At 42.6% G+C, this 125,430-nt stretch overlaps 1 protein-coding gene across 4 annotated transcripts; it reads left to right on the top strand.

Annotated features, from left to right (window-relative positions):
- Positions 1–4,098: 4,098 nt before the first annotated feature.
- On the top strand, positions 4,099–71,142 carry LOC117402412 (frizzled-3). 4 transcript variants are annotated; one of them, XM_034003519.3, is made up of 7 exons: positions 4,099–4,228; positions 6,098–6,731; positions 29,449–29,645; positions 38,836–39,853; positions 53,179–53,327; positions 68,848–69,084; positions 69,693–71,142. In XM_034003519.3, the coding sequence occupies exons 2-7, from the start codon at positions 6,540–6,542 to the stop codon at positions 69,901–69,903; spliced, it is 2,004 nt and encodes a 667-aa protein (XP_033859410.2). In that variant the 5' UTR covers positions 4,099–4,228; positions 6,098–6,539; the 3' UTR covers positions 69,904–71,142. The 4 variants fall into 4 exon arrangements, with proteins under 4 accessions (XP_033859410.2, XP_058880314.1, XP_033859408.2 ...); XM_059024331.1 differs by having other exon boundaries at positions 4,106–4,239; positions 68,851–69,084; XM_034003517.3 differs by having other exon boundaries at positions 4,108–4,239.
- The last annotated feature ends 54,288 nt before the right edge of the window (positions 71,143–125,430 follow it).

The following is a 125,430-nucleotide window of genomic DNA, read 5'->3' as shown; positions in this document are numbered from 1 at the left end:
CACCTGACGAGGGTTGGCTGGGACCGGCCAGTCTCTCACAGACGCAACCTTGTCCGTCTCTGTGGTGATCCCCTCAGCGCTCTCACGGTGGCCCAAGAAGGACACTTTCCTCCGCAGGAGGCAGCACATCTCAGGGTGCAGTTTCAAGCCGGCCCGGGCAACTATCCCCAGAACCTCCCTCAGTGTGGCGATTGCTTCAGTGAAGGTACCACCGTGGACCAACAGGTCCAAATAGACCAGGCAGCGGGCGGAGGGCACTCCGGACAGGACTCTTTCCATTAGGCACTTTTTTTTTTTTTAAATTTAGTCGTCGCCAATTATTTTTACCCCGGTTTTCACCCCAATTTAGCATGCCCAATTATTATCTGTATCCCCGGCTCACCGCTCGCAACCCCCCCGCCGACTCAGGAAACGGAGGCTGAAACACGCGTCCTCCGAAACGTGCTCCTTCCAAGCCGTCATTTTTCGCACTGCAGATCCACAGCAATGCTACCAGACCTATAGTGCCGGAGGACAACACAGATCTGGCGGCTCCGCTGCAGAGCCACAGGCGCCCTATCGGCCACAGGGGTCGCTGATGCGCGGTGAGCCGTGGATTCCCCTGCCGACCTAAGCCCTCCCTACCAGGGCAGCGCTCAGCCAATTGTGCGCCGCCCCCTAGGAACTCTCGGTCACGGTCAGTTGTGACATAGCCTGGATTCGAACCAGCGATCTCCAGGCTATAGGGCACATCCTGCGAGGAGCGCCTTTACTGGATGCGCCACTCGGGAGCCCCCTCCATTAGGCACTTGAAGGTGGTTGGGGCGTTGCAGAGCCCGAAGGGCAAGGCTCGGAACTGCCACAGCCCGCGGCCCGTCGAGAACGCCGTCTTGCGTCTTGCTTCAGGAGGGCTACCTGCCAGTACCCACTCCGGAGGTCTAGCGTGGAGAACCACTTATACCCCGCCACCAGGTCCAGGGCCTCGTCAGTGTTGGGGAGCGGATAGGAATCTTTAACTGTGACCTCATTTAGGTGCCGGTAATCCACGCAGAACCTCCACTTGTCATCTTTCTTGGGTACCATCACCACTGGGGAGGTCCAGGGGCTGTCGGAAGGCTCGATGATGCTGGCGACTCTCATCTCCTCCAGGACCCGGTCTGCAGCCTCTTGGTGCCCGAGGGGCATGTGGCACGGTCACTGTTTGATGGGGCGGGCATCCCCTGTGTCGATGAGATGTTGAACCAGGTGGGTTCTTCCTACATCTTCTGGCGAGACAGCAAAGCTGTGGCGGAACTCGAACAACAGATCCCAAAGCTGGCGCCGCTGCTCCGAGTGGAGCCCTTCACAGCTCTGGTTCCAGACAGCATGGATGGCGGCGGTAGCTGGGTCTTCTGCGGGACCTGACTTCCCGGGTCGTGGAGCTACAGCAGGAGGGTGAGACGATGGAAAGACAGATGAAGACGGAGGTTTAGCTGTGGTGATCGGGCCGGGCCGGGGGGGAGGCAAGGCCCGCCGGCTCAGTGTTGGGGCGGCCTCCGCAGTACGCCGGTGGACGGCTCAGGGTCGGTCAGCAGCCCTCCCGCGGAGGTGAGGACCGATCACATGGTCAGGTGGAATCGTGCCTAATGGCTGGGGGCGAACAGCGGGGGCAGGCAGATCTTGGAGGCGGACGTGCAGGTAGGGGTGGGGGCCCCACAGGCCCTTTGATCTGCCTAACAGGGGTGCTTGTTTCCGGAGTGACCCTTCCTGGCAGGGTCAAGGCGAAGGGAAGCCTCCCTGAAAACCTCATAGTCCTGGACTGCAGGTCCAATTGCTCCCCTGTGAACTGGAGGAAGTCCAACCCTAATATGCAGGGATCTTGTACTTCTGCGACCCAGACAGGGTGGTGTACAGTTCGCCCAGCCACCTCAATGGCAAACCTCCCCTTTTCCAACATCGGCGTGACCTCTCCGGTGACCATACAGAGGTGTACAGTCGTTGGTTTGACTGTAGAACCTGTAACGATTAGGGCATGGCAGGGTACTCCTTGAATGCGGGTGGCAGTAATCTCTGGCGAAGGTCCGCCCCACAAGCAGGCCAGGGTCAGGAGGTGGGTGAACGACGGTGACCGTGGGAGGTGGAAGCCCCGGTGTGTGTGGCTCCGATGCACTGACCGATGCTGTAGGGACTGAAGCTGGGGCCAGCGGTGTCTCGTCTACTTCAGGTAAACAACAAATCAATTGCATCAATTGAACCTCACTGTTCCATTCATTTACTATGGCTCTCTGTTCTTTAAACATTTGCCAGCTTTGCTCACCCGATTCATGCAGCATCGCGTAGGCCCCTTTGTTGTTGTTTTGGTGCCCCGCAAAATGGCCGCTCTTCCGCCCTGCAACAGCCACTCTCGTTTCCGTCTGTACTGACGTCGCATCAGGTTCCATCTCGTCCTTCTCTTCCGGTGTAGCGTATCCGCTGCCACCTAGCATAGCAGCCATCTTGCGCTGCACCATGCGCTTTCCAGCCAGCACTTTACCAACTTCTCTCCCCCGTCGCCGTAGCTCCTCTATAGCTGCTTTTTCACTCTCTCCTTCAGCCCAGGGTTTCAGAATCGTTCCTGACAGGTCGACTGCTGTAAACCCTGTTTGATACATTGTAGAGACCGGCAGCGTGATTTAATCTCACTTTTTCTGTCTATTTTGGGTCTATTTTGCTTTTATTTCAAGAATAAATGGACAGACTCGAGGGTTGCAGGTGCAAACGGGATATCCACTTTTTAATTATTTTGCAGTGCACTCGATCTCTATGGGCTAAGACCACGCCAAAACAATAAACCACCCTATTCTCTAGCTATCCAGTTCTCCACCCCACGCCTCTTTTACTTCTCCTAATTTCAGTGCTCCTCCAGGACATCTCACAGCCTGTACCGGCTCTCTCGCTCTATCTCTCTCACAGACTCCTGTCAGTTCCTGGTCACGCAGTCTTTCAGGTTATTACTCACTGTCACTTTCACTTTGTCTCTACTTTCATTCACGACTCTCTCACAACTCGCGCTCAAAAACTGACGCCCCTCCTGTTCTTGTACCACCCATCTGGCATCCTCTCCACCCCAACCTGCTCTCCTCCAATCACTGCAGCACACCACTCTCCCTGACTCCACCCTCCCCTCACACACACTACTTTGCTCTCTCAACCTAACCCTCCCCGGCGTGGTACCTGCCCGAACAATACATGCACCTGCTGTGAAACAAACAGATAACAACATAGTGTCCCTTCAGATAAGGCAAGCACTTTTACTGACAAGTTCCCAGACCACATCTTTAACACTTGAACAGAATTATTAGTAAGACGTACCGTTCTCTTTTGCTTTTTGTAACACAACAGCTGTTATCGTTAATTTTGAATTTCAACAAATGCAAATGACCACGATAACTTGGGAGAGGCTGTTGCTATGACGTTTTTTAGGCAGAAGAATTTGAAAACATAGTGCTTAGTATCATTGCCGCTTTTGGCAAAAAAAAATATAATGTTTTATTTAACAATGTTACATTGTCGCTCCACTTTCGATGTCCCGAAGCATGAACACTTTCCTTTTAAATCTTTTAACTTCTCACAGAAACTGCCATTTGGGGCCCCCCTGGTGAGATTGGCAAGGGCGGACGGTAGTAACATTAGTGTAACAGTATAAATAAGCAGCGTAAATGTATTCAAAATCAATTTATGACAAAGTGTTTTAATACCATCGTGAAAGGTAACTGAAGATATGAAAATATATCGTTGCAATCCCATGACAGGAAATACTATTGACTCTTTTCACATTTGTCTTTACCCAAAAAGGAAGTTAAGAACGCATTTTCATATCTGTGAAATTACTAATATTTACCTACCTAAAACTAGGTTTAACCATTACAGAATGCTGACAAGCATTACACATGTTGTGAATGGGCAAGAAGCATAGTGTTGTAACATGTTCGTACAAAGATTATAATTGTTAATGGGTAGAAAATTGTTATCAAATCCCACACAAATTTACAGAACAAAAATACGTCTTTATTATGGTAATCTAATGGCGTCAGTAAATGCATTGATCGTCTGTGATAAATCATTATTTTCCAAATCAGTGGCTGTTGCACAGTGGTCATTGTGTTTTTTGCATAGGGGCAGCGCGTTCCCTAGATTGTGCGCAGTCGCGGGCAGCTGGACTCATCTAAACTGTGCGCGAGACTTGGATTTATTGTCACACTGGGAAAGAAGCTGGTGCAGTTCGAGATCTGTAAGTAAAAGGTGACGTTTCTTTTTTTCTTTTTTTTTTTTTTTTAAAAAAAAAAACCTTTTAAAAAAATAATGAAGGGAAATGGACGGAGATTTGTAAAACCTACCATGACGCCATTGTATTTTGAATTCGTTTATGAAATGTTGTATGTATTTATTGTTTCAAAATGATTGTCCCGTTAAGCTCAAATACTAGGTGGGAGTAAAAAACCGTAGTGAACAAGATGGATAATAAATATGATTGATGATAGCACAGGAAAATGTAACAAAATACAGTACTCAGAATCAGCAAATTTGAGATACGATTGCATGAACAACACGACGAGAAACCAGGCGATGCTCGTAAATACCAGGTAAAGACCAGTTTTAAATGGTGCAATTGAATGCAAGTCGAGAATATCGTTATATAAATTAAGCTATGTATTATTTTGTCTTTAACTAAGATTCCATATATTTAATGATACGTACACGTGTATTTTTTTTATCATAGTACTGTACAGGTAATTCAACATCGCTTTATTATTTATTTTAATCTTGTATATTTGGTATAGTTGAATAAATTACAGTTTATATTAAGAATTAGAGGTAAACTAACATCGGTGTTTTGTAGTTTCAGGAGCAATGGTGATTCAGACATCTTTCTAAGGGGCATAGCCTGTGTTATTTCCATTGCTTGTCAAAATAGTGTATTCTGAATGAGGGTGTGCTGCAGTTTATGTACAGTAGTTACCTGTCATATTATAGACTATTTTAAAGGATAGGCTGCCCTGGGACTGGATTTCTTAAATTCATTCCAGATTCACTGCAATAAATTGTAAACAAGTACAAATCTTTGGGGCCACTATCAAAGTGTTTAAACGATAAATAATTGATATATGTATTTGTATCCAGTTTATAAAAATATTAATCTGTACAGATATTAAGAACATACTACAAAACCTATATTTTATTAAGGTAAATATATAATTTGCGTACTTTTAACACAGTGTTGTCTGCAATCTAACACACTTTGTGAATATTCATATATCTTGGCCTGTGCAGCAGACTCCCGTTAATCCAAGTTTCACTAATTTGTGTTTCGATAATCCGTGAGGTTTAATACAGTACATTATCAAAATGTAGGCCTATTGGTGCAGAAATCATCTGAGCTGTGCTGAAGCGGGCATACGCGTACTTTAGTGTGGGAATCAGTGTATCTGTGCGGAAGCGGACGGTCATCTTTTAATTTAATTCAATTAAATTGAGTATAGTATAGTGCAAGCCAACGGACAGTATTTACTGAAACCAGTGACAAGCGAGCAGAAAGTAGGTTTAAGACTCATGGCCTGTCCGTGTGAATATTAAAAGCAGTTACGACAATTAAAGAGCAAGATCACTTACTTTTTAAAACCATCTCTCTGCCTCTGAACAACGCTGATTATGTACACTATATATGTTGACCATTGTTGGGACATTCTATTTTATTTATATTGAAGTTTTTGAGTTTTCAATTAATAGCGCAGGGATTTCCCAAACAGTAATCTAATCCGTGTTTTTCACTAATTCGTGCTGAAATCAACCCCAATCTGCACAGATTAACTGAGGCCTACTGTACTGGTTCAACATACAGTTAATGTAGGTTCCGTTTTTATTATGGGAAATACTTTTCTAGTTGTAAATAAAGTGTCCATAGACATTTGTTATGTACATGCTCTGGATGCAGGTCAAGGTGAAGATCTACTTTTTCATTACTGTTTCCTGAAATGTAAATATTTATTTGCTTCCTCCTTCCCTTTTATTACATTATGTACAGTATATCACTGACAGTTTTTGTTTTTATGTTGTACTAGGCCTACATATAATGTATTTCTCCAACATTTGGTTTTTGCAGGTCCGATATGCGTTCTGTTTAGAGCGTCCATTTCCCAGACATATGCCTTGTGTTGTGGGAATGTGGGTTGTACACCACTAAGAAAGGCCTAAGGCATGGATTCTTTTTAAAGAGACATTTTTTGTGGATTTAAGTCTTATCTGAGAGGGGAGAGCAGAGCAGTGGCTGCAGAGTGTATGTTAATCCAAACCACAAACAGGAGAGCAGAGAGACCAAGAATCGGGGCCTGCTGGACTAATGAGGAACCAAAGTCAAGAAAAGTTTGCTAAAAAACAGTCCAGCCTACAGTTCTAAAGTTGTGGAATAAATGAGTGGTTTATTTGTTGACCACAAACATTTTGGGCTTCACAAACAGTCGATCCTCACCACGCCTTAATTGGTTAAGGACAGACATTTTAAAGAAAAGAAAGAATACATCTGAGTTTTTTATTCTGTCTTGAAAATGGCAGTGTTTTGGGTACTTTTACTGCTGTATGCTTTTACGGTTATTCACCTTGACCTTATAGAGGGCCACAGCATGTTTGCCTGCGAGCCAGTTAACCTGCGGATGTGCCAGGACTTGCCTTACAACACCACCTTCATGCCGAATCTACTGAACCACTATGACCAGCAGACAGCTGCTCTCGCCATGGAGGTAACTTGTCTGTTTTTGGGTGGGTGGAATATTTGGTTGGGGGAGTACTTGAACACAAGATTTATCCACTGTTGAAACCTTGTGTTCATGCAGCTTTAATATATTTGTAACAAACTCTACTGGCCAGTCTCCACCAGGTATATTTCTGATTTCTGATAAAGTACACATTTTATAGTCTAGTTTTGAACTGTGGACTAAGCAGCTACAAACTGTGATTATTGTTTGTTCAAGAATTTAGCACAAGACATTTCTGTAAATGTTCTTTGTTATGGGACATAGGTTTGATTAACCCAGGCAGCTGCTATGAAGATGAAATATCAATATCAAATGTTTATTTAACAGGGACAATGTAACAGGGACATTCATGACAAGTCACAAGATGTATTGTACCCAGACTTAGCTATAAGTTAATTTACATTGGTCCCTGGGCTCTTAGAAACACCCCCCCCCCCCCCCCCCCCCACACCAAAAAATATATATAGCCAACACATACAAACAACATATTGCAATAAATACAACAAGATTAGTTAAACCAAAATCCCATATACTGTACTATAAATATAGCAACTACCAAATACCAAAACTGTTGTCAGTGTAATAAATACAACTAAAATTCATTCCCTTAATAAATACCCACCCAACCCTTATGGTATATTAAAATCGTTATCTTAGAAATATTACAACTAATAATTTTCATTACAATGCATAATATATTACAAAGCTATAAACATTACCATTGTATTGAAAACAAAAATACATAACTACAGTTCATGATCACAGACTTGTCTTTGTTTTAACCAGATCTTTAATTTTAGTTATAAGAACCTTTTATGTCATCCGGTAGTAAATTCAAAAACATGGTACCCTTAATTGAGAGAACTGTCTGTGCAAACTGAGCACGTCATCTTGGAGCTATGCAATCGCCTCTTATAGGTGCTCGAGTAATTGTATCATTACCATGAGCAGAGTTTTTAAACTCCTTTAATGGTGGGGGAGCTAAATCCTACAACGACTTAAAAACCAAACATACATATGAGTAATTTATATATGAACAGTAGAGCTTTCAAAACGTGGACATATTTAGTTAGCCCTCGTACATTGTTTCTGGTCCCGCTTTTTATGCTAATCTCTTTAATCGTTGCACGTTTATTTTCATTCCAATAAGCATAATCAATATCAGGACTTTATTTGTGTATGCTATAATCACACACGTTTTACAATAGGGCAGCTATAGTATGGTGGGTTGGTAATTGGCACCCCCTTTTCCAGCAGATATTTGCATATTACATGAATTGTTGTCTAAATGGCCAGTTAGTAGTGTTTCTCATGTTTGAATATTATTGAAAAATTCTGAAAAATATGGTTAAAAAATTCTATTGTTTTAAATTCACAGAAAACACATCACAGAAGTAGGCCTGTGTCTCGTTCCAAAGAGCGACTGTGGGAAATGCAAATAGGAAACATGGTTACAATCCATGCAGCTTTGGTTAGGGACTACAACCATTTTAAGCCTGGTTCTGTTCTAACTGTAGCCTTTCCACAATATAAAACATTGCAGGCGATTTCCAATAGTGAATAACTGTGCTATTATTGATGTAAATCTAATAATTTGAAATCTTCTTTATTTTATCTTGAATTTGAGATATACAGTTCTTCAGGGGCATGTATCATGCAAACCGTTGGGCAGAGAGAATGGAAACTCTTTCAATTTTTCATGTGTCCCATTCTGCATACATTTATTATTTAAAATGTGTGACATGCTAGCAACCAATTCTCTTGATTTTGGCCTACATTTATATGTAGTAGAATGTGTTTTATTTTTATTTTCAGAAATAAGTGACCCACAGTAGAATAAGTATTATAGCAGTCATTAACATTGCAGGTAAAACCTGGTGTCAGGGAGGAACTTTACAAGGGCTGAAGGTTTATTTTGAATATCTGGAGGTCAGTTTCAGTCACGATCGGCAGAAAATGTTTGCTTGAGTGCTAATAGTAGGCAGGGGCACTCCTGTGATGACACTAGTAGCAGTTACCCATATTTTCAGACCCCTGAATATAATGAAATATAAATTACTGTGTATATGCATGTTTATAATATTAAGACTTTAATATTACTAATGTTATTGTACCTTTTTAAAATAAGAACACCCCTATGCAAGGTTTACTATTTAGAAAATAATAATAAAAGTTGTGATTAAAAAAATATATGAATCCTGCAACCAAACTTGAGTTAAGAAGGGGAACAACCATCTTTTTGTGTTTTTTCACAATTTGCTAGACATTTCAAACTATATTGTAGATAACAAATGTAAAGAATACCCTTTCTTTGCTCACAACCCAAATCACTTCTTAAAATGATCACACTGAATTAACAGGATCCTTTAGGACAGCCTCAGACCCATTGGACATATTAAATGAAGGCATTTTTTTTAATTGGAAGGATAACCTGATTCTATTGTCTTTTGCTACTCATTGCATTTTTTTATTGTTCACTTCTATTACAACACACATCTGAATATAACAGTAATCATTTTGCTCAAGCTTTCTTTATAGATGCTTGAGGTCTAACTAATCTGACTCAGGAATGTAATCATAATTCCATTCTCTAACTCCCTCCTTACTGTCTGTCTTTTTATTCTTTCTATCTTCACTGCTTCCCACTGTGTTTTTCTCTGTTTCTGTTTGAAACGAGGTTCCACCCAGCAGGCTTCGGGCGGCAAGCTTCATTAGTGACGCTTGGATGAGCTTTGTGTTCTCTCTCCTCTCTCTCTCTCTCTGTGTCTCGCTCACTCAGAGCTGGGAGCTGTCCAGCACTTCATATCACTTCCCTGATGGAGTACAGTTACCGCACTGAACTGTGCCAAAATGTCACTCAGGGTGATGTGCATGTTGCACAGCTGTAAAGAACACTTCTTTGGCAATTTGAGCTCCAAGGGTCTGGGTCCATTGAATTGCACAGGTCTGACAGACTAGAACCAGAGCTGCTGTATTTGGAAGAATAACACTAATGTCAAGAGTTGTTTTTTATTTTTCTGTCTGGTTTTAATCTCTTCACTAATTTAATGACAAGTGTTGTCTTGCACAAACACCCTCTGTGTATTGTGAAATTGATTGAAAACAGAATGCTTAGCAGAGTTATAAGATCAGACTGAAAAAAGCTATTTTTGGAGGAAACATACAATGTACAGTATATAAAAGGCAAAGTTTGATAAATATGATAAAAAGAAATGAAGACAAGTGTGTATGCTGACAGATGTTTGACTTATTTTATCCTGCATTTAAAGTAAATTTGGTTTAAAATGCCATAGATCCCTATTTCCCTAGCGACATTTTATTGGAGCATCCAGCTCAATGCCCTTGTCTGCATCTCTCCCCAAAAGCTTGAGATATCATCTACATCAGGGGTCTCCAACCCTGGACCTGGAGGGCTGGTGTCCCTCCTGGTTTTTGTTCTAACTGTACACTAAATTAATTAATTAGACCAATTACGCTTCTAATAAGCACGTAATTGGTCCAATTAAGTAATTTAGGGTACAGTTGGAACCAAAACTAGGAGGAACACCGGCCCTCCAGCACCAGCGTTGGAGACCCCTGATCTAAATTATTCATAGACAGAAGCACACACTGTAGTAGAGGCAGTGGCAGTGGCAGTGCTAGGTACTAACGGCCTGTGTCTTTTGAGGGGTCAAAGTGCAGCTTTCAGTGGCTGGTGAAGAATAGATGGCTTTCCATAAGACAGGCAAGGCAATGAAAGCTAAGGATCTCTTTCCCAGCAACAGCAGAATTTTATTAAGAATCAGAATTAACATTTCTACTTACTCATATCATCAGATTACTACTGTAACCTTGATCTCCATAAACAACCACAGATAAACATGACAATTTATAGACGCAGGTTTGTATTTTCAGTGCATGACATACTGTATTTTTGATAGAAATAAAGGAAGTGCCTAATCCAAATGTCTTTTTACATCCATTTCCAAGATTTCACAGACTTTATTCAAATTCACAATTTCCATGAACTGCGTGACAAAATCGTAGCTTTACTCATGACCACCTTGAGACTTACACTTACACTTCTTGTGTATGGCTGATGTAGAAAAATGACTGCGGGTAAAGATGTGTTGGCTGAAGAATTCTGTTGCAGTCATCTTTTCAGAATTAGTCAGTAAAATAGGGTTACTGTTTTTCCACAATCGCGGAATTAGGCACTGGGAGCGGAATTGTATTTTGGGAATGAATTCTGCTTTGCAACTGCACCTTTTTATGACTTAATATTCTAATTTATCATTAACTCCTTAATAATACTACGTACTCAGAGTGATTTTTAGTTTTTTTTACTCGTGTTGCTATAACATGGCTCTCTCTACTCTAGCTAGTAAGAACAGAAAATGGTAAATTGTAGATTCAACAATGAGTGGACCAATAAATACTTACTTATTTTGCCAACTGTACCGAAAGCAAATGTGTTTATTGTGCAATGAATGTGTGTCAGAAGTTAAGGAATACAATATGAAAAGGCATTTTGAAACCAAACAAGGAGCTTTTGGAAATACGTATCCAGAGGGCACAGTAGTTAGCTCAGAAGTAGAAGTTATACTATTAATATGTCACATACTTTTAAAAATGTTTGTAATGATACTCTGTTTAATTCTCACACTGTTTTATTATTAAAGTACTATTCATATGGTAAAATGTGTAAGTCTTGTTCAATATATGAACATGAAGTTATATAATATTTATTATTGCTTAGAAATGTGCAGAGTAAAATACTCTGGCCCGCCTACTCCTACATTTTTTCCAATCTAACTAAGGCAACTCTATCTGTCCAGGGTATACGAGAAACACATGCAAGCAGTTTTACAGCAAGTACAGATGGGAGAGAAGTGTCCTGAACATTTTATTTAATTTGTAATTTTATGAAAATTGTATAGTTTTGTAATAATGCCCCTCGTTTTCAGCTGTGTATTGTAATACCAGCAATAAGCTGTTTTTTCAAAACACCTTTATTTGCTGACTGACCTACAGAACATTGTTACTGGTGGACTGCTTTTAAGAAATATTTTTCCAGAAAACTACAGTATCTCAGGGACTTGAATAATATTTTTACGTTAAATCTATTTATGTGCAAATTACGTTGTTAATTCTTAATAACTTGGTAAAAATGGAAAAAACGGAATTGGTCATTTTGAAAAATGTAAAAAAAAAGGAATTGGTCATTTTGAAAAATGGAATTTGCCATTCCCAGAATGGAAAATCAGGAGCCCTAGAAGACAAAGCTGCTGAGTCACCAGCTGTCTGTGGTTCAGTCAAAGCTACAGTATTTAGCTCACTCTAGTTAGCCATTTCATTGATTTTATTTGTCTTTCAAAGACTGGTTCTTAATCATGACTTTGTGTCCAAATGCTTATGCTACCGTCAGACTTTTGTACTTCTCACAGATGGACGAGCACGTGTCTACAGTAGCATGCATTTGCTAGCGATCTAAAGTCCTAATTATGTTGGCACAGTAACATTTTGCATAACTTCCTGTTTTAGCCATTAAAATCTTTTTGCTAGTAAATTATAATCGGTGGCAAATTTGAAAAATAACTGCCCATGTCTTTTGCTATAACAAATTTAAAGTTGATAGTTGTTGCTTTTATCCAGGATTATAAAACTAATTTGAAATATTTACAGGGACTACAGTAAAATACATCAGTGTGTTTAAAAACACATTAAAATGTATATGTACATTATTAAAAAGGAGTTCAGTTACTCCTAATGCTTGCTGTCCCAAACGTTCCTGACAAGATGCACAATCCCAGACTGTAGGGACACATTCTGTATGCAACATTTACAGGGACTCTGATTAACTGGGAGTGACATTCTTCTAAATGCCATATTCACTTATTCTAACAAGCTGTGTTGTGTGATATACTCCCATTATGGATTCTGACCCCTGTCGGTGAGTTGAGGTTAAATGTTCCTACTCCTACAGTGGGTCCTGGACCCTCGATTGCAGTGTGTGTGGTTGCCAGTTCGCCTCTAGACTCCCCCAATACATGTATCCAGCTCCCCAACTGCTCTGCTGTGAAAACCAGCAGTGGCAAGGTTTAAGGGGATCTTTATGCACTGCATTAATAAATGTCAGAAAGGTTATTGCAGATCATTTGTATGGTGTGTGTTATGACATTTTAATATAGTTTTAGAAAAAAATTGTGCTCCATCAAAAAGACCCAACCATGCATGTGATTTAGGCTGGACTTGTGTGTAGGGAAGACACAATTACTGTAACTGGGTCTAAATTTAAAGGGTTAAAAGGCTTTGTGGACATCGGTACAATAGAATACAGTCCAAATCTGACTGAAACATGTAACACTCCTGTTTAGATTAAAAATAATAACAATAATAATTTACAAATCTGTTTTTCTGCCTGTTTTATTCAGCCTTGTGAAGCTCTCTTTCACTGTCTCATTCACTGGCAGCTGGGATTTGCTATGGAAACAAGCTTTAATTGTGCTCTGACAAAGGGACTGCATTCCTGGTTCCAGGAGCCAGGCCCCTTTGACCCAGGGGGCGTGGACCTGGTTCACACCCTTGGTTTGTCTCTAAACTAGTAGTTGCTATGGTAGCCAGGAAGGAAATGCAAGGATGAATGGAACCAAGGGTGGGGGGAGGGTGGGAAGAGATGAGACAATACAAAGGTTTAGCTGATTTGCATTCAGTCTAGTATGGTAGTTTTTTTTGTTTTATTCCTTTGTTGAAAATGTAGAAAAGTGACAAAGATAATGATTAAATAGTTTTTGTCTAAATTGTTATTCACTGTTTCTGATCAATGTCAGAAGCCAGCAATATGTCTTGCTACAGTTTAATTGAAATATAACAAAGTCATTTTAATGGATTATTTTTAAGAAGTTAAGATTTCTTTCAAATACAATTACCATGAAATAAAGCTATGCTGATTACATTTCGAGGAAGGATCGGGTGGTGACTTCTTTTTTTTTTTTTTTTCACCTTGACTGGATATTTTAAATCTTGCAGGTGTCATTTTTTCTCTGACTCCCTCTATATACTACCACAACCCACAAAAAAATCTGATTAAATACAATATGAAAAATGTGCAAAAATGCTGAAAATCAGACGGGGCAAATACTTTTTCATGGCACTGTATGTTTATTTCCAGCATTTTGTATGTAACCATACTGATAGTAATTTAGATTGCTAGTGACGAAAACAAATTGCTGTATGTTGTGTTTTCCTTATGGCAGTAATTCTTTTTTCAACATATTCACGATTTGTTTTTATATATAAAAAAAAAAAAAAAAACACACACTTTTACTCAGGAACGTTTGCCAGGAGAGACCTGTTTTTCCATCTGAGCATCGCAGTGTATCCAGTTCATGCTCCATCCTGCAACAATCCTGGTAGCGCCATTTTTTCCCTACCCTTATTCCTGAAGAGACACGACCCAATGAAGCTGGGGGAGTGACGAGGGAGTGGTTTCAACAGAGACTGCTGTGATTGGATACAAACAGAGGGCCGGCGGATGCAGTGATAGGTGCAGAGTTTTGAAGGGGGGAGGAATAAGGCGGCGAGAGAGTAGACAGTAGGGGTATAAATCGTTTAGAGTTTAAACATTAGTAAAGTGTCAAATGTTTTTTAGTTTTGCTTAATCATTTAAACTTTGTCAATAATGTGCAAATTATTATGCAAATTATTTATAAAAGTATGCTTTTAATATAGCTGTAGACAATTTATACATAGTATTGTCTTGTATCAAATTAAGACTAAAAATAATATTTTGAAAGACAAGTATGTCTCCCTTCCCTAGTACATGAGTGCAGAAACGGTAACACACTACCACTGATTTTCGGTTTTACACCCCAGATACAAAAAAAATGAAATCTGTGTATATTCAATTAACACCGGAAAAACACTGGAAATGGTTACTCGATTCACGTTGACTTCAACCCTTTCCCAATGAAAAAAAAAACTTTGAGTGCAGTTAGGCAATGTCCTTCCTTCCTGATATTGATTTGTTCTGAGTACTTTAAACCCACCCCAACTACTGAGTGGCAGCAAATTCCTACATTTCTATTGTAGACTGCAGACAGGGAGGATTGTACACGCTCGCGAGATTTAAAACGGATTACAATTCGAAATGGAGGATTGTTCTTGCTCACTGGATTTAAAGCTATATTACAGTTACATAGGGAGGATTTGCACGCTCGCGGGATTTAAAAAAAATTGCAAATTGTGGCAAAATGTAAAAAAAAATGCCTCGACACAAAAACCCTAGAAGAATATGCCAGTGAACATAAAGATTTTGTTGTTGAAGACAGCAAAGGAAAGAAGGTACAACTTAAGTGTGCAAGTGCTGTTGACTTACTATTAGTGCTGCAACGATTCGTCGACTTAACTGACTATACGATACATACTGATACACCGACTCAAATTTTATTGTTCGAGTGGTCGTCACATTTTCATGATGGCGGACGAGGCACGTGTATGTTCACTGGGCTTATAACGATAATAATCAAATTATTTATCGATTGGGACCCCACGATAACAAATCAATAATATTTTAATGAAATCGAATATTCCATGAAATTAAAAATGTCTTGTATATATTAACTTCCTGTCAAGAACGTAATCTGTGGTGTAATCTGTGTGCTTCTAAAAGTTACTGAGAATATGCGTCTGTGAACAAATACAGAATGATGCTGCAGAGATCAAGAATAACCTGCTTTGTTAATGTATTTTATACATATTAGTTTGTTTTAAATCAGTCCCAACTGTAGCCGTCTGTCGAGCGAAACTAATAATATTTAACATTACTACATTGTCATGTGCTGCTGTTTCAGTTTTTTTTTTTAACCTTTTCATTTTGAAGCAATGCACTATCCGCAACCTTTTTCATTTTTGATTGCTGTCTTTTGATACGCTGGATCGTAGCTCGACATATGTGATCCGATGAAACATTGCAGATTGTACAAAATAGTTTGCCACCAGTAGAATGCAACATTTTTGTACACTATCTGCTGAAGTAAATATTGTAGATTTTTTTTTAAATTAATTTTGGACACTCGCAAAATGTTCACTCGCTTAACAATATCAGTTGAGATCTCCTAGGATACTAAAACCCACTCCGGATGCCCATATCTACCAATCAGTGAGGAAAACCCAGTGGTTATTGGCTGCTGTTGTGTCAATCAATGAATCCTGTCCAGTTTTCATTTTGAATTTGAAACAAGCTTATAATCACATCAGGAACCTGGACTGATACACATAACTTAATTGGATTTAAGTGCAGGTTAAAAGTACACAAAATAGACAGTTTTTATGGTGAAGAATGAATGTCACGGTCCGTGTCACGTTTCACGGCCTTGAAATAGGTAGGGCCTTAGTAATGTACTGTATAAGTATAAGCGAATCCACGGGGGCGAAACGCTTCTCTGAGCACTCCAGCATGTGACGCGTTTTTGGTTGTGATGTGGTATATAGATTGATTAGGCCTATACGTGTATGAAAGAGATATTATACATATATTGGTTGCAATGTAGGCAGTAAGTCAATTAATAATAAATCCACATCCATGTATGAAGAGATATTATACATATTCAAGTATGGAGACGCAAAATAAAATTATCAACCGGAGTTGTCGCTGTTGAAATTTCCGTTGCAGGAAAGGGTAGGCTACCTCTAATGTACTGTTTGGAAAAATGACGATATAGCTATATTCACTGAAGATAATGCAAATCTAAGTGGCTATGCAGTCATGTAAAGTTAAAATATGACAGCAAAAGGAGGCTGTGTGGTCCAGTGGTTAAAGAAAAGGGCTTGTAACCAGAAGGTCCCCGGTTCAAATCCCGGCTCAGCCACTGACTCATTGTGTGACCCTGAGCAAGTCACTTAACCTCCTTGTGCTCCGTCTTTCGGGTGAGACGTAATTGTTAGTGACTCTGCAGCTGATGCATAGTTCACACACCCGAGTCTCTGTAAGTCGCCTTGGATAAAGGCATCTGCTAAATAAATCTGCTAAATAAAAAGTGAAATGCATCTCTGCAGCCATGGCACACTGGAAGGGACTGCTGCTTCCGCTAGCAGAAGCTGGGCCACGTAATTCAGAAATTGTAACCAACAGCAAATTTAAAAAAAAATGAACAGTGGGGTTGATTTTTTTTTTTTTTTTTTTTTTTTTTCTTAATTTACCGTTATGTTTACACTGGAAATTTGTCAGATTTGACACAAAACAAGGCAAAGGCTAGTGACTGCAGGAATATGAAAATTGGAGAGTGCTATATTTAAATGCCATTGTATTTATCAAGCGTGTCTTAAAGCATTGGGATTTGTTTGAATGAGTTTTATACCATGCTGTATAAAAAGAGAACTTATTGTTCCTTTTTTTAAGCATTTTAACTCGATAATCTTTGTTAGAATTTACACGATAATTGCTGTCAATGCCAGGGTTCGATTTACAACACTAATGTTTACCTGTTCCCAGCAAAAGCAGGAATAAAACTTCAAAAGCATGGGATTATTTCACAACTCCCTCAAACAAAAAAGTATCCAGTTATTGACAGTTTATTTGCTGTGCTAACACTGCAACATGTTAAGTAAAAAAAAAAAAAATGTAACTACATTTAAATGCATTTCAGTAATAAATCTAAGTTCCCACTTTTTGAAATAATGTTTAGTATTTTCATAAATAGCTCATCTCTACGTATCTCATAGTTAAAAGGGCAAAATAACTGCAATAAATACAATAGATAACTGAAAGCACAAAAACAGAAAAGCACAAACTGAGTACATATGGCAAATGATTGTGCGTAGCCTAGTACTGTATATGTGTACCAGTACCATGAGACTGTAAACTGTATTACTGCAAAACTGCAAAATGGACTTTGTAGTAAACTTGATTTTTTTTATATGGATCAGTACTGCTGGAAATTCATTTGAAATTCAGTTGGAATCAACTAGTTTCATTTTATATATATATATATATATATATATATATATATATATATATATATATATATATATATATATATATAATATAATTTTTTTTTTTTTTTCAGACAAACTTAGTTTAGATGGCTTACCAAAAGAGTTTCTGTAGAGACATTTCATGGTCGCACTCTTGTCATCTTGTTTCTAAAGGATTCATTATTTAACTCCTGCCATTTTTTTCTTCAAAAAATCTCTTTATTAATTTAAAAACATAATTATAAAAACAAACAAACTTTTGTTTCTTTTTTGCTACTACACCTGTGTGTAACAATAACTTGCATTGTATTGCTGATTTAAGGAACAGTTGCAAATGCGTCATGGAACGAGATCTACTAAATAATTAAATTTAAAACAAGTGAACAACCCTTTTTAACCCGGGAAAATAATGAAGATGAACTGTATTCTAACACATTGTTATGCTAAACTCTTAGTCTTTCAAGATATAGAAATGTAAATTTCTTTCTGTAATACAGTCAGCACTGGGATATACGACACTCAGATACACATCAGGCGCGTTTTACCACCCTTGTATTAAGAAACAAATCAATTCCCACAGTTTTAGATACTGTGATTTTTTTTTTTTTTTTTTAAATCCTTGTTCATGATCATTTGCAAGTGAACTGTGGCATTAAGGCCTTATAGACCACTATATTCTGCAATTTTGAATACTGACTGGATACTGTTTTAATTCTGGTAACTGTTTTTTACCATTTGCTAAATTGCACTGGATTTTATGTTTTACACAGTTCTGTGTATGGGTAACATTTTGATTTAATTTTGCTGTTGGGTCGTTAATGGGAAATTTTACATATAGCTACAATACGTACCAGATTTAAAAGTATGTACTGTATTACAATCCACGTGTCGTCTGTTTTGGTAAGTGATATTTTCAGAATCATATCGTTCTGAATTAAAATACTTCTGTTGAAAATACAGTACTACCAACAAAACCAACTCCAGTACATCTAAATGGAAGCCTACTTATTTTAAAACACAATCCTTTCAGCTATGTATTTTTGACATTTGTATCTTTTTTGTGTTCCCTGAAAAAACAGACAAGGGTTGGAACAGGCCAAAATTAAATACTCAGATATGCGTCACACTTGTTTAACCATCACTGAAATCACAATTCTATAGGGTCCGATATGCGAGTGCTGACTGTATTAACCACCCAGCTGCTTATCCCACGATTTCCACTTGGAGCGCAAGCGAGTCCAAATTTGTTACTCCTGTGAGAACAGCATTGCGTGTATTTGCAAAGTCTCTCACGTCCCTAAGAAATGTCCTCGACAGACCGGCCCATCCTTAGATAGCATAGCTGGGAATAAAAAATGGATGCCTGCTGCTTCAGAGAATGAGATGATTATTTCTTTGTTGGTGTTATGGGAGTTGTAAGAAAACCTTGTCAGGATTGGTACTGGTCAAAATGACCGATTTTATTTATTTATTGTACCTAAACTTCACAGATAATAATGCATATAACAGCGATACACACCCATTCCTGAAACCAGTCTATTCATTTTCATTTAAAGTAGGAGGCTAGAAATCCCAAGTAGAAGGTATGGGGGTCCTCCCCCAGCGTGGGTGTAAGTGGCAACGACCCCACTGAAAATGAATTTCAGGGTTTTGCAGGGGTCTGAATCTTGCTTATCTTTCAGGCACAAAAACAAACAATGTCACATTACATAGATACCATAATACCAAGTGAGACAGAAGAGAAAAATATGAAGTAATTTCTAAATTAAAGATAAGAAGCAGTCTTAATTGGTAGTAAATTTGAATACAGAAAAGGTAAGGCATAAGCTGTATTTTGTTTTCTATTTTTTCATGTATTCCATTTTTCCTTTGCATTTTATACCAAAAAAAAAGGCACATTTAAGTTTAAAAATATTCATGGCCCCAACCAGGCCTTACATTTATTTTTAGTCTTCCAAGATACTGAGTATACATGCTTTCCCATGTCGCTGCTTCTCATTAACTACCGAGTCTGAGATTGCACAAGTGCATAAATAAATAAATAATACATTTTTAAAAATGCGCTTGCGAGAACTGTGATTTCAAACACTGTTCATTTTACGGTTTTCAGAAGTTCGTTTCTGTTGCATTTTCTACAGTAAGTTGTATTTTTTTTCTTGCGTTCAATATTTTTTTTAATTCTATTAACTGTTGCGTGATTAAAATAAATACAAATAATGAATAATGTATTGGCATTTACTTGAACAACATAACTTGAAAGTAAAAGTCCAGTATATCAAGCTATAGGTATATGAAATGGAAAAACATGGAAAGTACTTCAAATGGAAAAGAGTAATGTTGAAATGGAAAATCACTTTGGTGGACAAATTACACATACATATGGTTTATTAGCTCAATTTTGCCAGAATGTGTCACCACGAGAGGCACTCAGATCAATGAGCCAACTATACAGCTGGTGAGTTTGTAGGAGTAAAAAGTTTCAAAGTGAAAGCAAAAGCAGAGTTAATCCATTCATTAATGCCTACATTTTTATACTGTGTATCTATGCTTGCACCATGCCTTTTAGCACCAGCGCGTCTATACCCAAGCATCAGTTACCTTTCCCGGGTAAAAAAAATATATATATATCCTCCCTCCCCCCACTGTTGCTCTACCTAATACAAAAAAAATTGTTTTTGGGAAGACCTGGAAAGTGTGACATCAACAGAAGAGGAGGAAGAGATTCGTACTGTACATACATTTCTATTTGACTTGAATTTAGTTAGTCTTCTAAAAATAACAAACTTAAGTACCCTGCCTATTTAAATATAGATGGATAACCACAGTATGTGCTTAAATGCGTATTTGTACGTGGGTGTTTGCGTATGTGTTTTGTGTGCGTGGGTGTACTTTTTATCTGCATTTTGTGTCTAAACTGTCAATAATATTAGTTGACCACAGTTTTACAGCAACAGATTATACAGAAAACGATCTGACCGGTACATCTTGTTGCTCATATTATGATATTTTTCCTTTAATAAAGACTGAATCAGCAAAACAAAGCACATAAAAATAAAATAATCAGTCATATTCATTAATTGGCAAAGGCGAATATCGTTTACTGAATTAATTATATATGCTAGGTTTCAGATCGATCTTCTAAGAAAGCATAAGACATTTTACAATGCGTATTTCATACGCTTCGAGTAAAAAAGACAATCTTACATAGAAAATGAAAAAAAATGTTATACAATGTCATAACTCTGCTCTACTGTTACTGACTCAGGGCCGGACCAAATCAAAGTTAGCACTTAGTGAACGGGGACGCGAAAGCATTCATGGTAACAAAACACAAGACAAATTCCAAGCGAAATCTCGCAGAACCAAAACAAGCCCTTTTCGCACTTCAAAAAGCAGCTATCGCTTGGTGACTACAAGTGCGTTGAGAAGGGGGAGTGGTTTGGTATCGCTGAGCAAATCTACTCAATTCACATTGCAATCACATCGCAAGTCTTTTGCAGGACCGGACTTCATAGTCAACTTTGAACTTGTCGAAAGCTATCGCGTATTAAGCAAATAGTAAAACAAATATAACACTAAACATACTGATATTTGCAAAACAAAAACCAGTACATGCCTCAAGACGCTCCACTGACCTCATATATATCGAACACTTGCACACAACACTGAATAATTTAAAATGAATAGTTTACAGTATATGTATTATTCCTATTATTATTATAATATATGTTGTGTTTGTTGCACCCTGTGGAAGGTGGTGGGCAATTCACTGACACACATGGGAGACAGAAGTTTTATTTTCAACACTGCACTGGTGCCCAGTTTTATTATTTTATTTTGGTTTTATTTTCCCGTCTCTCAGCCACTCAGAGAGAGGGAAAGCCAACACACCCTCTTCCCCACCTCTCCGTGTCACTGCCATGACTGACAGGCGGATCTTAAGAGGCTGCCGCCCTCTTCCTGCAGAACCACACATGCGCCGGACAGTCAGCACAGACCTCCCCCCCGTTACATATCCTCCCCTCAGAAAAGCACCACCGGTCCATTCGAAAATACTACACCCCCTACAAAATCTGTGTTTTGATGCAGCTTCCCTGCTCGGTGAACTACCCTGAAGGCATAGGACTGCAAGGCCAAGTACCACGGTGAACAACTCTGAAGGCATAGACAAGAACCACCTTGTGACTCTGGCGTTGTTATCCTTCATCTGGTGAAGCCATGCTAAGGAGGCATGATCTGTAACCAGGGTGAAGTGTCGCCCAAGAGGTAGTACCGGAGTGACTCGACTGCCCATTTTACCGCAAGACAATGGTACTATAGTTTTTTCTCGCGGGGAAGGAGCTTCCCACTGATATACAGGACCGGGTGCTCGTTTCCCCACACCTCCTGAGACAACACTGCCCCAAGACCTGTCTCTGACGCATCTGTCTGCAGGGTGAACCTCCTACTGAAATACTGGCAATACCAGGCCAGGTCACGAAAGGGGAAGATCTCTCCAATTACTTCCTCTTTCTTAGCCAATATGGAGGACGGGGCCGTCACAGCAGCCAACCAGTCTTTAAACTGCTCGCAGTCCCGTCCCAGAACTACAGGCACTGGCAATCGAGGACACAAACCCAATTGCATGAATACATCTAATATGCACCTGTCCCGTTATTTGCTTATGCCCTGGTGAGATTAAGCTGTCTTGTATTAGGGACTGACTACACCCTGGATCTGAGGGAGCCTGGGTTTGTGTATCATCCACTGACACAGGAATCACAAAACCTGTCTGCTGGAGTGACTGATGGAATGAAACAGTCTTACCTGGTCGGATGAGGTCACATCCCATAGCGGGACAATCCCGGTCGATGTGGCTCACCTCCCAGCTTGTTCCACACATCAGTGAACTGGTTTCTCGCCAGGAAGCTTCAGCAGGAGGTTGAGACATAGGAGCCGTCAAAGGTAGGGTGGCCACGTGAGACCCCGGTCCAACACCGCAGCAGCCCGTGGATGACCCCACTCCGCCCCAGTTCTTGGGCCGGGAGCACCCACCGCCACACTCCGTCCAAAGACCTGGCTACCCCTCCCCCTGGTCCCTTCACCCTCCCTGGGGCCAGTAGAGGGGGTGATGCTGGAGTAGCGCTGTTTCCAGGCAGCTTAGTGGGCATTTGTTCTGCTGTCTGGTACTGCTCTGCCAGTTGGATCGCCCGACCCAGGGTGACGGGGGCCTGCTGTTGCACCCACAAGCGAGGCACCGGAGCCAAGCACTGCAGGAACTGCTTGACTACGACTACCTCCACCAGCCTAGCAGTGGTGGTGGCTCCTAGGTTCAACCATCCCCAGGCATAATCCTGCAAGCGGTGTGCGATGGCCCTGGGGTGTTCCTCCTCAGAGAAATTCTTCTCCTGGAATTTGCGGCGATAATCCTCCGGAGTCGCCCCCACGCGGTTGAGGATGGCAGCTTTCAGTGTGGGGTAGTTCAGGATCGCCGTGGAATCCCGGGTCCTCGTGGCCGCCTGCGCCTCCCCCATCAGCTGTGGCAGGAGGTAGCTAGCCCAATGCTCTCGGGGCCCATTCGGCAGAAATCGCCATAGCCTCGAACACCTCCAGGTAAGCGTCCGGCCGATCCTCTGCCGTCATTTTTGTTGGCTGCTGTAGCATTTGGTCGGGTGCAGCAGCTCTTACACTCCCCTGCCCTATCTCAGTTAGGGTTTGGCGCAGGAGGTCCATCATAGCGGCGAATTGCTGCGGGTCCATTCTGCCTCTTAGTTCTGCACTGCTTTGTGTGGGCGGTGCCAGTGAATCCCACTCCTAACGCTACATGTGAAAGGGGGGTGGGCAATTCACTGAGAGACAAAACTTTATTTGTAACGCCACTCCGGCGCACTCATTTTTTTACCCACAGAGGGCGCTGTTGTCCGTGGCGTGAATACTGACAACAGTAAACAGGACCACAAGGTTACTAATACTGGTATACAGTCCAGTGCACATACAAGTGCTCAAAAATAATAATGAAAACAAAAGGCGAATCGAATAATTTTTTTCACACAACTTATTAATTAAAGAAAAAAGAAAATAATTAACCCAGCGGTATTGCTTATGCCTCAGAAGTATAGAAAATGGCTATTATTCCCCACAAACTTTGTCAGTGATATTTTGAAATGTACCTATTTCCAATGAGAAAATGGGCGAATTTGTGTCTTTTCGTTCACAGTCAGAAAAAAACATATGAATCCAAATTAACATGTATTTATACTAAAGTTAGACAAAAATGACTACAAAAGATTTAGAAGTGAGTAGTTTTTCGAGATTTACGATTATACTGTAAATCACTTTCACGAATCAGCCCCCAATTGTAGTCTTCCATCATGTTCTCGTTATACTGTCCTTGGTAGCGGCGTTCACAGTCCAGTATATCCTGGTGGAAGCGCTCGCCTTGCTCCTCCGAGTACGCTCCCATGTTCTCCTTGAATTTATCAAGATGAGCATCAAGGATATGGACTTTGAGGGACATCCTACAGCGCATTGTGCTGTAGTTCTTCACCAGAGTCTCAACCAGCTCCACATAGTTTTCGGCCTTGTGATTGCCCAGGAAGCCCCGAACCACTGTGACAAAGCTGTTCCAAGCTGCTTTCTCCTTACTAGTGAGCTTCTTGGGGAATTCATTGCACTCCAGGATCTTCTTTATATGTGGTCCAACGAAGACACTGGCTTTGACCTTTGCCTCGGACAGCTTAGGGAAGAAGTCTTGAAGGTACTTGAAGGCTGCCGACTCTGACTTGCTGCTCTCTTCTAAAGACGGCTGCTCTCTCTCCGGAGGAGTGTGTACGGGGAGCTCATGGCAGTGTGGCACCGGGGCGATGGATGAAGGAAGGTCCGGATACGTGATAGCAGGTGCATTCTTGCCAGTCCGACGTTTGGAAGGGTCCATCATGCAGAAGTAGCAGTTGCTTGAGTGGTCAGTGGGTTCCCGCCAAATTCTTGGGATAGCGAACTTCATGGCTCTCTTTTTCCCCTCCTGTTCCATCCTACAAAAATACATTTATTTCACCCATGACTAATGTGTAAGAGATTCTTGCAACATTTTTCATATATGATATATTTTTTCAATAACATTGAAAATTGTAAAACATTTTAAAATTAAAAACTTTTACAATTTTAAAAATGTTAACAAATTTTATAACATAAAATTCCGAGCAACAATTGTCCATCTTACCTTCCAGAGTTTTTTTTGCAGTGCTCACAGGTGAAATGAGGTGCCCAGGGTTTGTGTTGATCCCCTACAGACATGCCGAAATATGTCTTGTAGGCCTCACACATCTTAGCAGATGCTTCCACGGAGTACTTTTTCGCTCTTGTCTTGATAAATTGGCCGCAGACATAGCAAAATGCGTCTGCCGGATGCTTGCAGCCTCTTGATGCCATCTCAGAAAAATGCAGATATGTATCCAGTTTAGTTCCAGGCAGCTGGAACTAAACTGAACTGGTGGGCTTAAGGCCTCTGTATTTATACTACTATTTATATTACTGGAAAGTTCTAGAAAGTTCCTCCAAGTTTACTCAGCACTGAATCTATCTGGAATGTTCTGGAAAATAGGTAAATTTCAAAATATCACTGTCCTGGTCACAAAAGCAGTTTGTGGGGAATAATAGCCATTTTCTATACTTTTGAGGCATAAGCAATTAGGAAATAACACTACCCAGGAACAAAAAAAAAAAAGAATTTGTTACACGGTGAAACTGGCGGAGACGTGGGATTATAGAGATCTGCAAGACACCTTCCACGTATGCTCCCAAGGCTGTCTGGATTGGAAGCAGTGGAGGTCACACAACGTATCAGAAATATAAAACAAGATTTTATTTAAGAATAAAACAGGTGCACAATTAATCTAATATTACAGAAAGGAAAGGCTATTGGTTAGAGATATGCGTGAATAGTATACAGTTCATTGATTTCTTAGTCAAACGATTACAACAACCACAACATTATTAGCATACATGGCTAATACTAATATTAATTATGGTTGATCACACAAAGTGTCTACTTTGCATTAGTATTTTCAATACTCGTTGTAATCGATATTTCTTATTTCATATCAAAATGAATGAGAATTAATTCAACTTCCCATTCAGAACGGAATCCAACATTCCAGTAACTAATTGACGCTCTTCCCCATCTCCTCTTTCGAGGGGGAAAAGAGAGAGACCTGCTTCTCGTCAATGTCCTGAACTGCCTGTTTGCAGAGAACTCAGTTTGTGGTAATGCAAAGAAATTTTTACAACTCCACTTCACAAAGCTGCATCTATCTACTTTGACCAAGAGATGGGGGGGAAAGAAAAAAACATTAACTTGCACCTTTATCAAACAAGTTTAAACAGTGTATATTGAATCCAGCAATAACCTGATTTGACTGCACTGTCCGCTACAAAAGTATGGAAAACTATACTAGCCTATTAGGAACCACTGAGTTGACTGACAGCAACCCCTAGCCATTCAGAGCGGAACGGAGACAGGACCGACGGCAAGTATAAAAACTACACAGACTATAGAAGTGATTCCTTAAATTATTATTTTTGGTAAGAAAAAAAAAAAATAGTGAGTGGTTTTACCAACGTTTATCCTATATAAATTTATTTCAGTCGAACTCATATTTTTGGGGAATTTGGCGTTTAACAAGCTTTACCAATTAAAATAAAAAAGCAGCAAGGCTAATTATAATATTTATGTTGTTTTTAATTAGAATGTTGGTAACCATGGTTTTGTTGCATGTCGAATATGATAAAGGGGTTTCTCTAAATGAGACGTTTCTCAATGGCATATATATATATATATACAGTGCCTTGCAAAAGTATTCAGACCCCTAACCAATTCTCTCATATTACTGAATTACAAATGGTACATTGAAATTTTAAAAGAACATAAGAAAGTTTACAAACGAGAGGAGGCCATTCAGCCCATCTTGCTCGTTTGGTTGTTCGTAGCTTATTGATCCCAGAATCTCATCAAGCAGCTTCTTGAAGGATCCCAGGGTGTCAGCTTCAACAACATTACTGGGGAGTTGGTTCCAGACCCTCACAATTCTCTGTGTAAAAAAGTGCCTCCTATTTTCTGTTCTGAATGCCCCTTTATCTAATCACCATTTGTGACCCCTGGTCCTTGTTTCTTTTTTCAGGTCAAAGAAGTCCCCTGGGTTGACATTGTCTATACCTTTTAGGATTTTGAATGTTTGAATCAGATCGCCGCGTAGTCTTCTTTGTTCAAGACTGAATAGATTCAATTCTTTAAGCCTGTCTGCATACGACATGCCTTTTAAACCCGGGATAATTCTGGTTGCTCTTCTTTGCACTCTTTCTAGAACAGCAATATCCTTTTTGTAACAAGGTGACCAGAACTGAACACAATATTCTAGGTGAGGTCTTACTAATGCATTGTAAAGTTTTAACATTACTTCCCTTGATTTAAATTCAACACTTCTCACAATACATCCGAGCATCTTGTTGGCCTTTTTTATAGCTTCCCCACATTGTCTAGATGAAGACATTTCCGAGTCAACATAAACTCCTTGGTCTTTTTCATAGTTCCCTTCTTCAATTTCAATATCTCCCATGTCATATTTATAATGCACATTTTTATTGCCTGCATGCAATACTTTACACTTTTCTCTATTAAATTTCATTTGCCATGTGTCTGCCCAGTTCTGAGTGCTGTCTAGATCATTTTGAATGACCTTTGCTGCTGCAACAGTGTTTGCCACTCCTCCTATTTTTCTGTCGTCTGCAAATTTAACAAGTTTGCTTACTATACCAGAATCTAAATCAATAATGTTACATAATTTTTAATGTACTCGGAGGAGCAAGGCGAGTGCTTCCACCAGGATATACTGGACTTTGAACGCCGCTACCAAGGACAGTATAACGAGAACATGATGGGAGACTACATTTGGGGGCTGATTCGTGAAAGTGATTTACAGTATAATCGTCAATCTCGAAAAACTACTCACTTCTAAATCTTTTGTAGTCATTTTTGTATTACTTTAGTATAAATACATGTTAATTTGGATTCTTATGTTTTTTTTCTGAATTTATATGAATGAAAAGACACAAATTTGCCCGTTTTCTCATTGGAAATAGGTACATTTCAAAATATCACTGTCCTGGTCACAAAAGCAAAGTTTGTGGGGAATAATAGCCATTTTCTATACTTTTGAGGCATAAGCAATTAGGAAATAACACTTACTACCCAAGAACAAAAATTGTGTTATATAGTGATATCATTAGGTAAAATTAAGAATAAAAAGATAAAAATTGAAATAAAATCAAATAGACTTACTTTAATTGTAATGTATTTCCGATTTCTACACGTGTAACTATTAATTGTTTAAACACGTTTCACGCAAACTATGTAGTCCGGGATGCCCCACTGCCCCACAATAGACCCCCTCCCCAGCAGGAAGCAAACATGTCAACGCTTGGGGTAGCATTGTCCCCTCAGCCGTGGGATTTGCATGTTAATGCCGTGCCTGGCAGCTGCTCTGTGCACAGCGGGCTGCCAGCTCTAGCAGTTGTTGTATGCCTTTGTCTTCAGTGTATTGCTGTTCTACCTTACTCATTTTATAAAGAGGCATCAAGTTTCAGTTTTTTTGGGTGTGGAATGGTTTGAGTTAACGCCCAACAGGGAATATTTGAGTAAAGTAGATTGGGATACCAAAAGGGTGGAAATATTAGAAAGATCTACTTGATTTTGATGACTCTGATGATATTTTCTATGAAAGCTATTCTTTACGATGTTGCTTGGCTTTTTTTGTTGTTTTTTTTGTTTTGTTTTTTCCATGTTAGTATTTAATTTATTTCCTTAGTAAGTGGTATACATGTATTTTGCCTACATACCTTTAAATATATATATATATATATATATATATACACAGTGCCTTGCGAAAGTATTCGGCCCCCTTGAACTTTGCGACCTTTTGCCACATTTCAGGCTTCAAACATAAAGATATGAAACTGTAATTTTTTGTGAAGAATCAACAACAAGTGGGACACAATCATGAAGTGGAACGAAATTTATTGGATATTTCAAACTTTTTTAACAAATAAAAAACTGAAAAATTGGGCGTGCAACATTATTACTTTCCTCATTTTTATTTAGCATGTCTAACTCCTTGGAATTTCTGGCAATGTATTTTTACTTGTTCTATGGATATCTTAGAAAATTCATGCTGTTATATTTAATGTCAAATCTGAAAAATAAATTCACTATACCAGTAGAACTTCTTAGTGCGCGAGAAAATTGGGTAGCCTACAAAAAGTAAAAATACATTTTCAGAGATGCAGCGCTCCAGATTGTCAAACAAGATATTTTATTACTTGATTTCAATAATACACTAAAAAAGCAATTTGTTTGCTAAACAGAAGGACATTTTAAAATCCCTTAATTTCTTTCTTATTCCCCCAGTAAAGCTCTCTATACTTTACAGTTTAATCCCGATCTTGTTGTAAAAAGCTGTTTAATCTGCACGCTAAACCTAACTGAAGAGTGTGTGCAGAGTCTCAAATTTATTGGGACAGTAAAAGAAAACTTGCTGGGAAAAACTGAGTTCACAAAACTGAGATTATAGAAATAGTTTCTGGTTGGACTGACCCATGTTGATTTAATGGTAACCATTTTGCATTTCAAGCTATTTTTAAACTGGTTGAATCATCAGGACCTGTAGTAGGAAGAGTACAACCCTTGACCTGGCTGATCTGTGTGTTCTCTCTGTTGCAGCCCTTCCACCCAATGGTCAACCTGCAATGCTCAGCTGACTTGCGGCCATTCCTATGTGCCCTCTATGCTCCTGTGTGCACAGAGTATGGCCGTGTGTCCCTGCCCTGCCGGCGACTCTGCCAGCGAGCACATAGTGACTGTCACACTCTCATGGAGATGTTCGGGGTGCCCTGGCCTGAGGAAATGGACTGCAGCAGGTATCCATTATTCTATATCAGTTTACATTTTAAAATGAATATTCAAATCTTATTTTATCATGAAATAAAAATTTAAAATACTGAATCTGTATATCATATTATCATGATGGTGAGACCTGCTGGAACTTCTTGATTTAATGTTAAGCAACTTGCCTGTAGTATGTTGGTACTGTACTTGGTCTCTAGCCTACAACACATGCGACAAATCAGGTATTTTTTGTTTAGTATAATGAAAAATAAGTTAATTTTATGAATACAGAAATATAGGAACTACAGTAATCCCTCTGTAATTTGCACTGTTTTATTTATGTACGAAAAGCAAATGCTTTTAGTAGGGATGCAGTGTTTACGATTTTCCCAAACCGGAACCACATTTTTTGTACAATGACAAAGTGGTGGCAGTTTCAGCACTACACTAAGCGGTCTGCGAAACTGGAATAAACAGTGAACTGGCCGAAGCCGCAAAATTAAAGGGATGCTACGGACAAATATATGAAGCTGCTTTAAATTAAATGCTTCTGTGAGCAGTTTTACCGATTTGGATGTCAGAATCAGCTGAGAGTGCCCAGGTGTGTGTCTGTGAGAGAGAGTTTGGTGGCTGGTGGCCATTTTGGTGAAGGGGCAGTTTGAAACCAAGATGGCCACCGTTTGCACAGCCATATGGTTTTGATTGTTTGTTTAATTGATTGTTTAATTGATTGATTGTTGCAGTGGTAGAGTGTGGAATGTGGCCAGGTGGTGTTTGATTGAATGATTAATTGTTAGTCAACCCCTGGCCACATGGTATAAAAGGAGAACAGAGAGGTTTGATTGATGAGAGTGTGTAGGAGAGGGTGAGCAAGAGAAGAGAAAAGAGTTTACCGTAAAACTTCAAATAATCGCCGGTCTCCAATACTCTCCTGTCTCTAATAAGGCTGCTGGGAAATATAGTAAACAGACTTCGGATCTCTTTTAAATGCCGGGTTATGAATAATAATATAATACTTGCTGTACAGTGAGCTTACCAAATTGTTTTTCAACAGCGATGAAGAGACCCTGAGGCTCAGGATGAATGATTCGAAAACTGAATTTAATTTATTTTAAGGTACACGTAATGCATACAGTTATTTTTTATGACGTTATTCATTTTAAAACCAGTTGTGAAGCTTTTTTGAGCGTGCTGAAAGTAAGTAAAATACAAACTTGTTTTCTGATATTAACAGGGTTGCCTTTTAATGTATTTGTACATTTCTTTTTGTATTAACAGTACATCATGCATTTGAGTCTTGCAATGAATATTCGTATTTTGCTCCTTTTCCAGCGTTCTTTTTTATCAATGTACATGTTATAAAAACAAATTAGTCACTTTTGCTTTGATTTTGTGATACAACTGGTACTTGTATTGATTTTATTGTTAATCTTTAAACCGTTTGAAGCATTTTTGAGTGTGTTGTGGGCCAACAGTATGAACTTATTTTTCGTATTAACACAGTATTTCATGCTGTTGTTCTGCAATGAAGATTCGTTGCTGGTTAATTTTTTCATCGATTGTCCATGCTTACCAATGTACACATTTTGAGGGTGAACAATAAAAATAATATTGTTGTATTGTAAAAACAAATGACTCCAACAAGTTGTTATGGTAAAACTAGCAGGACGCTTTATTGTGTGTCTTCTCTCTCCAGCCTCGTATCTCACTGCCATAAAACCAGCAAGCACACTCACCTACAGCAACACAAACAATCCACACTGCATGACACCCACACACACACACACGTCATGAACAGTAACAAACACAGAACAACTAAACACAATTTTTTCCCCCCCCTTCCCCCGGACAGAGGTTCAGGTGTGGAAGGAGGTCACAAAGTCCTGCAGGTAGCCCGGACGCTGACGAGCCCGGCTGGGCCATGCTGCCGGCCCAACAGGTGCGGGCTCCCCCCCCTCATCGGTCACAGCATCTGCACTGGAGGGCCAGAACCCGGTTCCATGGTGGCCAAAGGGTACTGGCTGAGATTCAGGAGGTGGCACTTTGTGCAGCCGGCTAGCATGCCAACGGGACCCGTCCTGGAGCTGGAAAGTAGCTGATCCCAACTGGCGGCTGACGCGAAGCGGGGAGAATCAGATGGACTTTAGCTCTGACCCAGTCCAAGGCGCTTATGCCAGGCAGCTTCACTCTGCGTGCTCTGTCGAACCGCTGCTTCATGCGGCGCTGGCGCTGGCAGACCCTGGTGTGAGCAGCGGGTGCAGGAGGATGAGCCTAAGGTGGGTGCAACCTATCCAATGGCAGTTGTAGCTCTCGCACCAACATTAGCAGCGCTGGCAAAACCCCTGTGGTAGTATGCTGGGCCGCTCTGTAATGCAGGAGGGTCTGAAGAAGAGCTGTTTGGAATGCGCAGCCTTGGGCCAGATGCGCTCGGATACCGTTCTTGAGGGTTTGATTAAACCGCTCGACCCCCCCCCCCCGTTGGCCTGTGGGTGATAGACAGCTGTGCGGATGTGCTTGATCCCTTTGTTCTTGAGGAAAGTGGAGAACTCGGCAGAGACGAACTGTGGCCCATCAGTGGTAATGGCCTGAGGCAGCCCCCAGCAGGCGATGACAGTGTCTAGGATGTTGATTATGACCTGGGAGTTGACTGAGCCCATGGATTTCCCCACAGATGTCCATCCACAGGTGTTCCCATGGTTTGGACAGCCAGGTTGCAGGGGTGGTGGAGCTGGTGTCCGGTTTTCCCGCTGAGCAGGCAATCGTGGTCAATACTAGGCCACCACACGAGGTCCCGACATCGCTGCTTTAATCGGACGATACCCAAGTGTCCCTCGTGTGCCATAGCCAGCACTGGTGCCCACAGAGCACTCGGCACTACTGTCATTCCAACACGACAGCTCCTCCTTGATCCGGGCGAACGGTGCTAGCTCGTCAGGCACCCGGGTAGGCCAGCCACCTTTGATGTAGGAGCGCAGGGCACAGAATAGGGGATCCTCTGCCGACGCCTGCTGGAGCTCAAGGAGGGAAACTGCAGCCTGGAGAGGACTGTGCTACAGCTGAATCAGGTCATCTTTCGTGTCCGCCAGCTAGCTGGCAGGGTCAGGAGCGATGATGGTTCTGGAGAGCAGGTCTGCTACAATGTTGTCACGGCCCGGGGTGAACTGGAGCTTGAAGTTGTACTGCTGCAGGCGATCCGCCCACCTGTACAGCTGGAGCGGTCTGTGTCCTGTGCCTGAGGTGGACATCAAGGCTGTGAGAGCCTGGTGGTCCGTGCGGAGCATGAACGCCCCACCATAGAGGTACATGTGCCAGCGTTCACATTCCCACACACACCAGCATCTCATGCTCCTCCACCGAGTACTTCTGTTTGGTGGGGCTCAATGGTCGAGAGGCGAAAGCAATAGGCTTCTCTGTCCCGTCCTGGAGTTGGGAGAGGACAGCACCCAGCGCCGAGGCAGAGGCGTCACACATGACCAAGGTGGGGCTTGCGAGGTCGAAGTGTGCCAGGATGGGTGCGGTGGTGAGCTGGCGCTTCAGCAGGCGCACGGCCTCCCGGTAGTCCGCAGTCCAGGCCCAGGGAGCCTCCTTCTTAAGCAGCTGACGCAGAGGCGATGTTGTGGCTGAGTACTGTGGCAAGAAGCGGAGGTAGTACGCAGTCATTCCCAGGAAGGAGGCAAGCTGTGCAGCCGACGTGGGCTCCGGAATGTGGTGGATCACATCCACGTTAGACTGCAATGGAAAGATGCTGTGTGCCGACAGCCAGAACCCCACAAACTCGATTTCCGGTACGGAAAAGACGCACTTCTCCTCGTTGAGCGTGAGGTTGTGCTTGGCCAGCATGCGGAACACCTGGCAGAGGCGCTCGTCATGGATAGAGGCGTTGGGGCCGTGCACCACAATGTCGTCAAGATAGAGACACGCCCGAGACGCCGGCGAAGACGGAGGACATGATCTTTTGAAAGCAGCTGGGTGCCGAACTCAGACCGAAGGGCATGCGGGTGTAGTGGAAAACGCCAGCGTATGCAAGAAAAGCAGTGAGGTCCCTACTGCTACGGCATAAGGAAACCTGGAGGTAGCCTTGTGTGGCGGAGTGTCCCGCCCCTATTTATTATTATTTGTATTTGTTTGCGGCGCGGATAAAAGCGCCGTGTCTTTTGTTATTGTTTTTTATATTTATATTTAAAAACCCTGTGAGGATGCATGACTGATCAGCTACTGATTATTTAACTAGCTGACAGTCATGCATCCTTACCAAACGCGTGCAGACTGTGGCCGAGGGGTAATAAGATAATTAACAGCTAGTTAACCCCTCGTATAAGAACCTGCAGCTGTCCGTGCTGCAGGGTTGGGTGTACAGAGAGGAGGTACGGGGAGATAGAGAGAAGACAGAATTTAACAATTGCTAAAACGTGCTGGATTAGCCAGCACGACACTTACTTGTTTGTCTGTCTGATTCGTTTGGCCCTCGTGCCCTTGTTTTGTTGATTGTTTAAATCTTTTGTTTTGTTTATTTATTTATTAAATACGCTGAGTGCAGTAGCATTCAGCTTCACCCTCCCATCCACTGTTTTGATTCAGTTACTTCCTGGTCCGTGACGTCACCACACCTCACCACTGCAAGCCATCCTGCCACATATGGTGTCCTGCGTGGGACAAACAACGCCTCCAGGAGCCGGACCAGGAACAGCAAAGGGAGTTTTTTTTTTTGTGTTCGTTTTTTCAAAAAGTGTTTTTTTGTGAAGGGGAAAAAAAAAAAAAAAGGGAAGAAAAAGGGGAGGAGAGAGGAATGGCCAGCCCCCACAACAGAGGGACAGTGGAAGCCAGAGGATGGATCCTGAGCTCCGGCCATCTCACATGGTGGGTACACAGGGAGGACTCCATGGAGGAGTGGTGTACGTACAGCCATCGATTTGGGCATGAGAAGGAAAGCTGCCCAGAGGTCGACTGGGACACAGATGAGGAAAGGGATGAGCCCGAAGTCCCGTTGTGTCCAGTGCCCAGAAGGGGGGAGCGCGAGCATCCAGCGCCCAGAAGGGGGGAGCGCGTGCATCCAGCGCCCAGAAGGGGGGAGCGCGTGCATCCAGCGCCCAGAAGGGGGGAGCGCGTGCATCCAGCGCCCAGAAGGGGGGAGCGCGTGCATCCAGCGCCCAGAAGGGGGGAGCGCGTGCATCCAGCGTCCAGAAGGGGGGAGCGCAGGCATCCAGCACCCAGAGGGGGGGAGCCCGTGCATCCAGTGCCCAGGCCTCCAGCAGCAGAGGAAGAATACCTGCTGCCTCTGCCTCCACCTCCACCACCAGGAGCAGAGCAGCAAGAGCTGCCTCTACCTCCGCCATCTCCACCGCTTCCACCACCAGTAGCAGAGCAGCGGGAGCTGCCTCTGCCTCCGCCACCTCCACCGCTTCCACCACCAGGAGCAGAGCAGCGGGAGCTGCCTCTGCCTCCACCACTGCTAGGGGCAGAGCAGCAGGAGCTGCCTCTGCCTCCACCACCTCCACCGCCAGGAGCAGAGCAGCAGGAGCTGCCTCTGCCTCCCCCACCTCCATCAGCAGAGGGTGAATGTCTGCTGGTTCTGCCTCAAAAGCCGTGGGAGGACTGCTTGCCCCTCCCACCTCCTCCAGCAGAGGGTGAATCCCTGCTGGTTCCGCCTCAACCGCCGTGGGAGGATTGCTTGCCCCTCCCACCTCCACCAGCAGAGGGTGAATACCTGCTGGTTCCGCCTCAACCGCTGTGGGAGGACTGCTCCTGCCCTGCCTCGCTTCGCCCAAGGATGCCTGCTCCGCACCGCCCAAGGATGCCTGCTCCGCATCGCCTGGGGCTGCCTGTTGCTCCGCATCGCCTGGGGCTGCCTGTTGCGCCGCATCGTCTGGAGAGCCACCAGTTACAGGGTACGAGGGAGAAGTGGAGCTCCCGCTGCCGCCTCCATGGCCAGGGGCTCCCCTCCTGAGTTCGCCTCCCGAGGGTCCGCTGCTGTTGCCGTCGCCTCCCGAGGGTCCGCTGCTGATACCGTCGCCTCCCGAGGGTCCGTTGCGGCTGCCATCACCTCCCGAGGGTCCGCTGCTGCTGCCGTTGCCTGCCGAAGGTCTGCAGCTGCTGCCGTCGCCTCCCGAGGGTCCTGTTTTGCCTGGGGTCGCTACCAGTCCTGCCATGCGGCAGGAAATACTGTGGCTGGAGCCCCATGAAGGGGAGCTGCCGGCCACGGAAAGGGGGGGGGGAGGTCAGGAGACCAGCTCCCCCAGCCGCACTTTCGCGGCAGGAAATACTGTGGCTGGAGCCCCATGAAGGGCAGCTGCCGGCCACGAAGAAGGGGGGTGAGTTCAGAAGACCAGCTCCCCCAGCCGCACTTTCGCGGCAGGAAATACTGTGGCTGGAGCCTCAGGAAGGGCAGCTGCCAGCCATGAAGAAGGGGGGGAGGTCAGGAGACCAGCTCCCCCCGCAGCAATTTCGCTGCAGGAGAAAGGGTGGCCGGAGCCCCACGGAGGGGAGCTGCTGGCCATGAAGGGGGGGCAGGTCTGGAGACCACCCCCAAAATTTTTCTGGCCAGAGGAGCTACAGTTGTTTGGGTGGGAGGAGGACATCCCGCTGTGGCAGCCCCCGGAGACACCTTGCTTCTCCTGTTCCTTTGCCGGTACTGCTAGCCGGGACTTTAGGGAATAAGGGGGGGAGGTGGCCGAAAAGGCCATGTGTGGCGGAGTGTTCCGCCCCTATTTATTATTATTTGTATTTGTTTGCGGCGCGGATAAAAGCGCCGCGTCTTTTGTTATTGTTTTTTATATTTATATTTAAAAACCCCGTGAGGATGCGTGACTGATCAGCTACTGATTATTTAACTAGCTGACAGTCATGCATCCTTACCAAACGCATGCAGACTGTGGCCGAGGGGTAATAAGATAATTAACAGCTAGTTAACCCCTCGGCCAGAGTATAAGAACCTGCAGCTGTCCGTGCTGCAGGGTTGGGTGTACAGAGAGGAGGTACGGGGAGATAGAGAGAAGACAGAATTTAACAATTGCTAAAACGTGCTGGATTAGCCAGCATGACACTTACTTGTTTGTCTGTCTGATTCGTTTGGCCCTTGTGCCATTTGTTTTGTTGATTGTTTAAATCTTTTGTTTTGTTTATTTATTTATTAAATACGCTGAGTGCAGTAGCATTCAGCTTCACCCGCCCATCCACTGTTTTGATTCAGTTACTTCCTGGTCCGTGATGTCACCACACCTCACCACTGCAAGCCATCCTGCCACACCTTGGCATAAGTCCAGTTTACTGAAAACTGTGGAACCGTAGAAGTGGGTGGTGAGCTCCTCCACTGTTGGAAGCGGGTATATGTCCGGGATGATGGCCGTGTTCACAGCTCTCAGATCCACACAGATGCGGAGTCCCCCCAACTTCTTCTTTGCTATCACCAGGTTTAAGATCTAGGGTGAAGTGTTGATGGGCTCAATAACCCCAGAATCCAGTAGGGCCTTCAGCTCAGCTGACACTTGATCCCGCAGGGCAAGGGGAATGCGGCGCAGCAGCTGGATCACTGGGGTCACCGCAGGATCGACCTTGGGTTGGTGAGTGAAGGTGGTGAGGCAGCCCAAGCCATCAAACAGCATTGGCCATTGGCGTTGCTGGGGGGAGGCAACCAGTAGGATCTCCGTGCCGGAGTTGTCGGTCAGTGAGAAACCGAGCCCCATGAAGAGGTCAAGACCCAGGAGGTTGGCCCCCTTGCGTGTGACATGGAATGGGAAGGCTGACAGAGACCTGGTGCCATAGCGCACTGGCTGCTGGAGGGAGCCCAGGACTTCGTTTCTAGTATGTCCATAACCACTCAGAGTGGTGGAGGGGCGCTGAAGGAGCAGGTGTGAGAAAAACTGTTTGTAGGTGTCGAAATTAAGTAGAGACACCTTGGCCCCAATGTCCAAGAGCAGGGGAAGGCAGACATCCCTGAGGTATACGGCACAAGTCTTAAAGCCAGTAGGGTTTGAGAGCACAGTGTGGATTATAGCTGGTACTGGTGTTGCTGTTGGGGCGGAGCGACACCACCTGGCAAAGTGGTTCAATTTATTACAGTTTCTGCAGGTTTTCGCCCGTGCTGGGCAGTCAGGAGCTCTGGACTCATGCCTGTTGGACCCACAGTTTCTACAATGCTGCCTAAGGAGAGGTCAAAGGTCAGGGTTATGGCAATTTTTGATTAGTGTATATATGGGTTCCTATATGTGTTCCATAGTAACCATTACCCTATCTATATTGTACCTTAGGAGCATATATGAGTTGCTATATGCGTTTCACAGTACCCATTAGCCTATCTTCAATCTGTAAAGGGTTATAATCTAGTTTTGCATTTGACCTTATGGAGAGGTCAAAGGTAACGGTCAAGTTAATTTTTGAATAGAGCACATATGGGTTCTAAGTGCAAGGTAATATGTGCAAATATGTGCAATTTGACCATAGCTGAAATTTGATTGGCTCACAGCTGCCATGTGTTTTTTTTTTATGTAGCGAGTTGCTTTGCACAAACTTGATAGACAACCTTGCCAAGGCTATGTATGCAAAGTTTGGCTTCAGTCATATTAACGGTTTCAGAGAAGAAGACTATTTTGACAAATCCATTATGGCGTGACCAATCGACTTGTGTTGAACAAATCTAAATATAGGCCATAAGGGTAGATTTTGTTAAATTGGCCAATATTCATGAAAAATCCAATATGGCTGCCAAACCATGTGACCTATGATCTTCAGTTTTGCTCTGACACAACTTGCCTTAGGTGCCTACCACCCTACCAAGTTTTGTGAGTTTTTGTGCAATGGTGTTGATTTTGGGAAGCCTAATTATAACAGTGTTTATTATTTAGGAAAATACAATTTAAGCCTAATATTCTTGGGGACCCCAACCATTGTTGTTTATTCCAACTTAGACAATTCACACAAGGACTAGTAAGTTTCAAAAGGTACTAGTCCTTTGGACTAGTACCACAATTTTGTTAGTTTCTAACCCTGGTTAATGTGTATTTTGTTTGTCTAGTTGTTTTAAACGTGCTCAATAGCGCTTAACCTGCAGCTTCTTGCTTCTGAGTCTCTCTTCCTGCCAATGACAACTTGGGCCGTGACGCTACCCTGTCACAACCACATATGTAGAATATTTGCAGCGCATGTTTTTTTAGCTCCAATTTTGTATTTACAGCAGTGGCAGGGGATGTTATTAACATATGTTTTCACATACTCTCTTTGTTTCTGCAGGTTCCCAGACTGTGATGAGTCTTACCCCCGCCCTATTGACCTGATCTCAAGCCTGCATGCCACAGAGGAGTCCCCAATATCAGTGCAGCGAGACTACGGCTTTTGGTGTCCACGTGAATTGAAGATTGAGCCGGACTTGGGTTACTCCTTCCTGGGCATGCGAGACTGCTCACCACCCTGTCCCAACATGTACTTCCGTCAAGAGGAACTCTCTTTTGCACGCTATTTCATTGGAGTCATCTCCATACTGTGCTTGTCCGCTACTCTCTTCACCTTCTTAACCTTCCTCATTGATGTCACTCGCTTCCCCTACCCAGAACGACCCATAATATTCTACGCTGTCTGCTACATGATGGTCTCCCTGGTCTTTTTTATCGGATTCCTGTTGGAGGACAAGGTGGCCTGCAATACAGCCAGCCCTGGGAGCTACAGGGCAGCCACAGTCACCCAAGGCTCCCACAACAAGGCTTGCACATTGCTTTTCATGGTGCTCTACTTCTTCACCATGGCTGGGAGTGTTTGGTGGGTTATTCTCACCATCACCTGGTTTCTGGCTGCTGTGCCCAAATGGGGTAGCGAGGCCATTGAGAAGAAGGCCCTCCTGTTTCACGCCTGTGCCTGGGGCATCCCTGGCACACTCACTGTGATCCTGCTGGCCATGAACAAAATTGAGGGTGACAATGTTAGCGGTGTCTGTTTTGTGGGGCTCTATGACGTGGATGCTTTGCGCTACTTTGTCCTAGCACCCCTTTGCCTTGACGTGCTGGTGGGGATGTCCCTCTTGCTGGCTGGCATTGTGTCACTGAATCGAGTGCGCATTGAGATTCCTCTGGAGAAGGAGAACCAGGACAAGCTGGTAAAGTTCATGATCCGCATTGGCGTCTTCAGTGTGCTGTACCTGCTGCCGCTCATTGTTGTCATTGGCTGTTATTTCTACGAGCAGAGCTATAGGCCTGTCTGGGAGAACACATGGGTGCAGGAACGCTGCAGAGAGTACCACATCCCCTGCCCTTCCCAGGTAGAGTAACATAGTCACTTAACATATTTGCTTGTCTTTTAAAATAAAACATATTTGAGCATATTTTATTTATTTATTTACATGCACTATTTAGTTTATTTTATGTACATATATATGTATATACCCTTCAATACAGAAGTGCTATGGGCCCTTCAGTTTTTTAAAGTGAAGGAGCTTGAAAACGTAAAGCCCTTGAACCATAGGTTTTTAATCGAATTCTTGGAATAACCGAAAGGCTATATTCTGCAGATCTCAAAGTACCGTATTCCTTCGAATTTAAGACACACTTTAACCATTTTTTGCTTCTCAAAAATAGCCTGCGTCTTAAATTCGAGTACAGTATAGTGATGCGTGTATTAAAATTGCCAACAAAAGACATGACTACCCGAACACACAAACAGCAAAGTGACTGACTGCCGGGAGAAGACGAACAAAGATGTCACTGTACGAATGCACAAGCATCAGCGTGACTTACTGCTGAGAAAAGACGAACCAAACCGTTACTGCCCAATCTCGAATCATCCATGAAATACAGGCAGCCATTTTCAAATAAGCGTCATTAGCTTCCTGAGGAATTCTAAGAGAAACTTTTACAATTTCAGTGTTTCTAACAAACAGTACCAGCTTGGACAGATTGGGAATGCTGATCATGATTACAACTTGAACTGATGCCGTGAAAACCATAATAAATAAATACATTCATTTTTTAAAATTTTTTTACATTTAGATTCATTTTCCCTTTTTCCTACTTTTATAGACAGACTAATTTTATGTTATGTAGGTACTGTATATTGTAAAAAAAAATAGTTGAATTTTCATCCCCGTGACTTCACACACCATTTCCCCCTTCCTTCGTGATTTTGAACAAATTTACCGTGACTGCTCCGTGATTTTTAGTACAAATTTCAGTGACAAAATCCCAGCCTTAATATAGGAATCACAAATCAAACAAAAAATGTCACTCTCCTCCATCTAAAAGATCGAGGTTGGCTTGTCAGAAATATCGAGAGGAATTTACCACAGAATGGTCATTCATTCGAAGTGGAGTGTCTCAATCTCACGTCTACTGTGAATACTGCCAGACAGACTTCTCTGTGAAACATGGTGAGCGTCATAACTATCACTCTAGGTACGAAGAAACACCATAAGCAAACACTCCTCATTACTCTGTCTGTGCAAATGGATTTTGAGGTTTAACTCGCTTTAAATAATTAATTATTGGATACTACACAGCATTTTGTGTTTTGATAGTTGCAGAGTAGTAAAAATTGTTATTTTGATAGATATTTTTATAAAGTTTTGAGGTTGAATATTTCACTCCAGGTTTGATAGCGCTTACGAGATCCTAAAACGCTCTTCATTACTTATATTTAAATCCAGAATAAATATTTTTATTGGGGGGTTTTAATTTCCAAATGCCTGGTGTTTACAATTACCAATAGTATAGATTGAACAGCAAAAATGAGGTAATTGGCTTGCCAGAGCCTAGAACCTTTTAATTTCTAAGGGCTAGCAGCCACTGGCCTTAAAAAAAAAAATTCACTGCACATGCTACTGTTTTTCTCCTTTCAGAAGTTGGCATCTCTGCCATATGCATAATTGAGGTTGTATCTTTGTAAATGCATATTTATTTGATTATCGTTTTCCTCAAACTGAGGGTGGGAAATTTGGGCTACATCTTAAATTCAAGGGCATCTTAAATTTGTCTTAATGTAAGTTATTCACGGCTAGTTAAATTAGCTGACATACTCCTACATGCGATTCCGAATCATTTACACGTCTTATACAGGCTAACTTCACTATAACGAACCCCTCATAACGAATACCCGTTTTTAACGATCCCAACAGCAAGAACCGATTTTTTCAATGAAAATTAGCCCTATTAGAATGATCACGTACAGGATCGACCCGGATACAGCGATCTCAGTACTGACTGACACTGAACTTTCTCCAGTGTCAAGTGTGTTATTCTCTCAGTGAAAACAAAGACCATGGTTGACTAATTCAAACGCTAATTCAAAGATGACCTATTGTATTACGAATCACGCATGACAAATGCAATCGTTGCCTGTCCATCATCTTCACACAAACTGCAACCAGGCAATGGGTGTAAGGAGCAATCTATGCTGGATAGTTTTTTCAAGAGAAAGGACATGTAATTACTGTATTCAGCATTTAAGTGTACATTCTTTCCTTTTTCATTTCTTTACTGTTTTCTTTTAAACATACCTGTAGCAGGGTGATTGCCCTGCATAGGGGAAATTAGTGTTGGTGTAATTTATATGTGGAAACAGGTTTGTTTTGTGTACATTTTGGTTGTTATTTTTGATCAAATGATTGTTTACAGATGGGCGCTCGATTTGAGACTTGCTGCCTGCTAGGTTTGTTTGAGCGGAAGGGCAGTGATTAAGTGAGTGATTGGCTGTGCCGGTCCTCAATCAACAGGTGGGGAGGTCTCGACTGAGTGTCCGTCAGCATAAAAACATCCAGTGGGAATCGTTCTGGGCGACTCCAATGCCATGCTACACAGAGGGGCGCTGCATACACTCAGGAGGGGAGCGTCCGCTCTGCAGGAACTACAGCTACGCAACCGTTAAACTGCAACACGGTACTTGTCAAGGCAATGCCCAGCCAAGGCCGTATGAAGAAGCAGGAGTCGTCGTAAGAATACAGGCTCATAAGTAGGTTAGTTTAGGGGATATTGATCAAGTAATGTATAGCGAGGGTTACGTAGTGTAGCAGGTTCCTGGTGCGGGACGCCTCGTTCAATAAGGCTAGCGCTCGCCCTGTGTGGCACCTTTGTAGTTTTTGTACTGTGTTTTATTTTGCCTTTTGTACAGTCTTCTGTATGTGTCCTCTGTGCGTTACCATCGTTGGTAGCGTCACATGACCCATTTGTTTACTTACTGTTTTGTGTTTTATAAATTCTGCACGCCTGTGCCGGCGTTTCAACTCCCATGTCTCTGTGTCTTGCAGTGCGGTTACCCACACATGTGACACGAGTACCTTGTCACAATACCGTTTAAATGTTGATCAATGTGAAGGAATCTTCATAAAAGTACTACATATTGATGTTCAATTCAAATTTGCCATTTTTGTCATTCTTCTGATACAGAAAAATGCCAAACCCTATTATAGTGAACACCCTGGTAAAACGAACATTTCTCCAGGTCCCATGGGGTTCGTTATCATGAAGTTAGCCTGTATTAGGCTTTTAGGACTTTCCGAGTTACACATGGTTTTACTTGGTGTACCCTTTTGAAAGTGAGAGTGGCAATTTTTTTTCGAAGTGGTTGCGGTGCAGGCAGATAGAAGGAAGAGGAGGAGGTATCCTTTTGTTAGATTATACAGACCCCATATTAGTTTTTTGGACCTAACAGATGATCAGATTATTAGTCATTTTTGACTAAATATACAAGCAATATTGGATTTATGTGAGTAGTTATCAGAGGATTTGGAGAACTCCACAATGCACAGCTTTTGTCGTTCCTGTGGCAGTGAAGATAACCACTACCCTAGTAACGTTCTATGCTGCAGGGGGTTTTCAAAGTATGGAGGATATTTGATGCCAAAATGAAAAATAAATACATAAATAAAGAAAGAAATATATAAATGTCTATATTTATTTATTTTGACATGCATTTATTTATTTATTAATGTATTTATTTATTTTTCATTTTGGCATAAAATATCCTCCATATCAAAGATCCATCGGAGACAGCTCGGGTAAAGCCAGTCTACCATGTCCAAAATAGTGACTGAAGTGACTGCGTGAATAAATATATATGCTTTCCGAAAACTACACAGTTGTCACAAAAAACAAAAGGATATTTGTATACAGTTGCAGGGAATCAGCACGTTATCCCATCTTCTTTTTTGTATGGTCACAGGATCTGTTGATCATTTGCCTTGCGGGAATATTCCTCAGAAGAAAAAAATAGTTTTCTGTTCTTTTTAATTTTCTCCAAAACTGGAGGCAGACTCTCCAGTTGTATTGGGGTTTGCAGCTATTTATTGTAAAGCACACCTCGTGTTTTATTATTATTTTGTTTTCAGAAACACAAATAACCATTAGAAACGCCTAAAGAACTAAATGCAGGCGATTCTGAGCCCCGTCTGCTCATTACCATCCTACCTGATATTCTGCCTTGTCAATCAGCACATTAGTGACTACAGGTTTCAAGAATCACACCTACATTGACACATCTAAATCCTTGTAGGCTGAAACCATTTCACTAATTTTGTGACCTTTCAAACAAATCATTTGCACCTGAGCTGATTTAGGGCTGCATTAGCAAAGGGGTTGAATACTTATGTAACTGAGATTAATCTGTTTTTCTCTGTAAATCTTACTTATTTTTATTCTATATGCTTGTTTTATCAATGTGGAGTAGTTTGTGTAGATGCTACATGTAAAGTCTAATTTGAAAGCGTCTTAAAGGGGTGTATACTTCTGCAAGCCACTGTGTAAATATCAACAATGTGATAGTCTGTCAAGTTGATTTAAATATCAACAATGTCTTTAGTTAAATGAATTAAAACAAATCCATGTAGCCTGCTGCATTGAATATATATATATATATATATATATATATATATATATATATATATATATATATATATATATATATATATATATATAGTCCTTATGTTGACAACTTTATATGATTTTTATGGATTAAAAGTGAATATCATATTAAAAACAAACATTTTCACTGGACTACTCACACCGATACCCACTTGCTTTTTGTAAAAATATTGGCTTTGTAACTTAACAATTAAGTAACCTGCAATTTAAATTAGCCTACAACTGTTTAGATGATTCTTGGTGATTTGTGTGGTCTATGAACATGAAGATAAAGAAGTAGACACAGAAAGGTTTTGATGAAATGTTAATTAAGCCTGTACCAGTAGCTTATAGAATATGGCATTAGAAGAAAACATAGCCAGTCAACCTTGACAGCTTAGGTCACATTGTTAGTGTAAACAAAGTTTTAAGTTTGTTTTGTCTGATGCTAATAAATCAGAGTGTGTTTGGTTTGCTAATCTTTTTGTTGGAACAGTACAGAATACTACAGAATTTTATATATTTTTTCTATGTGTATTGTGTTGTTTTTAACCACATGTAAAAAAAACCCTGCCAAACATAGACAAATAAACCTCAAACAAACGCAGAAAGATAAATTGCAAGCAGAGCAGAGCAGACGTGAGCAAAGGCACAAGAGGGCCAGATAATTGTCTAAATGTCCAAATCTTGGGGGGCCACAGGGTGCTCATGATATTCGTATCTATATTTTTCAATATAATCTAACAAATAGTAATGGAGTTACATGTAAATATGTAAACATACTGGAGTTTCTGTCCAGTTTCTAAACTTGCTGTCCGGACATACATTGCCTGTTAACACTCCGTGCCAACGTCCCCGAAAGGAAACCCCTGGCTCTGTGCCAGTGGTGCATAATTGTGACAGACTGCTATGCCTTTAATTATCAATTGCTGTTGCTAAAACAACAAAAGAGCTGGAGAAACTGATGTCACCACGATGAGCAGCACAATTCCAGCTTTTGATAGGTACATAATTTAATATATGCTGCCATTCAATTATTTTCAGCTGATCGCTGTAAAGATAGATGGTGCTAGCAGCCAAACAGAGAAGGAGGCGGTGCCTGCATTGTGTAGCAAGCCTGCTGGTTCTGTGATAGTCTGTCAAGGTGATTTTTTTTTTTTTTAAAACATCAAGGTCATTTGCTAATATATATTGCTAATATATATTTAATTACATTTATAAAGATATTTTTGAATAAAACATTTATCTCATGGCATAAGTGAATATCATACCATGTACAATAAAGTCTCGTTCATTTTAATTGTGTAGAAAATATTTTGCTAGCTACATTAAAAAGATACGATGACAATGCAGATAAAAGCTCTCTTAACTTCAGACTTTGTGTCTATGTACGCTTATCAGTGCCACTGGAAATGTACAGGTTCGATGCTGACACAGATGCCGTCAGAGACCTCTAGTTAGTGATACTTGTGGGATTAACCTAACAGAAAAATAAATAACAATAGGCTATGCTGAAAAATGAACTGCTTCAAAAAGTTCCACACACATTTTTGAAAGAAATGTGAAGTTGGCAACCTTAAAAACATACACACAAGTATGTATATGGTTTAATTTTGATTATATATATATATATATATATATATATATATATATATATATATATATATATATATATATATACAGACGTGCTCAAATTTTTTGGTACCCTTACAGCTCATTGAAATAATGCTTCATTCCTCCTGAAAAGTGATGAAATTAAAAGCTATTTTATCATGTATACTTGCATGCCTTTGGTATGTCATAGAATAAAGCAAAGAAGCTGTGAAAAGAGATGAATTATTGCTTATTCTACAAAGATATTCTAAAATGGCCTGGACACATTTGTTGGTACCCCTTAGAAAAGATAATAAATAATTGGATTATAGTGATATTTCAAACTAGTTAGTTTCTTTAATTAGTATCACACATGTCTCCAATCTTGTAATCAGTCATTCAGCCTATTTAAATGGAGAAAAGTAGTCACTGTGCTGTTTGGTATCATTGTGTGCACCACACTGAACATGGACCAGAGAAAGCAAAGGAGAGAGTTGTCTGAGGAGATCAGAAAGAAAATAATAGACAAGCATGGTAAAGGTAAAGGCTACAAGAGCATCTCCAAGCAGCTTGATGTTCCTGTGACAACAGTTGCAAATATTATGAAGAAGTTTAAGGTCCATGGAACTGTAGCCAACCTCCCTGGGCGCGGCCGCAAGAGGAAAATCGACCCCAGATTGAACAGAAGGATAGTGCGAATGATAGAAAAAGAACCAAGGATAACTGCCAAAGAGATACTGAAGCTGAAGTCCAAGGTGAAGGTACGTCAGTTTCTGATCGCACCATCCGTCGCTTTTTGAGCGAAAGTGGGCTCCATGGAAGAAGACCCAGGAGGACTCCACTTTTGACAGAAAAACATAAAAAAGCCAGACTGGAATTTGCTAAAATGCATATTGACAAGCCACAATCCTTCTGGGAGAATGTCCTTTGGACAGATGAGTCAAAACTGGAGCTTTTTGGCAAGTCACATCAGCTCAATGTTCACAGACGAAAAAATGAAGCTTTCAAAGAAAAGAACACCATACCTACAGTGAAACATGGAGGAGGCTCGGTTATGTTTTGGGGCTGCTTTGCTGCGCCTGGCACAGGGTGCCTTGAATCTGTGCAGGGCACAATGAAATCTCAAGACTATCAAGGCATTCTGGAGTGAAACGTACTGCCCAGTGTCAGAAAGCTCTGTCTCAGTTGCAGGTCATGGGTCCTCCAACAGGATAATGACCCAAAACACACAGCCAAAAGCACCCAAGAATGGATAAGAACAAAACATTGGACTATTCTGAAGTGGCCTTCTATCAGTCCTGATCTGAATCCTATCGAACATCTATGGAAAGAGCTGAAACTTGCAGTCTGGAGAAGGCACCCATCAAACCTGAGACAGCTGGAGCAGTTTGCTCAGGAAGAGTGGGCCAAACTACCTGTTAACAGGTGCAGAAGTCTCACTGAGAGCTACAGAAAACGTTTGATTGCAGTGATTGCCTCTAAAGGTTGTGCAACAAAATATTAGGTTAGCGGTCCCATCATTTTTGTCCATGCCATTTTCATTTGTTTTATTATTTACAATATTATGTTGAATAAAAAATCAAAAGCAAAGTCTGATTTCTATTAAATATGGAATAAACAATGGTGGATGCCAATTACTTTTGTCAGTTTCAAGTTATTTGAGAGAAAATTGTGCATTCTTCATTTTTTGTGGAGGGGTACCAACAAATTTGAGCACGTCTGTGTGTGTATATATATATATATATATATATATATATATATATATATATATATATATATATATATATATATATATTATTGTGACAGGCCCTGTCTGTGTATTTAGTGTGTGTTCATGGAGTGTGGGGTAGGTGTCATCACCGTAGCCTAAAAGACTACAGGTCCCAGAAGCCTCTAGGGCTGAACGGGAAACACCTGGGTGCACTTGGGAATAGTTTGATTGTTTTAGTGTTTGTAATTAGTGTCATGTGCGTTTGTATAAAAGCCTGTCTTTCTTTGTGTTGGTGGTGGGTTATGAATAGTGTTCCGCGTTTCCAGTTTATACCGAATTTTACCGAAAGTTTGCAGGATTTGTTTTTTTAACTGGACGTCAGTTTTTACTTATTTTATACCCAATTTTTGTCTTATTCAGTATTTGCCTGGTACTATTTTCTAGGATATATACAATATTTTGATTAAAATGCTGTTTTATTTTGACGTTTTAATAAGCAGCCCTACACTGTATCCTAGAATACAGCAGATGTTTAGACGTCAGATGATCAAGCAACATTCAAACCTGGTTCTCTGTTACTTCACAAACACATTAACACCTGATTATGTTGGCCAATCAAAGTCTGATTTTTGTGGCAATTGCTGGGCATAGTAGCTACTAGTTTGATTAAAAACTAAATTGAAATACTTACACAAAAATATAATATTTTAGTGGATAAGGAATGGTGAGAAAACGTAAATCAGTTTATGAATATTCAAAAGAAAATGAATGTTTCAAAGTATACAAAAAGCAAAATAGCAGAAGTGGGTCAGATGAGGCAGAGGATGCATAGCGCTGCAAATACTGCTGCATCGAGGTACATGTTCATGCTAAATAAAAGACCATACTGAAAAATAAGTGACACATTAAAACAATGAAGTGAACAGAGACACAAGCAATCCATTTCTGCGGCTTGCCCAAACGTTTGCAAAGTACCAGCTAACTTGGAAAATGTGGCTTCGAAGCTTGCACAGATTCTGCTTCATCATACATCCCAGGGACAGTATTAATCAGAAACCAGAACTGCTACACATCATAGTCCACATGTAAAGTGGAATCTAGGGCTGGGACAATGCATGGAATCATTGGAATAGCCATCGATGGATAAAATAACCATTGATGGTTGAAAAAAACGCATCTATCAGTTGATTAGTAGGACCGTTTTTTTTTTTATTAGGACCGGCAAAATTTAAATCTACACTTATTCCTTACCTTTCCTTTGGTTCCTTTAAATAATAACAATAAAAAAACCTCCCCGCCCACTATGCAGCACGTACGTTTTCAGAGTAAGCGTGACAAAAAAACAAAACCTAGAGAAGAGACTAGATGTAGGCCGTATTTCAGGATCAGATTTTTTTTGCTAGTTAAATTGTCGATTTAATTTTAAATAATGCCGTCAGACGTTTGGAAGTTTTTTTACAAAAGAACAAAATGGAAAGGTAAAATGCGCTGTTTGTGGAGTTTTAATGAGCTTCTGTGTCAATACCACCAACCTGCAGGATCATTTACTAAGACAGCACCCGCCAAAATACGACAACAGGAACAGTAAAAAAACAAAAGGAAGCAACACCTTCAGTGACAGCTTATTTTGGAAAGAAAGTTGATCCAAAAAGCATCAGAGCAAAAGAAATAACCAGCCTGATGGTGGATGTTGTCACACAAGATATCAGACCTGTTAGTATAGTAGAGGGAGCTGCGTTTAAAAATCTGATTGCGAATCTTGCTCTGGGCTATGAAATGCCCTGTCGAAAGAAAATCTCTAAATTCATTACTCTGGATCACAAACATGCAAAGGAAAAGTCAGGAGTGTAATTCAATGTCCATCACTACCGATGTATGGACAAGCATGGCACAGGTCCGACATTACAATTATCCCTTTCCGTTCCGATGTCCCTGTCCGACATTATCAAAAAGACGTAAAACACAGGTCTCTATAGTCGTTTTTTCTCCGGAAAAAGCAGAGAAAACCATTCAATGGCTGAGTGAGACCGACAGGAGCCGAGAGAAACCGAAAAAAAAGGGGCGGATCTGAGCAATACACATGGCCAGTTATTGCTGTTTTGTCAAACCCAGATTTGACCAAAAAGTCTGACGCAGCTACTTTAGATCTCACGACTGAGCAGTGGAAGCTAATGGCTGAGATACTACCTCTACTACAGCCATTTGAACTGGCAACAGTACTTTTGAGTGCAGAGAAAAACATTACGGCTAGTTCTTTGCACCCACTTGCAACAACAATAAAACACAGACTGACTGAAGTTCCTGATGAAGAGGAGACACCATCTTATTCAAATTCAACTGATTTGCTAATTCCAGTTACACAGAGTTTTAGAGATAAGCTAGTGTGTAATGTGTCTCAGCGATTTTGTTTACATCAGCTGAATGACCCAAGTAATGAGGTTATGCCACTGTGTTTTGTGTCATTTCTTGACCCCCGATTTCGCCATCTGGGTTTCCTATCTGAACAGGCCAAAGCCCATGTGTCTGAAGCACTGTCATCCAAACTAGTGAGGCTGGTGGAGGACAACCTCGAAAATGACAGAAATCGTGTCTGTACAAGTGAGTGCAGCACAGAGGACTTACCTGTTAAAAAGAAAATGAAGGCCGAACAAGCAATGGAATTTACTTTGTGGATGGTAACAAACACACACTACTTCCAAGGAAACCTTAATCCAACAAGAGATGACGATTTATGCTTCTGAAACTCCATTAAACATCAGCAAAGATCCCCTGATTTGGTGGAAAAATAACCTGATGCGCTTTCCCAACTTAGCAGCCTTGGCAAAGAGCATGTTAAGTATCCCTGCAACATCAGTCCCGAGCGAGCGTGTGTTCAGCAAAGCAGGGATGCTTGTGAACAAACTCTGTTCTTCTTTAAAACCGGAGAATGTGGATGCCATAATATTTCTGAATAAAAACAGAAAATAAGCTCTGGAGAGAGCACAGACGTTGTTACGTTGGACTTGTAAATAGTTATTCTTGTGTTCCCCATTGGAGTTTTTTTTCTCTCTAATCCTGTTGCTGTCAAGACATCTTAAGGTAAGACAGTAATATTTGCAATGTTTTATTGACTTTTTGTGGGGAGCCGCGCAAACAGTGTGACTATAGACATAAATAATAAAAAATGTGTAGTTTTAAATTCAACTGGAGAAACTTTTACTTTTCGTGATTAGATTTGATGAAAATATATGTACTTATTATTTAAATGTTTCTTTTGCATTATGAAAAAAACGATGCATTGATAGTAAAAAAATCACTATCGTCCCAGCCCTAGTGGGACCCCCCCCCCCCCCCCCCCCAATTTTTACAGTTGTTTCAATTAAAAAAATTTTTTTTGACCAATTCTATCCATATTTTTAAAATATGTAAAATAAACTTTTTTTTTTAAACAAACAACCTACGTTTTCTGTGTAAGATCGTCATTTTTACGGCACGGTACTTAAGTTTGTTATTTTTAGAAGACTATCAATTCCCTTTTTAAGAAAATCATGTCAAATAGAAATGTATGTTCAAACTTACGTACAGTACGAATCTCTCCTTCCTCCTCTTCTGTTGATGTCACACTTTCCATGTCTTCCTGAAACACAGCCATATTTTCTTTGTATATTAGGCAAGAGCAACAGTGGAGGGAGGGGTGGGTGGTATTTTCGCTCTAAATGTGATGCTATAAAGTACTTTTTTTTTTACCCTGGAAAGGGAACACGCTTGGGTATAGACACGCTGGTGTGGCACTGTCTACTCAGCATCAAAAAAAAAAAAAAAAAAAGCGAAGCGGTGGTGTTTCTAGGCCTTTAGTGTGCTGAAAGGCATGGTGCAAACATAGATACACAGTATAAAAATGTAGGCATTAATGAATGGATTAACTCTGCTTTTGCTTTCACTTTGATACTTTTTACTCCTACACACTCACCAGCTGTATAGTTGGCTCATTGATCTGAGTGCCTCTCGTGGCGACACGTTCTGGCAAAATTGAGCTACAACAGTATTACATTGAAAGCCTTAAATAGAGTGTATAAAATCTACTTTAATAACTTTTACACTTGTCCAGGATACGGCAATAAACATTAATGTGATTTCCACAATAAGTGATTGTACTTTCATTTAATACAAATTCAAGCTAGTAAGCCGTGTATTGCAGTGTTTTGTGGCAGACTGTAAGCACCATCCAAAAAGGGAAGCTGCTCCAGATTTCCTATAGTAGCTCATGCTAATCTCCTAAAGAAGTGGTATGTCGGTTTGTGCTAATCTGTATTAATAAAATGAATAAGAAATATCCAAAACCATTTGTGTATGTAATGTGTACACGAAAGTCACTTAACTTCCTTGTGCTCTGTCTTTCGGGTGGGACGTAATTGTAAGTGACTCTGCAGCTGATGCTTAGTTCACACACCTTAGTGTCTGTAAATCGCCTTGGATAAAGGCGTCTGCTAAATAAACTAATAATAATAATAATAATGTATACTCAGAAACTTGGAAGACTAAAAATAAATGTAAGGTCTGGTTGGTTCCATGAATATTTTTAGAAACTTAAAATGTGTCTTGTTTTTGTTTTGTTTTTTGTATAAAATGCAAAGTTAAAAAATGGAATACATGAAAAAATACAGGTTATGGCTTACCTTTTATGTATTCAAATTTACTACCAATTAATACTGCTTCTTATCTTTAATTTAGAAATTGCTTCACATTTTTCTTTTCTGTCTCACTTGGTATTATGGTATCTATATAATGTGATATTGTTTTATTTTGTGCCTGAAATATAATTTCTCTGTTTCATTGGTGTCTGGTTCTGTCTTTCTTTCACCACTTTTTTCTGTGTGTAATTATTGCAAAGCCAAACGGAGTTTGCTTAAATATGTGGACTTACTTTGAAATTTACTGTGTGCTAAGACAAGTTTGTGGCTTTAAAATTCTAATATAAATAATTTAATAATTACTTTTCATAGACACAAGTAACTTTTACTTGCTCTTTAAATCTCGACCCCTAAACCATAATAAAGTGAACAGTTATACACTTATTTTGAATTTTGAGTCCTTATTAAGGCACATATTTAGGCCCAGGATATGCAGGATTTAGATCTCTGCAAAACCCTAAAATTTGTTTTTGGTGGGGGGAGTTGCCACTTGCACCCACGCTGGGGGAGGACCCCCATACCCCCCTGCCTTCTACTTGAGATTTCTAGCCTCCTACTTTAAATTAAAATGAAAAGACTGGTATATGTTTTCTTTTTTCGGATCGAAGCTTTAGTTACTGTTTAAAACCTGATATAGTGCCATGATTTGGAACGACACCACCTGGCAGTTATTCAGAGGATTTTTCACATTTTTGTAGTTGAGGCATGATTTAAAAAGTGTGGCGCCTGGGGAAGTTTTCCACGGGGACCCGCTGTAACTCTCTGTCCTTCTCCCACTTCACAGGTGAACCAGAAGAAGCGACCAGACCTGATCCTCTTTCTGATGAAGTACCTGATGGCGCTAGTGGTCGGGATCCCCTCAGTCTTCTGGGTGGGCAGCAAGAAAACCTGCTTTGAGTGGGCCAGCTTCTTCCACGGGCGCCGCAAGAAAGAGTAAGTGACCCAGGGAAAAGGACAGTGGTGGAAGGGTAAGAGGGACAGGCTGTATAGATGGCAGTAACTATTTACCCGAGGTCCAAACAACAACAAGCACATAGGGTCAGCCTTACATATTGCATACCTTTTCCATGTATAGATAAAAGTATTTCTTACCTTAATTTCACAAAGCCTGCTTCCCAAATGCAAGGGGAAGCAGGCTTTGTGAAATTAAGTACGTTCACCGAATTCACTTTCAAATGCCGATGGACATGGATCAAAGCCAAACCAGTCAGATGGTTTTCTTCCATTAAAGATCTTCAGTCTTCTCAGTGCAGAGAAACTACGCTTACATGAACATGTTATCACAGGCAAGGTCAAGACCAATTTTTAAGACAGTGAAGATACTTGGGGAAGTTGGATTGGCTTCATGGATAATTTCCTTCACAGAGGCAATATGATTTCTGTCCTTCCACGTCTCTTTTCACCTTTCGATTTCAAATTCAAAACAATTACATGGAAAAGCAATATCACCCCTGTACCATGATAACAAGGCATTCTTAATAGTGACATTCAACTTGTGCAAATTGGCAGGAACTAAGTAGGTTCCAAGTAGAGCTGCTTCACTATTTGGAGAGAATCGACAATCCATTTGGGCCACAACATGAATAATTGGATAATAAACATTGATGCAATAGTGCTCTTCAACTGATGAGGAAGGAGCATTTTGAAGGTAGGCCTGCTTATGGACTAGGCCTATATGTTTTATTTCAGGCTGTACATTGATCAATGTAGCCAGTGAAACAGCTCTCTGATACATGCTTACAAATTTCTCTTCAGAGCGCTGCTTGGCAATAGAATCTCTTGTAAGGTGTACATCAGAATATGCTTCAAGAACATCAGTGGATTTCCTCTGGAGAGCTATAGACAATGGGCAGGTGAAATAGGCACATGTTGAGCCACTACTGCTCCAATTAAGCTATAAGGTCCCTATTTAGCACATATACTGAGCATCAAAAGAAACTTATCACTTATATTTGAGCATCAAAAGAAACTTATCACTTATATTTGGATAAAATTCACTAGTCCAATCAACTGTCTTACTAATTAGGTGATTAAGTGCATATGCTTCAGTCATAGTCACTCAAGCGTGTCATGGGCAAGAATCAGTTATCGAATGATTAAAAAGAAACCAAAAACATTTTGTCAATGTCCATCATTTACAGTGCCTATAGAAAGTCTACACCCCCTTTCAAAACGTTCACCTTTTGTTGCCTTATAGTCTGTAATTAAAATGCATTAAAATAGTTTTTTGTTTTTTTTTCATTTATCTACACATCCTACCCCACAACTTCCAAGTGAAAAAAATATTCTAGAAATTTGTAGAAAATGAATTAAAAATAAAAACTGAAATAGCTTGGTTGGATAAGTGTCCACCCCCCTTGTAATAGCAATCCTAAATTAGCTCAGATGTAACCAGTCGCCTTCAAAATCACACACCAAGTGGCCTCCACCTGTGTTAAATTGTAGTGATTCACATGATTTCAGGATAAATTCAGCAGTTCCTCTGCTGGGTAGTGCATTTCAAAGCAAAGACTCAACCATGAGCACCAAGGTGCTTCCAAAAGAACTCCAGGCCAATGTTGTTGAAAGGCACAGATCAGGGGATGGGTATAAAAAAATATCAAAGGCCTTGAATATCCCTTGGAGCATGGTCAAGACGATTATTAAGAAGTGGAAGGTGTATGGCACCACCAAGACCCTGCCTAGATCAAGCCGTCCCTCCAAACTGGATGACCGAGCAAGAAGACTGATCGGAGAGGCAACCAAGAGGCCAATGGCAACTTTGCAAGAGCCACAGGCTTTTATGGCCAAGACTGGTCAAAGTGTGCATGTGACAACAAAATCCCAAGCACTCCACAAATCTGGCCTGTATGGTAGGGTGGCAAGAAGGAAGCCATTACTCAAGAAAGCCCACCTTGAATCCCGTTTTGAAGTATGCAAAAAAACACTCAGGAGATTCTGTAGCCATGTGGCAAAAAGTTTTGTGGTCTGATGAAACTAAAATAGAACTTTTTGGCCTAAATGCAAAGCGTTATGTTTGGCACAAACCCAACACAGCGCATCACCCAAAGAACACCATCCCTACTGTGAAGCATGGTGGTGGCAGCATCATGTTATGGGTATGTTTCTCATTGGCAGGGACTGGGGAACTGTCACACGGCTGGCTGAGTGGTGACATCAGAACCAGGAAATGAATACACAGAGACAGGACAGATGAGGTGAAATGATGAAAGCGCTGTTGCGCGGTTTATTATAAATAAAAGGTTTAAACAAACAGAAGACAGGACGCGGCACTTGAGGCCAAATAAAACAGATAAACAAAACGGACTAACACTTAAACAAACGGTGGACTGACAAACAAACACGGTGAGTCAAACAGTTATTATTATTATTCTTTTTTTATCGTTTATTTTACCTCCTTCTCCACACCCGTTCTCCACTCACCGAACACACAACCCCGAGTGAGTAAAACGTGCATCTATATATACTGTTCTGCTGGGCTTCAATTACTAATTAATTATTCACTTGAATCCCAGCATGTGAATTAATTATGTGCAACCTCGTGCTCACATATTATATACTTTAAATGCATGTGAAGTGGTGTGCAATCCTGTGCCTAAATACAATTATACATTTTAAATAATTGGTGCTGCACACACTCATTTATATCCTGTGCAGCCATCTCTATACACCAACATTAACACACCACACGCAACATACAACACAGAAATGCACACAGGGGCGGAGCACATTGCCACAGGAACTTGTCAGGGTAGAAGGGAAAATGAATGGAGCAAAGTACAGAGAAGTCCTTGAGGAAAACCTGCTGCCCTCTGCAAGAAAGCTGAAACTGGGACGGAAGTTCACCTTTCAGCATGACAACGACCCAAAGCACACAGCCAAAGCTACACTGGAGTGGCTAAGGAACAAAAAGGTAAATGTACTTGAGTGGCCCAGTCAGAGCCCCGACCTAAATCCAATCGAAAATGTGTGACTTGAAGATTGCTGTCCATCAACGCTCCCCAAGGAACTTGACAGAGCTTGAACAGTTTTGTAAAGAAGAATGGTCAAATATTGCCAAATCTAGGTGTGCAAAGTTGGTAGAGACCTATCCCAACAGACTCACAGCTGTAATTGCTGCCAAAGGTGCTTCCACCAAGTATTAACTCAGGGGGGTGGAGACTTGTGATCTTTCAGTGTTGTTTTTTTAAAATAGGTTTTTATTGAGAAAAAAATTCTTTTTCCCCTTAACAGTGTGGAGTATGGTGTGTAGATTAGTGGAAGAAAATCCTCCTTTAAATGCATATATATATACTGTGTGTGTGTGTGTGTGTGTGATATATATATATATATATATATATATATATATATATATATATATATATATATATATAATCAACACAGTAACTACAACTAGTGCTGGGATAATTAATCGAGTTACTCGAGTACTCGTGATTATTTTAACACTAGAACCGCCAGGCAGTCAATTTTTCACATTTAAAATTTAAGTTACTCTGCATGTGATAAAGATCCCGGTTGTCTGTTCTTGACTTTTCCTAAATGCATGTATTAAATACCCTGACGGCGTTTGAAAGTCAGAATCACAAAATTAAAAAATGTATAAGCACTTCTACCTAGAACCGCCAAAATCTGATATTGTTACGGCTTATACATGCTTTTATTGTTAATATAACCTACAATACGCTGTTTTTATATGTATATAAGCCAGTTTGTTATCTCTACCTTGTGGCGGAGTGTCCCGCCCCTTTGTTTATTTATTTATTATGATTTGTTTATTACGGCGATAGCTGATTTTGTTATTTGTTATTTATATTTTAAAACCCTGTGAGGATGTGTGGCTGATCAGCTACTGATTATTTAACTAGCTGACAGTCACGCATGTGTTGAATTTAAATCAAGGGAAGTAATCTTAAAACTTTATAATGCATTAGTAAGACCTCACCTAGAATATTGTGTTCAGTTCTGGTCACCTTGTTACAAAAAGGATATTGCTACTCTAGAAAGTGTGCAAAGAAGAGCAACCAGAATTATCCCGGGTTTAAAAGGCATGTCGCATGCAGACAGGCTAAAAGAATTGAATCTATTCAGTCTTGAACAAAGAAGACTACGCGGCGATCTGATTCAAACATTCAAAATCCTAAAAGTTATAGACAATGTGGACCCAGGGGACTTTTTTGACCTGAAAAAAGAAACAAGGACCAGGGGTCACAAATGGAGATTAGATAAAGGGGCATTCAGAACAGAAAATAGGAGGCACTTTTTTACACAGAGAATTGTGAGGGTCTGGAACCAACTCCCCATTAATGTTGTTGAAGCTGACACCCTGGGATCCTTCAAGAAGCTGCTTGATGAGATTCTGGGATCAATAAGCTACTAACAACCAAACAAGCAAGATGGGCTGAATGGCCTCCTCTCGTTTGTAAACTTTCTTATGTTCTTATGTTCTTATGTATCCGTACTAAACACGTGCAGACTGCGGCCGAGGGGTAATAAGATAATTAACAGCTAGTTAACCCCTCAGCCAGAGTATAAGAACCTGCAGCTGTCCGTGCTGCAGAGTGAGTGTACAGAGGAGTGTACGAGAGAGCGAGGAGAGAGCGAAAACTGAACTTAAAAATAACTGCTAAGCGTGCTGGTTTACACCAGCACGATACTTATTTGTTTATTTGTTTGGCCAACGCGCCTTTTTGTTTGTTGTTTTGTTGTTTGTTTAAATCTTTTGTTTATTATTTAATAAATACGCTGAGCGATGTAGCATTCAGCTTCACCCGCCCGTCCATTGTTTTGTTTCTGGTAATTCCTGGTCCATGACGTCACCACACACGCCACTCAACAGCTGCTCGGTCACATACCTCCACTGAGTTTACAGCAGTATGTATTTCAACAGAATATTGCTCTTGAAGTCTAGATATGTATTATCCAAATATCTATTGTAATCCTATCAATTCCTTGGAGAACTGCCGTCTGACTGTCCACGTGAGCATATGTAGCAGGCTGTCTTATAATATTACTATTACAAGAAATTTTGAATAAATTCTAAGATTGAAAACAGCATTGCCAGCTAAACATAAAGCATGACATGGACAAGCAGCTGTTTCCAACAAAAGCACGGTGTCGCTGGACACCATACATGTCAAACAAATCTGTCAAATTTGGTATCAAGATTTGGCTGGCAGCGGACCCTACCCCTACCTGTACAAAGATGAAACTCGCCCAGCTGGTCACAGACTGGGTGACAATGTGGTACTTAGGCTGATGTAACCGTTCTTAGGAAAAAGGATGAATGTTACCAATGACAATTTGTTTATCGATGGCTGAAATGATGCAGACAAAATATATAACATTAAGCTTATTAATGGTATATAGATTAAGGATATGGCAAATTTACTTTTAAATCAATTCTTCATACAACAATATGAGGTAGATTACTTATAGTTATAGTTACTTCAAGTTTCACTAAAAGTTAATTCACATGCAAAGTGTGCAAACTAAATAATTAACAGTTCAATTCTATGTGAATGTGTTACACTTAATTAATTTAATTCCATGAAAGGAAAATGCAACTGGAATTATACTCAACAGTTCCTTGAAGCTTAGACTTTTGGTCTGCTGTTTTGGAAACTCAATCTGTTGAAGTGTCCAGTACAAAAAGCTCTCCTCAGCAACAGTGTCTTCAATCCCACGTTGGATCAAACTCGGCAACAAAGCTTTCAATTCTCGATAGAATCAACAAACGGCTGCAACAAAGTCTTCAGTCCTCAGTATAGGTGCCTGTCCACTCTGTCCTCTTCACTGAATCTTTTAGCTATGCAGGTAGCAGGGCACAGTTTCTTTTGGATACTGTGGTTTTAGGTGTACAGCAGACCTAGACTGGTTTGTCCGATAAGTCTCTAAGTTTTACGGCAGTCCTTCAACCGGGCCTCAGTCTCGTTGCTTGTGGTCGTTGACTCGCTTGCAGCTTGCTTCCTCGTCTTGGGTCCGTTCTGGCAGAGTCCCGTCTTGGGTCAGTTTTTAGGCAGAGTCCCGGAGTTGCAGCTTAGCAGAGTAACAGCACCTTGTTTAGCATTCGATGTGGAGCACACAATGTTTAGTTTTGCTTGGATATTTATAGTCTGTTTCACTCTGCTAAATAGCTACTTTCATGAGATCATTTGTGTATCTTGCCTTTTTTTAAACTCACAGTCATTTGATGTTTTAATGTCCGTTTCCACGGGACATCACTAGTTTATGTCTTCCTTGCATCAAAACGATTGTTGTTGCACGTGTGAATTATCTGTACATAATTCAACTGTCCGCTCAGCCTAATCCAGTCCAGGCACCGGTCACCTAATCAGTAGGTCACATAGTTCAAGCAGGCCCCCTTCTCAAGGCACAGCAGTTTGCTCTGTTTCTCAAGATACACAGTTTCATCAATGAATCCAGTTGCATTTCTAATACACGTTCATGTATTATTATCACTGTGGCAGGGCAGGTGGTGGTTGGCAAGGATGGGGTTAATTTCCTATCCCTGCCAAAATAAATGTGAGAATGTGGCTGGAGCTAAATTGAATAATTGATGATAATTAGGCTCCAACCACATGGTATTTTAGAGAGAAAAATCCTTTGTTTGGAGAGGAGTTTTTGGTGAGTGGCTGTGCTGTGCTGTGCTGTGCTGTGCTGTGCTGTGATTATTTTGAAAACTTTGTAGTGAAGGCGAATGCTCAGCCTACGTTTTTTTGTATTTTGTTTAAACCTTTTGTTTTGGCCCTTGAGCTGGTTATTTTATTTCTGTTTATTGTGTTTGTGACTTGTTTTGTTAAACCTTTTTATTTAGCTCTGTGAACTGTGGTTCTGTTTGTACCTTTTTATTTTGTGTTTATTAAAAGTGCGCAGCAGCGCTTAAACTGCAGTTTCCTGACTCAGAGTCTTCCCTGTGCAGCTATCCTGTCACAATCATATTCAGGGAATATGTCCCACAGGATTGATTTCTGTTTTCATTTTTTTGGTGTAATACCTTCTAACTACCTTAAGTAGTTCTGCTTTTTAATGAGTAAAACGTGTGCTTTCATGAAAGGGGTTAGAATGTGTATGCTTTTAAAACAGCATAGCTTTTTTTTTCCTGAATCAAGTGTCCAGCAATGCACCATAACAAAACTGTAAATCCTTTGCAACTGTACATTTCAAGAACTGTGAAATTATATAGTCTCTCAAATGTAAACTTTTAACATTATGTACACCCCGCTGTTCATCATTGTGATGCAGAGCACTCTCCATTGCATGATCAAGTTTCTATTTCGAGTTCTTTTTTCTTTCCAAAGCCGCATTGTTTGTACAGGTTTTATAACAAACTGCAGTTGTGCAGACACACAGCAGACTGAACAACTCATCTGACCACTATCGTTATTAAACTCCAACCATGGGTAAATCTTCAGCCAGTTTGCTTGAAAATCTATCTAACTTTCCCTCCACTGACATCGCTTATTTGTGCTGTTGTATCACTAAGGCTGTATTTTTTTCACGCATTGATTTCTCGATTTCCATGAATTAGAACCAGTGCCGTGTAATAATAATATCCAATTCTCTGTGAAAATCTCAATTTTTGAAAGAATACTATTTTTAGCTTTTCAAAATGCACTGATTTAAATGTTCACTTCACCAGTGGACAACATGTTATATGAAATCCAGTTGAACTTGCTTACCCTAAATTATGAAACGCATGGCATAGGGGGTTTTAAAAAAGCTTTAATTACAGGACCCAGACAAGCGCTATATTTAGCCCTTTGTATTTTTTCATTATAAAAGTTTGTTTTTAAATTGGATATTTTTATACCATTTTATTTTTACAATGGAAAAGTGACCTATTTTTTATTTTTGTAACAATTAGTGTGTCAATCACCCAGAAAACATTGATTTTTATTTGTTTGAATTAACATTTCATCAACATAATAGGCTCTCCTATTTTTTTTTTTGGTTGTTTTATGAATGAGTATGAAATTGCCTTTCTGCCCCCTAGAACTGCCTTTGTGCCCCTGAATTTTCATGCCCAACGAAGGCAACATTGCCTTGCCCTTCGTGATCTTAACTTCATGCCCTGCAACTTAAAATAATTTTTTGACCGTTTAGTTTTGAGCAACGTTTGACATGTTTCTTTGAAATTAGACAAGAAAGAAATATTTTTTTTTTCCCCGTTTTGGGATGATTGTGAAAAATCTAAACAACAAAACTATAGTGACACTTTCATTTATTGTAAAATACAACCATACATACAATATTCAGTGTGGCAGCAGTGTGGAGTAGTGGTTAGGGCTCTGGACTCTTGACCGGAGGGTTGTGGGTTCAATCCCCAGTGGGGGACACTGCTGTTGTACTCTTGAGCAAGGTACTTTACCTAGATTGCTCCAGTAAAAACCCAACTGTATAAATGGGTAATTGTATGTAAAAATAATGTGATATCTGTATAATGTGAAATAATGTGATATCTTGTAACAATTGTAAGTCGCCCTGGATAAGGGCGTCTGCTAAGAAATTAATAATAATAATAATAATAATAATAATAATAATAATAATAATAATAATAATAATAATATTCATAGAATTGTTATACACTATATTATTGATTTTTGATCATGTGATGTCTGATTGTAAAACAAGATCACTTTAGTTTTTTTTCCGTAACTTGAATTTGACTCTGGTTCTGTTTCACTGTGATAACCATGTACAAAAAAAAAGATAACTCCTTGTTAATTAAAGTGAACACAAAAAGCGAGTGAAGTTAAATTACTTTAACTAAATTGTAATTAAGAGAACATTATTTGCTAAACAGGTTATAACATTTTTGCAAGATTTTAAATTGGCCTACAAACAGAGGAGGCCATTCAGCCCCTCTTGCTCGTTTGGTTGTTAGTAACTTATTGATCCCAAAATCTCATCAAGCAGCTTCTTGAAGGATCCCAGGGTGTCAGCTTCAACAACATTACTGGGGAGTTGGTTCCAGACCCTCACAATTCTCTGTGTAAAAATGTGCCTCCTATTTTCTGTTCTGAATACCCCTTTATCTAATCTCCATTTGTGACCCCTGGTCCTTGTTTCTTTTTTCAGGTCAAAGAAGTCCCCTGGGTCGACATTGTCTATACCTTTTAGTATTTTGAATGTTTGAATCAGATAGCCGCGTAGTCGTCTTTGTTCAAGACTGAATAGATTCAGTTCTTTTAGCCTGTCTGCATACGACATGCCTTTTAAACCCGGGATAATTCTGGTTGCTCTTCTTTGCACTCTTTCTAGAACAGCAATATCCTTTTTGTAACAAGGTGACCAGAACTGAACACAATATTCTTGGTGAGGTCTTACTAATGCATTTTAAAGTTTTAACATTACTTCCCTTGATGTAAATTCAACACTTCTCAAAATATATCCGAGCATCTTGTTGGCCTTTTTTATAGCTTCCCCACATTGTGTAGATGAAGACATTTCTGAGTCTTTTATGCAGGACTTTGTCAAAAGCTTTCTGGAAATCTAAATAAACCATGTCGTATGCTTTGCAATTATCCATTTTCAGTGTTGCATTCTCAAAAAAGTCAAGCAGGTTAGTTAGACACGATCTCCCTTTCCTAAAACCATGCTGACTGTCTCCCAGGATATTGTTACCATATAGGTAATTTTCCATTTTGGATCTTATTATAGTTTTCATAAGTTTACATATAATAGAAGTCAGGCTTATTGGTCTGTAGTTACCTGGTTCGGTTTTGTCTCCCTTTTTGTGGATCTGTATTACGTTGCTTTTTTCCAGTCTGTCAGTACAACCCCTGTGTCAAGAGACTGTTGCATGATCTTGGTTAGCGGTTTGTAAAAAAACTTCTTTCATTTCTTCGAGTACTATTGGGAGGATCTCATCCGGCCCAGGGGATTTGTTTATTTTAAGAGCTCCTAGTCCCTTTAACACTTCTGCCTCAGTTATGCTAAAGTTATTTAAAATTGGATAGGAACAGGTCGACATGTGGAGCATGTTGTCCGTGTCCTCCTTTGTAAAAACCTGTGAAAAGTAATCATTGAATATATTTGCTATTTTTTTTCTTCATCTATGATTTTGCCATTTGTGTCTCTTAGACATTTAACCTCCTGTTTGAATTTTCTCTTGCTGTTATAATATTGGAAAAACATTTTGGAATTGGTTTTAGCCCCCTTAACAATATTGATTTCTATCTCTCTCTTGGCCTTTCTAACTTCCTTTTTGACTTGTGTTTGCAGTTCCAAGTACTCTTTCTGTGTACTTTTTTTTTTGGTCCCTTTTTAAATGCTCTGTAAAGTGCCTTTTTTCGCTGAATATTTTTTTTAATTGATCTATTAAACCATTTTGGCCATTCTGTTTTAGATTTGTCTACTTTTGGGATGTAATTGTTTTGCGCATCTAGTACTACATTTAAAAAAAAAACAGCCATCCTTTTTCTGTGGATGTTTTCTCTATTTTACTCCAATCTACTTCTGTTAGTCTCTGTTTCATACCTTCATAGTTTGCTTTTCTAAAATTGTAAACCTTAGCTTTAGTCATTACTTTTGGGGTTTTAAAAAATACTTCAAATGAGACCATGTTGTGGTCTGAGTTTGCCAATGGCTCTCTGACCTCTGTTTTAGTTATTCTGTCGTCATTGTTTGAAAAGACTAAGTCAAGGCATGCCTCCCCTCTAGTCGGTGCCTTGACAAATTGCGTTAGGAAGCAGTCATTTGTCATTTCCACCATTTCAATTTCGTCCGTCGTACTCCCCACCGGGTTCTCCCATTTTATATGGGGGAAGTTGAAATCCCCCATTAGTATGGCTTCTCCTTTTCTACACGCATTTCGAATGTCATTGTATAACAGATTATTTTGCTCAGCGTCTGAATTTGGCAGTCTATAGCATGCTCCTATTATTATGCCCTTTGAATTGTTGTCCATTATTCTGACCCATATTGATTCTGCATTGTTTTCTTTGTCCTGATTTAACACCTGGGCTTCAAGACTATTTCTTATGTATAGCGCTACCCCTCTGCCTCTTCTGTCCTGCCTGTCTTATACAGTGTGTACCCACTAATATTATATTCGTCTATCACTCTCAGACAACCAAGTTTCTGTAACACCTATCACATCGTAGTTACTTGTTAGTGCAGTAGCTTCAAGTTCTAACAATTTGTTTCTGAGACTTTATGCAATTAAATAGTGTCATTCAAGTTACGGAAGAAAAAATGAAAGTGTAAAAAATTACTTTTAAGGAATTTTACAAGATCAAAAAATAAAAACCTAAAACGACTAACCCTAATGCCCCAATTTCAGAATGTACCTAAGCTTAAGAGCTAGGGATGCAGACTGGACTAGATTCCGTGAGTGGTCCGATCCAAATCTATGGAAGTCCAGTACAGGTCCGGTACACCTTAAGGAAGTCCGGTACAGAGAGTGGACCGGTATCGCACAAACACTGGACCAGCAAGCTTTTTTTCTCTCGGTTTTAAAAAGATTGGAACTGGTGCAATGAAGGAAACACTGCAATAAAACACTGCAATAAAACACTGCATACTCCTAAGACTTAAAGCATTAACTTTTTAAAAAGCTCTACAGTAAAATAAAAACAAAAAAACACAGTACATACAAAGCCAAGTCCCACAGAGACTTTAATGAGAAGTTATGACCGTATGCAACACAACAAACAACATGTGGATTTTATATATTGTCATGTAATAAACCAGAGCCTGTGAACATGTCATGTGATCTTTTAAATTCTCTTTCCCATGCAACATGGGACAGTGTTTAATCTCAAGCAATTATCTTTTTAAATTAAACAATATTTACAAGTTGTTCTCTATCAAGAAAATGAACAGGATAGAATAACATTCAAAATAGCAGAACATTATGACATCAGTAAACAGAAAGCCATAGACTAAGATATTGTCAGCTGTCTAATTTGGTATCCCCTGTGTTTCTCACTGTCAATACCAATCTTGTGTGTGTATATGAACAAATATCTGTAAACAATATTGTTATATGTAATAAATTATGCATTTTTAATATAATTTACACAACTTGTGTTTATTCCAGACATAACAGCACAAACCACAGAGCAACAACATTCGTGAAAACTTTCATGATTATTTACTTTAAACTTTCAAGTTTTGAAATCCAAAAAACTATGTAAAAAATAGGCTACTTTGAAATCGGCACAATTGTTTATAAACAGGTAGGTCGCATAGTTAATACATTAAGCATTAATTATTTAAAGATTGTTTTAGCTGCGCATATCAAAGACGTTTTTAATGAAAACAAACTAGAACTGATTATACACATCACAAAGAAATCATGCCGTCCTGTCAAAAAAGTTAGTAAGTGATTGTAAAATGCGGCCGACAACTGCAGCGTGTGCACATCACACATATTTTACCTCAGACACGAGCAAAAGAAAATTAGATGTATCCGTGGGACGATCTCATTTTACATAGGCGCAATGCGCCAGGGTATACAGATTTCTGAAGTGGTACTGAATTGGTTACAACACCGGCAGTGTCACACACACCTGAAGTGTCTTTTTAGACTGATAAACTAGTCCTGAGCCATTAATCAGCTTTGGGAGCCTGATCTGGGATTTATGGCCGTGTTGACCACTTCAGTAGAGTAAAACCGGTATGGACCGCTGATGTTGAAGTCCAATCCGATTTTTTTGACTCGCCAACTGGACTGAACCAGATGTCAGACCGATTTTTGCTTTCCAATATGCATCCATGTTAAGAACCTTTAAATTCTTTGTTTACTTCCTCATTTATTACAAGGATAATAAAAAGAAGGATCTGACAGAGTGGGCGGGGCTTAGATGGGAGCCCACTCTGCTAAGTCTGTTGCGGAAAGAAACACGTTGAATCGGCGTTTCTTATAATGTCTACTGGATCTTTAAGTTTCGCATCTGCTTTTGCGTACGTCCAACAAAATTGAGGATTTCATAAATTGTCACTGATCTGAACTGGTTGGATGTTGAAGCATTAAAAATGTGGTCATTACTTTTGCAATAACATGGCTATAAAAATAGGATGTAGTGATGTGATCTGTTCCTTTGTGACCAGAAGGAGAACCTGTGTTGTGAAACATGAGTGTTTTGTTTGTTTTTGTTTGTCGTTAATAATACTGTGTGTAATTATTTGGACGGCTAACACGATCCGGAGCTGTCGCCAAAGGCCAGCACTAAACCCGGATCAACAACACTGCACTTTGTTTCCCTAAAGAACTGTATTCACCACGAGCACTAGAGCACGCACTGTGGACTAGTGTTTGTGTTTGTGTTACGTTTGGGTGAATTAAAACGGGACTGTTATTATTTCGGGGCCAACCCGCAGATTACAGATAAGCAATACACGCCGCTGTATTGCTTCATTACCATTGTTATTATTTACTGTTGTTTTGCCATCAGACCATTGGATTTAAAAAACCACTAAACAGCATTGCACCTGGATTATAATTGTCTGTCTGTTCATTGATCACCTGCACCTGCACACTGTTAACCACTTTGCTACAGTAACGTATAATTAGTTATAATCATCAGTACGGAAAGTATGTAATGTTTACGACACCCAATTTATATTATAGCTAGCTATATGTGTAGCATCCGAGCTGGCACTTAAACTTGAAATAAACAAAAACGAAGGGACACCTTGCAGTATGAGAACAACGCCAGTATGTTTATGTTCTACTGGGCGAAACAACTGTACGCTCCCCTTAACACAGCAGTGTGGCGTAGTGGTTAGGGCTCTGGACTCTTTACTGGAGGGTCGTGGGTTCAGTCCCAGGTAGGGGACACTGCTGCTGTACCCTTGAGCAAGATACTTTACCTAGATTGCTCCAGTAAAAAAACAATTGTATAAATGGGTAATTGTATGTAAAAAAAAAAATGTAACAATTGTAAGTCACCCTGGATAAGGGCGTCTACTAAGAAATAAATAATAATAATAATAATATTAAAAATAATAATTTTACACTGTTAAGTTACAGGTTTGTGTCAAGCCCTAGAAATGATCATACATTTAAAATGTTTGAGTCAAACATAAATAAAACAAAAACATGCATGTACATTCTAGTTACAGTTATTATATGCTTTGGATTAATATTGAGTTTGAAAAGAAAGATTTACTGTATAGCAAATATGGTCAAGTGTGAAAATGGCTTGTAAATCGTTATACTATAGTCCTCGCGAAAATAAACAATCTCATATAATTAATAAAACAAATTCTGCAAAAAAACAGTGTTTTTTGTTTTAAATGAACATTTGAAAATAAGAAAATTAAATACAAATGTTAAAACGAAAGGTAGGCCTACCACACCAAAATAGTGCATATGCATTAGCAACTCGTGATTTTGGTGCGTTTTTCGGTTTTGCAGACCTGAACGCCTGTTTATGTATTAAATAAGTAACAACATTTAAACACATAAACTATCTGTTTATACTGAATAGCTGTATAAAGTTTATGAGTAAGAACCTAAATTGTCAAGCTACTGTAACGTTACATAACATCTGCAAGACAGGGTTCTGTTCAGGTCAAAGCGTTATAACGCACCATTTATTTGAAGTGCTAAAAACCAAACAAACAAACTTAAAAAAAAAAAAAAAAAAAAAAAAAAAAAAAAAACGGCAATCAAAATGAAGTGCTTTAACAATTAACTACATCGACACTCAACGCATACAGAAGAATCAAGCATCTAGCTAGCTAGTGTACATGCTATACACAAATTAAACTTGAAAAAATTAAGAGAAACAGAAAACTTCAACATAAAAAAACATTGCAGAATACATAACGTTGACTGCTTTATTGATAAAATCATTCACTGGACAGTAACATTTGTTAATTTGAACCACAATCGCAATTTAATCATGGGTTCCAATAATGGCGCCTGTGATTTAAAATGCATAGAATTATGGGTAAACCCGCTCAGAATTATGAGAGTCTGTCCGATCCTTCGTTTTATAATCCTTGATTTATTAATTCTCATGTAATGGGGGAATAACGCTCCTAATGATTATGTACTTAGAAGTTGCGTGCAAAGGACCGACTGAGGGCAGTGCCCTAGAGAAGGGGTGGCCAATCACAGTCCTGGAGGAGCTCTTCCTGTCCTGGTCTTTGTTCCAACCCTGTTCTAAATGGTTTAATTGAGCCAATTAAACCTCCATCCAGACCTATGTAACATGCAATGAAACTTTGGCTGTGTTAAACAGTCCTGACTTCCTGTTTTGTTTTCCAAAAGCATTTACTTGAAGGTTTTCACAAAATTCTCATTTGCTGCCATGCAACACCATCGTGTCAGGCAGGAATGCTGTAATCTGTGGCGCAGGGGTATGAACATGTGTTTCCTTTTGTATGAACTATATCCACATCCTCTAGTGGTGACATTTGTTATGGACATTCCTCAGTTTGGTATCAGAATGTTTTCTCCCTGGCACTGATAGTCTGATATTCCTTCTGTTACCTACAGCAGCACTGTGAATGAGAGCCGACAAGTGCTCCAGGAACCTGACTTTGCACAGTCCCTTCTGCGAGACCCCAATACACCCATCATTCGCAAGTCGAGAGGGACTTCAACACAGGGAACCTCCACTCATGCCTCCTCCACACACCTTGCCATGCTGGATGACCAGAAAAGCAAAGCTGGCAGCATCCACAGCAAGATGAGCAGTTACCATGGCAGTCTGCACCGCTCCCGCGATGGCAGGTGGGTGTGATGGTGTTAGAACTGTAAGCTCCAAATTCCCAAATAAATGTGCTATTTAATAAAGGTGTTTGCCAGCACCCTCTATAAAAAACATTTTTTACTTGAACTTTTTCATTACAAGCAAAACATTTATAAACTAAAATCTGGTCTAATCAGCTTACTCCACTTCTTCCAAGCTGTTATAAATGGAACACTCTACAAACATTTATTGAGTACTGTAGTTATTCATACTTGTGAGAATGGCTTTAAATAACAAACTCAATATCAGTCTTTATTTGGCAATCCTCCTTTTAAATACGTACTCAAGAATTTGTTTTATCCCTGGATATTTTCGTAAAAACTAACCAACATGAAATGAGTCCTGAGCTGTGGTACAACCTTGTGTTTTATAGCTACAGTCCCTTTAATAGTAACATGACACAATTGAGCTTAGTGGAAAATATGCAAACAAATGTAATAAAAATGATAGACCCACCTACCCAGCTCACCATACAATTCAGATGTCTTTGGCTTCAATCATGCATACTACAAACTATAGCTGTCCTGTTTTTAATATAGTATTATTTAAGTGGAAATAGTCAGTAGCTAACCTCTTTCATGGTTTACAGGTATACCCCTTGCAGTTACAGAGGTATGGATGACAGGCTTGCACACGGAAGCATGCCTAGACTCAATGACCAATCGCGGCACAGCAGCATGCATCGCCTTAATGACCAGTCACGGCACAGCAGCATCCGGGACTTAAGCAACGTTCCAACACACATCACCCATGGGACCAGCATGAACCGGGTCATAGAAGAGGATGGTGCAAGTGCTTGAGCCAGGTGGACATGGGGACCACAGTACCACTCTGGTTTAACAACAGGGTGCGTGAATAAGGTGCAGCTTCATCATGTCTGATGAGAAACACAGGCCATGAATATGAAGATCTACCTATGAAGAGGTCTTGTTAGACATCAATGGAATTATTTGTGCATTTCTACAGCTCTATGGATCCTAGTTTGTTTAAAGTTGTTCTTACTTGTCTAAGATTTCATTCTGAAGTTCCCTGCACCTGTATGTAATAATTCCATTTGACATCAGTATTGGGACAGCAATTAAAGTACTGAAGCCCTGCAGTCTTTTGTTTACCAGTTGAGGTCTTGCCTGTTGCATTGAGAATGAATTCAAGGTAACATTATTTTCAGCAAAATACCTGTTTTGTTAAAATGATCCAAGAAGATGACGAAGCTGTAAATGGGTCTAGAAGGAAATATATTTTCAATACCTCTTGCAAGACTGCTGGGCCAAGAGGAAGGGAGAGCTGTGGCCTCTGTGTGTTTTGAATTTTAGCTAGCACTGTGAATTTTAGATAGCAAAATTGTGTTTTAAAACTGTAAAGCCTTAACTGATCTGTTAGATATTGCTACAGGTTTCTGGTTGTGCCTTTTCTACACCAGAGGTCTGTCAGGATTGTAATAACTGGCTGCCTTGTAGTCCCATGTTACCAAGTGGTAACTAGATGTGTACGCAAATTTAATTACACAAGATGAAAAAAATGGTATATAAAAGACTGCAACTGCCAACAGTGGAACGAGACTTCCATACTATGTATATCAATAATTTTAATAACAATGTGTCACAATGTCTGACACAAACTTAACAGAGCTCCAAGACTGGGTCTAACATCCTCGCTGATTTTGTGTGCTTGGTGCACAGATACATTGCAGCTTTTTGTATCCCTGTCTGCAGTTTCATCCTACCTCAGTATTGTATCAATAGTAGCTTAGAGGTGACTGTTTTGTTGGGGTAGTGTTCTGAAAGTAGCACTCTCCCAAAAATTATTGCATAGATTTGAGCAGGTGCTTCTTTAGCAGAATAAAGTGGGCACCGCAAACTCTGGTTTTGATGCCACAATGACTAACCCAAGCAAGTGTTAGAGAAGGAAATGGCAAACTTCCTGATCTAATGTTTTGTACATTTTGTATTGTAATGTCAGTGTTTTTCTTTTCATTTTACTTGTAGGTTGTATGATGTTTAAATGGTGAGCAATTAACAAAAACAAACATTAATACTGTTCCTTTTTTTTATTTATTTGATTTGTAACTGTACAGTACTGCCTTTTGTCAAGGTTTCCCTCCCCATTTTCCATGAAGACAAGTCTTGAACACATTCTATTGGAGGATCTTTATTTATAAGTAACATGTTGGTGGTTTCTTAGGGTTGAAAAAAACACCAAAACATCAAAGAGGTAGATGCAATGTACCTGTTTTTTTCTTGTTTTCTGCCATACAGTCATGATGTACAATATTCTCGTCATAATGTACCTCATTGTTCTAATCTGGGGCTTTGTCAAATGGAATGTGATTGTAGTGCTTAATTATTAGGGCAAGCATTTAGTAAACTTTAACCACGTTTAATAAATCAACAAGCTAAATTCATAATTTCTAGTAATTTAATAAATAATCTATTTAAAAAAAAACATTTAATTTAAAGTACTTTTTCATGGCAAAAGTATTGACAACCGGCTTTAGTATTTAGTGTGTCCTCCTTTTGATTTTATTATGGCTTTTAGGCATTTCTGATCATTCTTAACCAGTGTGTTACATCTTGTTGGTGAAGTCTGGGCTCATTCTGTTTTGCATTCTTCCTTCAGCTCAGACATATTGGATACACAATGCTTGGCTACAGCTTTTTCAGATCAGTCTAAAGCATTTCTATTAGATTGAGATCTGGTGATTGCAAAGGCAATTCCAGAACTTTTAGCTTTGTTTTCTTCAGAGCTGACAGCCATTTGCTTTGGGTCATTGTCCCAACTGTGTCCAGTTCCTGAACCACCTCCATGTTTATTTTCTTCTTGAAGGATTTCCCTCTTTTTCTCCAAACATACTGTGGTTCATTTTGTGGGAAAAGCTATATTTTAGTTACATTGGACCAGAGAATTTTGTTGAAGAATGTTTCATATTCCTGTTCAAGTTTTTATGAATTTTCTTTAAAAGTGGTTTGCAGCGAGGTCTACATGCATACAACTCTTCTGTGTTCAGGTGTCTTTGGACAGTTCTTTCGTGCACTATTATGCCTGATGCTTCTAAATCTTTCTTTAAGTCCTTGGCTGTTAATCTTGGACTTTTAGCTGCTCGAATGATTCTCCTACTTGCTTTACCCGTAATATTTATTGGACATCCACTGCGTTCAAACATTTCAGTTGAATTTCTTCCATGGTACTTCTTGATTTTTATGTGGTTTGTGGATTTTGGTATTCTGTAGCCATTTCCTTTGTTGTAGTTTGCTACAAGTGCTTCTCTCAATAGTGAATCCAACTCCTTTGTCTTGACCATCATCTGCTGTGTTGCCGAAGTGTTGTTCTTCAGCAGATGTTTGAAAGAATTATCCCTTTTTCTGGCTATTGACTTTATAATACAGCTTAGTTACTGTATAATGGTTTTCAATCAATGAATATATTAGTTCTTGTGACAGGGTAGCCGGGATGGTGACGTCAGGCCAGATGCAGGAACTACAACAAAGAGACACTGCAGGTACGGTGCAATGGCGCTTGCGCCGTTTTATTTAAACAAACAAAAATAAAATAAAAGGTTTGAACAAAAAAAAATCACAAACACAATAACCAAATAAATGATCCAGGTCAGGCTGGGCAAATCACCTTCACTGTTCCTAGATTTATTTTTAATTTGATTTCTCTCTTGTCTCCTCCGCTCTCGTTCACTCCTCCGAATACCCACCCAGAGTGCAGAGAGCTGCAGGCTTATATGCAGGTGACCATCTCCCAATTAGCAACAAATTAATCACTTAATTAATTTGGGTGATGACTGCCTTCTACACAAAGTTTTTAATTATATACTTGCAATAACAAAACACATGGCTTTCGCCGTCATTATATACAAATAAATAAATCATAATACAAACACAAAATAATAAACTGCACACGAGCAGAGGGGTACCCCATTCTAAAATAAATAAACAATATATTTGTTTTAAATACCATAAAATCAAAACAATACTTTAACAGCAGGGCTTTGCCCTGCCCTCTTCTATGTACAGGGCTCCTCGCCCTGTCACAGTTCTATTACATTTTTACAGACTATTAAGGTAAAGGTAGAAAAGTACCTGTTACTGCTATCTGCGTATATTTCTCTATTGTGTATTACTACTTATGCGATATATAACTGCCGTTGTATTATTAGTTCCCTTTCAAGTACGAAATATATCCATTACATAATGGGTTAACTGTTTACCTGAAATTCTGAGACTTCCCAAAGCTGTCGCAAAGTAACCGGCAATGTCGTCACGCCAGTCTCCTAGAAGAGTAGGCTCAATGATGATGGTTAAACAGCACCTGTCATTTTCTTTTCAGCCTGATTCGAGCAAGCTGCTTCATCAAAAGCCAAGATTTTTTGTTTCCTTCCGGAATTAATCTCAAAATGATTTTATAATTTAAGCTTTTTTCCTGGAGGTTTTGAGTGTATTTTGTGAGTCTGTACGTGGCCTTGTGGCACTCTGGGAGCCTGTGACTTGACTGATCCTCCCACCCCCCACCCCCCTGCAGATCATTTCACTCTCCTCTCTCTGTCATGATTCACCGGCTGGAGTTGTATCTCTGAGGAGATTTTTTCAACCTATCTGGGCTCAGAGGCTGCCTGGTTGGATTGCAGAGACAGTCAAGATTGCTTATAAACAAACCAACCTGTCCCCTCCTGTGAAGGTCACTGGTCACTCCACAAGAGGTATGTCTACCTCTTGGGCGTTGTTCCAGGGTGCATCTGTCACTGACATTTGCAATGTTGCAGTATGGGCCACGCCACATACTTTCACAAGATTTTACAGACTAAATGTACTGGATCTTTAAAACCCTGGCTTTGGGACCAAAGTGCTAACGGTGGCTTCTATCTTGATACCATAAGCCCCTGCAGAGAACTGATTCCTGCTATGTAAATAATAATAATAATAATAATAATAATAAAATAAATAATAATAATAATAATAATAATAAAATAAATAATAAAATAAATAAAACTTATTTTGAATATTTAAAGCCCTCAACTCTTCCTACACCTCTAATCTCACTTCCCTGTATCTAGCACATTCAACCATCAGATGTTCCAGTTTCCATAACCCCACTTCTCATACATAACCCATTCTCATGCGTTCCAATTCTATATCAATGTTCATTTAAAGTTGAATGTCCTATAAACAGCCTTATTTGGTTAACTTCCTCCTGTCTATTTCCTCCATACCATCCTTCCCACAAACTGACTTTGTGATTTATATAATTTATGCCCTTTTTTCTACCAATCATTCACAATAATTGTTTCTATTATTTTATAATACTCCCTTAACCCATAATGAACATCCATACCCACATTGACTTTCTTCACTGCCATTTTTGCTAACCCATCCGCCCTTTCATTCCCCTCTATTCCTATATGCACTGGAATCCACACAAAAAACACATACAATCCTAAATACACACATTCTGACATTAGATATTACTTACTTCCTGTACTAAATCCCTTCTAGCCCCTTTTCCTTCATTTTTAATTGCCTGTAGCCCTGATAACGAATCTGAAAAATTACTGCTCTCTCTACCTTAACCTCTATAATCCATTGTAATGCCAAAATAATCTGTATTACTTCAGCCATCATAATAGACACGTTATCTGTAATACGAACACATTTTCCTACCTCAAATTCTGGAATGTAATAAGCTGCTCCAACCCTACCATTATCTGTATTTTTAGACCCATCTGTAAAAATCTTAGTCATTTTCCCATACACGCTTTAACCATTTCCCCGCCAGTTCACAGAAAACCCCTCTTTCCTCCTTTTCTTTAACTTTTAATAAATACAAATCAATCACTGGATTTTTTAAACACCATGGACTGATGACAGAGAACCTCCCTTCCCTTCCCCCTCTACCTATTTAAAAAAACAAAGGATCATGGAAAGTCACCCTTCTTAAAGGGGAATCAATCACTATTTATTATAAAAGAGAACCTGAATGTTACCTGGCCAGGCATATTAAGTACTTATATGTAAGATGTGTTTATTATTATTTAAACACTTGGGTGGTTAGTGCCACATGGTTATTCAATCAATCAATCGTTATTTTATATAGCGCCTTTCATAGTGAACCACCATCACAAAGCGCTTTACAAGATGCAGTAACAACAAGAAAATCCATAATACAGAGAAATGCATAATACATGCTATACAGGGGAAAAAATGTATAATACATTAAATACAGTGGAAAGTGCATAATACATGAAATAGTAGCAGCAACACAGCAGCTAATAGCAGATATAGCTTAAAGAGCATGGAAAGCAAGAGAGAACAGGTGGGTCTTGAGAGTTGATTTAAAGCGAGCGACGGTGGGAGCATCAAGCAATAAAGCTGGGAGAGAGTTCCAAAGAGTCAGCCATGAAGCTAAACGAGCGTTCTCCAAGTGTGATGCACTTTTGGTCAGGGATAACAAGCAGGCCAGAGTCGGAGAACCTCAGCTTGTGGGCAGGGACATAGCGGGTCAGCAGGTTGAGGAGGTGCTCTGGACCTGTGTGATGAAGGGCATTGTAGGTGAGCAGAAGAGTTTTGAAAATAATCCTGAACTTTACAGGTAGCCAGTGCAGCTGGGCAAGACGGGGGGTGATGTGATCACATTTTTTACATCTGGTAAGGATCCTGACACCGGCATTCTGGACAAGCTTTATTCAGTTTATGGTGCTTGCAGGGAGACCACCAAGAGAGTTGCAGTAGTCGAGTCGAGAAGAGACAAACGCATGACAAAGTATCTCCGCATCTGGAAGGGAGAGGTAGGGACGGACTTTGGAGATGTTTTGAAGATGGTAGAAGGAAGATTTGATCACGGAGGAGATGTGGGTATCAAAGGAGAGGTTGCTGTCAAAAGTACACCAAGGCTTCGTACTGCGGGGGAAGGCAGCAGCAGACAGTTTGCGAGGTTCAGGGCAGCTATATTTAGATTCTTAAGTTGAGTTTTAGATCCTACTAGAAGGAGTTCAGATTTGCTAGTGTTCAGCTGAAGAAAATTGGCAGACATCCAGGCCTCGATGTCTTGAATGCAAGCTGAGAGCTGGACCATGGCAGAGGGGCTATGAGTGTAAAGTTTTAAGTAGAGCTGTGTGTCGTCAGCATAGGAGTGAAACATGAGGCTGTGTTGGCGGATGAAGTGACCTAAGGTGAAGCATGTAGATATTGACGAGAAGGGGCCCAAGAACAGATCTTCGGGGGACACCACAAATGACTGGGTTTGCAACACCACTGCGTCCAGCATAGAAAACAGACTGCATGCGTCCGGCTAGGTAAGTGAACATCCAGGAGAGACAGGTTCCAGAGATCCCAGCATACTTCTGAAGGCGGTCAAGAAAAATGTCATGATCTATGCTGTCAAAAGCAGCTGTTAGGTCAAGGGGGACGAGCACAGAGGGAGCACCAGCATCAGCATTGAGCAGGAGATCATTTACAATCCAGAGCAGAGCAGTTCCAGTACTGTGATGCGGCCGGAAACCAGACTGTAGAGATTCAAGCAGATTGTTGTCTGTGAGATGTTTCATCAGCTGACTGACTACAGCTCTTTCGAGAGTTTTTGAGAGAAAAGGGAGATTGGAGACAGGACGGAAATTAGATAAGTCAGCCAGGTCAAGTGAGGGTTTTTTGAGTACAGGCGTAACTCGGGCAAGCTTAGGGGCAGCAGGAACCAAGCCAGAGTCCAGGGACAGGTTAAGAGTGTGCATAATGGAGGGAGCAAGATCGGAAGCACAGAGACGGACAAGGTTAGTTGGCCTGGGGTCCAGGGGGCATATGGCAGTAGTTGATTTCAACAGTAAGCCTGAAACATCAGCAATGGAGAGAGGAGAGGGCAGGAGGGGCAACCGGAGGAGCGTCAAGGTGGTCAAGTAGTAACTGGGTTTGTGGTGGGAGAGCATAGAATAGATGTTGTCGATTTTTTTCTGAAAGAAAGGGGAGAAATCATGACAGGTAAGAGAGGAGGATGGACAGGAGTTGGATCTGTCTGTGGCTGGATGTAGGATTTGGTCAATGGTCTTAAATAGAACATTGGGTTTACCGTGTCCGATAGTTATGATTTCAGAGAAGTATTTCACCCTGGCCATGGTAAGCACACGCCTGTAGCTTGCGAGATGATCGGTCCAGATCTCTCTGTGAACCGTTAGTCCAGATGACCTCCACTTGCACTCGAGCTTGTGGCAGGCAGATTTAAGCAGTCGAAGTTCGAGGGTGTACCATGGGCAGTTTCGATCTTTCTTAACTGGTTGCAAGCGGGGCAACATTGTCAATGATATGAGTAAGGGAGGTGTTGTAGAGGGTCACTGCATCATCAACTGAGGACGGGAGAGTACCAGTTAGAGGGGATGCAGAGACACATTCTGAGAGTTTCAGAGGATTCAGCAGATTCTTGGGATGGAAGGAGACAACAATATCAGTAGAGGAGGAAGGAGCAGGGAGATTAATATTAGCAGTAATTAAGAAATTGTCAGCGAGAGAGACATCTGAGACGGAGAGATTGGAGACATCAAGACCCCTGGTGATGAGCAGATCCAGGGTGTGTCCTCGGGTGTGAGTTGGGACGTTGACAGATTGAGAAAGTCCAAGACAGTCCAGAAGCGTGTTGAAGTTGGTCACTAGAGGGGAGGAATGCAAGTCAACATGAATGTTGAAGTCACCTAGGCGTAGAATTTTGTCAGTTGAAGTGCAGACGAGGGACGAGTGTGACCGAGCTGTCGTTGAGTGGCATGTGTATGGTCACGGACCAGAAACAGAAACCAAACAATTAATGGCGGTGGTGAAACTGAGCGCTACGGCACTCAGCGTATTTATTAAATAATAAATACACAAAAGGTTTAAACAAAACGAAACACTACAAACAAAAGGGCACGTTCGCCAAAAAAACAATAACGAAACAAGTATACTTATATATATATATATATATATATAGCAATTGTTTATATTTTAATACCACTCTCCTTGCTTACTCTCCTCTGTACACTCACGGTATTAAAATATAAACAATTGTGACCATCTCCCGATTAGCAACAATTAATCAATGAATTAACTCGGGAGATGGTCACCGTCTGTACGAGTTTAATAAGGATGTGTGCCTGTCAGCTAGCTAAATAAATCACTAGCTGATCAGTCACGCATCCTCACGAGGTTTTTAAAATATAAAACAATAACAAATACAGGCGCTTCGCCGTAATATAAACATAAATCATAATCTAAAATAAATAATAAACAAAGGGGCGGGACACTCTGCCACTCTGCCAAAACTCAGCAATAAAAATATAGTTGTTCTTATGTGGACGGTAGGTAAAAGCAAGGGTAAGGGACGTGGGAGAGGGGAGCTTGATGGCGAGATGCTCAAATGAAGAAAAGGCAGGCAAAGAAAGAACTGAGGAATCGAGCACAGAATTTGCAATAACAGCAGTGCCCCTGCCTCGGCCAGTGAAGCGAGGTTTGTCAAAGAGGAAACAGCCCTTTGGGGTGGCTAGATGCAGCGAGTGCATGTCGTTTACAGAGTGCCAGGTTTCAGCTAGACAGAGAAGATCAAGATTGGTATCGGTTATAAATTCACTGAGAAGCAGAGATTTGTTAGTCAGGGAATGACAATTGAAAAAGGAGATTTTCAAGTTTGTAGCAGGCAGCGTAGGGGGAGAAGGAGTTAGTAAGGGAATGTGCAGCAGGTACTTACCAGTGTTCATTCTGGGAGTGGAGAACGAGTGAGCCCGCTTTGTCCAGGGGATCCAGACGTTGGGTGTCAAAGTAGGAATGAGGCCTCTAGAGGCCATTGGGAGGGATTTGGAAAAGGTCCTTGCTCTACCTGTCCTCGCGCGGACTGCCACAGCTCAGACTGCCCTTGCACTTGTGGCTGGCGCTTACAACGGCTGGCGTTCTAAGACACTGATTGCCAATTTATACTATCCTGTCGGCCTGGAGCCATATACGTAATACTACGTTTGCATCAACCTCACAATTCAACATGCCCCAAACACAGTTTGGATAACTTAATTCTTTTTTTTTTTAAGTTTTTTGATTAAGTGCAGGCTGCTTACCTAAGCAAGCAACGATTCTAACAAATAAATTACAATCAATTTACCTATTTCAACGCAGATTCCAACAGCAACGCAAATTCCAGCCAGGGGAAGAAGCAGAATCCACACGTGTTTGCAGATTATGCTCTCAAAACTAAATTAGCATAACCCTGGTTCTCTGAAATAGAAATGTATCCATTATAATCGGTCGCTGTGCACATTACACGCAGCAGGCTGAAGAAGATGGGCTGGTGCTGTTCAGTCATCATTGAGCCGAGTCTCTTCTAGGAGGGGGGAGACTGGCATGACGACGCTGCCGGTCAATTTGGTAAGTCTCAGAATCGGCTGACTTGTGCTCTCCTTACAGGCTGCTTAGCTCTGGCCGGAGTTAAAAATGTTGTTTTTGTATACAAGTTTATTATTATTTGAACTTTAATGTTGTGATTATTGTTTTTTGTGAGAGTTCTTTCTCTGGTCTGTTTTTGTCGTTTTTTTGTTTTTTTTCTGCAGAGACACGACCACAGCTGCTGGGCTCAGCAGCCCTGCGTTAAGTGAGATATGCACATTGGCTTAGATTGCTTGCAGTCTCTTGCTGCCGTCTTGGCGCCTGCTTGCAGCACCATTAAAAAGGCTGTTAAGGCAGGCTTCCCTCAGTCTTGTATGCGTTCGGACTTTGGGTTTGCCAGAAGCTATATAGGTGGGTACCCCTGTATACTGCTTCTTGTGGTAACGCAAACTGAATAGACCTGTAAGTCACCGACCTGCTCCGTTCCCGAGCCAGCATCTGCCGAACAGGGTTCGAGGTTACCGCACCGGTACCACACCCACCTGGTGCAAGTCACCGCACGTGTACTGTACCGAGGCCAGGGGTCGAGCATACCGTACCGACTGTGCAGCGGCGTTGCTGCTTGAGTAGACTGAGGCAACAGGCTATACTGTGTTGCTGTCTGCGTCTTGCCAGTCTCCCAGCGGAGGATAAGCACGACAGGTGCTTTTCTTGCCTGGGGCCAGAGTATGCAAAACAGGCACTTGCTGACGGCAGCTTCTGCAAGATTTTTGCGAGTTTTTCGCAAGTTCTAAGCACTTGCTGGAAAAACATGTGTCTCTCAGCTTTGCAGAGCGCTCCATGTCCATTGCACTTGGGCAGGGCTCTCCCCTTCGTCTGTTAAAAACGTGGCTGTGTCCTTTCCAGATGGCTCTGGGCCAAGGATAGTAGAAAAAGTGCCTGAGGCAAAAGTCCACATAAGAAGACGTCTTTACGGTCTTCTTCATCATCCTCTGCCTCCCCTTCTCCTTCTCCTCCTCCTGGAAGAGTCACCGGTTAAAAAGATTGTCTGACTCTGAGCAAATGGAGCTGCTGCGTGAGCACACTGCTCCACCTGCCCCCCCTTGTTCCCTTGGAGCAACACAGGGCATTAAGCACAGACTGACAGCATGAGGATATGCTGTCCATCGCCACCTCTGACGCGGCCAGCGACCTGGAGTTCCCCCTTGTGGAGGTAGACACAGACAGCCCATTACCTGCAGTTAATATCTCCCTGTCGGTACAGCTGTTGTCATTGATTAAGAGGGCCATTGCAAAATTGCAAGTGCCCTGGCCTGCGGATGGGACAAGGAAACAGTCCATCTTTGATGATGAGCCTGCTCCCTCTCCTGTGTCCCCCACAAATGAAGTCCAATTGTCATGGGGTCACTCGGCTACAGCTCCGGCTGTTTCCCTGTCGATGGGGTCATTGTATAGCCTGCATGACACAGAGAAACTGGGTTTGGCTCAATTTCCTCCTGCAGCCTAAACTAGCGCTACCTGCCCTAACAAACAGAAAGCATTCTGAAGCTGGCTTACTCAGCCGGTGCGTTTGCAAGCAAAGCTGGGTAACTATAATAGTATATTGGTAGCCTACAAGACCTGTTTATTGAAGGCTGTCTCTGAGAGTCATAGACCCTCACCACAGTAGCTACAGGAGCTGCGCTTGGTGAACAAAAACCTGCTCCGTATCTCCAAACTGAATGGACAGGCCGTGGGTAGAAATCTTGCTGCTTTGGTAGCTGCAAGGTAACAACTTTGGCTTTCCCAGGCACGAGTGTCTGATGGGGATAATGCACCGCTGTTAGACGCCCCCATTACATCGGGGCATACCTTTGGTCCTGTGGTGAACAAGATGCTGCAGCGCTCTCACTACGCACGGGAGTCCACAAAGGAACTGGTGCTTCCAAAGCGACTACCCCTGGTGCACAAACTAGTGGCAAACTGGTGCCCAAGGCCCCAGCAGCCTGAGACCGGCACAGATGGCTGCAACTACAGCCAGAGGGGAAATTCATAACTGGCCCATGGCTGCGTACCGTGGCAAAGACCTCAGACTAAGCCACAAGCCCAGCTGTGGCCCTAGGGCCTTTCTGCCACAAGCCCAGGGCCCCTTTTCAGGGAGCCACCTAGAGTATTTGCGTCAGTGCACCACAGACATCTGGGTGCTTTCAACTGTACAGACCAGCTATTCTCTCAAATACAAGCACAGTCCCCCTCCCTTTTGGGGCATGACTACACAGACCCATGAGACACTGCAGTACTGTCTCAGGAGGTGGCAGCTCTGCTACAAAAGTGAGCTATTTGCACAGTACATCCTCTCCACTTGATGGAAGGGTTTTACTCCAAGTACTTCCTGGTGCCCAAGCAGGATGGTGGCCTCAGACCAATCCTCTACCTCAAATGTTGACCATGCGACAGCTGTTGCAGTCAATCAGGCCAGGTGACTGGTTCACCATGGTGGACGTCAAGGACACATAATTAACAAATCCCCATAAGACCAGGGCACAGGAGGTACCTACGGTTCTCTTTTGAAGGAACAGGGTACGAGTTCCATGTACTGCCATTTGGCCACTCTCCAGCTCCTCATGCCATTTCAAATAGCATGGAAGCTATTATGGCCCCATTGAGACTCAGAGGCATCAGAGTACTCAATTACCTGGAAGACTGGCTCATTTGTGCATTTGTCACTGTAGCAGGGCAGAAGCCCTGCACATGAAGAGGGTTCTTTTTGTGTATAGATTTAAATAGTATTGTGTAAATGTGTGTAATTGTTGTAATTAATTTAATTCAGTACCTGACGCTCCTGGGATAGCCTGCCTGCTGTGTGTGATTGCCAGCTGTGGATAATCAGCGGGTAGGTGTGTTCCAGCACGGCATCAGGTGTAAAAAGGTCCTGTTTGTTCACCTCGGGGCTGCTGCAAAGCCAAGGACAACGGGCTGAAGATCGTCCACGCTACCCAAGCATAGAGCACGAAATATGTTGCTGAAATCCTCAAATCGCCGTGATGGTGAACTGGGATCTGAGCCAAAGAAGCTGCCAAAACTGCAGACGGCTGGAGTCAGGGTTTGTGTTGATACATAAAGATTAGTTTGGGGATGGTAGATCCCCATAAAGTATAGCGAGGTGAGCAAGTGGGACCTCCATGCATTAGGGAGTAGCGCACGCCGTTTTTACGGCACCTTTTATTTTATAGTTTTTTGTATTGTGTTTTATTTTGTTTTTTTCGTAAGCGGACATGGTTGGTAGTGTCACGTGAGCTGTTCTCACTGTGTGTGTGTGTAAATAAATCCTGCGCGCCTGCGGGGCGTGTCAACTTCAACCTCTGTCTTGATCTCCTGCCTGTCACTCAGCAGTGAATGCACGCACCCACGCATGACCCTGTTACAGTCTCCTACGCTGGCAGAGGCCTATATGGAACTTGTCACCGGCCACCATCATCGGTTGGGCCTGTTGGTGAATCGTGCAATGAGCCAGCTCACACCTTTGCAGACAACCTCCTATCTAGGAGTGTAATTGGATCCAGGTCCATGCTGTCAGACGACAGAGTGCAGACAATAGACGCCTATTTGAAGCTTTTTCAGCTCAATACAGCTCTTACAGTAGTGACGTTCCAGAGACTTCTGAGCTTGATGGCAGCAGCTTTCCAGACCCCTCCTTTGGGTATCCTGCAAATGCGCCCACTCCAAGCCTGATTCAACAGCAGGGTTTTTCTGACTGCATTGACCATGGCCGCCTAGTGACAGTGTCTCGTCACTGTCTAAAAGTGCTACCTTGGTGGACACACCCTGCCCATCTATGCCTAGGCGTAGTGCTGGGCAGCATCACAGACACGTCCAGCCTCACGTGGGGCTCTGTGTGGAATGGGAGGGGAGCAGAGAGGGTATGGAACCCCCCCATGGCAAGGTCTCCATATCAATATTGTGGAGCTGCAGGCAGTTTATCTGGCTCTGCAGAATTTTTTGCATGAGGTTCAAGGGAGACACATGCTTGTCTGGACGACAACACTGCTGTGGTGGCTTATATAAACCACCAGTGCGGCCTCAGGTCTCCCAGTCTTTATGGTGTGGCCCACAAGCTGTTGCTCATGGCACACAAACACCTCCTCTCACTTGCTCAGGGTCACACAGCGAGTCAGTGAGTGAGCCGGGATTTGAACTGCGTACCTCCTGATTTCAAGCCCTTTTCTTTTAACCACTGGACCCCACAGCCTCCGATGCAAGCATTTTCAATTGCAAAAGCCTGCTTCATTTTTCAATCTGCTTTTTTGCGGAAAACTATCTTGCCATTCCAGATCAACCAGTCTGTGGAATTGGATGCTTTCCATCCACCTCCTTTCCAGTCTGACAGAGCTCCATACACTCTGCCCTGTGCGGGCACTAGCATATTACGTGGACAGGACACAAAGTTGGAGGCAGTCCAAACTGTTTTTTGTCTGTTGTGGGGCAAGTCCCATGGTCAAGCCCTGTCTAGACAGAGGCTGTCCAAATGGATCACAGACACAGTCAGGACTGCCTATGAGCAAGCCAACTTGCCCCCTCCAGAAAAGCTCACAGCCCATTCCACCAGGGGCATGCCAACTTCGTGGGCTTTGTTCCAGGGTGCATCTGTCAAGGTCATTTGCAAATCAACGGTGTGGGCTACTTCCCATACCTTTACAAGGTTCTGTAGACTGAATGTCAGGAATCCCCAAAACCCTGGCTTTGAAACAAGTGTACTGAGGGCGGCTTGACTCTTACAATATAACATAGAGGTGAGTTTCTCTTTCGGTTTATTAGCCCTAGCTACTTGTTACTGGGGTTTTGAACGGTAATGCACAAGACAGTCTCGGCTTAGCCTTGTACCATTCCAGAGGTTATGCAATATTGCCCTTACGACGGCTTTGGTTTGCTCCCCCATTCTGTAATGGTTACATTTCGTACATGAAAGGGAACGTTAGGTTATTATCATTATAAAAAGGAAAAATGATGCTGGTATCTGTGCATGCATGCTTCTTATGCCCTCCGGGGGCGGGCATGACTGCGTCACAGGTGCTGGCACCCAGCTTTGGTATATCTGTTGAGGTTTCGGGGTTTACAGGTAAATACCCATTTGTTTTCTTTCACCGATCGCCTGGGTACAATAGCATTATGTTAATACATTTTATTACTTGTAATTGTCTTTCAATTCAATTTCATATCACAAGCAAACGTATATGATTAATAGAAAATGCCAAGATTCAAACTCTTGTTCTGAAACTAAAATATAACTTTTCCCCAAAAATGGACACACAGTATGTTTGGAGAAAAAGAGGGAAAGCTTTCAATGAAGAAATGCCTGTACCTACAGTTAAACATGGAGGTGGTTCAGGAACTGGAGACATTCATGTGATTGAAGCCATGTATCAAAATATTCTACTAAGTACAGCGATACCATCTGCTTCTAGGCTAATTTGCAGACAGTTTATCTTCCAACACGACAATGACCCAAAGCATATGGCTAAGTCAGTTCTGGAATTCTTGAAAAAAACAAAGCTAAAAGTTCTGGAATTGCCTTTGCAATCACCAGATCTCAATCAAATATTATTATTATTATTATTATTATTATTATTATTATTATTATTATTATTATTATTATTGTTTAATGAATTAGTTACTATCCAAAGCGACTTACAGATATTAAACAAAATATAAAGTATACAAGTTACAGGCAATAAAAATGCAAAACAAACGCATATACAAAATAAATATAAATAAAGGAAAATACAAAAATATATATAAATAGAAATTTACAAATAAAGATTGAATACGTGGGTTTTGAGAAGACGCTGGAAAGCAGTAAAAGACTGAACAGTCCTGAGGAGAACTGGGAGCTGTTTCAGTAGGGCAGCAACGTGGAGTAGTGGTTAGGGCTTTGGACTCTTGACCGGAGGGTCGTGGGTTCAATCCCAGGTGAGGGACACTGCTGCTTACCCTTGAGCAAGGTACTTTACCTAGATTGCTCCAGTAAAAACCCAACTGTATAAATGGGTAATTGTATGTAAAAAATAATCTTGTAACAATTGTAAGTTGCCCTGGATAAGGGCGTCTGCTAAGAAATAAATAATAATAATAATAATAATAATAATAATAATAATAATAATAATAATAATAATAATAATAATAATAGAGGATGAGCAGAGAGGGCAAGAGGGAATATAAGATGACATGAAGGATTGGAGATAGGAAGGGGTAGTATGATGAATAGAGCGATAGGTGGAGAGTGGAAGCAGAGGGGTAGCGTGGTTGGGAGAATACCAGACGAGCAGCAGAATGTTGAAGAGGGTGAAAAGCCGAAGCAGGCAAACCAGCGAGGAGAGAGTTACACTAGAAATGCTCTGGACTGATCTGAAAAAAGCTGTACTAAGCATTGTGTATCCAAGCTGTCTGAGCTGAAGGAAATATGCAAAACAGAATGGGTCCAGATAGATTATATATATATATATATAATGGCAGAAGCCAAATTATTATTATTATTATTATTATTATTATTATTATTATTATCATAAATTAAAGAGAGATCTTTGCACATTTCAAACAATACAATTGTATTCTGTTTTTAACAATATTTATAACACAAATACAATAATACTAAACCACCACTTAGAAAACAAATGCAAGTGCAAGTGTGAACGCGCTTGCCACCGATTCTGTGGCGCATAAATGTAGCTGAAATGGTATTCTGAAGACATGTCTTGCGCCTGTCCCATCGCCATGGGTCAGCATAAATTTCGGGGCGTGGTATCATTAACATATTCTTACTTACTTACTTATCCTCTTCGGGCCAAGAGGCACATAAGGCTCGCACAAGACTTCTCCAGATTCCTCTGTCCTGGGCTTTCTTTCCTGCCGTACCCCATGTGAGCCTGGCAGCCTTCAGTTCTTTTCCATGGTCCATCTCCATGTTGTTCTGGGACTGCCTCTTTTTCTCTTCCCCGCCGGGGTCCATGTCAGCGCTGTTTTTGCTGGTAAGTTGCTGGCCATTCTGGAGATGTCCAAACCATTTCCACCTTCTTTTTAGGATTTGCAGATCTTTTCCTGTTGTGACAACTGGTGTAATCTGTGGTTGGAGATGGTGTTGGGCCAAAATACTTGTAAGATATTTTGTAGGCATGTGTTTTGGAAGCTGGCCAATCTGTTTGTCACCCGCCAACATTCTGATCCATAGAGTAGTACAGAAAGGACTGTCTGCTGTATATTTTTAGTTTGGTCTTTCGGGAATATACAGAAGACTTCCACAGAAGTTGTAATTTTGCAAATTCTTCAGTTCCTCCTTTAAGAGTGATGGTACTGCCGAGGTAAGTGAACTGATTGACATACTTGATCTGTTGGTTATTGATCGTGATGGGTTGCTGTGGTGTAGGGTCCATCTGATGCCTGTCTTGTTTATAAGGGGTTGTGTTTTTCATGACCCAGTCAATGGCCACGGTGAAGAGGAAAGCTGACATGACGTAGCCCTGACGGACATTAACATGTTCGCTGAAGCGATTCTGATGACAGCGCAATGGGGTCCCAAATAAATAATTGAGCACTGCGTTAAGACCCACTTAAACCAGGTTTATTTAGTGGCTCAATCAGGAACTTTAACAATTGAACACATTCTAAAAAGCAAAGTCGTCCTAATTAGCAAAATGTTTGCGTCTGGACAGAAAGAGGAAATCAAAGAAAGAAAAGTAAACAAAAAAATAATTCGTCCTTAGACAAATACCATTTTAAAAAAATACTCCAAAGCAGTTAACTTTCTTGTTTACTGTTCACATGACAACAATGTTTTAATCAGTCTATCAGTGTGTCTGTACTGTCTTTTCTGTGACCTGTACTGTACAGTAGGAGGTGGGACAAAGTCAGTGTTGCATTGTTGTTATTTGTTTGTTTGTTTATTTAGCAGATGCCTTTATCCAAGGTGACTTACAGAGACTAGGGTGTGTGAACTATGCATCAGCTGCAGAGTCACTTACAATTACGTCTCACCAGAAAGACGGAGCACAAGGAGGTTAAGTGATTTGCTCAGGGTCACACAATGAGTCAGTGGCTGAGGTGGGATTTGAACCAGGGACCTCCTGGTTACAAGCCCTTTTCTTTAACCACTTTGTTGCTAAAATCTAGTTTTCAGAATTGGAGGTAAAATACCAGAAATGGACGACACAGCAAAAAAAGCTAAGTATATTTCGGCTAAGGATTGTGTCAAGAAATTTCCCAAAGAAAGTGTACATGCAGACTGAGGTAAATTGTTTTGCACATCTTGTAATATGACTTTGGAGAAAATATGATCGATCACTATTTAGCTTCAGAATCACGCATTAAACGAAAGGCTACTACAGAGTCTTAAACAGAACGTAAAACAAACAACAGCTTTCAGAAAGCAAACTTGAAAGTCAGCAGAGACAAAAAGTATTCCTGTCAGTTGTTTCCAAGTTAAATCAGTACTATAGGTACATAAGAACATAAGAACATAAGAAAGTTTTCAGCCCATCTTGCTCATTTGCTACGATCTCGCACAGCCATGTCGCTTCAAACAACTTGCTGTTTACTTTTTAAACGCAGTTAGAATTGTAGACCCGAATAGCATGTTTTTTTTCTTTTCGCTCGGTACTAATAAAGTAAATTCCTGGATGGGACCAATTCAGTGGATGCAGAACATGCAGACTCAATGTAAGGGCAAGTCTTCACAACACAGAAACAGAGAATGTCGGCAGCAACTGCACTTTAGTAATATACTTCAACTTTAACAAATGGCAGCACTCCACTTTAGTAAGGAAGCAAGTACCACTATGTTTAGGCTTTTATAGTGCTCTGAAATATTATTTACTTTATTTAGTGTTTAAACAGGTCCACGAAATGTTTGTGAAATCCTAATTTTAATTCGAAAACCTACCCTATAATTTCATCCATTGAGAGGAAGGGTATATCAGGTATGTAATATTTTTTTTATTAATGCATTACAAAAACAACAGTTAGGCTAAATTGGTTTATTGAAACAAAAAGTATGGTACATAAAGGAAATATTTTATGAAGTTTAGTACAGCATGTGGACCTATTCAGCACAAGGACAGGCCATTGGGAGAGAATACATAACCCACACATTATGACACAGAACCGAAAACAAAAGTGGGAAACACATATAAAGCAATAATGTAGGGCACCGCTAATAGCCAGGACCAGAAGTAATGGACAAATGAATGTTAACAGATATTAATACAACAATCTCTGTGTTGTAAAGCGTGGTTTACGAATTCTCTCGACGAGTCACTTGCTGTTTCGACTTGCGCTGTTTTATCTTGCTTTGTGCTACTGCCGCTTGACATCTCACCACTTCTACATTCAGAGTATTCAGAGATCTGAGCCTTGCAGTGACGCATGTGCATTCTGTCTCTTAAAGCGATTGTTACCTGGCTCTGATTGGATAGCAGATTCCTCAACCTACTCAGGGTTGATTGACTGGGCGCTGTCAGTACGCCACTAATCAGAATCACACTTTTGGAGAAGCCACACAACTGACTTTAACCACTGCGTTTGCAATTGCACTCATTTCATGAGAATAGGGCCCTTAGTATTTATTAAAATAGACAGACATTTGCCAGTGCATAGAATTCAAACAGTTCAAACACATTCAAACAATATTTATTATTTAACTTGTGTCTCAGCCACAAGCACAATACTTGGAACAACTCATTCATAAAAACAAAGTTAAAAAAAACAGTAGAAAATGTGTGTCAACATTTGATTTAAAAAAGATTCAGTAGTAGTAAAATGAATGGTAATTTGATTGTTGAGGAACTTTCATTGATGAGTATGTTACAGTAAGGAGTACTGCTGTGGCATGTTGAGCTGCACAGTAAACCTTTGGTTAAACATTGGCACCGCTTGTCAGGACACTTTTTTGCAACCATATTTTACAAACCCTTGGCCGGGGCCAAGAGACGGTAAGGTCGCTGCGCCCTCAAAGTAATGACTTTATTTGTCACGTTTTCTAATGATACTTCTGTGTGTACTTCTGTGTGCAAGGGTTAAACTGGGCTCTCGTGTACAACTGCTTCAGGTACCATACTCCGTTCCCACACGAATTATAGAAGTCACCGTCTACAACTTCTGTAATAACAGCTAATATATTTTTAGGATCTCCTCTCCCATGATCTAACTCAGGCACAGGAATGGTAACGCTGGTGCCAACATTTATACACTTATTCCTTCTCTATTTCATTTATTTGCCTGGTGTTGATTGCTTTTGTAGCGTTTCATGGTATCACTTTTCATTTTACAGACAAAGTACCGAACAGCAACACTATAACCTTCTTCACTGCCAGATGAATCCCCACAGATAGCATGTACTACGCGATTACTGTCAATGCATGTATGGGCTCCAGAAGACACCTTTCCGCTGACTATACACAATGCAACTGCTTCTACCACTACAGAATCATGTCTTCATAAATTCCTTCAGCAGTATCGTCAGGTTTTTGGTTTCCCGTGTGTGGGTTAACGTCCACCTGTAATGAAATGCAATTAAATACAAATTTAAATGCAACGGTCAGGGGTTTGAAGATTCATCAAGGGAGAATGAAATGCTTGAGGGAGAAGGGACAAGGGCCTCGCATTGATCAGTACTTCTTACGAAGTCAGTCAAGTCAGTCGAATGAAATCCAGCGACAGGAAGCAAACCACAGTTCGCAGGATATCAGCACCCCTGTCATAGATGTGAGGAGGACTTGCATGAACACAGTTAGTGATGAACCTAATGGTCCTTGTGAACCCGGTCAGACAAACCAGCATAAGAGAGAAAAGAACCTCAACGGGCACAAGCCTGGAGTTAAATGGCCAAGAGCTTGTGAGAAAACTGCATGGGACACAGTAAACACAGATCTCTGCGTTGCTTTGGAAAGATTAAGTGGAACAGTTGAAAAGAAGCTGGATAAATTTGGGGACATCATCTACGCATATGGAAGTGAGAGGTTTGGAGTTGAAAAAAGGAAGGAAAAAGTACAAACTATTCCTGGAAAGTCTAGACAGCAGCAGGAGATTGAACGCTTAGTTAGAGAAAGGAGACAGCTGAGGAACCAATGGAGAAGAGCAGAACAAAGTCAGAAGGAGGGACTCAATCTCTTACAAAAGGTCATAAAAGATAAGCTTGCAACATTGCGCAGAGCTGAGCGCCTACGGAAACGCTACAAAAAGAAGGAGCGTGCGAGAGCTAACTTTTATAAAGACCCATTCAAATTTGTAAAGAAGTTATTCACCAGTGAGAAGAATGGCACACTAAAAGCATCTAAGGTTGAGCTGGAGAGATATTTGGAGGAAACACATACAGATTCAAAAAGGCAGGAGCCTATGTCAATTCCGTCAGACATCCCACCTATCAATCCACCAGAATACCAAATGGAGGACTGTGCACCTAAGTGGAAAGAAATAGAGCAAGCTGTGAAAAAAGCAAGGGCTTCATCATCTCCAGGGCCTAATGGAGTTCCGTACAGAGTGTACAAGAGTGCTTCAGGAGTTCTACGAATTCTGTGGAAATTGATGAAAGTGGCATGGGAAAAACAGGTTGTACCAAGAGCATGGCGCCGAGCAGGTGGAGTCTTTATACCTAAAGAAAAAGATTCTACAAGCATCAGTCAGTTTCGTCCCATTTCCCTATTAAACATAGAAGGCAAGATTTTCTTCAGCATTATTGCTCAGAGATTGTCAGCTTACCTATTAAAGAACTGCTTCATTGACACTTCAATACAAAAAGCAGGCATCCCAGGTTTCCCAGGTTGCTTAGAACACATCAATGTGATCTGGCAACAAATTCAATCAGCTAAAAAGGAGAGGAATGAGCTCCATGTGACATTCCTGGATTTGGCTAATGCATATGGTTCAGTGCCACATGAACTACTTTGGGCAGCATTTGATTTTTTCAGTGTACCGATGACAATAACAAATTTAGTGAAAGCCTATTTTGGAGATTTGCAATTCAGTTTTTCAACTTCAGAATTCAGCACTACATGGCAATGCCTAGAGGTTGGAATAATGGCAGGATGCACCATTTCTCCACTGGCTTTTACCATGGCAATGGAAGTAATCATTAGGGCATCAAAATGGGTAGTAGGAGGAGAGCGCTTGGCTTCTGGAATGCGACTACCACCAATTCGAGCATACATGGATGACATGACAACCATGACTACAACAGTAGCCTGCACTAATCGATTATTGGGCAAATTAACCAATAACATTGAATGGGCACGAATGCAATTCAAGCCCACTAAATCAAGGAGCATCTCCTATAATTAAAGGCAAAGTAGTAGATAAAACATTCTTCATTAATGGTGAGGCAATACCAACAGTGTCTGAGAAGCCAGTGAAGAGTCTTGGGAGATGGTACGACGGGGATCTAAAGGACACAGTTCGTGTGGGAGAAGTTAGACAACAAGCAGTGGAAGGGTTGAAGAGCATAGACAGCTGCGCTCTACCAGGTAAACTAAAACTCTGGTGCTTTCAGTTTGGTCTACTGCCGAGGTTGCTGTGGCCACTGACTGTGTACGAGGTTTCTTTGACAACAGTAGAGAAGCTGGAAGCTTTAATCAGTTCATACATCAGGAAATGGTTGGGAGTTCCACGCTGCCTCAGCAGAGTGGGACTTTATGGTAAAGGAATACTGCAGCTACCAGTCTCTGCTCTAACCGAGGAGTTTAAGTGCGCCAAGGTCAGACTGGAAATGACATTAGTAGAGTCACGCGATAAATGCGTAAGGGAGGCAGCACCTGTGTTGAAAACTGGAAGAAAGTGGGCGGCAAAGAAAGCTGTGGAAGATGCAAAGGCTGCCCTTCGAATTGGTGATATCATGGGGCAAGTTCAGCATGGAAGAGGGGGTCTTGGTTTCAGTTCAACTCCTCCTACATGGCACAAGGCGGCCCCAGCGCAAAGGAGGAAGCTGGTAGTCAACGAGGTGCAAAAGCAGGAGGAGAGGATGAGGTGTATAAAGGCCATTTCCCAGGCCAAACAGGGAGAATGGATGAGATGGGAGAGTGTGGAACAACGCAAGATTGGCTGGCAAGACCTATGGTCAATGGAACAGAGCAGGATCAGTTTCCTCATCAGGTCAACATATGATGTTCTCCCATCACCACAGAACCTAAACCTCTGGGTAGGAGAGGATCCCTCATGTCCTTTGTGTTCATCACCTGCAACATTAAGGCACATTTTGACAGGATGTAAGGTGGCTCTTAGCCAAGGACGGTTTACTTGGCGCCATGACCAGGTGCTGCGATGTTTGGCCTTAGCATTGGAAGACAAGCGTAACATGACCAATAAGTTGCCACCTGTTCCATCAAAACATTACACACAAAAGACAACATTCCTCCGCCCAGGAGAGCAACCACCAAGAAAAGGTGTTAAAACCAATCCTCGCCCAGGACAACTGGAAGCTGCTAGAGACTGGAATATGCTGGCAGATGTTGGTCAACGGCTTATTTTTCCACCTGAGATTGCCACCACTAACCTTCGACCAGATATTGTCTTGTGGTCTGGATCAGCACGCCTTGTTCACCTGGTAGAGTTAACAGTGCCATGGGAGGATGCTGTAGATGAGGCGTATGAGAGGAAGAAACTGCGGTATGCTCAACTAGCCACTGAAGCGGAACAGCGAGGATGGAGAGTTCGGGTTTACCCAGTGGAAGTGGGTTGTCGAGGATTTGTGGCACACTCTACAACCCGGTTTCTCAGAGACGTCGGATTCAGTGGCCAAGAGCTGCGTCGCACAGTGAAGAACTTATCTGAAGCAGCAGAGAGGAGCAGCAACTGGCTGTGGTTGAGACGGAGAGATTCTGGCTGGGGACAGGTAAGTAAGCTGGGCTGAGTTGAGTGGGGGACGGAGGGGGGTGATGCTGGGACGCCAGAATCACCGTCGAGCCCTCTTGAGGTGTCGTGGGCTAGTCGACGAAACACTGAGGATGGAAGGTGCCCACTTGAAAACCCCAGAGATGTACCCTACTTAGCTCAATCCAGACGGTTGTCATGCTGATGCGCTGGGGAGGCCGCACTTTGGTTGATCCCCGGAGCCAGCATCGCAGCCGTTGTGTGTGCTGATGCGCCAGGGAGGCAAAATAAGCTGATCCCTGGAGCCAGCATTACACTTCAGCCATTAACACCAGACAGAAGGATATCTACATCATCATATGGAAGGAAACGTAAATGGATGGAGACACATATGGATCACATTAGTTTACTGTAAAGCTACGTCTTAGTTGGTGCTTATCTTGGCGAGAGCCGAGTTCAAATCAGCATGAAGTTTTAACATCTACTCTCGTGTAGTGGAAATCATAAGAAGTACACAAAAAAAAATACTTAACAAAATCTAGATACCATTTAAAGCATGTGTCTTCAGTAGGACCTAAATAAACAATAGTCTAACAAAGTATCTCAGAGTTACCAAACTCCTTACATTCTTTATGGTGGATCTCTCGTCAACAAAAACCTTATTCTCTCATTCTAGTATTGCTTTCTTTCTCTTTTATCTTTATCACAAACAGGAAAGTCGATATTTTCCATGTTACACCGTTCTAACATTGAACTGAGCCATTTGGGGGAATTGATCCCTTTTCCAGTTACAGTCGCCACCGCTTACAGCGTTAAAGTGACTCACCTGCAGTAAGTGATGGATGGTATAACCTGACATTCAAAATGCACCACAATCACCAGTACAGTAAACAAAAAAGTGTATGCAGTTAAAAATCTTTACTAAGACACACACTACACTAATATATATTTTTTTTATTAAAACCTATGAATATAATAAAAAGTATGTGCAAGACAGTAATGCCAGTGCAGAACTGTACTGTACAGGTAGGCTACATTACTGCAAACTGTTTTCAGTGAAGAACTCTGTGATACGCACCTGGACGGTCTTTTTTTTGCAAGTATGGACAGCAAACTTTGTCAGCGTTTTCTAAAAAAAAATTTGAATTCGCCTCTATATTCGGATGCTGCTCCATAGCACAACACAGTGTTAAAAGAGCAGCATGCACATTAGTAGTCATTAAAAAAAATTCCCCAGTCATCCAGGTGGTTGTGTTTGCATGGCAAACCACAGGCAGGTGGTGAACTCCTCTAAAACAACGTGGGGTTTTCCATTTCACTAGCGGGTCACATTTTTCACTGCCATCCATGTACAGCAAAGCAGGACTGCATTTCCTTTCCTTTTCTCTTTCCATGCTTGCTGTTGCAGTCAGTGCTGTTTTTTTCAAACTGTAAACCCGACACTGCATACAGGGATTAAATAGCTATGGTACAGTACAGGGGTAATCGCTCAGTAATGAGGTGCAAAGCTGATTGATTGATCTGTCAAGTTTTTACTGCAGTAAAGTGCTGCCTATGTCAATGGCAAGGTAACAAGGTGAAAACAGCTGATTGTTGGATTAGTTAAAGCGATTTAGTACAGTATAAGCAGTGTGTTTGTTATTTAAATCTATGTGAATGGCACATAACGAGATCCAAACAGCTGAGTTTGCCCAAAATATACGGCGGGCTTAACACGGTATAAACAATGCCTTTGTTACTGAAATAAATGGGAATGGCAAATGAACAGTGTAAGTGGTGAATACTGTATCTACAAATTTTATTTATTTATTGTATTTATTTATTGCGTTTATATGGTGCTTTTAATACAAAAGTATCGCAAAGCACTGCACAGTACATAGCAGGAAAAAAAAGAACAAACCACAATACATTTGTATAGCATGTCACACATATGACTGCCACACTCAGGCATTTAAATACAGACTTAAACAGTATACACAATACAAAAGCAGCAATTTTAAAGTTACATTAAAACTCACTAAGATAAGAAAGCCATTTCATAAAAGTGCATTTTCAGTCTTGACTTGAAAACTGTAACAGTACCAGCTTCCCTGATAAACGAAGACAGAGCATTCCATAATTTAGGAGCTATACAAGAAAAAGCCCTACCTCCTGCGTTGCTTTGTTGACCCTAGGAATAACCAGCAGCCCCGCATCCTGTGATCTCGGAGTGCAGTTTGGAAGATACAGGGTCAGTAACTCCTGCAAATAACTAGGTGCTAATCCATTCAGGGCCTTGTAAGTTATACTACACAGGGAGCCAGTGTAAAGAGGCCAAAACAGGGCTAATATGTTCACTTTTTCTGGTTTTAGTCAGAATTCTAGCGGCAGTGTTCTGAACAAGCTGCAAGTGGGATACCACACGTTTTGGGACACCAGAAAAAAGTGCATTACAATAATCAATTCTAGATGAAACAAAGGAATGCATTAGTCTCTCGGCATCAGATATGGAAATAGTTGGTCTAAGTTTAGCTATATTTCTCAAATGGTAAAAAGATACTTTAGTAACTTCCCTAATATGAGTCTCAAATGATAGATCAGGATCAAAGATGACCCCAAAACTCTTAATTTCTAGTTTAAGTTTTGATGAGAGACTGCAAGGGTCAATCTCATGTAATCCCACATTTCCTTTTAGTTGGTTCTGTAAACTAAAAGGAAACCCACTAGCATAACCTCTGTTTTATCTGAATTCAACATTAGAAAATTCTGTGACATCCAATGCTTGATGTCTGTAAGGCAAGTAGCTAATAACACCCAGACACAAGAAATTCCTGGCTTTAGGGACAAATGTAGCTGGGTATCATCAGCATAGCAATGGAAGTTCACTCCGTGTCTGAGGATAATGTCACCTAACGGTAGCATATATAATGAAAACAACAAGGGACCTAGAATGGAGCCCTGTGGAACACCACAGACAACTTCCAATAATACTGATTTTATCTCCCCAATAGAGACAAACTGAAACCAAAATCTTATCGGAAAGATTTGGAAGAACTTCGGGTAGCTTCCACCCAAGATGGCGGCTTAGCTCGAGAGCTCCTACACTCATCGCCCGATTTATTATAAAATACACATATTTCAGTGAAGGGCACTTGCTCTTAGAAGGGCACTTTGCTCTTAGAATCACAGAATGGAGACATCAGAGAAAAGGGATTCGTCAGCTATTGACCTGAACACCCCCCTCCCCAACTACAAAAACCAAGGGTAAAAGCCAGAGAGTAGATACTTATCTCTGATGACACAGCACCGAAGGTAACGGAGCTCAGCCACGAGGATTCACAGGGCCAGACACCACCCTGGTTAACAGAGACACAGCTTCATTCGCTGAGAGATTTCATTGTGGGATGCATCAAGGAATGTTTGAAAAGCGAAATCTTTGTGGACATCAAAACTTTTTGTGCCGAAATAAAGTCTATCCAGGCTTGTCTCCAGCAAACAGAGGAGAAGATTATCACTACTCTCTCCTCTCTTGATAAGCAGAAGAAGCAAGTAGATATTCTTCAGGCTGCCCAGCGCCAGAACCGGGCGAGCATTAAAGAATCTCCACCTCGGCAGGACAGCAGCTCTCTTCTTTTTTTCCAGGATTGCTCCCCAGTGAAGAAAGAGTTTTGCCCCGGTTCAGAAATCTTTCAGGCAGCTTGGAGTTCAGATAATAATAATAAAATCAGATAATAGATTGAATTGTCGTACAATGTTTTTACCATTCTGGTATGTGTGTATGAATATATGCATTTGTATGTGTATGTATAGATATATATGTATATGTGTGTATGTGTATGTATATGTGTGTATATATATATGTATACGCATTATTATTATTTTCTTTCTTTAATTATTTGCTATATATCTTTACCCCCCTGAAGTGCATTATGGGTGGTTGGGTTTTGGGTGTGGGTTTTGCATCTTGGTTTGAAACCACGGAAGCTAATATTTTTTGTTTTTGTTCTGGCATTGAGGATCATGGCAGCGCTATGAGCTGCGGCTTCTCTCAGCTAGTCAGTTTTGTTAAAATAGTTCTATGTTTGTTTTTGTATCTTAGATTGCATTTAGTAATATGCAATCCATTGGGAGCGTTCTGTTATACAATTGAGGGGCTTTTTAAAGCATTTTATACTTTCGTTTTATTTGATTTGTCCGATGTTAATTTCAGAATATGTTTACTTCCCTCACTGCTGTCTGTTAATTGTGTGATCCTTGTTATATGTGCTAAGTATACAGGGAGCATGTTGTCCTTTACTGGCGATTATAAACCTCCTTAATGGCTAATTATAATATTATGTCCTGGAACGTATGTGGTCTTAACTCGCCCATTGAAAGAGCCAAATGCTTAGATTTTTTTACATTGTAAAAACATTAAAATTACCTTAATTCAGGAGACCCATCTCAAATCTGTTGACATTTACAGATTTCAAAATAAACACTATAAAGTCATTGCTCCTGTGCTTTGAATAAAACAAAAGGGGTATTGATTGCAGTTGACAAAAAGATAAATATTACCATTAATGGTTATAGTAATGATACTGAAGGCTGTTTCTGCCAAGTAATGGTAACGCTTAAAATTATGCTTAGCATCAGCTTATGCACCCAATATTTTTGATCCTCAGTTTTTTGAGAACATCAGGCTCAAACTATCAGGATTCCTTGACTGTGCACTTATTGTAGGGGGAGATTTTAACTTGACTTTAAACCCAGCTCTTGATACTTCATCACAGGGCACTGCCCTGTCCTCTACCTCTGCCTCCAAATGCTTTCAAAACTTTGCACAAGACCTAAATGTATATGATGCATGGCGTTTGAGAAACAATGGTGTTAAGGACTTCACATTCTTTTCACATAGACATAAAACATACTCTCGCATCGACTACATTTTTATTTCCCCAACTATTATGCGTAACATTATTTCCACAGCTCTATTACTAATTCTTATTTCTGATCACTCTCCAGTTCTCTATTCACTTGACTTGGCTCCAGGAGTCACACCTGCTAAACGCTGGCGTTTTAACTCATTTCTACTCCAGAATGAAGATTTCTTAAAATATCTTGCTGAGGGATTGAGAGACTTCCTACAAATTAACTCTAACACTGCAACCAACCCCCATTCATTATGGGAGGTTACTAAATGCTTTATTAGGGGTTGCTGTACTGCTTTTTCTTCTAACCTGAATAAAACACGCAACAAACAGATCTCCCAGTTAGAAGCTACAATTTCGAAGTTAGAAACGGAACAAAAATGCAACTTCTTGGAGAGTAAAGCAAAACACCTAACCACTTTAAAGAGTGAGTATAAAAATCTTACCAGGTACACAAGACAAGACAGCATGAGCATGCAGAATGACCTAGCAGATTACTTGCATTACGATTAAAACAATCTGAACACCTAGCTTCGATTGAGGCAATCAGGGACAGCAATAATGTTGTACTTTCAAAACCACAGCAGGTTAACAAAGTCATGAATTTTATTCACAACTTTACACCTCTGAAGCTGGTGCAGACTTGACTAAAATTGAGGAATTTTTAAATCCATTGGAATTGCCTCATTTAACTGCTGAACAGGCTGAGCTCTTGAATACTCCTTTAACTTTGCAAGAGTTAGAGGCAGCAGCTTGAACTATGCAGAAGCGAAAGTCCTCTGGGTTGGATGGCATTCCTCCTGAGCTGTTGCTGGCAGTATGGGATCAAGTTGGATCATTAATACTCAACTCTATAAATTTTTCATTGCAAAATGGCTGTTTCCATAGAGATCAGAAATCAGCATTGATTTCGTTGCTTGTTAAAAAAGGAAAATACCCTTTAGAATGTTCTAGCTACAGGCCCCTTTCACTTTTAAACTCAGACCTAAAATTATTTGCAAAGGCTCTCTCTAGGTGGTTGGAGAAATGCATAGGTAACCTAATACATCACGATCAGACATGTTTTTCAAGGGGCCACCTTGGTTCAGACAACATGCAGCATCTCTTTCATATTTTAGACAAAGCTCCGCTTCAACTTGCCTCTTGCGCTATATTCTCTCTGGATGCTGAGAAGGCATTTTATCGCCTAGAATGGAATTACATGTGGGCTGTTCTAGAACGATTTGGCTTTGGTCATTCCTTTATCAATATGATCCGCACCTTATACAACAACCCTACTGCATGTGTGCAGACCGGGTCAGTGTTATCCCCGCACTTGGCAGAGGTACCCGACAGGGCAGTCCATTGTCACCATTATTATTTGTCCTTTGCTTGAACCGCTGGCACAAGCTATTAGACAAAGTACCAATATAGCTCCCATCACTACACAGGGCTTCAAGCATCATATATCACTCTATGCTGATGATATACTTTTGTTCCTATCTGATATTTCCAATTCAGTCACCAGTGCATTAAATGTATTAAATAATTTTGGTATACTCCCTGGATATAAAATAAATTGGTCCAGATCTATTTTTATGCCTTTGAACCCTATCGCTATAATAACCCCTCTCCCTCCTCATATCCCTATTCGGCCGCAGGTCACAGGTCTCACATATTTGGGCATTAAGATATCTCCTAATTTCCAGCAGATTCGTAAAGAAAATATGCTTGAAGTCCTAAATAAAATCAAAACAGATTTGTCTAGATGGTCTCCATTACAGGTTACATTATATGGTAGGATCTCCATTATAAAAATGTATGTACTTCCTCATATTAATTTCCTATTTTTTATGATCCCCATTTCACTCCCACAAAAGTACCTGGAACAAATCAATACAATTATAACTGGATTTATTTGGAAGAATAGACGGCCAAGAGTTCAGTCCACTACTTTACAATGCTCTAAAACATTGGGCTGCCTGGCTGTACCTAATTTTAAATATTATTACTGGGCTTTTCAATTAACCCTTTGCGGTCCATTTATTAAGTGTGTGTCAGGCACGTCAGGTCCAATTTATTTTCACACGCACAGTTTATTTTAGACGCGCTGTTTCAAAGTATTATTTTTCACAGGAAAACAGGTTTAAACGGTACTGCATATCAACAGGACACTCAGTACTGCATCTCCAGCCCCGCCCCACCCCTTGTTCGCTGTATTTTTCACATACCTCTTCACAGTCGTGCATACTGATAAATCATCTCCTGATCACTCGTTTTATCACCAAACTCCTCAATAATGCGATCCAAGTCATTTATATATTATTATAGCATCTCAAAAAGCTCTGCAAATGTCGGTGATATTCTTTGAGCTGGATGCAGAAGCAGCTATCTTGTTTGTTTATGTCCGTGTTATCTCTGTGGTGCCAGGGCTATGTGTATTGCTCAGATACGCCCCTTTTTTTGGCTTCTCTCGGCTCCTATCGGTCTCACTCGGCCATTGAAAGGTGTTCTCAGCTTTTTCCGGAAAAAAAATGACTAGAGACCTGTGCTTGCTGTCTTTTTAATGATCCTGTCCGACATCAGGCCGGAAAGGGAAAATTGTAATGTCAGACCTGGTCCAACATAGGACCGCAAAGGGTTAAGGGTATTTAAAACATGGTTGGACTCAGGCACATCAGCTTCATGACGACCAATTGAGGAATCCTTAGTTAAGCCAATCAGACTTCATGATATTTTATTTTCAGTTCCTAAGGGCAGGACTATCTCTCTGCGAATGAGCCCAATCATTGCAAACTCATTAGATATCTGGAAGAAAGTTAACCGATTTCTTGGCAACTCCCCAAAATTTCATAAGTTCTCACCTATTTGGAATAATCCCTTTTTATTGACAGGATCCCAGCCTTTTACTTAACCACCCTGGTCCACCAGAAATATTCATGTTCTTAGTGATATCTTTGATGATAATGGTCTTCGTACATTCCAGGACCTCAAGGACACTTACTCGCTTCCCTGATTTTTCCTATTTTATGAATCTCGGACTCCGCTCAGCCCGCCACGCCTATGGGGTGCCATGGGACATAGTGTTACCTGTCCACCCTGTAGCTGATATACTTGCTTCAATAGTCACCACAAGAGGCTTAGTATCCTCTCTATATAATTGTTTTCTTTCGTCCAATACCAGTCCCCTTCAAGTTGCCACTATATGGACAGAGAGCTAGATAAACTGAGTGGCAGTCCTGATTATGGGACAATGTATTTTCGTCCTCAAAAAATCTAGCACATCAGTTAATTCACTTTAAATTAGTGTATAGAATATATGCAACACCATACCGGTGATTTCAGATGAAGATCGCTCCAGATCCTCTCTGTCATAAATGCACTCAGGATGTGACCAGAACATATTTACTTGTGCTCTGGGAATGTCCTGAAATCGAACGCTTCTGGATATTGTGGCAATGCGCCCCGCCCCTGTGTGCATTTGTGTGTTATGTGTTGTATGTTGCGTGTGTTAATGTTGGTGTATAGTCATTGGTACACGGGATATAAACGGGTCTGTGTTTCACATGTATTTAAAAAGTGTAGATTTGTATTTAGGCACGAGGAGAGCACAAATCACTTCACGTGCTGGTTAAATGTAATATGTGAGCACGGGGTTGCACAGAATTAATTCACGTGCTGGGATTCAAGTGAATAATTAATTAGTAATTGAATCCCAGCACAACAGTATATATAGATGCACATTTCTTTCAGTCGGGGTTGGGTGTTCGAGAGTGGAGAACGGGTGAGAGAGAAGGAGAACGTAAAGTAGTAAAGTAAAAATAATATCTAGACGTGTTTGTACTCACCGTGTTTGTTTGTCTCTCCGTGCACCGTTTGTTAAGTGTTTAGTACGTTTTGTTTGTCTTTTTATTTTGGCGTGTAGTGCCGTGTCCCGTGTTTTTGTCTGTTCAAACCTTTTATTTTCTGTTCCGTTTATTAAATGCTGAGCGCGATCACGTGCTCAGCTTAACCAAAACCCCAAATCTCTGTGTGTTACTTCCTGATTCTGGTCTGACGCCACCCACTCCGGCCGTCTTTGTGACAATATACATGGCTAATGTGCTTTCTGATGTGACTGGTGTGAAAGTGTCGCTGAGTCCCCAACTGCTCCTTCTCAGTGACGACTCCCAAATTAACGTTAACCGTCATAATCGTCTAATTTTATTGTCAGGCCTAATAGCAGCTAAAAAGTAAATCTTATGAGGTTGGATGGAGACTGAGATACCCTTAGATTGCACTTGGTTGTTTTCATTTACAGATATTGTGCTTGTGGAGAGAAGTACTGCTAGATTACACCATGCCAGTGTAAAAACTGTAACTGCATAGTCAGATGCTTTCTCTTATCTAAGAAATGTGCTTAATTAGCCCCCTTCCCCTCCCCCTTTTATATATATATATATGTATGCATACATATAATATATGATTATTATTATTTTGGATTATTAATTAATTTTGTATTCCTGTTTCTGTATTACTTTGTCCGTTTTAGAACCCCCACTATTTGTTTGTATCTATTTGTTCATGTATTACAAATAGAAAACAAATAAAAAACAATTGTTCCAAAAAAAAAAGAAAGGTAAGATTTGTACCAGGATAGGACAAGGCCAGACAGTCCTACTGTGCTTTCAAGACGATTCAGTAGGATGGAATGGTCCACAGTATTAAGGCAGCACTTAGATCTAGAAGAATTAAAATTGATGGAAAGCCCAAGTCAGATCTTATCAGCAGATCATTCACAACTCTGACAAGGTCCGTCTCGGTGCTATGTGGAGCACGAAAACCAGACTGAACTTCTCAAATATACCGTTAAGAGTTAGAAATTCTTATAATTGAATTGCAACAACTCTCTTTAGAACCTTATCTATGAATGGTAGGTTGGAGATTGGCCTATAGCTATTGAGGACTTTAGGGTCCAAATTGTGCTTCTTAAGCATAAGCTTTACCACAGCGACCTTAAGTGCTGAGGGAACTATACCGGAGGAATGTGACCCATTTATAATTAAAATGTGGGTATTAATAACACCAAGAACATCTTTCAATAGTTTTGTAGGAATAGGATCAATAGAGCATGTAGTAGCTCTCATATGTCGAACTAGCTCTGTCAGTTCCTGTAAGGTAATCAAAGAAAAAGCCCCCATAGTAGCCTTAATAGGTGTAGTTGGTAAAATTGTGCTGGAGTCCTCCTTAACAGAAGGTGTCTGTGGAATCTCATTTCTGTGAGCGGCTTCAATGCCAAGGCTAGGACTATTAGGGTAAGGATTCATTAATTTATCTAGGGTAGCAAAAAGAAACCTAGGATTATTCGTATTTGTTTCAATTAAATTAGAATAATATGGTGATCTAGCCAATGCCAGAGCCTTCCTATATTTAACCAGATGGCCCTTCCATGCGATGTAATGAACGTGCAGTTTAGATTCCTGCCATCTCCATTCTAGTTTACGACCCTCATATTTCATTTTACGAGTTGTATCATTAAACCACATGAGCTTTTTTTAAAACATTTTTTAAAAGTTTTGATTGGCGCTACAGTATCTAAGATACCAGTCAAGGTGGTGGTGTAGGTATTAACCAGCTCATCTACTTATAAGGACTCAGAGTGGTAATGAGCTCAAGACATCAGAAAGCTTAACAGCAGTCAAAGAATTAATTACCCGGGATTTAAATGTATGTTCCACCGTATTTGTAGATACTGGCAGATTCACCTAAAAAAGAATGGCAAGGTGATCAGAAATAGTAAGATCTAGGGTTATGACGTTCTTAACAGCTAAACCACGAGAAATTGCCAGATCTAAAGTATGGCCATGATTATGCGTAGAACCTTTGATATGCAGGATATAATTTGAGGAATCCAGTAGCCTCAAAACTTCCAAGGAGTTAGAATCAGAATCAATGTCAACATGAAGGTTAAAATCATCCAATAAAATAATTCTATCATATTTGACTGTCAATATAGATAGCAGATCCCCAAATCCAGTCAGAAACAGCAGGTTTGACTTAGTTGGTTGATAAATAATTACAATATGAACAGGTAATGGACTGTTTAACATCAAGGTTAAAACTTCAAAAGATGAATAACCTTCAACAATTTCCTGTTTGACTCTAAGTTCACTACGGAAAACAGTAGCCAGTCCACCTCCCCGCCCAGTAGAGCGAGCTTTCTGGAATAAATAGTTAGGTGGAGAAGCCTCAATCAGGGAAACATTGTCATTTGGTCCATGCCATGTTTCAGTTAAAGAGAGAATATCAATGTTGTAATCCCGAATAAAATCACTAATTAACAGCATCTTATTAGACAGAGACTTGACATTAAATAAACCTAGGTGTAAATTGGTCCAATCAGGGGCATGTGATTGAACAGGGGTAATAGGAATTTGTCGAAGGTTACTGTAGCACACACCTGTGTTTACTCAGTGGGTAGCGGGAATGGCAGGTTATTTGAAGACTAAATAATAATAACTAGCTTTCAGATAACTGGGGAAGTTCAGTTTAGCTTTGATATTTCAGGAACAAAAGTAACAGTCTGTTTTAAAACACAGAGTTATAAAAACGGTTCCGCGCTATAAAGGGTCGCCTAATAATTAGCTTTTTCCTCCCAACATTTTTCGTTTTACTTTTTTGCAATCAGTTTGCTGTGTCTTCCTACCTCCATGTCATTACTGACTAGGGTGACCAGATGTCCCGATAATTAGGAGCTTTGTCCCACGTCCCGATTGAGGTACTGACAGGACGCCATTTGTCCCGATTTTTAGAGTAAACGTTGAAAACCCAGGCGTAAAATGTGAATTTTTTATTTTCTCGTTAGGAAATTTCATATATGTGACTGCTGTACTGCTCGTGGTGCAATAGCATACCCTATTGATTTAGGGCGTGTTGTTTGAGTGAGTTGTTTGCATTGCATGTATGCAACTATCCAATCATGTTAACCTGCAGTCATGTGATGCAGTATGCGTCATGTGTTTTTCTTGGTGCATGCGCCTGTGCATCCGGTTTCACTGGTGAAGTGTCATGATGGCTGGTGTTGTTGACGAGCCTGTCATTAACAAGCAAAAAATGCAGTGGAGAAAAAAATGGATTCAATCATAAGCCCATAGTCAAGTCATCCAATTAGGATTACGGTTATAATTAGGATTTCACGGACATTTCACAGACCTGTTTAAACACACCTAATATTTCAGAGCACTATAAAAGCCTAAAAATAGTGGTACTTGCTTCCTTACTAAAACAGAGTGATGTCATTTGTTAAAAGGCAAGCATGCAACATCCCAACAATTGCTGCCGACATTCTTTGTCTGGTGTGGATTTGAGACTGCACGTCTGCATCCACTGAATTGGTTGGAAGTGTAAGACAAAGCTTTGCCAAGTTATACAGATGTGGACATCAATTAGAAACAGTCCCAAAACTCGGTTACCCAAAGGTATCTGGCATTCTTGAGTGAAGTCCATATATGCAGCATGTTCGTTGTCATGTTATTTGTCCCATCCAGGAATTTATTTTGTCAGTACTGAGTCAAAACAAAGAAAATGTGCCTATTCACGTCTAAAATTCTAACTGCGTTTAAAAAGTAAACAGCAGGTTGTTTGAACCGAGGTAGCTGTGCTTGATTGTACCTGTAGTGCTGATTTAACTTGGGTACAACCAACACAGGAATACATTTTTGTTTGCACTGACTTTCCAGTTTGTTTTCTGAAAGCTGTTGTTTGTTTTACGTTCTGTTCAGCAGCCTCTGTTGTAGCCTTTTGTTTAATGTGTGATTCTGAAGTTATAGCGATCAATCGTATTTTCTTTAAGTCACATTATAAGATGTGCAAAACAATTACCTCCATCTGCATGTGCCGTTTCTTTGGTATATTCTTTGTTGTTTTGCTTTGTCATCCATTTTTGGTATTTTACATCTAATGCTGAAAACTAGATTTTAGCAACCTAAATCAAAACAATGCAGCACTTCCTGTGTCCCACCTGCTATGTACAGTACAGCAGGTCACAGAAAAGCCAGTACAGACGCACTGATAGGCTGATTAAATCATTGTTGTCAAGAAAGTTAACAGCTTTTGAGTATTTTTTTTTTAAATTACATTTCTCAAAGTTTTTGTTTTTGCCTAAGTGCAATGCACACAGGAAGTCGAAGGAATAAAAAAGCCTATCTACAGAAGAAAGATACGTAGTTTGCGTCGCTTGCGTTGTGCAGTAGTTCACAAGGTTTCTTTCCTCCCGTCACCAACTGAAAGTGTCCTGATTTTTCACTCTTGCTATCTGGTCACCCTATTACTGACCAACGCTGCATTCTGTCCATATTCCAGTTTGATAGCATGAATGTAAGGCATGTTTGTACAAACACTCTTTGCATGGTGGAAGCTGAAATGACTCAACCTCACCCTTCTTTGCACAGAACATGTGGTATCTGTAGGTATTCACATCTCTTGTTCCATTTTTGCTTCAACAGTGTCAAATAGCTCTGCAGACTTGACATTTTTCTCTAGTCCATTTCCAAAAGTTTACTTGCTAGTTGTGTGCTGATTCCCCTCTGGTGTGGCTAGAGACCATGAAATTAATCCAAAGGGATGAGTTAGAACATCCCGCATCTTCAGCTTTCTACTGCAATGAGCATGTTGCAATGAGCATGTTGCCAAATAAGTTGTGGTCAGCCCTCAGCATTCTTTCTTCCCCTTGTATCTTAACTTTCCTGTTTTGTTTGCTGAGATCTGAAAAAGTTTTTTCTGGACATTCTATCATGAAACTTCACAATGTCACTTTCAAGTCTAAGAGTGTAAGACTTTTCTCCAACTTCTTTTGCCCCAAGCAAATCTTTTGTGATAGCTTCAGTTGCAGTAACACCTGTGGACAAACTCATAAGATCAGTGTTTTCATATCAAAAGGGTTCACCCAGTTGTTCTGGAGCAAATCTGTAATTGCAATCCTCTTCATTCTTTCTTATTCTGGAATTTTGGAGATTTTGGTGTTGCACATTAAGTGAATTCAGATCAATCGTGTCTCTCAGTTTACTTAACCCTTTAGACCCCAGAATAATTAAAGAACCCTTCTGTAGATTCCTCAGAATTTTTGCAAAAAACTAAGATTTCGACTGGTTTGTTGTATTCGCATTTTGAAATACTGTTTTTGAATTAAGCAATTAAATTTAAATATTAAAGTTGATTATTAAACCTATGAATTTCTAGAAAAATTGTGGCTTTAAAACTGCAATAATAACATTGTAAACTTTGTAACTGCAATAGTAACATTGTAAATTTCTTAGACTGAAAAGTATAACTGGGTGAACAGAGAGAGAGGGAGAGGGAGGGAGAGAAAGGGGGATTGTTTTCTAAGCAAATATTTGGTCACATTTAGTAATGTTCATGTGTATTATTACACCATTCCATGAAATTCCTGAAGCAGGGTCCTATTTTGTAAACCAAAAAGCAGCTTATATGTTTTTTTTTTATTTGTATTATTATTATTGAAATTGAATTTACACAAACAAACAGAAATATACATACAAAGCACAGAGCTCACACATTCAAACAAACAGAAATATACATACAAAGCACAGAGCTCACACATTCAAACATTTTTTTCTATACAACAAAACAACAACATACAACAAAACACCTGCTTATTATATTTACTTCACTGGCTCAACCCCCTCCAGAAAACAGGAGTACAACTGGGGGAAGCCATTGTGATGGAACAGTTCTGTCATGTGGTCTGCGCCGAGACCCGACCATGGAGGTGACGGCTGGCCCCCAGCTGGGGTAGATTCAATGCCCCTGACCCGTTGCCTTATCAGCAGCAGGACAGATATGTAACCCCAGTGCCTTCTGCCCCTCCTATCTATTCCAGGTGCATCTGGCTAGGCTCACGGCCATCCTGCAGTCTCTGACAGCCAACTTGGATAAATGTGCATTTGCCAAAGTAGAAACACAATATTTAGGATTTGTTATGGGACATGGGCAGGTGAAACCCGTTGTCACCAAAGTCCAGGCTTTGATGGACGCAGCAATCCCAAAAACCAAGTCCCAGGTGAGGTCTCTCTTGTGGTTGGCAGGTTATTACCGCCGATTCATCCCTGAGTACGCCACAGTGGTAAACCCTCTAGTGAACCTCACTAAAAAGAGCACACCAAATTTAATTAAATGGGCAGGGGAATGTCAGGGGGCATTTGATACCATTAAGCAAAGACTCTGCCAAGCCCCTATTCATCCTCCACACCGATGCTTTGGATGTTGGTCTGGGGGCCGTCTTGTCCAAGCAGGTCGATGGAGTAGAACACCCCATCCTCTATATAAGTACAAAGATGCTTCCCCAGGAGTGTAACTACTCCATCATAGAGAAGGAGTGTCTGGCCATTAAATGGGCCACTCAGACCTTATGCTACTACCTACTGGGGCATTCATTCAATCTCGTCACTGACCACGACCCACTCAGATGGTTAAGCATGATGAAGGATAGCAACGCCTGGATAACTTGGTGGTATCTGGCGCTGCAACCCTTCACGTATTTCATGACACACTGTACAGGGAAAGATCACCAAAATGTGGATTACTTTTCCCGGGAGGGGGGTGTAATGGGGAAAGTAGATTCAGCCGAGTGTTCCTCTCTGAGCGGTGGGATATGTGACAGAGATCGAATGAATCCTAGTCAACAATCTCCCTCCCGACCTATGAGGACACTGTATAACAGGAACAGTGTGCCCCGTACTGGATGGTTTGGCAGTTCATTCCAGGGTCAGTCGGAAACCAGCCATCCAGGAAGGGGGCGGGGCCACGATACCAGGTCAGCACCTTTTTTTTTTTTTTTTTTTTTTAAATTTAGTCGTCACCAATTTTTTACCCCGATTTTCTCCCCAATTTAGTATGCCCAATTATTATCTGTATCCTCGGCTCACCGCTCACAACCCCCCTGCCGACTCGGGAAACGGCGGCTGGAACACGCGTCCTCCGAAGCGTGCTCCTGCCAAGCCGTCATTTTTCGCACTGCAGATCCACAGCAATGCCACCAGACCTATAGTGCGGAGGACAACACAGATCTGGCGGCTCCACTGCAGAACCACAGGTGCCCTTGCGGCCACAGGGGTCGCTGATGCTCAGTAAGCCGTGGATTCCCCTGCCGACCTAAGCCCTCCCTACCCGGGCAGCGCTCAGCCAATTGTGCGCCACCCCCTAGGAATTCCCGGTAACGGTCGGCTGTGACATAGCCTGGATTTGAACCTGCGATCTCCAGGCTATAGGGCACATCGTGCACTCCACGCAGAGCGTCTTTACTGGCCACTCGGGAGCCCCCGAAGTCAAGCCGCGCCACCGATAGAGGGCGTGACGGAGGGTATTTAGGGGAAGTGGCCCCAGTGATCTGTTCCTTTTGATGTGGTTACCGCTAGGACTGAAAAAGGAAACAATTTATTAGTGTCGTAAGTGTTTTGTATTGTATTTGTTTGTCATTTGTGTTGTCAGATGGCTAAGCACTAACCGGGAGCTGTCGCTACGAGCCAGCACTAAACCCAGACTGCACTGCACCACTTATTCACAAACTGTTTGTCTTTCACCACACCTGCACAAGAGCACTCACTATTGGGAGAAGTGACTGTGTCTGTGTTGTGTGTTAATTAAAGTGTCTTATTGTTTTCGGGACTGTAAACCTTTGTTTTGCACAGAGTGATACACATGGCTGTGTAGAGCCTGTTCTTATTAGTTAAGTGTTGTTGACACACAACCCAGCCGAATAAAGGAGCTGTTTAATTGAACTTTAACTGTCTGTGTGTGTTATTATTGCACTGCACCAACTACACGTTCACAGCTGGCTAAAGGAATTATAGAACCTTCCTACTCGCCATGGGCATCACCAATTGTACTTATTCCAAAAAAGAATGGCTCACAAAGATTTTGCATAGATTATCAAAAATTTAATGCACAAACTGCAACTAATGCTTACCCTATGCCAACTATTAATGACATTCTTGCTTCATTGTCTGGTGTTTTCTACAATCTATTTGAATTGTGGGTATTGGCAAGTGCAAGAACAAGGATAGCAAACCTCTGACTGCTTTTGTAACTATGTGTGGCTTATATCAATTTAATGCAATGCCTGTTAGTCTAAAAATCTCTCCAGCAACTTTCCAACGGTTAATGGAGTTAGTGTTTGGTGACTTGCGTGGCCGGATTTGTCTTGTTTATCAAGAGTATGTTGTTATTTACTCTTCAGATATAGCTCAGCACTTGGAAGACATACAACTAGTGTTTGATAAAACCCTGAAATAGGAATATTAACCATTACAAAATGGGTGTTTTCATTTAAGACACCCGAACTGAAAAACTCTATACCAAAGAGTCTCGCTAGAGCAGGGCAGTGCTGCTGAGGCTCCACCCTGCAACCATAAACAGCAGAGAGCCCTACAATCATCATCATTTTCTTCACGATTACGACCATGAATGCCGCGACCTGAAGTTAATGGTTAATATTCCTATTTCAGGGCACCAGGGCATATGATAATAACCTAACGTTCCCTTTCAAGTAGGGAATGTTAACCATTACAAAATGGGTTAGTATACCCAAGCTGTCGCAAGGGCATGGCATACAACCCAATTTACAAGCTAGTAACCACTTGTGTGACATAACATTAAAATTGACTCACCTCTAATGTGACGTGAGGGTGGACTGGGAAGCCGCCCTCAGTACTCTTGTGCCAAAACCAGGATTCTGCTGGTCCACGACATTCAGCCGATAGAACCTGGAAACGTATGGAAGGAAGCCCACACCGCTGCACTGCATATGTCCTGGATAGATGCACCATGGAACAACGCCCATGAAGTCGCCTGACCACTGGAATGGCTGTTAAGCTTCTCAGGGGGGCAGATTAGCCAGTTCATATACAGGCTGTACTGTGCCTGTTAACCATTTGGACAGACGCTGTTTAGACAGAGCCTGTCCCTGAAGCTCCGTAGTAAACAAACAGCTGCTCCGACTGCCTCCAGCTTTTAGTCCTCTCCACATAGTATGCTAATGCCTGCACTGGGGAAAGCATATGGAGCTGGCACTCCTTGTCAGATTGGAAAGGAGGGGGATGGAAAGCCTCCAATTCCATCAACTGATTAATGTGGAAAACTGAGATGGTCTTGGGCAGGAAAGCTGGGTTAGTACGAAGGGTGACCTCACCCGCTTAACAGAAGTGATGGCAAGCAAGAGCAATTTTAGCTCAGCTGAATTCATGGGCTCAAATGGAGGTTTTGTTAGTGCATTAAGCACTACATTTAACCTCCAGCGTGGAACTAAATCCTTCACCAGTGCGGGTGCCTTTCAAAAATTGCCCAGCCAGGAAATGAGCTCCTGGGGAGACTGAATCGATTTTTACATGGCACACCGAAATGGCTGCCAAATAAACCTTTAGAGTAGAAGGAGATTTCCATTCATCAAAAAGGTCTTGCAAAAATTGCAGTGTAACTGCCATAGGGCATGTCGTGGGTTCAAACCCACGAGACAAGCACTGTGTCTGGAACATGCCCCACTTGTACCCATATTGGAAACGGGTGGAGGCTGCCCTGGAGTTTTGCAGGGTGTCAATCACCCTGTTCGATAACCCCAGATGGCTCAAATGTAGCCGTTCAGGGGCCAAACCCAGAGCTGCAGGCTCGATGGGTTGGAGTGCCACAGAGTGCCCTGCACCTGACTGAGCAGGTTGTGTCACATCGGCAGTTCCCATGGGTTGGCCGTTCAGCAGCTGCATCAGGGAGGAGAACCAGACTCTCTTAGGAGCACCCTGGCCTGCTCTTGTCTGATCTTCTCTAGACACAATGGGAGCAGCGAAAGCGGCGGAAACACGTACAGCAGACATGCTGGCCACAGATGTGCCAGTGCGTCTATCCCCAGAGGTCCCCCTTCTCCCTTTATGGAGAACCACAGGGGGCAGTGTGTCAACTTTTGAGAGGCAAATAGGTCTACTTCTGCCCTCGCGAATCTCTCCCAAATGAGGCTCACAACCTCGGGATAGAGTCTCCACTCTGCCCCGCTGGGGATCCCCCTCGAGAGGAGGTCCGCAGCCCAGTTGATCACCCCCAGCAGGTGAACTGCCCGGAGTGAGAGGATGTTAGCTTGTACCCAGAGCAGAAGTTTATGGGCCACACGGTGGAGACTGGGTGACCGCAAACCTCCCTGGTGGTTTATGTAGGACACCACAGTCATGTTGTCCGTGCGGACGAGCACGTGTCTCCCTCGAACCTGCTCCAAAGATTCCTGCAAGGACAGATACACTGCCTGCAGTTCTAAAATATTTATGTGGCGACCCTCCCACGGGGGCTGCCACACACCTTGTACACCTCGGCCATTCCACACTCTGCCCCAACCTGTGTTGGACGCGTCTGTGGTGATGACCTCTCTCCTGGTGACGCTGCCCAGCGCTATGCCTAGGCGTAGATGGGCCGGCTGTTTCCATCAAGAGAGCGCCTGTAGAGTGTTGGGACACTGTCAACAGGAGGTTGCGGTTCAAAACCGGTTGGCAAACCGTGCAGTTGACCAAACCTGCAAGGTTACTCTCAGAACTCTGTCGTCGGACAGAGTTGCCAACATGCGTCCTGAATCCAGGCACACCCCCAAATAGGTTACTTCAGGGTGGGTGTTAGTTGGCTCTTTGCATGGTTTACTTTCAGGCCCAATCGATGTAGATGGTTGGTGACGAGTTCTGTGTGTTCGTGTGCCCTTGCTGGAGATTTGGCGCAGATGAGCTTAAGGACTCTGATGCCTCTGAGTCTCTATGGGGCTAGTATAGCCTCCATGCATTTCGTAATAACGCGTGGGGCTAGAGAGAGACCGAAAGGTAGGACACAAAACTGTTATACTGTTCCCTGAAAGGTGAACCTCAGGTATTTCCTGTGCTGGTTTTACTGGGATGTGGAAATAGGCGTCCTTCAGGTCCACCGTGGTGAAGCAGTCGCCTAGCCTGATGGACTGCAACAGCCATTGCGAAGTCAGCATCTTGAACCGTCTCCGACTCAGATACAGGTTCACCTGCCTGAGATCGAGGATTGGTCTGAGGTCGCCATCCCGTTTTGGCACTAGAAAATACCTGGAGTAGAACCCCCCATTCTTGCTGAGGGGGTCTACTATGCAAATTGACTGCTTTTGCAGCAAAGCTGCCACCTCCTGAGCTACCTGGATGGCGACTTGCTGGTCCGTGACAGTTGTTATTGTCATTCCCCAGAAAGGATGAGGGCCGTGTTGGAACTGGAGCGAGTAACCAGTTTGCAAAGTGCTGAGCACCCAAGGGTCTGTGGTGCACTGTTTCCAGTAGTCTAAGTGGCTTCTGGAGAAAAAACCCAGGTGCAGCCTGTGTCTGTTGTCTAGGCACAGGGCGCTTAAAAGCACGCCTGCACCCGCGGAAAGCGGTAGCAGGCTGTCTCTGGACGGGGCCGCCCGAAGAAGCAGCAGCCTGTGGCACTGGCTTCTTCTGCAGCTGTGGCCTAGAGTGCCATTGTGCATGGTGGGGGTGGGCACTTTGGGAGAAGGCGCACCTACTCTCTGGTGGACTCCCTTGCACGCTGCGACTGCTGTAGCATTTTGTCTACCACCAGACCAAAGCTGTCTGCGTGCAGCCACCAACGCTGCCAGGTTCCTGCCTATAGCTTGTCAACTAAGCTTGGACAGCCTGAGCAGGTTCCTTGAGATCAAGCACAACTAATATAACTGAAGAGATGAGTGCTTGCGGGTGTCAACAATGGACCTGATAAGGTGAGCCTGGTAAGCTACAAGGATGCTGTTGTAGCTTCCCAACCAAGCAGAGAAAGTACTAGCTTTCTTGAGAATGACCTCAGTCACTCTGCATTGCTTGTTTGGAGATGCTGCGTCCTTGGAAAGCAAGGACAAGATAGCAGGCTGAACAAGTGAAGCAATGGGGGCCTCTACTGGTGGAAAGTGGGTAAGACCCAGCTTGTCAGCACCAGAAACCATGTACAGTGCATCCATTGAACGGGAAACCGCCACAGCCGTGGCCGGATGTTCCTAGGTCGACTGTAACTCATACAGGAAGTCCGGGTGGACCGGAGGGGCAGCAGGGCTAACTGTCAGCTGCTCATCATAAATAAAGAGCCTTTCAGTCTGTGCTGCAGGCCAGGGCACCTGTAACACTGCAGTCGCTCGCTGCATTAAAGGCATAAGCTCAGCTGAAAGCAAGAGCTGTGCTACTGGGCTTGTCTGACTGATGGGAGGACTAGCTGATCATCCACCTCCTCTGAAGCAGCGATGTAGAGCATGTCATCTATCTCATCAGTCACTGTCTGCAAGATTGGCGTGTGACGATGGAGCTGAGCGCTCTCTCACCAGTTCCGCAAGGATTGTTTGCTGGCTCGAAACCGCTTCCCAGATCTTGTCAATCTGCCCCCTGCCTGCCGAACGTGATCGGTGGGCTTTCTTCTTCCTCCACTTCAGAGGGGGGGAAGGTGAGGGGTAACTGTAGAAAGACGGCAAGGAACGAGAGGTAGAGCTAGATATAGGGCTCTTCCTAGCTCAACTCCTACCCTCTCTCTGGACAGGACCACGAGAAGGGGGGCCAGCTTTACTGGTGGTGGAGCGCAGCGATGCCGAGCGCTGCGCAAGTGTGAGGGATTGTTCCCTAGAGCAACGTGCTGCTCGGTTCTCGAGAGTATGTTTCTTGAATGATGCACAGATATCACACAAAGTGATGTCTGTCAAAGCCTTTTGCGCATGTTTGGGTCGGAGCCACTGACTCATTGTGTGACCCTGAGCAAATCACTTAACCTCCTTGTGCTCCGTCTTTCGAGTGGGATGTAGTTGTAAGTGACTCTGCAGCTGATGCATAGTTCACACACCCTAGTCTCTGTAAGTCGCCTTGGATAAAGGCGTCTGCTAAATAAACAAATAATAATAATCCTTGCGGAAGGCTGGGCTCACTGCTATCCCAAAGAAATGTGCCATTGGGAAGAGTGATTCAGAGTATTTGGGGTATTGAGTAGGGAGTGGCCAGATCAGACCGCTGATTGCAAAGGTGAAAGCCTTGGCTGACTGGCCGATCCCTATGACCAAAACCCAGGTGCGCTCTTTCTTGGGACTAGCAGGCTATTATAGGAAGTTCATCCCGAGCTTCACCACGCTCGCTACTCCCTTAATGACCTCACCTGGAAGGCTGCCCAAATATGGTCGAGTGGACGGAGCCGTGCCACAGGGCCTTTCTCGCTCTGAAGCGGAGACTGTGTAGCAAGCCAGTGCTGTGCAGTCCTGATTTCAGTATGAGGTTCACCCTGCAGACGAATGCATCAGAGACAGGTCTCTGGGCAGTGTTGTCTCAGGAGGTGCGGGGAAGTGAGCACCTGGTCCTGTATATCAGCAGGAAGCTCCTTCCCCGCGAGAAAAACTACAGTACCATCGAGAAGGAGTGTCTCGCAGTAAAATGGGCAGTCGAGTCACTCAGGTACTACCTCCTGTGGCGACACTTCACCCTGGTTACAGATCATGCCCCCTTAGCATGGCTTCACCGGATGAAGGATAACAACGCCAGAATCACCCGGTGGCACTTGGCCCTGCAGCCATATGTCTTCAGGGTTGTCCACTGAGCAGGGAAAGTGCATCAAAACGCAGATTTGTTCTCATAGGAAGTCATGAGGGTGTAGGATTTTCCAATTGGACTGGTGGCGCCATTCTGAGAGGTAGTATATGTAACAGGGCGAGATCTGTGCTGGCTGTCTGATGATAAACACCGGCTTTGAGCTCAGACTTCATGATGTCATCCATCTGAAGTTCCACAGTTTCACTCTCTACTTTTGCTCGATCTGCTCCAAGGTCTGTTAGGAACAGTGACAGAGATGACACTGATACATCGAAGGGGTTCTCAATTAAATTAAAAAGCTCCTTGTACACATCTTTAAATCTAGACTCAAATTCCTGTCGTAATTCTTCCAAGATATGTACAAATGACGTGTGCTGGTAATGATTCAAAAGATCTGGACTGTCTGAGGTGACTGACTTAAATTTGGGAAAGTAAACAAAGCAATTACTGCATGTAACAGGGCGAGGTGTCCTGTACATTGTTTTGTTTATTTATTTTTAGATCGGGGTCTCCCCCTCCGCCCCTGTGCAGTGTGTTTTTGTATTTGTTATTGTTTTGTTTATGTATTTGTGACGGCGAGGCGCCGCAGGTTTTGTTATTGTTTTTGGATTTATTATTATTATTATTATGTATAGATGACGGCGTAGCCATTTGTTATTATTTAGTAGCATGGTATTTTAGAAAACTCGTGCAGATTGTGGCCGAGTGGTAATAGAATAATTAATTGCAAGCTAGTTAAACCCCTCGGCCACGATATAAAAAGGCTGCAGCTCTCTTGCTCCGGGTGTGTGTTAGAGAGGAGAGAGGTGCGTAGAGAGAAACAAAACAGAACGAAACGAAAATTATAAAAAGATTCCAGGAACAGTGACAGCAACTGCCCAGCCTGACCTGGGATCGTATTGTAACGACCCGGACAATTGTATTGTTGCAGGACTTGTTGTCTGTCCCGTTTGTCTTGTCTGTCTTTTATGTTATGTGTATTGTAAGGGGAACGGGTCACGCCATTAGTTGGCAGCGGGAAAAGGGGGACTGCAGACCATGGGTCGATTGGTTGAGCCGGACAGTGGCGGGAGATGAGGGGAGGTTATATAAGGTGGTGGATGAGTGACAGAGGGGAGAGAGACGGGGAGTGAGAGAGAGTGACAGCGACTAGAGAGAAATATAGCAATAGAGGATAAAGAAGGGTTTGTTGTTTTAGTGGCGTGAATTCCGGCCCCTGACAGGAATTCTCTGTTTATTAAAATAAAAATTCGAGACCGAGAGTTCCACACTGTCTCCGTGAGTCCTGCTTCATAAACCTGACGAAAACGCTACATTGGTGTACAGAAGCGGGATTATGGCGCACTTGCCTCGGAAAATGAAGCAGGAACCGGCGGAGATGGCAGTTTCACCGCCACTGGGAGGAGACGAGCTGCGTTGCAGGCTGGAGGACCTTGTAGCAGAGCTGAGTGTCAGAGGGGTGCAAAAGACAAGCGCCAGTAGGACCAGGAACAGCGGGGAACGAATACAAGGCGGGAGCCTGCAGGGCGAAACAGAACGAAGGGCCAAGATGGCGGAGGCTGTGATCGGGAGATCTGCCACAAGCGCAGGAGATCAGTGTGTCATCAGCGTCGATAGCGAAGACGGAGCTGCGGCTGAAGCATCACGACGCGTCAAACAGGAGGCAACGTCACAGTGGGGCGGAAGTGGGGCAGAGCACAGGGCCTTGAGCGTCCATGTAAAAAAAATTGTCCAGGAAGAAGTGACGTCATCACGGTGCGCAGGCGCAACATCAGAGCTGCTGGATCAAAACAAAGGGGCCTGCATCAACAAACCCACTTATGATGGTAAGGCCGACTGGCGATTGTTCTTAATACAGTTTGAATTAATGGCGAAATTAGAAGGATGGACTGATAAGGAAAAAACTGTAGGCATTATCACCAGCCTGACCGGTGATGCCTTACCATACCTCCGGTTTATTGATGTAGCTCATGGTGACAGCTACGAAAGTGTGTTGGCACAATTAAGTGACTGTTTTGTGGGGATCCAGGTAGCTAGGCCCCGAGATGGGCCCCGTGCCGACCACGGAAGTGGAAGTAGAGCAAGTGTGAGTGACAGGATGCAGGGGGTGGGCCGAAGTACGGTAAAAGCAGGCCGCTATGACGGGACATCGCCATGGGAGGCATACCAGGCCAAATTCAAGATGGCTGCGCTCAACAATGCCTGGAGCCCGACAGAGAAAGCTGGCCAGCTAGCGGCAGCCCTGGACGGGAAAGCACTGCAGGTGCTGCTAGACCTGGGCCCAGACGAGCTGGACAGCTATGATGTTATTGCCATGGCCCTGGACCGCCGCTTTGGGAGAGTAGAGCCTGCTGTCGGCCTGCGCCAACGCCTGGCCACGCGGATCAGAGGCCCCGGAGTGAAGTTGGGTGTGCTTGCAGCAGATGTCCTGTACTTGGCCCGGCGGGGGTACCCCGACTACCCGCCAGCCACGCAAGGGGACTTGGCCATGGAGGCCTTTGTCCGTGGCCTGACCCCTAATGCCCTGCGCCAGCAGGTCCGGCTCGCTGCCCCAACCTCCTTAGAGCTCGCCTTGGCCCACGCAGAACGTGTCGAGGCTGTGCTCGAGGAGGGTGAGCGTGACTGGGCCCCTGGGGGAAACCAGCGAGAGGGGAGAGAATGGACCGACCGCCCCAGGCCCACTGCACGTCAAGCCCAAGCAGAAGAGGAGGAGACTGCAGATAGCCACGCTGCTCCTCCCTGGATCTCTGACCTGGCCGCCCTGATCCGAACCGTATCCACACAGGCCCCCCACACGCGCCTGTGCTGGAACTGTGGCAAACCTGGGCACCTACAGCGGCGATGCCCCTCCGCTGCAGCCCCACCCAACCACTCACCGTCGGAAAACACCAAGGGGCCCGCGTAAGTGGGACAACGTGGGCCCCCCATCCTGTCTCCCATACTTACCACCGTCCACCTGCGCCACACACAGCTGGGGCCCGACCACCAAGCGGGGAGAGGGTGCCCCCCCACTCTCCTGAAGCCACTGACAGCAATCCACACAGACCAGCTGTGGTAGTCGGGAGAACCACCGCAGGGGACTTTTGTCATGTTCCTGTCCAGATTGAGGGGGTCCCCTGTACCGCCCTGGTGGACACCGGCTCCACGGTGACCCTGGTCCGTCCCGATGTGCTCCCAGAGGGGGTCCGGCTGGAACCCACAACTGTTCAACTCCGCACAGTCACTGGGGAGCTGACGCCTATGAAAGGGAGGGGCAACCTGGCCATAGAAGTGGCTGGGCGGACAGTACATCACCCTGTCTGGGTAGCAGCTGTCCAGGATCCCTGCATACTGGGTCTGGACTTCCTGCGCTACACAGGCGGGCAACTGGACCTCCGAACTGGGACATTGCACTTACAAGGGGGCCCGGCCCTGGCCTTGGCCTATCCGGAGGGGCGAGCCTTCCCGCCGGGGCAGCTGGGCCGTGACCGGGACCCCTTTGCTCGTCAGGGCCAGACTGCTAAGAGAGGGGAGCTAATGAGCCAGCCATACCCACTGTTACACCGCCATGGCCCACGCCACTCCACGTTGGGTCGGGGGACCTCAGCCCTCTCCCGGACCCCACCACGCCAGCGCGTACTGACCCCCTCGCCGACCCCTGCCCCCAGGGGCAACGCAGCATTCCGACGGGCCCAGCGTCGGAGAGGACTTCCACTCCCACAGCCCTCCATGCCAGCCCAGGGGACCTCAGCCCTTCCCTGGGCCCCCAGCGGCCAGGGACGGAGACCCTCCTTTTCCAAGCCCCCATCAGTAGCAAAGACGACCGCGTCAGCCCCAAGTTCGTCAGCTCCCCCCCCAGGTACTATGGAGGACCCCACTGTTGCCACAGTGACCACAGTCTGGAGCCAGAATTGTGAGGGGCTTCACCCGGAGCAACAGGCCCAGCTATGGGAGCTGTTACTGACCTACCGCCATAGCTTCGCTACCAACCCTGAAGACGTCGGCCGGACACACATGGTCCAGCATTCCATCGACACAGGGGAGGCCCGGCCCATCAAGCTGCGGCCCCGCCGCCAACCACTGGCCCGCCAGGAGGCTACAGAGGAGGCACTGAAGGAGATGCGGGAGGCTGGAATCATTGAGCCCTCAGACAGTCCCTGGACATCCCCGGTGGTCATGGTTCCGAAGAAAGATGGCAAGTGGCGCTTCTGTGTCGACTACAGACGCCTGAATGATGTCACGGAGAAGGACTCCTACCCCCTCCCCCGCATCGACGAGTCCCTGGACCTGGTGGCCGGGTCGAAGTGGTTCTCCTCCCTTGACCTAAGGAGTGGCTACTGGCAGGTGGCCCTGTCCCCGGCTGCCCGACCCAAGACTGCCTTATCCACTGGCCGAGGGCTCTGGCAGTTCACCGTGATGCCGTTCGGACTTTGCAACGCCCCCGCAACATTCGAGCGACTCATGGAAAAAGTGCTGGTCGGCATGCCCCCTACAGAGTGCCTGGTGTACTTGGACGACCTGCTGGTCCATGGGAAGACCTTCCAGGCGGCCCTGGCCTCCCTGCGAGAAGTGCTCCGACGAGTCACCGAGGCAGGACTGAAGCTACACCCTGAAAAGTGCCAGTTCTTGCGCAAGGAGGTTACCTTCTTGGGTCATCGAGTTGGAGAGGACGGTATCAGTACGGAGCCCTGCAAGGTCGCAGCAGTCAGAGACTGGCCTACCCCCATCAACCTCCGCCAGCTGAGAGGCTTCCTTGGACTAGCGTCCTACTATAGGAGGTTTGTGCAGGGCTTTGCCACCATCGCTGCCCCCTTACACTGCCTCCTGCGTAAGGGTGAGCCCTTTGAGTGGACCCCGGAACGTCGGGAGGCATTCGACAGCCTGAAAATGGCCCTGTGTCAGTCCCCCGTGTTGGCACCCCCAGACCCCCACTCCACCTTCTTGCTGGACACTGACGCGAGCGACAAGGGAATCGGAGCTGTCCTGTCGCAGCCGGGGTCAGACGGTGAGCAGGTAGTTGCGTACTACAGCCGGTCGCTCAGCAAGACCGAGCGTCGGTACTGTGTGACCCGACGGGAGCTGCTGGCAGTGGTCGAGTCGGTCCGCCACTTCCGCCACTACCTCTGTGGGCTCCCCTTCACAGTGCGGACGGACCACGCAGCCCTGCAGTGGCTCCTGACCTTCAGGGAGCCGGAGGGACAGGTTGCCCGCTGGATAGAACAACTACAAGCGTTTAACTATTCCATCCAGCATCTGGCCGGGGAGAAACACGCTAATGCGGACGCCCTGTCCCGCCGACCCTGTGCCCAGGAGGGCTGTGCACACTGCGACCGGAGGGAACAGAAGGAGGCCGAGCTGTCCTCAGGAAGTACGGAGCAGTGCTGTACGCTGGTGCCAGTGGAGAGGACGGAGTGGAGGAGGCACCAGGAGGCTGACCCAGACCTCTGTCCGGTGCTGCAGTGGCTGGAGGACCAGTGGAGACCACCCTGGGAAGAGGTAGCAAGATACTCTACTGCCACCCGGGGGCTCTGGTCGCAGTGGACAGGGCTGGGTTTGAAGGATGGCGTCCTCCAACGGCAGTGGAAGGAGCCAGCAACAGGGGAGGTGAGATGGCAGGTGATCGTCCCCCAAGCGTTGCGCCTGGAGGTGCTCAAGGCCCACCATGGGACCCCAGGCACCGGCCACTTCGGGGTCACGAAGACGCTCCGGCGGCTCCGACAGTCCTTCTACTGGGGGCAGTGCAGACGGGACGTTGAGGACCACTGCCGGCGCTGTGACACCTGCACTGCTCGAAAAGGACCCCCGGGCCGGTCGCACGCCCCCCTCCAGCAGTACCAGGTCGGTGGACCCATGGAGAGGGTCGCTGTGGATGTCTTAGGTCCCTTTCCGCACTCAGAGAAGGGAAACCGGTTCGTCCTGGTGGCCCTTGACTATTTCACGAAGTGGCCGGAGGCATATGCTCTGCCAGACCAGGAGGCAGAGACGGTCGCTGAAGCACTGCTGGGGGGGTTCTTCAGCCGGTTCGGGATCCCCCACGAGCTCCATTCAGACCAGGGGCGCAACTTCGAGTCCCGGGTCTTTGCGGAGATGTGTCGGCGCCTGGGGATCCGGAAGACCCGGACCACCCCCCTCCACCCGCAGAGTGATGGATTGGTTGAGCGTTTCAACCGCACGCTGGCCGTACAGCTGGCTGTGACCACCGCAAGCCACCAAAAAGACTGGGACACCCACCTGCCTCTTGTGTTGATGGCCTGTCGTTCAGCTGTGCAGGACTCCACTGCCTGCACTCCAGCTCTGCTCATGCTGGGTCGTGAGCTCCGCACGCCAGCGGAGATGATCTTCGGTCGCCCCTCAGACACCCCCAGTGTGCCCCCAGGTCCAGAGTACGCCCGGAGGCTGCAGGACCGGCTGGAGGTAGCCCACCACTTTGCCCGGGACCAAATGCAAGCTGCTGGTGTCAGGCAGAAGCGGAACTACGACCTCAGGGCTCGGGGCCGCCACTTCATTGCCGGGGAGCTTGTTTGGATCTTCAGCCCCAAGAGAAAGCGAGGCCGTTGCCCCAAGCTGGACAGCCACTGGCTCGGGCACTGCCAGGTCCTGGAGCGGATCGGGGAGGTAGTGTACCGGGTGCAGCTTCCACCTAGAGGGCGCAAAGTGGTCCTGCACCGGGACCGGCTGGCCCCCTACCTGGGACGGAACCCAGGACAGACTGACACAGCGACCCCTGACAGTCCCCTCTTGCCTCCTGCTGATTCACCCTGTCCTGCGAGTCCCTCACCTTCTACCCCAGTTCCTGACAGCTCCTTGCCTGGGAGCTCCACACCCTTGGACTCAGTCAGTCCATCTGCTGTGACTGACGGGGGATCGACGCCTGTGAGGAGACCACGGCCGCAACGACATCATCGGCTTCCGGGCCGTTTTCGAGACTTTGCCCTCCCTCGAGGACGAGGGACTAAGGGGGGGGCTGTGTAACGACCCGGACAATTGTATTGTTGCAGGACTTGTTGTCTGTCCCGTTTGTCTTGTCTGTCTTTTATGTTATGTGTATTGTAAGGGGAACGGGTCACGCCATTAGTTGGCAGCGGGAAAAGGGGGACTGCAGACCATGGGTCGATTGGTTGAGCCGGACAGTGGCGGGAGATGAGGGGAGGTTATATAAGGTGGTGGATGAGTGACAGAGGGGAGAGAGACGGGGAGTGAGAGAGAGTGACAGCGACTAGAGAGAAATATAGCAATAGAGGATAAAGAAGGGTTTGTTGTTTTAGTGGCGTGAATTCCGGCCCCTGACAGGAATTCTCTGTTTATTAAAATAAAAATTCGAGACCGAGAGTTCCACACTGTCTCCGTGAGTCCTGCTTCATAAACCTGACGAAAACGCTACAGTATTATTTTGTGTTCGTGATTATTTTTGTTTACCCTTTTATTTTGCTCTGTGAGCACAGTTTCTTTTTGTTAAAAATATTTTATATATTTTACATGCAACACGTCTCTTTCCAACTCAGCACCCCACACTCTGAGAGCGAGATCTTATATAGCAGGTAGTCGGGAGCTAATGAGACAATTGGCGATCATTTAACTCCTGACTACCTGCATTCCACACGTGAAGGCAGGGAGAGGAAGTTAACCCTCTCCCTACTGAATCAACACAATATTAAATAGCGGACGGTTTTCGTCCGCCCGCATATATTTAAACAAAAGGGCTTTTTGCTGTTCTATTTACATAAATCATAACCATACTAATAAATCATAACAAAATATACAAAGGGGCTGGACACTCCGCCACACATGCCCCCCCCCCCTTGTGCACAGCACACATGACCTCAAAGGCCACCTCCCCCCTTAAAAACCCAGCAGTCCCAGTCAAAGTCCTGGGCCAAGAAGGGAGGCTTCAATGGGCTCGCTGGTGGCAATCTCGCAGTGGCAAACTGGCAACCGTGGGCAGTAGTAAGCTGGTGACCTCAGGCGAAGCAGACTCAGTAACCCTTGACAATGCAGGGCAGGGTAGGAGCATTTCCTCTGTAGGCAACAGCTCTAGACCCCCTAGCAGTCATTCCACCACTTCGGGCTGAGGGTGGGGAAGGAATGGGCTCTGGAGGCAGGGGAGCGTAGAGGAGGTACAGCCAGTCTTCTAGTGCAGGAGGAGCAGAGAGGTCGAGAGGGGGTGTAGGGAGAGATCAGGGTAGCCGGGTGCAGTCTGGTCAAGGCATCTGTAGGCTAGTACAAGAGTCTTGAACTGGATGCGAGCGGTGATCGGGAGCCAGTGGAGTGAGCGGAGTAGTGGAGTTGCGTGGGAGAAGCGAGGCAGAGAGAACAGCAGGTGGGCAGCGGAGTTCTGGATGAGCTGGAGCGGACGGGTGGCGGACGCAGGGAGGGAGGAGAAGGTAGAGAATAGTTTACGTGGGTTGTTAGTGGAGGCTTGGATTATAGATTGGAAATAAGAACATTTAGCAGAGGAGAGAGTAGAGGAGAAGGAGGAGAGGAGGGAGCGGTAGAGGTCTAGGGCAGCAGGGAGTTTGGTTCTCTTCCATTTCTTTTCAGCAGATCGCAGTGTGGTTCTTGCTGAGCGGAGCGCAGAGGAGAGCCAGGGTTGGGGAGGGGAGGGGCGAGCAGGTTGGGAGGTGAGGGGACAGAGGGAGTCAAGGGAGGAGGAGAGGGTGGAGGCAGCAGAGTCTACAGAGAGTTGGGAGAAGGTGGGAGTTGAGAGGGAGCAGTGGAGGCAAGGACAGAGGGGGGAGAGAGAAAGGAAGTTACGGCAAGAGGTGTGTGACACTGTGACGGGGTACTGCCCCGTCTTTATGATCAATGTTGGGACTGGCAGGGAGGGGGTTAAAATTCCTCCCTGCCAGAAAAACATGTGAGAATGTGGCTGATGGACTAATTAGCAATTATTGAATAATTGGGCTCCAGCCACAGGGGATAAAAGCCAGGGGAGAGGCCCTGGCTAGGAGAGAGAGTTGGAGGAGAGTTCCAGAAGAGAAGGAGTGTTTTGTTTGTACTGTGTTTTTGTAAGTTGTTGGTTCCAGTGAAGGCAACGCCCAGCCTGGAAGCTTTATTTTGTAAGTTTTGTTTTGTGTTTGTATTTTATGTTTAAAACCTTTTTGTTTGGCCCTCGTGCTGGTTTATTTTGTATTTTTGTTTATTAAAAAAAACTTTATTTTTGAAATTTATACTGTCTCTGAGTCTCAAACCTCGGTCCATCCTGTCACAGACACGCTGAGTGGTGTGGTGCAGTAGAAAGTGAATGTCCAGACTGAATTCTCCCAATAACAAAAAGGTTTTAATAATTAACAAACATAAAGATCATAAAGTAAATCCACTTGGAAAAATAATAATAAGCCCCGCTACCAGCGATGGTAATGGGGCAAAACTCAACAGCGTCCAGCTAAAACAAAAGTAAACAAAACACACTCCAATAACCACAGTCCTCCGTGCACGAAAATTTGTTCTTCTCTTCCAGGGTTTGTGGTGCGTGCACTGTGCTGTGAAGTGCTGTGCGATGAGAAGCGTGCTCTGGGGTATGTTCTGGCTCGCTGGCTACAGCCTCCCGTCCTCCTGCTCCTCTGTTGACACACAAACAAAACACGTAATCACAAACATAAAACCACCAGCTCTGGCCGGTCGCTCTACTTTCTCAGCACAAGGGGAGGTACTGACGTAGCTGCTTCCCCTTTGTACCCAGAAAACTCCTCCCTGCAGTCAACGCGTCACCATGGTTTCTCCAATAGATGGCTGCCCCGCAGCTGACTGCAATGGAA

Source organism: Acipenser ruthenus, chromosome 5 (genome assembly GCF_902713425.1).
Source record: "Acipenser ruthenus chromosome 5, fAciRut3.2 maternal haplotype, whole genome shotgun sequence".
NCBI lineage: Eukaryota > Metazoa > Chordata > Actinopteri > Acipenseriformes > Acipenseridae > Acipenser > Acipenser ruthenus.
The sequence above is the reverse complement of the archived record's forward strand: the minus strand, read 5'-3'. Positions and strand labels throughout refer to the sequence as shown.

What these genes read in the sequence shown, in the direction of transcription:
- LOC117402412 (XM_034003519.3), top strand. Translation starts at nt 6,540, where the DNA reads ATGGCAGTGTTTTGGGTACTTTTACTGCTGTATGCTTTTACGGTTATT. An exon ending in CAGCTGCTCTCGCCATGGAG is followed by an intron (nt 6,732 to 29,448) that starts GTAACTTGTCTG and finishes TCTCTGTTGCAG; the next exon opens with CCCTTCCACCCAATGGTCAA. An exon ending in CACGGGCGCCGCAAGAAAGA is followed by an intron (nt 53,328 to 68,847) that starts GTAAGTGACCCA and finishes TGTTACCTACAG; the next exon opens with CAGCACTGTGAATGAGAGCC.